This window comes from Taudactylus pleione, unplaced genomic scaffold, assembly GCF_031769625.1.
Source record: "Taudactylus pleione unplaced genomic scaffold, aTauple2 ptg000451l, whole genome shotgun sequence".
Taxonomy (NCBI): Eukaryota; Metazoa; Chordata; class Amphibia; order Anura; family Myobatrachidae; genus Taudactylus; species Taudactylus pleione.
Genome location: NW_028284853.1, coordinates 7,106,729 through 7,250,907, shown reverse-complemented (window position 1 = coordinate 7,250,907; position 144,179 = coordinate 7,106,729). Strand labels below are relative to the sequence as shown.

The window sequence follows — 144,179 nt, the reverse complement described above, 5'->3', positions numbered from 1 at the left end:
CAGCAGCGGCAGTAAAGTAAATCCATACTCTAAGTGTGTGGGCACTTTGGGTAGTAGACCAGGCAGATGGGCCGTTCCAATACACTTCCTTATTTAATCCTGACGCCTGTGAGCACCATAAGAATGAATGTTAGTGCACACATTGGCCTTGCTCACGTTAGCTGGTGTGCGGCAGTTGTTGCTGTTGATGAGAACATAGTATATGTGCATTTCAGGTGACTTAAGTGTTGGACACTAATACTGGTGCAGCGCACAACATGGCTGTCTCTATAGTACATAGGCGACGTGCGCATAGGCTGGAGAGAAGCTGCATTACTCTTTCTGTAAGGAAACGTGATTTGGGAGGAAACAGCTAAATGGTTTTATGCTGTGAAAAGGAACCATATTACCCGCCAGTAACGCAGACACAATACACACAAGTACTGGGTTTACACCGACTCATTTTCATCATCATTTCAATCTTTAATGACCTGGAGCATCCTAATTATGGCTCTGATCCTTCCAAAATAATTGTATACAGGTAACATTAACTCTTTAAAATATAAAAAGCTTATAATACAAAAAGACAGGTCATCCTTCCCTGCACAAACTGGGGGTGGCCAATCTGAACGCCATCCCCCCCCCCCCCCCCCGATGCACTTGTCTCAGAACACTGGGCCTGAATTATTACGGATCGCAACTGCAACAGCGTACAAAGATCGGCCGATGGTTCGTACTGCGCATGTGCCGCATTGTGCATACGTGAGTTAGTATTGCAATCGCACTTCGATCACATACACGGATACAAAGCCATCACAAATCAAGGGACGGGACGTCAACGTTTGGGGGTGGTAACTGGGTAGTGGTCGGAAAAACGCAGACGTGCCTGTCCGTTTGAACGCTGTCACTTGGGCGTGCATAAATGAGCAACTGCGACGGCCTAGGCAGCTTGGGTACTCAGTGTGTGTGACAGGCCAGGGCTGCTGTAATTGTGCCTGAGGGGCCGATGTTACTCGATGGTACCGATATATACGCAGGTCTGCGAGGTATTACGGATGTGAGATAGCGGTAGTGGGCGTCTCTAAGTTGGCTTTGCGATTGCAGAATTAACATTTTCGCAGCAGAACTGCGTGCATAATCGCAGCTGCAATAGCGATCCATAGTAAATCAGGCCCACTATCCAATAAGGGAAGCCTGGTGACTACATCCCGCCTGGAACATTCAGTCAGGTGCATAAATATTGGGACATTGACAGAATTTTCATATTTTGGCCTCTATTCACCACCACAATGGCTTTGAAATGAAACAAACAAGATGTGCTTTAACTGCAGACTTTCAGATTTAATTTGAGGGTAATTACATCCAAATCAGGTGAACGGTGTAGGAATTACAACGGTTTCTATATGTGCCTCCCACTTTTTAAGGGGCCAAAAGTAATGGGACTATCAACTCAAAAGCTATTTCATGGACAGGTGTGGGCTATTCGCCCATTATTTAATTATCAATTAAGCAGGTAAAAGGTCTGGAACTGATTCTAGGTGTGACATTTGCATTTGGAATCAGTTGCTGTCGACTCTCAATATGAGATCCAAAGAGCTGTCACTATCAGTGAAGCAAGCCATCATTAGGCTGAAAAATCAAAACAAACCCATCAGAGAGATAGCAAAAACATTAGGTGTGGCCAAATCAACTGTTTGGAGCATTCTTAAAAAGAAAGAATGCACCGGAGAGCTCAGCAATACCAAAAGACCCGGAAGACCACGGAAAACAACTGTGGTGGATGACAGAAGAATTATTATTTCCCTGGTGAAGAAAAACCCTTCACAGTTGGCCAAATCAAGAACACTCTCCAGGAGGTAGGTGTATATGTGTCAAAGTCAACTATCAAGAGAAGACTTCACAAGAGTGAATATAGAGGGTTCACCACAAGATGTAAACCATTGGTGAGCCACAAAAACAGGAAGACCAGATTAGAGTTTGCCAAACAACATCTAAAAAAGCCATTACAGTTCTGGAACAACATCCTATGGACAGATGAGACAAAGATCAAGTTGTACCAGAGTGATGGGAAGAGAAGAGTATGGAGAAGGAAAGGAACTGCTCATGATCCAAAACATACCACCTCATCAGTGAAGCATGGTGGTGGTAGTGTCATGGTGTGGGCATGTATGGCTGCCAATGGAACTGGTTCCCTTGTATTTATTGATGATGTGACTGCTGACAAAAGCAGCCAAATGAATTCTGAAGTGTTTCGGGCAATATTATATGCTCATATTCAGTCAAATGCTTCAGAACTCATTGGACGGCGCTTCACAGTGCATATGGACAATGACCTGAAGCATACTGCAAAAGCAACCAAAGAGTTTTTTAAGGCTAAAAAGTGGAATGTTATGCAATGGCCAAGTCAATCCCCTGACCTGAATCCGATTGAGCATGCATTTCACTTGATGAAGACAAAACTGAAGGGAAAATGCCCAAGAACAAGCAGGAACTGAAGACATTTGCAGTAGAGGCCTGGCAGAGCATCACCAGGGATGAAACCCAGCGTCTGGTGATGTCTATGTGTTCCAGACTTCAGGCTGTAATTGCCTGCAAAGGATTTGCAACAAAGTATTAAAAAGTGAAAGTTAGATTTAGGATTGTTTAGTTTGTCCCATTACTTTTGGCCCTTTAAAAAGTGGGAGGCACATATAGAAACCGTTGTAATTCCTACACCGTTCACCTGATTTGGATGTAATTACCCTCAAATTAAATGTGAAAGTCTACAGTTAAAGCGCATTTTGTTTGTTTCATTTCAAAGCCATTGTGGTGGTGAATAGAGGCCAAAATATGAAAATTCTGTCAATGTCCCAATATTTATGCACCCGACTGTAATGTGAGCAATCATACATTTCACACTTTCCCATAAGAGCTCGTACCCTCGGGTATTGTGAGCTGATCAGAGTACGGCAGATGGATCTGACACACAAAGACACCAGTGAGTGAAATACATGTGTGAAACAAGCAGATGCTGGGGACACTGACAGACCACACGTCATGCAGCCATAGTCTATGCAGCCAACTAAATCCTTCTATTTATGAGGAATGGAATAATTGTGCCTGATGTCTACGTACAGAGGAGGCTGCTGTGTGCTGCCCTGAACCACACTCACTTTGGCTGCCTCTATGCAATGTGTTAATGATATATTTTATTATCCTATTAGTAGTCAATTTAAAGTTACTGTTTTGTCAAAGTTTGGGGTACAGCTGAGCAATGCCATATACTGCAGCAGAGGCGACATATTTAGTACTGACACATCCTAATGTATAATTGAGGCTTAACAAGCATTAGTGTCAGTGCTGGCAGTAACATGTTTTCTGCGTGCCACAAGACAGGAACTACGCTCAACTGCACTGAATTTGGTGGCAATGCTTACCTGGCCGGTTACACCACTGTTACTGTGCACACAAGAGCTAGTATTTATTTAATTGTCCTGGTTTGATAAGAACTATTTGCAGTTTGTCTCATGTGCTTTTTGTCGTTGGAGGACAGAGAGCGCAAAATACGGCAATTTGGTCACTCCCACGCCAGGTCCAATCAGACGAGGTCCGGCCACTTGGCCTAAACAGCCCGACTTCTGTGTGCAACCCAGTAGTGCCACAAGATGGCAGCACACTGCTGATAGCAGTCATCTTCCCAATACAGGTAATGATCCCTGTTACTGCTCATGGAGCAATCCATAGAGGCTGAGCATCACGGTTGTTGTGGGGCCACACACCCTTTACTATCAAGCAATTTTGAAAGAACTATTCAATCTTCATAAACCTTGAATTTATTGGTTTGTGTGCACCCACTTCCAAATTTATACTAAAACACATTTCTTTAACCTTCTGTGCTTTTCACCTAAGCCTTTTTTTTTTTTTTTTTAACCATCCAAGTAGTGGTTTATTCTGGTTACCCTTGAATATGACACAGAACAGCTCTGTGATCCAATCTTCTCTAACTCACATAATGTAGGAGGACCTTTATCACATGCAAAGAGAACACATACAAACAAAAGGCACCTGGATGATATAAAGGCCTTGGCAATATACTAATAAAAAAAAAAACATTTTGTGTTTAGTAAAAACTGCAGGAGGCAATGTGCAAATCAATAGAGTAAAACTGTCGGAAGTAGGAGAATACCTTAAAAAGTTTAAATCTCCTTCTGTAACAGAAAGCAACATTTATGGGACAGTGTTTATCATTGGTATATTCTATCATGTGACCTTTCTAATGCAATCAATAAATATGGGACATTATTAGTCTTGATTCTAGTTGCTGTAAAAGTGGTTGGTTTAAAGTCAATGTAAGTTTCATTCTTATGGGGCTATAATTTCGGCACCTTACAATAGGTAACCTACCGGTCATCGATCCATTAGAAGATGGAAAGCTGCCTGTTAATGTATAATTTTATCTGCCATCAATCATTTGATGGACAGATTTGCAGTAATATAAAAGTTCTTAATACTACACTAAATATAAACTGTACAATCGATCATTTAAATTGTTTGCCGGCCACAACGAAATAAAATATTTAAATAGTGTTTCTTGTATTGTATCACTGTTTGTAATGCGTCCTTAATTGCGGTCTGAATTGAAACACAATGGATTGATTCAATAATTAGCGGATGGTGTCAAGTTGAGCCTAGTTCCATTAGTGGAGATCTGTAGACCCCTAGTGGCCAAAGTGTGCATTACACACAGGAATTTACATGTTTAGGCTTAGAGCCTGATTCTGATGTATGGTAAAGGCACTACCGCTGCGTCTTTGTAAGCAGCGGTTATGCTAAAATATGCAAAAGGCGCAGGAGGCGTCATGCACAAGAAAGACGCCCACTGCCAGCTTCTGTGATTCGCTGACTGCTTCCAAAGACGCAGAAGGGGATCCGCTACACGGACTTTTTATTAACATTTTCTTATATAGCGCAACATATTTCATTGCGCTTTACAGTTGGAATCATTAATAGATCAAAACTGGGTAATAACAAACAGATATATAGGTAGGAAGGCCCTGCTCGCAAGTTTACAATCTATAGGGAATAGGCATTGAGACACAAGGATAGGAGCTATATATTGCATTTTGGTCCAGCCAAATTGCAGAGGTTCTTGGTGGGCTGTATGATCCAGCCACACAGGAATGTTGGATAAATGTCAGGAGTATGTGAAAGAAAGACAGCATGTGAGGTTATGTGTGGACTGTGAGAGGGGATGTAATTAGATATGGAAGCTATGAAGGTTATGTGGGCGGTTCTAGAATCGGATAAGCTTGTCTGAAGAGGTGAATTTTCAAGGAACGCTTGAAGGTTTGGAGACTAGAGGAAAGTCTTCTTGTGCGGTTGAGGGCATTCCACAGAGTGGGTGCAGCCCGAAAACTGTCCTGTAACCGTGAATAGGAGCAAGTAATGCGTATGGATGAGAGGCGCATATTTTGTGCTGAGCGGAGAACACCGGTAACCAATGGAGGGACTGACAGAGCGGGACAGCAGACGATGAACGTTTGGCGAGGAATATCAGCCTCACAGCTGCATTCATGATGGATTGTAGTGGTGTGAGCCTGTTTTTGGGAAGACCAGTAAGGAGACTATTGCAATAGTTAATGCGGGAAATAATGAGTGCATGGATTACAGATTTTGCAGTGTCTTGTGTAAGATATGGCCGAATTTTGGATACGTTTTCTAGGGAATGGGTATGTGATGCCGCATGTCAGAATACCGACAGGGGCACCCCGATGGTTGGTATCCCTAATCCCCCTCAGAGGTTCCCAACCCCAACCCTCCCCCCTAGGGGTGCCTAACCCTAACCTCCTCCCCCCAAAACCTAACCCCGCTACACTTCCTAAAGCGAACACCCCACGACCATGATTTTGAGACAGATTGAATGTGGGGAACAAAGGACAATTCAGAGTCAAGGACGACATCTGGGCAGCGAGCTTGTGGTGGGGTAGGGTGGATTGTCAAGCTATCAACAGTGATAGAGAAATCAGGCTGGTAACAGTTAATTAGATTTCCATCGGCCAATAACAGTTTCAGAAATATTAAGCTTGTGGTGGCGAGATGACATCCAAGATGAAATAGCAGAGAGACATTCAGTAACACGGACCTATACAGATGGTGACAAATCTGGGGAGGAGAGATAGATTTGAGCATCGTCCGCATACAGATGACACTGAAATTCCAAAGAGCCTATTAGTTTGCCAAGAGAGGAAAAGCAGAGAACCCAAGAACATCAGGCGGCCATAGGAGTAACCCACTACCACCTCCAAACGCCAGCAGCATGTAAATTGTGCTGCGGCTGTCAGGGCACTGCGACCGACGTCGCAGTGCGGCACCTGTGCAGATCCCAAACCAACTGGAGATTTGTGTGAATATCAAAGTACCATAAATCTGTGAACCAGGCCCTGAGTGCCCTTACACAATGCAGCCCTGCGGTGCCCAGCACTTACACGTTGTATGTGCCCGAAATTAGCACAAGTCTGTTGCTACGCTCAGCATGAACATTAACCACAGTGCTCATTGAGCTTATAGCGCCTTCAATGATCTTGCAAGTCTCTGTGTAAATGCAGTGTTCCCTCAGTCTATAGCAATACACGTTTTACCCAAACAATGAAATATACAAATTTTAATTATTAACAATTGTCCGTGTATTGTAAAAATGCTACAACTCATCCCCACACTGTAATGCAGAGTGTCACGTGACTTAGCAAACGTAAATCTCATCCACTACCAGACCTACGACATAGGCGGAGACACTGCCCAGGGATGCGCCATCCATTCCGTGTCCCCTTTCGGCGGCACGCCACAGCGATACCCGCGAGGTACACGATACCAGCAGTCCTCATCAGGATATGCCACCACTGGGTCAGTCAACACAGAAAGCTCTGCAGCAACTGGGGGGACAGAAGGTGGGAATGATTCGATGCGAGCAATTAGTGTTGATCAGATGCTGCTTGGCCGACAGCCGCAGGCTTGTTACTTGCTGTCTTCGTTTCGGAAGACCAGAGATCTGTGAACAAAAAACAAGCAGAGGTCAGGAAGGGCTCTGAAGGGTCCGTACCCACACCCCTGAGGGCTGCACATTACATTCATCAGCTCCCTTTGTGAGATTGCAGCACAGTTCACACAGACCTAACAGTAGGCTGACCCATGGCTGTCTATAGTTGGTGAAAGGCGCTGTTATCCAATCAATGGCCGACAGCTACTCATGCCCTTGATACTGTATATGAGGGGTGCATAACTACCAGCAGACTCTTAGAAGGGAGATGGTTGTTATCTTGAACCGCTGGTCAGTACAGCTCACATCTAAACCTGTGGCTCAGCAAGAGCGCAGAATACGCTGTGTCTATAATTACTGGAGAGCAGGAATAGAGGACGTTCTCATGCAGAATGGATGTCTGGCAGGGCTTTGATAGGTTACAGGGTTAGCAAGTTTATAACAATGATCTCTGTAGTGAGCAGATAGTGAACAGCAGCACTAGATTTAGTGCCTTAGCACCTTTTAGCGTGTGAATGGTAATCCTTACTGACAGCTGAAAAACTGAGGTCACTTCTCATGTTTGTCTAGGGGGGGGTGGACAGTACAAGGGTTCCCTCAAACTGGCTTTGGGGCCCCCTCACTGTATTCTAAAGGGCAACATCACCTAGAGGTGAGCAGAAGTTGTGGTACCCAGCGATGCTGACAGATGATTAGGAGATGTCATCCAGGATCCACCGTCCATCACCAGGGTTGTGCCAGTCACATAGGACGCCAGCGGGCTGGCCAAGAATAGAGCTCCGTGTGCGACCTCAGTCTTATTGCCCTTTCTTTGTAGGGGCACAGTGTTCCACAGTCCTGCCGCCTCTGCAGCGGGTCCACCTAAGTCACAGGTCAGACAGGGGTTATAATGAGCATGGGAAAAACAAGAGAGAGGCAAACAATAGAGCCGTGCCAAGTAACCTATGAACTCATCAATCCAGTACACCAGTAGTATGGTATTTATAAGGAGCGGTATGACAACAGTGTAACGTCCCGAGTTGCTGACAGGGCTGGACACACGTATGTGCTGCGAACTTTAATGTCTTTCTAAATAGGCACTCACCCAGTCTGCGCATCCCCTCTGTGCCAGAGATGGGCCCCGGCGCCAGGCTGATCACCCGCACTTTGCTGGGACCCCACTCTACTGCTAGGTGCTTGGTCATGGCTTCTGTGGGAAAAGAGTGAAGCGTAGATTAGGGATAAACCCCTTACACTGTAACAGCCTACAGCAGAGGAATTCATTCTACATATGTCATAGGTGCTGTGTACTTACAAAATCAGGAACAAAGATTCATTACACTATAGATAGAGAAAACCATTAAGTGGTTACTACAAACCAGCGTGGTAATTGCAGCCAGGCTTTGGAGTCTATGTACTATGCCTTGGAGAGAGATAAAGCTGACCGAGATAAAGTACCAACCAATCAGCTCCTAACTGTCATTTTTCAAACGCAGCTTGTAACATGACAGTTAGGAGCTGATTGGTTGGTACTTTCTCGCTCTCCAAGGCTTAGTACATAGACCCCTGTATCTTGTACTGGGGGTTGGAAGCGTGGGCATGTTTCTCAGACAATAACAAAAGGTCTACTACACGTAACAACCTTGGAATAGGAACATATATGTCGTCCATACCTATAATTCTCTCACAGGCTATATACAGCCCTGGAGCAAGGCTATATATGAGGGATGCTATATACAGCACTTATAGGTGCCTAAGCACAGACCACATAAAGCCCTGCAGAGACGTTATATAATGTCCTTACCTATAGCTGCCTTAGCACAGGTCACATACAGCTCTGCAGAGACATTATATAATGTCCTTACCTATAGCTGCCTTAGCACAGGTCACATACAGCCCTGCAGAGACGTTATATAAGGTCCTTACCTATGGCTGCCTTAGCACAGGTCACTTACAGCCCTGCAGAGACGTTATATAATGTCCTTACCTATGGCTGCCTTAGCACAGATCACATACAGCCCTGCAGAGACGTTATATAAGGTCCTTAACTATAGCTGCTTTAGCACAGGTCACATACAGCTCTGCAGAGACGTTATATAGGGTCCTTACCTATGGCTGCCTTAGCACAGGTCACTTACAGCCCTGCAGAGACGTTATATAATGTCCTTACCTATGGCTGCCTTAGCACAGGTCACTTACAGCCCTGCAGAGACGTTATATAATGTCCTTACCTATAGCTGCCTTAGCACAGGTCACATACAGCCCTGCAGAGACGTTATATAATGTCCTTACCTATAGCTGCCTTAGCACAGGTCACATACAGCCCTGCTGAGACGTTATATAATGTCCTTACCTATAGCTGCCTTAGCACGGGTCACATACAGCCCTGCAGAGACGTTATATAAGGTCCTTAACTATAGCTGCTTTAGCACAGGTCACATACAGCCCTGCAGAGATGTTATATAAGGTCCTTACCTTAGCACAGGTCACATACAATCCTGGAGAAGTCCTTACCTATAGTTGCCTTAGTACAGGTCACATACAGCCCTGGAGGTCCTTACCTATAGCTACCTTGACCCTAGAGAGAGGTTATAGAAGGTCCTTACCTATAGCTGCCTTGGCACAGGCCACATACAGTCTAGAGAGGTTATATAAGGTCCTTACCTATAGCTGCCTTGGCACAGGCCACATACAGTCTAGAGAGGTTATATAAGGTCCTTACCTATAGCTGCCTTGGCACAGGCCACATACGGCCCTAGAGAGGTTATATAAGGTCCTTACCTATAGCTGCCTTGGCACAGGCCACATACAGTCGAGAGGTTATATAAGGTCCTTACCTATAGCTGCCTTGGCACAGGCCACATACGGCCCTAGAGAGGTTATATAAGGTCCTTACCTATAGCTGCCTTGGCACAGGCCACATACGGCCCTAGAGAGGTTATATAAGGTCCTTACCTACAGCTGCCTTGGCACAGGCCACATACAGTCCTTGAGAGAGTTTATAAGGTGCTCACTATAACCCCATTAGCACAGGCTACATACAGCCCTGACGAGAGGTTATATAAGGTCCTTACCTATAGCTGCCTTGGCACTGCCAGCATGCATTTGCAGGACTTGTCCTTTGTAGCTGAGTGTAGCAGTGATGTTTATAATGACGCCACCATTGTCCTTTAAAAGAAAACCTCCTGTATTATTTGTCAGCTGGTCACCATCATACGTCACAATGTAAATATTTCCAGATGCTAATTAATATAGAAATACAACATCACACAGAGAGGTCGGCCTTCCTAACTGTACTAATACATGCCCAGTATATGTTTGTTCTGTAACCCATGTGTCGCTTACCCGAAAGAAGCGCTCAAACAGGATCTTGCTGGCATTGAAAGTTCCCATTGTGTCTATGTCGAGGACGACCTTAAAGGCATTAAACGATAAGGAGCTGGCAGGGCAGAGGAAATTCCCAGCAGCGTCTGCAGGGGGAGACATAGGTACAAGAGGTAAGTGTGGCTGGAGCAAGAGCAGGAAAGAACAGAGAGGGCAGCTGTAATACATTAGCTTTTCCAGGGCTACGCAACCAGTAGTAACACCCGTAATAGGAGTACTTACTGTTCACAAGAATATCTATTCGTGAGAACGTCCTCAGAGCCTCCTCCACAGCATCGTTCAGGCTCTGCGGTTGTCGGACATCCGCCGACAGCGCAAGGCAGCGTCGGCCCGTGGCGGCACGTAACTTCTCAGCAGCCTGGGAAAAAGAGACACATCCATTAAAGACGATGACGCCCGTCAATGAATCAAGTCTCATTTAACAACAAAAAGACTAAAAAACACACACACACACACCACACATTATATATTATGAAAGAAGCACTGGAGAAGTGTGGAATGGCTTCAATATCTGTCCCAGATTCCTGTCCTACGTGTTTTAAAACCCCCAAGTGAAGTCTGTTGGACAGAGCATATTAGAAATGTCGGCTTTTGTGAAAAGCCGGAATGGGTCCTGGGGGTGTGGATGTGAGGGGAGGGAGGGCTCCATCCACAGGCCACTCCGGGTGTTGGGCCTTTCAGCCTGGTATCAGGTCATTAGGGTTTGCACCTGGAAGTGGCTGTGATAAGCTAGGTTTACTTGTGGATGAGTGTCTCATACCTGGGAGAGCAGGCCCGCAGCTTAGCTTGCTCTGAGACACTGTTCGCTACAAACCAGAAGGTACTGTGGACGTGAACTTATTTTAGTGTTCGGTTAGTGAGGGAATTTACTGTCTAGTTAGAGCTCAGACGGGCTAGGAATTATTTTATGTTTGTTTATTTGATTATTGATGTTGCACATTAAAAACTGGTGCCGACTAGCTTGCACGAAAATCCATGACTGGAGTGCTATTTCCTGGCTGCTGTGTGTAAGGAGGTGTCCATCTACCCCAGGAGAGGGACCCCCTACCCCGATCTCATCACAATAATATATATATATATATATATATATATATATATATATATAATATAGTATGTTAGTTAGTGTGTGTGAAATGTACCTTACAATCATTATGGAGCCACTCAACATTGATCAATTAAAAAGGACACAGATTGGTATATGGCAGATGCGGTTTTTAATTAGGGACCTTTACCCTCAAATATATTGTTTGTTAAACTATAACTAATAACGGGGTATGCATGTGCTAGACAGAGTTTAAGTCATTCCTCTCTGCAGGCTGGAAGCAAATACAGGAGGCTGTGCTGCTATATCTGTGCCTATTTTCATTACTTTCTGACATGACCACGCCCCCCAGTGACATCACACATATCCCCGTCACTAGGACACACTCGGCATATCCTACAGAGTATTATCGCACCTTTAAATGAACTTCGGGAGGAAATAGTGTGATTATGTGAAGGCAAACAATGGAACTGTACTTAGAGGTGCACAGTGCAAGCAGGCTTACGAACATCATCACAGAAACTAGGTGAAGTCCTACAGCAAGCATATTTTATACATGGATCCCTTAATATTTACATTTGTCAAATACAAAAAAAATAAATATATATTCACTTCAATATGAATTAATCAACTATTAGTGATTTATTTATTTGAGGGATGAATTTATCTTTACACATTAAAGATCATGCAGTGTTCCTGCACTTTCCAGCTTAAACGGAGCCCTCTGTATGTATAACATGACGACTGTTAAATACCCCCCAGCTATAACCCTCCTGCCTTCCTCAGGCCTACAATTGTAGTGTCACTTCCCAGAAATATACTGCTGAACTCTAGATAAATGTCAACATTTTCCACACTTCTGACATTAGGCAAAAAGAGTCATCTTACCTCTGTCACCCTCTGCAGGTTCCGGCTCACAATCACCGTGTCACATCCATGCCTAGAGAGGATTGAGAGACAGCCATTTATGCAGCAGGAGAAGATGGCCGCCCCGATATAGAAGAGGGTATTATAGAGGAGATATGCACTGAGGTACAGGGAATGCAATAGGCGGAGAACAGTAATTACCTCATGAATATTTCAGCAATGCGGAATCCAATCCCTGAACCCCCTCCGGTAAGGAGCGCCACTCTGCCCCTGGTATAATCAGAGGAACTGGATTACTGCTCAGATAACGTGTGCATGCAGACACATATGGACAGACACATATTTATAGCGGTTCATCCACAAACCTTATAATCTACTATTTAAGCTGCATACACACACAATGATTTTGTAAATGAACGATTTTAGTAAACTATTTTCGTTAATTTTTCCCTTGAAAAAATGAACGAAAATTGTTTACTAAAATCGTTCATTTACTAAATGTAATGAACGATTTTTTTGAACTACAAACGATTTTTGCATATTCCCTTAATGAAAATCGCTCAGTTGGTCAGTCTGACTGAACTACTAACGTGAACGCGCATGAACGATAATCGTTCATCGTTTTAACTTAGAAAGTGAACGATTTTTCCAACGATTGAATGATAAACTATATAGTTGACGATAATCGTTCAAAAAATCGTTGTGTGTGTATGCACCTTTAGTGTTTATGCAATCATCCATGTGCATACAGTTCTCATAATACCCATTGATATAGAGTTAGCAGCTAACAATAAAAAATAATGTCAATAAAATCCCTCTTCCCTCTCTGATAGCACAGGGAGAGGCTGGCCAGGAGAACAGCCAATATGCTAAGCACGCTGACTAATATGCTAATTAATTTGCATAGCAGAGCACGTCCTTCCCCGGTCTATGTCATACTGAGAATACATCCCACTGGTCCCTCTCCCAAAGAGATTTACTTTCCTTCTCCTTTGCATTATAGATCTATGAGTATTATTCTTCCATGGTGACAGATCCTATTTTAATGGAGAAAGTCTTTGTACTGCACATTTCAAGACCACATATTCCAAACCCCAATCAAATTCCTACAGATCACCCTGCAGTGTGTAAAGCTGGGTACACATTGGAGCGGTGTGCATCTGGATTAAATGGCGCCCGATGTATCGTATCTGTGGTACACATCAGAAGTACGTAATGATGGACTGAACGATCCCTCGCTCTGGCGCTGCGTGCGATATCCCCTGGTGCAGCACGGCCGACCAGAGGATATCGCTAACGACCACGGGAGCGCACAGATTGACAGTACACACTGAACGACGCAGCCGATACGTCATTCTGATTCGGCCGGAAACGACATATCAGGCAGATATCGCTCCAGTGTGTACCCAGCATTAGTCAAAACAGGAGTCCTCATTCTGTGCCCCAGAAAAGCACCTGGTCCTTACTGGAGGAGAGTGGGGCTATAGAGGTAGGTGTAGGATGAGAGGCAATCGTCAGTTTCCACATCTTCCGGGGCCTTATCCAGACTTGGTAGCTCAGACATTGCACTCGTTCCCGGGATCGCTGAAAGAGCAGCAGTGAGAATTGGGTAAGACGAATGTCTGCTTCTTACAACACGCTGTCTAATGGTCAATTATTAAGAGTGTATTTCACTAGCTATTATAGGTTATGTTAAACCACCTGTAACCTTGTTGTACAGTATGTACAGAAGATTATTGTGTAGAGGATATTGGTAAAACAAACACTAAATAAATAATTACATATTTAACTTGAGTTGTTCATTATTCTAATAAATTTCACTGTATCACAAATCTAGTTTGAGTACAGTAAATAGTCCAACACACAGTATATTTAAGCCAGGTTAAATAATCAGATATTTAGTTAGGTGGTCTAATGTTCTATTATGTTATGTTTGTTGTATGCATTGACTTAAGCTGGCCATACACGGTGAGATAGGCACCGTGCGACACGATGGGGGATCCGACGTCCGACATATGGGGCAGTCCTCACACACAGTGCGATCGGGTGGCTAACTGCCGAATATGCCGGCCCCCCTCCCCACGCACATAGGGCTGCATGGGATCGCACATCGCATCCCCAGATCCACTGAACCTGCAGTAAGATCTGGTGGTGCGATGTACTACCCCACGGGTGCGCGCTCTGTCCGATATCATGCCCATACACGGTACGATAGACCAGCCAAATCGTACCAATCCGTCGGATTGTCTGTTATATAGCTCCGTGTATGGGCACCTTAAGAAATGTTTAGAGATACTGCTAGCCATGGTCCTATAACAAAAATGATTTAATGCATCCGGAACCAACACTGCTTTGTATCAGACTGCGTCATGCTGCCATTAAATGAAACAAATCATATTGTGACATACAGGTTTTTATATATGGCACTTAGCACAGGTAACTGGAAGAATGCAAGGCGCCTTAATGACACTGTAATTACAATTATTTTGTCGGTGTGAGATCAGGGTAGCTGCATAAAAGTTACACCCAGAGGTAGCCTAAGGATTTATTATAGGTCACCAGTCTCAAAGGAGGCGCCAATATGTGTGGGACTGCGAGACCCTTACAGTTAGCATTGCTGCCTCACAGTACTGGGGTCATATTTTCAATCTGACCAAGGTGCGGTCTGTGAGGAGTTTGCATGTTCTTCCATTGAGTTTACTATGGGTGCTCCTGTTTTCTCATAAGGGGTAATTCAATTACATGTGGGTGCCCATAAGTAATGGACGCCCATTGGCTGGTATTCAATTGATATGTTGATGGGCGCGACTGCTGCATGTGCTCATTACTTATCACACCCAAATGTACCAGGTTTAGCCGCATAAAGCCGCTAAACCCGTCTAAAGTACTGGGCGCAATAACAAAGATTTGTTTGGGTGCCCTAAAGATGGACTTTTCAACGACTTCTACTCACCGCCTCAGGAAGGTGCGAGCAGAAATAGTGGGCGTCGGCGGCACTCGCGGCCAATCAGAGAGACAATTGAATTGCTCCAACAGGCGACCATTCGTTACAACTGCGCTAAAAACAACTGAATTCTACCTACAGTTCAAACACATACTGGTAGGTTAACAGGCTTACCCGGTGTGCATCTGTGCTTTAGGGAATTAAGGAGATGTACAGTATCAAGGGCTGTTTTGTCAACAATTACAATGTCGACAGTCACTATACAGACACCATAATGTTGACAGACTATGGGCTCGATCCAATTAACCGTAATTACCTCGCCGGTGCGAGTCATCACAGCAATGGCCGTGCTTTACGGCCGCCCGGATTCACTGAAAAATGCTTACAGCCCCATAGGCCTCCGTGCAAAGTTCAGCGAAGTTCGGCTCAGAGCGGGCTGCAAAAGGTGCGAGGTGCCGGTCCATTGCCGGCGTTTTAACGCCATTGCAACAGCAACTTGCACCTTTCATATGGAATAGGATTGCTCCCAAAATGTCTACATTCCAATTTCAAGCTTAATCCTATTCCCCAAATTTCAATTGTCAACAGCATGACTATGACATACCCTGCCTTCTAAAGAGTGGCGAAGTGGACAAGTAGAGGTGTTACCCATAGCAACCAGAGTCAATCAATCATTTTATAGAATGTACTTTATAAATGCTAACTAGAAGCTGATTGGTTGCTATGCACAATTCTCCAGTCTTTAGAAGGCTTGCTACATTTCCCCCATCGAATCGATAGTAAGCTCCACTGACTGAGAGGACAATGGCTGATATAAAGGAGCTGTGTATAGTGCTGTATAATATGCACATGCTGTACAATTTAAGCATAATAAATACCTGGGAATAAAGCATTAAATAACACTAGGGGTATTCTCTGCCAGTATAACTGCACACCGACAGCTATTCACTAACAAGGCTGGGAGCTTGCCCAGCACAGTCACTCATCAGCTACGATTGTATCTAGTGCAAGGACAAGAGTCTGATTAGTGCCTATGACCTACTACACTTTGTACTTTGTATCTGTTCTTAGTACATAAGTACGCCACAGTGCATGCCTTCAGCTAGCTTGCTGGGGAGACACATGCACTGAATGCAGAATATAAAAATAAAGTTTACATTTAGGTTCTACCTGTGCAGTATGTGCATAATACAATGTGGTGTATATACATGCATGATACAGGCACCATTGCTATAATAGGATCAGTGCACTATACAGGTATTGCACATACACTATCACCCCACAAGCTGGTCTAGAGAAGGATAAAAACTGCTGAAGCGCACTTACCAGTCACTCACACTTGCAATGCAGTAGTACTGTGTAGACGGACTTTACAATTGCATTCGCCACCTCACTACTAGCACTCAGTACTACAACTGCTGCTGCTGCTGCTGCACCTCCTTTGCTCCAACCTCCGGCTCCGGCTCTCAGCCGCACGGAATCCTGGGAGTTGTAGTTACATCTGCGCAGAGCCGACTGGAGCTGTCCTGACTTCTGTCAATTGTAACAGATTGAATGTGTGTCAGGAGCTGTTCCTGTGTGTGCACCTTTCATAAATGATGCATTGCAAATCCTCTCTCCGTGTCTATGGGGCGCCAGAGGGGTATATAGCATTGTAATAACCTGGTTCCCTCAGTCTACAGCCCTGATGAATCAATCCCTGTAATTGTCCCTATTATTCAGCACTGACCAACTACACCAGGGGTCTTCAACCTTGGCCCTCCAGCTGCTGTGGAAGTACACATCCCAGCATGCACTGCCACCTTTTTGATATAACAGCATGCTAAAACTATGGCAGTGCATGCTGGGATGTGTAGTTCCACAGCAGCTGGAGGGCCAAGGTTGAAGACCCCTGAACTACACAATTATTATTATTATTATTATTATTATTATTATTTATTTATATGACGCCACAAGTGTTCCGCAGCGCCTTACAAAGTACATAAACAAATTGTAGACAAGTGACTTACGAACAATACAATACAGGACATGGATAATATATATTGCTACATTAGCGACCATGGGCCCCATTTACAAACGAAATATAACCCCTTTAGCGTTTGCTAAAGGGGTTATACCATCTTGCTGTATTTAGTAAACAGCGGTAATCTTAGATTACCGCTGTTTGTACAACATCGCTCTCGCCATCTAAAAGATGGCGGGAGCGATGCGGACTGCATTGCCAGCAATGGAGACCCGGCGGTGCCTTTCCGGCTTCAACAAAGCCTTCCAGGCACTGCCGGGTCTCCATGTCATGCACATGCGCAGACGGAGCGGGGTTCGTGCCCTGGGCGCCGTTGGACCGGCGGCGCGGGGGGGCGCCGCCAGCCACGGTACCGGCCTGCCCGCCCTAGATGGCCAGTGTAGCGCCGACCTCAATGAGTGCGGTCAGCGCTACACATTTGCACAGGACCGGCGCTAGGCTTCCAGCGCCGGTCCTGTGCTGCACGCCTGAGCCCGTTCCCTCCCCCTGAGCGCTTGCCCAATAGCGCCAGGAGGCGGGCTCAGGCTGTGCATAACACACGCATCGCCGCCAGCGCTGGCGGCGATGCATGTGTTAAACAGCAGCCAATGAGAGTCAGATAGACTCTCATTGACTGCTGCAGCACCCACTGCAAGAGCCAGACTTCCGTCCGGCTCCTGCAGTGGGTAATGGGACTGACGTCATGACGTCAGTCCCATAATGCTGAGCGCGCCAGCCCGGGCAGACTGGAGGGCAGGAGCGGCATCGGCATCGCGGACAGGAGCAGCGTGGAATCAGGTAAGTATATTTTTATATATATTTATTTATTTTTAAACCTTACCTATCTGCACAACGGGGGAGGGGTTGGCTACTACTGGGGGGGACATCTACTGGGGGTGCCATTGGGAGGACCTCTACTGGGGGGGGGCTACTCTACTGGGGACTACTACATGGGGGGGGACTACCACTGGGGGCATTCTAAAAGGGGCCTAGTATTACTAGAGGCACTGCACTCTGGGGACCACTAATGGGGGCAATAATAGGAAGGGCCACTACAGGGACCACTGGATAGGGGGGGGGGGTCACTACTGGGAGCCTGCATCAGGGGGACCACTACTGGGGGCACTGCATGGGAGGGGGGGACACTACTGCTGGGGGCACTATATAAGGAGCTTACTGCTAGGGGCACTGCGGGGACCACTACAGGGGGCACTAGATAGGGGGGATCACTACAGGGTGCCTGCATAAGGGGACCACTACTGGGAAAACTGCATGGGGGGTACTACTGCTGGGGGCACTATATAAAAGGGCACTGCATAAGGGGATACCGCTACTGGGCGCACTGCATTGTGGGGACTGCTACTGGGGGCACTGCATAAGGGGGAACACTACGTGGGGCACTGCATTTGGGGGGCCACTACTGGGGGTACTGAGTAAGGGGAACTAATTGGGGGCTGTATAAGAGGGACCACTACTGGGGATACTGTATAAGGGGCACTACTATGGGCCTGCATGAGAGGGACCACAACTGCATACTGGGGGTACTACTGGGGTTAAGCCACGGTGCATATGGATAGGAATGTTCAGTTTGAAAATAAAGGGGTGTGTCATGTTGACACGCCCCATTTTTAAGTGACCACGCCCATTTTTTGACGCGCGCGCCTTCAGCGCGCGCTCATGGGGGGGGGGCTCCCTTTTCAAATTTGCCCTGTGCTCCAAATACCCTAGTTACACCACTGATTGATACTAAACAAAAATTGCCACTGGTATTTCAATTCGTTTGTAAATGGGGCCCTATATCACCCAGATAAGCAACATAGCATAAGCAACCAAGTGTTAGGTGCCCTAGTGGTGAGTAAGAAGTAAATTACACTATAGTAAGGAGAAGCACAAGAGGGTAGATGGCCCTGCTCGTGAGAGCTTACATTCTATAAAATTATCAGCAGCTGTATCATTATCTAGGCTTTATAAGTTCATATTTATGGAAAAATATTATTTAAAATTAACAAAAAAAAGTGTTGATTACTCAATTCTGTAACATCTGAGAGCCACAAACTTAAAGATTTGTCCATGGAAAATTTCCTTTTTTTATTTACTATTATTGAACAACTGTATTATACCGCTATTACACCTAAATTCCGGGTCTGACCTGGAGGTTGGAACAGGGTTCAAATCCGGATCAGACCCGGAATTTTCCCAGGCCGGCACCATTCACACCGGAGCCGGGTCCGCATAGACCCGGCTTTTCCGGCGTTGAAGTGGACGCTTGGAGATGACGTCATCTCCAAGCGCCACTGAGGCCGGCCAATTGGCAGGCATGCGGCACGATCCCGGTCACCGTGACCCGGATCGCGGTGTTTGCACTGCAGGGTTTCATGGGTTATTCCCGTATTAAACCCTGCTATTTACCTGGGTTGGATTGTCGCGACATTCGACCTGGCAATCCAACCCTCTCCCCTTTTACACCAGGGAGCTGCCTGGGTTAACCCTGCAATAACCTGGGTTTTAGCTCTGGTGTAAAAGGGGTATTAGAGAATTCCTGCATATGGAATTCTGACCATTGATTAGCATTCTTTGACCTTTAGGTCCTAATATGTATGGAGTATTTAAACATTTAGTAAACATACACCAAGCTGATGCAATATTGTGTGATACCTGTTAAGATGCTTCAGCTCTGGAAATTGTTAGAACACCTTGGTAAGTATGTTGGGTTAGACAAAAGGTTTTTTTTTTTTTTTTTAAAGTTTGTTCCTAAAAAGTGTTTGTATTTGTGTGTTTTGCTAAAGGCAGCTAAGCTTCAGTTTGGCACAGAGCTGTAACTAGGGAGCAGATTTAATAAGCCGCTGTGTTTACCACGTGGGTAAAGTTTTGGGGTTAACGCCCAGAACTATTAAATTATTATGCAAATTCACTATGTGGTATATCCGTGGCCAATGCGCGTTAACCTTTACATTTCTGGGTTAAGTGCCCGGAAGCTATGAGTTACCTCGCACATCAAGCCAAAGAGGGTGCATTTTACGCTGATTTTTCCATGTTAAGTGTGCCTTTTGGGGCTTAAAGCATGGTGTTGCAGCCTTAATTGATTAGGAGGAAGCAGGGATAATTGGATAGCCCCTAGGAATTTTGGGTACTTGTGTACTTTTCGGACTCATTGCAGAGAGAACCCAAGTGTCCTACACTCATTATTATCAATCATGGTAATGTCTAAATCCCCTTCACGGAGAGGACCCTGACGTCATTCCCAGTGTCCAGCGTCACTCCCTACCATCCAAGTGGGCATAGAGGGGGAATATAACCTTGTGGCGAGCGTAGCGAGCCACCGAGTCCGAAACATGGCAAGCACAGCGAGCACGCGAGAGGACAACTTTCTTCTTTCGGTGGGGACAACTTTCAGTACTTGTGTATGTAAAGTACACAAGTACCATTTAAAACATACATTGGGTTCTCTCTGCAATGAGTCCGTAAGGTACACAAATACCGAATTTTGTCCCATGGAGTAAAAATATAAAACTTACAGCCCCTTGTCCTCAAGTTTAACCAGATTAAAGTAAAATATTCAGAGCAATTGGTCCATTCTAAGCAGGAAAAATGGCGTAAGAATCTGACGACTGGGTCAGAGCATCTCCAAAACAGCAGGTTTGTGGGTTGTTCCCAGTATGCAGTGGTTAGTACCTACCAAAAGTGGTAAAAAAATGACAACCAGTGAACTAGCGACAAAGGTGATGGGTGCCCAAGGCCAGTGTCGGACTGGGGCATAAAGGGCCCACAGAGGCAAAGTAGTGATAGGGGCACATGTTTAAATAGTGTGGTCATCCTCCAGAGGGGGTGTAGCCAGCCACCACAGTTGCTTGGCTAACTATTAGACAAATCTTGATGTAGTTTCTATAGAAGCAAACCAAAACCAGATGTTTATCAGTAATCCTGCTCCTCCAGGTAACTGACCCACTAATAGAGTAACAATGTACAATTCAGTGCACAATCTAGAACATGACACCTAGAGGAGAGGGTGGGCCCTCAGGCAGTGGGGCTCACCGGAGATTTCCCCTGTACCCCTGTGGGCCAGTCCAACCCTGCCCAAGGCTCATTGCATGTGGGGAGCAAAGGCTAGCCCATCTGGTCCTATCCCACAGGAGTTCCTGTAGTACAAATTGCTGAAAAAGCTAATGCTGGCTATGATAGAAAGGGATCAGAGCACAGAGGGGATGATTCAGAGGTGAATGCAGATAAAGCTGTTTTACCTCTGCACATGCGTTCCAATGTTTACCCCCGGGAGACACAGAATGAAATTGCATGGAGATCCATGCAATTTCAATGGGCGTTTCTGGCTGGTAACAGAGGGGTGGCTAACAGTCACAGGTGTGTCAGTGACTACGTCCTTTACCTGGGGAGAAGATGGAACCAGGATGCACTATAGGAAGAGGAAAGCCGGCAGGGGCAATGGGGTCCTGGGGTTCATGTGGATGTTTCTTTGACATGAACCACCTACCTAAGCATTGTTGCAGACCCCGTACATCCCTTCATGGCAACGGTATTCCCTAATGGCAGGATAATGTGCCCTGACACACTGCAAAAATTGTTTACAAATGGTTTGAGGAACATGACAAAGAGTTCAAGGTACTGACTTGGCCTCCACATTCCCCAGATATCTATCTGATCAAGCCTCTGTGGGATGTGCTGGAAAAACAAGTCCGAGCCATGGAGGCCCAATCTTGCAATTTACAGGACTTAAAGGATCTGCTGCTAACGTCTTTACGTCAGATACCACAGGACACCTTCAGCGGTCTTGTGGTGTCCAAACCTCGATGGGTCAGAGCTGTTTTGGCTGCACAAGAGAGGACCTACATATTAGGCAGGTTTTTTTTTTATGGCTGATCGTGTATATATAGTATTAAGGACACCAAATATTTTAAAATAATTAAGGCCACCAGATATGTATTATCCCTGGTACCCACGTCCCTGGTGTACCAAGGTGGACTTAATGCTATTCAGCATTGATCCAGTTATAGTTATGTAGGGTAGGCACTTGTTTGTTAGGTCACCTACGCCCTAGTGGACCAGACCTAATTCTGAAGTGAACATGCCTATCATAGAAAGTGAGGGAGGGGTTTTAAACCCAATGCACATCACCGGCACTATGGGTTTTCACCTTTCAAACTGCAGAATAATACATCCGGGGCTAAATATCGCCATTGATATGCGGCGAGTTAGAACTTGCCAACAAATGCCTACACTATTACATTTCCCCTTTAGTCTTTATTTTTTTCATTGGTGAGTATATCCTTTCCCCGAGTTGTGTTATACCTGTAAGCCATTTTGACAGTATTGGCTTTAAAACATCATGGTAAATCATCATGTTTGAAGGTGTAAAGCCGACACTGTTAATGCTGTATATTGCTATATTAATAGGTCGGTGTCCTTTTTTTATTCCGACCTAACAGTGGCCGTATTCTCAGTGTCAACCTTCTGTCAAATGGGAACTGCATACCAAAAATAATTGAAAAAAAGTTGTATAATTCAATATACAAGGCCATTGCTTTCCCTTGCCACTGGGGCTGGGTGTCACTGGGGCGGACAACGGGTGGTCCGGCAAGCCTTCACCTGTGGCTCTTAGCTTTCTATGCTCCAGTTCTCATTTACTATCTGCTTCATATAAAGCAGAGAATAGCACTAAATGGAGGTAGTCAACTTCCACGTAGAGATGGCCATCGACCATCGATAGATAATAACCATCAATGATTAACTACAAATGGCCATTGGACTTTTTATTAACATCACCAGCATATCATATTGGCAATTTTATTGGTGAGGTCCTTCACAAACCTTAATCCGGCCCCGTGGCATTACATGGTGGATCTGAGGGCTCGTTCAGGTCTGAGAGCATGTGGGGCTATTTTGGAGCAAGTGGAGGTCTGAGTGGAATTTTGGAGAAAATGAAGGGCATATGGGGCATTTGGAGATGAGGATGTGGAAGTGCCGAGATGGTTTTCGGGGTGCTATTTCATCATTAAAGCTTAGGGTAATGTGCAGCCCTTTGAAGGGTGGAGAAACACTTGAAGTGTATCATGTCGCCCATCAATGATTCAGTACTATGGCAGCACCATGTTTAGTGTATAATAATAATAATTATAAAGAATAGTCTTCAGATATCTCAAAATTGCAACATCCCCGCGCTGCCTGCCTACAAGTGTACACTCATTTACAGCTTCAGTCTGTGGGGTAAAAGTAAAATGTAAAGCTCAAGGCTGACACAGCAGGAATACAGAAGTCAGTCAGGAAACACATTGTACTGTTCTTTTACTGTACATAGTGTCTGCCTATGTATAGATTAATGCATCATACTTGTGTGGGCTAATACAGCAACGTAACACACCATGTAGCCCGCTGGTAATTGGGAGCCATAACCTTTTCCCTGGGTAGGACTAACATTCCCACCTCCTCTACCCAACGCTGATATTAAAGGGAAAGGTCAACAATTAACTCATTCTTCGTACTACTTCCCATATTAGCATCAGTTTCCTTTCTGTGACATAGCAGTAAGGTTACAGCAGTAGCAGCCATACTGGGCGGCCAGCTGGGATGCTTATGTGCCACATAAGTTACATTTTGATCCCCCTTTACCTGCTATGGCTAAATTGGCAAGAATTACTACAGAATTTTTGGTTATATCAGTGCACAGCAGTCCCATGAGGATGCGCAACCCGACATCAGGCCTAATTCAGGAGGTAGGGATGACCATCGACGATTCATAATCATCGATGGTGTATGGCCGATGTTGAATGCTTTTACCATTGATGTGGGAGAACAAGATGGTTTTCCTCCATCGATGGTGCAGCATAACTGCATGCTCTGACTGGCCCATGGGCCAGTCAGCCAAAGAACAGGGATGACCATCGGTTGGCGAAACCATTGATGGTCATCAATTGCATAGTTGGTAACCATCGATGGCCACTTGCTATATCACCATCGATGGTAACCACACCGATGGCCATCCCTATTCTGAGGTGGGAGGAAAGCACAAGAGAGCTTGTGTGGTAAATACTGGCAGCTTTATTTTTACACTGCAATTTAGATGTAGACCTGGAGACGTGTCCAACTCACATCTGCACAACTTACCATCTGCACCACCTGCAATGCAGCATGGTACTGCCCCGATGCAGTTACTTTCTCTTTCTTTGCTTTACTCCCAACACAGAATCAGGCCCATTGTGCTCTGGGCCTGATTCAGGTTTGTTCGCAAGGCTGCGTTCGCACGCACCCCGCTCGCTGCGAAAATATGCTAATGAATGTAACCGCACGGCAGCCTCAGCACTATACCAAGCCACCCACTTCCCATGACATGCATCCGCAAGTCAGCGAAAACATCGGTACCATCGAGTAACATTAGAACCATCCGCACAGTTGTGGTTGACCTGACCCTACCGCAGAAACTGCTAAACTTTCTGTCGCCATCTAGACTTCTGCCAGTGTATGCTATCGCAGGGGCTTAGTTATGCACGCCCCTGTAATGGCATTTAAATGCCCAGGCACACCTGCGTTTCTCTGACCACCCCGTCACCACCCTCAAACGGTCACTTCTTGTCAATCACTGTGTGAAAAGACTGCGTGCTCACTGCGATCGCTGTGGCCGGTTTGCGCACTCGCACTACGTCTTATAAGCATGCACAGAATACAAACATCGGCTGCCTGCGTGCGAACCAACCTGAACCAGCCCCTCTGCCTGCTGAAGAGGCCTCACTGGTCAAAACATAGGAGGGAGTTTGACTATATGCAGACAAAGCAGAATAGACAAGAGGAAATTACAGACAAGTCAGATGATCCATTAGGCAACCAGGGCTGCTGTCTAGGGCGCAATGGACAACGAGGAGACCTAATTACCCCATACTTTCTAAGACGATATCAGGAGATCCTGGAAGGTAAGAGGTGCGGGTGGCATGGGAATCACGTCCTTGCCCCTCGCCGTTGAACGCTGTAATTTGCAGCTTTAAGCAGCAGTAGACAGGGTTATGCGCCAGGATCTTGCCTTCAAGCCCCCGGACCACCCACTTCACTGGGGAAAGTGGGAGCTGATTCACTGAGAGAACCCCCGAAATAAGAGTCTGCCGGACCTTACTGGAGAGTAGGTAAGTGTAGAGCACTCTAAACCACTTGTAGCATGTTTTGTTTTCTTTTCCAAATGGAGAAGATAAAGGGGGCCTAAACCACTATCTGGCCTAGGGTCCCATAGGGTCTTAATCAGGCTCTGGGTGGATACCAAAAAGATGGGCGACAGAAATTAGACAAGGGAAAAGCCGTTATTAGCAGCTGCTATGATCTACAATTAGCCTTGTTTTCAAGCTTTTCCGTAGGGATGGCCATCGACCATCAATGATTAATAATAATAGATGGTTTATGGCTGATGTCGAATGCTTTTACCTTCGATGGGGGAGAATCAGATGGTTGCCCTTCATCGATGGCACAGCATAACCCAATGTTTCTTGTTTTTCTTTTACAAACACCAGACACCAGCGAAGCCCCGCCCCCAGGTTCTGATGGCTGTGTACGGACGTATATAATATTTACCACAGAACAGTGCAGTGTCTGAATAATACCTAAGAGCTCAGACATGTTTGATGCCCTATGTCTGGGGGGGTGTATATACAGCCAATAACAAATGTTGCCCCCCTCAGATGTACCTACTCAGCAACAAAGTATACCTGAGCGTTCTATAATAAAATAAACAATGTAGAGGGGGAGGGTGATATGATAACTACTTTCTATCAATAAAGGGAATATGGGGCCTATGCAATAATCAATTCTGCCATTAAAATATGCAGAAACTACATAATATCGAAAATAGGAAGGCGCTCCTGTTTTCCGTCCGCCGTAGCAGTCGTCCACAGTTTTCTATGGCGATAGTATTTAACAAGAGCCACAAAGATTTGCAGATCTTGCCTGTGCAGGCTAACACCATCTGCAGATGGCTTTAGCCCATTACCTGCCTTGCTGGGAGGGATCTTGCAAGATGCAATCACTTTACTTCTGCCTGATCGCCAGGACAGGCCCTTGTCCTGATTCAATTGGTACATCTTGGTGAAAAAGAAAAAATCCTTAATGCCATGATAACTACTCTTACTATTCAGGGGGGCAGACCACATATTTTAATATATATGTCCCCATGTTATTCAACAAAAGTAAAATTTTACCCTAAAAACACATGAATATTGGGCCTCATTTAGAATCGTAATAGAAGATGTGGGGCAACTGGAATAACCTTTTTTTTTATTGTGCATTTCCAAATAAAGTTTTGTACATACATTAGAGCACAGGTTCTCAAACTTGGTCCTCAGGACCCCAAACAGTGCATGTTTTCCATGTCTCTTCCCAGAATTACAAGTTAAATAATTATCTCTACCTGTGGGTCTTTAAAATGTGTTAGTAAGTAATGAATACACCTGTGCACCTGCTGGGTGACCTGCAAAACATGACCTGTGTGGGGTCCTGAGGACTGAGTTTGAGAACCACTGCATTAGAGGGTGTACTGTACTGTGATATTTATTTTCTGCTTACATTCTTAATACCGTATATACTCGAGTATAAGCCGAGTTTTTCAGCACATTTTTTGTGCTGAAAAAGCACCCCCTCGGCTTATACTCGAGTCATGCCAGCATGGTACGCTGCTGAGTAGCGTACCATGCGGGCCGCGGTGCAGACTGTGTCACAGCTGCACCGCGTGTGTAGCGCTGACCGGATGGAGTTCGGTCAGCACTACACACTGCCAAACACACAGCCGCCGGAGCCGGCAGCTATGTGTTTGGTATAATCAGCAGCCGCTGAGAGTCTGTCAGACTCTCAGCGGCTACTGCAGCTCCCACTGCGGGAGCCATCTTCCGGCTCCCGCAGTGGGTAATGGGAGAGACGTCGTCATGACGACGTCTCTCCCATTATGCAAAGCGGCGGAGGAGCCTGTAGCAGCGTCGGGACCAGGAGCGGGGGTGTTTTTTTTTTTTTACATTTCTTTCTACTGGGGGGGGGGGGGGGGTACTACCAGGGGGGGGGGGGGGGAGATATCGCTACTGGGGGCACTACCAGAGGGGGGGGATTAATAATGGGGGAACTACCAGGGGGGGGGGATGTTGCTACTGGGGGCACTACCAGGGAGGGGGGGAATACTGGGGGCACTACCAGGGGGGGATGTTGCTACTGGGGGCACTACCAGGGGGGGATATTGCTACTGGGGGCACTACCAGGGGGGGATTAATACTGGGGGCACTACCAGGGGGGGATATTGCTACTGGGGGCACTACCAGGGGGGGGATTAATACTGGGGGCACTACCAGGGGGGGATATTGCTACTGGGGGCACTACCAGGGGGGGGATTACTACTGGGGGCACTACCAGGGGGGGATATTACTACTGGGGGCACTACCAGGGGGGGATATTACTACTGGGGGCACTACCAGGGGGGGATATTACTACTGGGGGCACTACCAGGGGGGGATATTACTACTGGGGGCACTGCCAGGGGGGGATATTACTACTGGGGGCACTGCCAGGGGGGGATATTACTACTGGAGGCACTGCCAGGGGGGGATATTACTACTGGAGGCACTGCCAGGGGGGGATATTACTACTGGAGGCACTGCCAGGGGGGGATATTACTACTGGAGGCACTGCCAGGGGGGGATATTACTACTGGAGGCACTGCCAGGGGGTGATTACTACTGGAGGCACTGCCAGGGGGTGATTACTACTGGAGGCACTGCCAGGGGGTGATTACTACTGGAGGCACTGCCAGGGGGTGATTACTACTGGAGGCACTGCCAGGGGGTGATTATTACTGGAGGCACTGCCAGGGGGTGATTACTACTGGAGGCACTGCCAGGGGGTGATTACTACTGGAGGCACTGCCAGGGGGTGATTACTACTGGAGGCACTGCCAGGGGGTGATTACTACCAGTAGCTGCTGCATTTCCCACCCTAGGCTTATACTCGAGTCAATAAGTTTTCCCAGTTTTTCGTGGTAAAATTAGGTACCTCGGCTTATATTCGGGTCGACTTATACTCGAGTATATACGGTACTCATGTTTTGTTATAAATAACTTCTATCAATGTATAACTGCAGTGACATGTCTACTATACAGTAATAGTTACCTTATTCCAAATGCAGGTTGCCTAACCGGTGGCACTCCAGCTGCCCTAACAGCAATACTGTGGCAGGGCATGCTGGGAAGTGTAGTTCCACAGCAACTGGCATGCCACAGATTAGACTAGGGGTAGGCAAAGGTGCCCATCCACTAGCCAATTACACTTACATCGTAATCATGCAATCGCTCAGTAATCGGCCGCAGATCATGCATCTAAATGTCGGAAACGAACAGCATGCGCACTCCCGCTGGTCGTTTACGACATCACTCTTCGGCCGAACATGCAGTCCAATCTGCCGATAACGACAGTTTGGCCAAGTTCGGGGATGAATGATGTGCCTACACTGAACGATCAATCGTTCAGTGTAGGTACTGCAGCCCCTGGGGGAACGACGGTACAATTAAGATGTCGTAATCGTACCGTCTATCCCTGATCTGCTAGTAGATGGGCACCTTTACAGATGCATCAGTGTTTAAATTAGGAAATGTTTGCCGCTATAAACTTCAGGGAAAAATAAAAAGCATAAACCAAATATAACATGAGCATTTTGGTATTGTTGCCAGCTTGTAGATTGGTCCATAGCCCGGCCTTCACTTAAGTAGGGACTCAGGATGAAGGCCTGTGAAAGGGAGGAGGAAGGATATGAGGTTTCTAATGTTTGTACAGAAAAGTCAGCCCTGTAAAAGGAGCCAGCTTCACCCATCTGGCATTTCTCAGTTGCAGCTATGCTGGATTCATTGCTTTTTCAGCCTTTAGATCTTTGCCGCTTGACTGGTGCAGAGCACTTTAATATTACTTCACAGATGGACAACTATATTATTAAGTGCTCTTTTTCAGATTGTTTATCTGGTGCGCGGTCCGAGAGAAGCGATAACGCTCTAGTCACATTACGAAGATGCTGGTTTCCGCAACTATCCATGGTGTGTGACGGAAATATAAGTCCCCCTACCTCAGCTTCTAAATGCAGTGTCAAAATAAGCCTGCCCAGTATTACATACAAAATATTGCAGTCATTTCATTAAAATGGGTGTGGATTAAGAGATAGACAGTAAAAAAGTCAACAGGGTCTAGATAGATACCAGCTGTTAGACAGTCAATAGCTCACCTGGGACAAAATGTCAACACACTAAAGGTCAACATGTAAAGTGATCGACAAGGTCAAAGGTTGTCACATGATTTTTTTATTTTCTAGCCCTAATCTTCACCCTGGTGCCTAACCCTAAAAATCATGTGTTGACCTTTTTTTTTGTGTCGACATTTTGACCTAGTCTACCATTTGTACCTGTTGACCTTTTTAGAAGTCAACCTTTAGTGTGTCAACATTTTGACTGTCTAACATATGGGGTCTATCTAGACATTGTCAACCTCTTCACTGTCTATCTACAGTCTAGAACACCCACCACCACCACCACATGGGTGATCAAAAAACGATAAATCACGTGGTAAAAATATTTTTTTTAACCCCACAAAAAAAGAAAACAACGCACTCACAATAAACGCATTAACTGCCACGGAATCTCCGTGCTGATCGCTGCGTCTTTGGTGTATTTATCCCATTGGGGAACAAGATTTGATACCGGTTAACAGACACAGAGCCGCCCAATATCACAGCTGAGCGGAGATAATACATTAGATGACTGCAATCACACTTGATGTGATGGAAACGTTAGTATCAGCCTAAACACCCACCTGCATGCAGTTTCTGCAAGTTTTAAAGGTATAAAGCAACTATTCGATAAGCAAGGAACATTATGGCAAATCATTACGATCACCTACATACCAAATGTGGTGACAAGTACCTACTGCGTTAAACGCACTGAGATTGCAGCTTACAAGGGTATATTCAATTAGGCACGAGTAAGTGCTTCTGTACGACGCACTTGCAGCACCTCTGGACTAGCGGATTTTTGTTTGCAGCACCACCGGACTACATACCAAAGTACACAGGTTTGGTATGAGATTGGGCAAGTTGAGGTGCCATTGCCACACCCTTGTAACTAACTGAATTGAGCCCTGTGATTGCCTTAAAAACTAGTGACATCGCTGAGGTATGAGGTACAAAGTACCTCTTCCCTAAGCAATCACTAGTTTCTAGTGAATTAATGGTGCATTCTCATAAATGAGCCCACACAATGGCTGCCACATCAGTGTACGTAGACAACATCTACACTTAAGAAATAAAAGCCATATTTATTTGATGCCAATATTCTACGGTGAATTTTCAGCTTCTAGATTTAAAGTCATGAGATTTTATCTAGTGTTATTCCTGTAGAAACCTATGACGAGCCCAATCACAAAGCACACAAGTGTGATTTTTCTTTTCCCTAGTGACCCTAGTGGAAATGTTATAGCACATACTGTACCAAAAAATGGTCTTATCTTCTATAATAGATCCAACAAACAGCAGACAAGTCAGTGCCTCTATTCAGCTCCTGTGTGATGAACAGCAGCCTATTCCAGTGGTGGTGGTAGAGTTAATACACGCAGGCACATGACAAATTGACAAGATCTCAGAGCAACATTACATTCCCATGGGAGGGAGAGCGACGGAAGAAAACTGCCCCCACCCGGAATCTCTCCTGGTCTTATGGTATAAACAGAACGCTGGCACACGGCTATTTTTATATAAAGACAAAAGAAAATAAGTTTATTAAACAGGAACAACACTTGTCGGGGGGTGGTAAAACACCCGGATGAATATTAAACTTGATACAAGTCACTGTGATCGGAGGTTTCCCAGTCGATTAATTCTGCGCTGTGGAACCACAGGCTGATCTCCCGCTCCGCTACCTCCACTGAGTCACTGGCATGGATGACGTTCCTGCAGAGAAAATTAAGGGAGCTTCAAAGGAAGAGTTTGGGCATCATCAAGGCCCTCTCATAGGCTTTTTCTAGCATCTACTATATACATATATAGTCACCTGCTGATGTGGACACTGAAGTCTCCCCGCACAGTACCAGGCTTGGCCAAAGAGGAGTCGGTCTCTCCAACCATAAAGCGGGAAGATCGCACCACGTTGTGACCCTCCCAGACCTGGAAAGGAGAAGATTCATCAAGCCCATCCGTCAAAGACCCATGAGTCTAGTACTCTAAGCTTAAATGGCTGCTCAATAGGCACAGCAGTGAGGCTCCCAATGAGTTGTGAGGCCTTAGCTTTTCTCGCATCATGAAGAGTGGAACTCTATTGTACCTGATAACTCTGGCAGGCATCTACTGGAGGTTCCATGATACTTGCCACAAAAAGCTATTTGGAAAAAAGGATCTCACCTGTCTACCTTTGGTGCAGTCAGGGCAGATCGCTTAGCATTACTTTACTATGCAAGGAGGGTGGCAATTCTGTATGTCAAAAAGGGAGTTACTTCTTTTTTGTTTTTATTTTTAAATAAAAATAACGATTTTAGTACACTCTTCCACAATGTGCAAGAGAGTATAATGCAGGTATTCTAGTTATCAAAGTGGTTACCACTGTACTTCTACAACTAAACACTACTAAGGGGCAGATGTACTAAGCTCTGGTAAGTGATTAACTACCAACCAATCACTTTCCAATTTAACAGCTCCTAACTGTCATTTTTCAAAAACTGCCTGCAAGATGACAGTTAGGAACAGAGTGGCTGGTAGTTTATCACTTACCAGAGCTTAGTACATCTCCCCACCAATCCTGCTTTTTTCACCACGTATTGAAATGTAACTTGCCAATTGGCGGAATTACTGAAGGCTGTTGGTCTCTCGTCACCCACCCACCCACTTTCTCTTGCAAGTTGTAAACTCGTGAGGGCAACGGTGATACCTTACCCCCTTGGCTCATCCTGCCTTGGACACTTTGGAGACGATTCGGAGTTGGGATCCAGGCAAAAAAAAAAAAAAAAAAACACAGCAAGCATCTTTGAATTTGGAATAAACCATGCTGCAATGCAATGAGTGCAATCACATTTAGATTTTCTGCATGCAGGGTAAATACTGGCTGCTTCTGCATGTAGTCCACAAATCCTAGGCAGCTTTATTTTTACACTGCAACTTAGATCTGTTAGGACACATCCTTCCTACATCTGCATCTCTCTGCACATTATACATCTGCCCCACCGGCAGTGCAACATGGGTTTTACCACGGTGTACAGTTACTCACTTGCTCCTAACTCAGAATCAGTCTCTGTGTGTCTCTTGTCTAACAGGTCAAACCCTTCCCTTCCTCCCGTCCCTCCTGTTCCTTCTCAGTTTACCCACCTCTTTTCTTCTTTTGCCATTGATTGCTTAGGAATAATTACAGTTTAGGTGCCCTACAGGACACTTTAGGTTAAGTTACTAGAACTATTTGTAAATGTAATTGCAGCAATATTGTTTATGTTGGAAAATGGGAAAAAAAAAAAAAAGTACAGATGTTAATCTGTTTTTCCTTTTCTATTGTATGTTTTGGATATTCAAAATAAAATATAAAAAAAAAAAACCGCACACAATATAAAGCAAGAGAAATTCTGATTTGCTCTAGAATTTTAGATACTAGATCAGATAATACTATTTACTATGGAGGGAATACTCCCCTTTCTGTACAAGTGTGTACTCTACTAAACATTTACATGTTTTAATGGGAATCGGTATGACCTACCGACGGCTTAATAGCCACCGGTTCTCATACCGAAGCTGGAAGACCGAAGGGAGGACACCCCGACAGCAACTCATAAGTGTCCCCCCCCTCCCTTGTGGTGCCTAACCCTAACCCCCCCTTTTCCCTAGCCTGAACTTAACCCTGCCCAGGAGGGTACCTAACCCCAAGTTCCCTGGGGGTGTCTAAACCCAACTTTCAACCCCCGTGGCTACAACCTAACTATCCCCGTTTAGCTCGTTCGGGATGCCGGCTGACGGGATTTGGGCGTCGGGCTAAAGATAGGCATCGGGATTTCGACGCCTATCTTTAGTCCCGGGTTGGGATTACGACGACTGGCGGTAAATTAACAGCATCCCGTTTTAAAGATCAACTGGCCATTACTGGCTACTGCAACTATTTAACACACAATCCCACCCCTTTCCTTTTCCCTAAAATCCCGCACTGCAAACAGTTATTTTTTAATAAAATATAAAAATTATTTAGGAGTTGTATATAGCAGACACCTGCGCCCCATCTAACCCACACATCCCAATTCATATCCATCACCTATATGAGCAGCAAAGAACTGTAGATAAGGCAAGTCATTAGCCCGAGAGGGTTGGATACGGGAATCCGGCGGTCAATCCCGGCGCCGATATCCTGACAGGGTTAGGATACAGACACCCGTCGGTAAGTATCCTAACCCTACCCCCTCCTCCCCGCAGCCTAAACCTACCCCTCCTTCCCACCAGTGCCTAACCCTCCCCCTAACCTCACAACTTAACGTCGGGATTCTGACTGGTGTAGGGATCCCGACTGCCTGGATTTAAACTACATCCCATCTAAGACTATGCACATTCCTGATAATCATGGCTGTACAATGAGCCCTGGACCAGAATGCATACTTACCATGGCTACCACAGGCCCAGAAGCCATGTAACGTATGAGTGCCGGGTAAAAAGGTTTTCTCCTCAGATCGTGGTAATGTTCAGCCAGAATCCCCTCTGAGCCCTGAGCAGAGAATAAGACCATCAGATACAGGTATATTGCGGCCACAATTAGTTATAAAGTAATGACTGCAGTGTATGGAGACAAATCACCTAGCACTGATAGATGTACTGGTGTCACTGGCCTCATTCTACACACACAGACTGGGTTTGTGGGAGAACATGCAGGCAACAGTACAGATGGCTCTGGTAAGTCTTGCATTACACCCATTTATGGAGCCTAATTAATGCTAATGGTAGAACAACTGCATCTATCATTGAAGCTGGCGGGAGTATATTTTGTGTGCACAGCAATAGGAATAAAACAAGCACACACAGATTTGCTTAGAAGTTGCAGAGAGCAGGAGGCAGAGGTACTGCATCCATCTTGGCCAGCACAGATGGTGTAATGGTTACCACTACTGCCTCATAGCACTGAGGTCGTGGGTTCAAATACCACTACGGCCCTACTCATACTTGCCTACCCTCCCAATTTGGTCGGGAGCCTCCCGAAAATTGGGTGCCGCTCCCGACCTCCCGCGAAGGCAGGCAAGCATGTAAAACCCCCGCAGCTGGGGGGGGCGGTGACGCGATTCACGCGGAACCGCGTCATTTTGGCCCAGCCCCCTGCTTCACACTGCCTGTAATATCGGCAGTGTGTAGCGGGGGCAGGGCCAAAATGACGTGATTGTGTGGCTCTGCCCCCACCCCGCAAACACTCGTCATCTGGCCACCCCCGCTTGCTGGCCACACATCCCCAGTCATGCCGATCTGGCTGCTACCTCCCGGAAGGGTCTTCAAGTATGGCCCTACTGTGTAGAGTTTATATATTCTCCCTGTGCTTGCGTGGGTTTCCTCCGGGTGCTCCGGTTTCCTCCCACAATCCAAAAAATACTGGTAGGTTAATTGGCTGCCAACAAGAATTAACCCTGTGTGTATGTGTGTGAGCATGTGATAGGGAATACAGAGTGTGAGCTCCACTGGGGCAGGGACTGATGTGAATGGACATATATTCTCTGTACAGCGCTGCGGAATAGGTGTGCGCTATATAAATAACTGGTCTTCCTGTTATGCCGAAGCTCTTTCTAGATCGTAACCCTGACTGATATACACCCACTCCACACAGACCCTCGGTTTCATCTAGTTTATTTTACCAGTATTAGCTGAAATGCTGTTAGCCCAGAGGATTCAGGCTGGAAATAGAAAGTTTAACTCAATGTAGGGAAACGTTTACAATTTTTTATCTTTTAGTCAAGAGTAAGCTGTATTCTAGCCATAGACGTCCAGGTTATATTACATGATGAAGACCAGTTTAAGCCTGTGCTTCACATTGAACAATTTATAGCATTATAATTCGAGAACAATCGGTGAATCATAAAAGCAAAACAGTTCCTGGACAGGATACATTGCACTCCCAGTACATCCAGGATGGGAATGTGCACGTGCGACTGGTTTGTGTGCAGACTGTACGTGCTTTCTGCAAATGCTGTATACCGCATACCTGAAGCATCTTCATGCCCACTAGTTTAAAGCCACGCTTCTCAAAACGTTTGATGATTTCTCCGACTAGCCTCCGCTGGACCCCATCTGGCTTCACGGCAATCAGCGTCCTCTCCCGAATCTCAGGAGCCACTAGGATAACGAGAGGAGACCATGGTTACAGCAAGGAGTAGAAAATATTAAACCTGCGGAGGGTCTTGGGTGGGATATAAGAATTGTATCAACATAACGGGTTGCGGACTATAGACAGACAGTAATTAGATCGACAATGTCTAGATAGACACCAGATGTTAGGCAGTTAATAGTTAGACAGGGACAAAAGGTCGACAGGGACAACAGTCAGACACACTAAAGTTCGACATGTAAGAAGGTCGACAGGTACAAAAGGTCGATATAAAAATAGTCGCCAAATTTTTTTTTTTTTTAGGGTTAGGCACCAGGAGGGAGGGATAGGGTTAGGGTGAAGATTACGGGGGAAAAAAAATAAAATAAAAAATTGTCGACCATTTTCATGTCAAACTTTTCACCCCATCGGCCTTTTGTACATATCGAACTTAGTGTGTGACTTTTGTCCCTGTCTAACTATTGACTGACTAACATCTGGTGTCTATCACATTATTGTCTCTCTCTTACACCACACCCAATATAGGCCACCGTATTCAATTAGCGGTGAAAAGTCAGAATCCGTGAAAAAGTATCGCGGATGTCATTTCGCCAGGCGGAAACTTTTCGCCGTATTCAATTGCAAAGACTTTTCTCATACGCAGAAAGTCAATGCATGTAATAGGCGAAAAAGTTTCACCTATGAATAGCAGGTGGAAAAAGTGCAGAATTGCGGTTTTGGGGTGCAAAGGTGGGGAAACCACTCTGCATCCTTGGGACAGCCCCCCAAAGGATAACTGCGTAAAAAAAAAAACCCTAAAAAAAAAAAAAAAAAAATAAGGAACATCCCAAAAAAATTACTTTAAAAATGGGGGCAAAAAATTACAAAGCGGGTGTACACACATAAAAAGTAGCAAAATAAACTTTTGGGGGGTCTGCAAGTATGGGGGAGGTGTTTTTTATTGCAGGTGCTTGCTGAGGGTGCGTTTTTGGCATCACTTAAAACTTCACTTTAGCGATTTTAAACCATGCTAGCACCCATTTTCATATACCCCAAATTTGACAGGAATACTTATTTTCTCGAAAAAATACTGCATAATGCCATTCTTCACTTGTGCAAAGACACTATTTAGAAGCAATTGACAGCACTTAAGTACCCCAAATAGTTTCAGTAGGGCTATTCGGGGACATCTATATTGAACCCCAATATTAGTACATCTTTTGGGGGGTGTCAGACTGATTTCCCCATTTTTGACAGCACTTTTCGCCTGTTTGAGTTTCGCTGGGATGTGTTTTCACGTCTTCTGGAATTGAATACGGCGAATAGCGGGGATGCGCACGAAAATTTTGCATCCAAAACACGCGATGTAGACGAAAAGTGCGTCAGGCGGAAAAGTATCGCGGGTCCGAAACTAATTGAATACGGGCCATAATGCACTAGAGATGGCTATACACAATGCATCCTGATGTCACCAGCGTTCTTTAAGAAATCTTGTGTATTATAAGAAAGACCTAAACTGTGAGTTAAATGGATGTGTTGGGTAGGGAATGCCGGCAGCACAGCGCAAGGAACTGCATTGCCCACAGTGACATCACAGGAGATGGGCTAAGTAGGTGAAAACGCTTTTAGTGTTGTAGGATATGGGAAGTTAATGTGATCAGGCATCAAACAGATTATGATGCTATAATAAAATGGAATAAGGCAATAGGACAGCCATATAAACCCAAGATGCAGGAACTGTGGGCCTGATTCAGAGTTGGGAATAGAGAGAGATATCTCTCTCAACTGATCATCTTGGTGAAACCATGCTGCACTGCAGGTGGGGCAGATTTACATTTGGCAGAGAGATTTAGATTTGGGAGGGAGGTCTCCAAGCTGACATCTAAATTGTAGAGTAATAATAAAGCTGTGCAGTATTTGTGGGCTACATGTAAAAGCAGTCAGTATTTACCCTACATGAAAAATAATTTATGTATTTACACACCTTGCATTGCAACATGGTTTGCCCAGGTACACAGTTAAGTGCTATCTCTCTCTCTATTCCCGACTCTGAATCAGGCCCTGTATCTGGAGAAGGATCCTGGATTAGAATTAGATGCTCCACTTTCCTCATCCTGACTGATTCCAAGCTCTTCTAATCAGAACATTAGCACCATTATCATAAGGCCACGTTATCAACCTAATCCTCAATTTGTCACTCAGAACTGCAGTCTCAGCGCCAGGGGCATACAGTCACGTTATATGATCTGTATAAAGTTTATATGTTCTCCTAGGGCCCTCTGGGTGCTCCAGTGTTCGGCGACAGTCTAAAGACAACCGGACTGGTTGATCAGTAGGCACGATGGGGAAATTAGACCATAAACTTTGCCAATATCATTGCACATGGCGATAGGGGCTGATAGGCCAAAATAAAAACATTGCACAGAGCTGTGCAATATATTGGTCATATAAATATTCTATAGCAACAACAACATTTACCACAACGGTGAACTCTCTAGCAGAGAGATAGGCAGCCTGGCACATTTCGGTAGTCACATTGGGTGGCTCTCTAACCTTCAAATGGGCCACATGCTACTCTCAATTTAAGAAATAAGCCAAATCAATACATCAATTATAGAAACACTTGGGTAAAATGCCTACTGATATGTTATTATACAGAAGTGTAATAGGCTATAACAAACATGACAAAGCAGGAAGGAACTAGGGGACGCAAGTTAGGGCACAGAGGGCCCCAATACAGCCCTAGGGCCACATGTGTCCATCATTACTGTGATAGATAAGAAATCTAATAACCCCACTGTAGCAGTGTAACTGGCATCTTCTGCTCATAGACAGAACCTGTAGCTATGACGGGAATAGCAAAGAGCAAGTATAGAAATTGAAATTTTGGATGAGACCCGGAGATTGTGCGATTAGCAGATAGGTCATCTCTCGCTCTGTGGGAATGAACACACAATGCCCCAGACTGGGATAAGGTCATCACCAGTGACGGGAGCTGAGAATTACTTAGACGTACAAGAGCTGGCACAGGGCCCCGAGAAGAGTATGCCAGCAGAACAATGTAGGATATAGTACAGGATGCAGGGAGAGCATACACAGAAGGAACTCTGCACAGAACAAAGCTAATGTAACCCACCAAATACACTATACAACATTTATGTATTGCAAAAAATAAATAAGCCATTTAGTTCCCATTCACCACCTGGAACACAACTGATAGTAAACTTTAAAAAGTTTTTCTTGGGAGGAGGGGGTACCTCCAGACTCCGGAAGGAGCTTAGGGGGAGGGGTGTGTATGTATAGGGGGGAGGAGGAGAAAGTGAAGAGAGAAGAGTCTGAGGAGTGGACTGGAGACACATACAAAGGACACTGCAAATCTAAGCACTACCAGTACACCCAGATGCATGCATACTGCTGTATTATATCACCAACAATAAAACTAATTTTATATCCACAGACTTAATGCAATTCAGCATCTGGCCCACTGAACATAAGCAATTACAGCCAGCATTTCATTGCTTTAGCATCATTTATAGTTAAATATATAGCGCACACACATTCCGCAGCGCTTCACAGAGAATATAGCGGCCCACACATGGGGCGATTTTACACACGATATGCACGATTTAGACCGATCGCAACTATCAATCGTGCATATCGTGTGTTTTGGCATGCTGTACGACGGCGATGCGCGTCCCCACCGTCCTACATCGGCATCGTAGATCTTATGGAAAAACCATAAGATCTGCGATCCGTCATGCTGTTAAATAGGTAAACGACGCATCTTGTAAGATGCATCGTTTACCACTCACAGCAGCATGCCATGCATCGGGCTGAATTTCAAAACGTACAGAGTTGTCGTACGTTTTCCAATCGCACAGTGTATGGCCCACTTATTTCAGCCATTCAGTCCTGCAACACAACTCTGGATTTCAATTCCGTAGCAACATGTTGTCCTAACAATGAAAGGACAATTGGAGCTCTGCAAGACATTACTCCCATCCACCTAGATTGTAAGCTGTCCAATGTGACAAACGATCTCTTATGCCTCCTAACTATTCCAGTGCATCGTGAGTCGATTGTTAGAGCATCGTGAGTCGATTGTTAGATCTTGCCTGCAGCAGGCAAGATCTGAAGATGCGATGTACGACCAGCGGGTACGCGCATTGTGTGTAGACACTCACGATTAGGACATCTCACACGATCTCTCGTTCCGATGCGTCAGAATTGGGCGGATCGTGTAAAAAAAATAAAATAAAAATCGCCTAGTGTGTAGGCACCTTTGAGTATCATCACCATGGCACAGTTCTGATGCTAGCAATACATTGCTCAGTAGTGAACGCCATCTACTTTAAATGGACAGTGGGACTTCTTACAGTTTACAGAAGCTGCAATAACCCAAAAACAATATGGAATTTACCTCCATGTTCTGGCTCATACATGTCACTTATATAATATTGCCTCTACATAGATAAGCATCTCACTCACCGAATATTAATATGTTTCCCTGTGTTCACAGCAGGTTCCAACTCTGCCGGCAATTACAACGTTTCATTCATAATTGGATTGAGAGGCTCTGCCCAATCAGCTGCTGTTAATTACCAGTAATGAACAAGGAGCCTGGGGGCTGCAAATGAATGGCTCGCAGTGTGTGTAATATACCCATGATGGATGGACAGGGAGGGGTTTTATCTACTAACATTATATATATATATATATATATCGATACATAGATAAAATCCCCCTCCCTGCCCATCCATCATGGGTATATTACACACACTATACACTGCTCACAGTTGCCCAGAGCTGGCATGTTTGCTAAGTTTATAGGAAGTTTCTTTCTCTCTCTGTAGGACCACCCTAAGCCCCTGCAGTGCCCGCGCCACTCACCAGAGCTGTAGAGAAGGCAAGGTGCCCTGGCCGGGTGCTGGGCTGAGTGGGCTCTCCCTCCGCTCAGTAGTCCCCGGAGAATGAAGCTCATTGTGGCCGCCGGACCGGGAGACACAGAGACTCTTCTCCCCGCCTGCAGATGATCCACTATCAGCCGGTGGGCGGGGCGTACAAAAGCACGTCACGCCCACGGTTGAGTTCTAACCACGCCCTCTTGGTAGGGCTATCATCATCATGGTGGGCCCGGGCATGTCACGTGACTTGCGTTGGGTCTGGTCAGATCTGTCCCCTGGCTATACTGCCCTTTTGGATGCCAAAGTAAAACAGTAATAATATTCTGGGGGAGATGTATAAAGCCGTGGAGAGACATAAAGTACCCACCAATCAGCTCCTAACTGTCACCTTAGAGGCTGTGGTTGAAAAATGACAGTAATAGAAGCTGATCGGTGGGTATCTTACCCCTATATCTCCATTCATCCTGTTACCATGAAAGCATTCTGAGTGTGCATTAGGGCAATTAGTGTTCCCATAGACTGTCCTGGGAAAACTGAGGCACATAGGAGACATATGCATGGTCTGTTAATTGGTTTCACATGAATGTATTTATTTTTGTGTAGGACATAAATGAGCCTGCTGAGCTCTATACAACACAAGTGTTTATTTAGATTTCCATGTATATCACAGCACATGGTATGGTGGAGAAACCCCCCCAGCTGTGATTACGTGTGTGCAGAACATGGCATAAAGGGGTACACTTAGGAGGAGATGTATCAAACGTTAAAGAGTGATAAAGTGGAAGTTACCCATAGTAACCAAACAGCTTCTAGCACAGTCCATAAAATGGGACCAGGGGTATTTTGGAATAATTGCATACCATAATGAGAGATCTTGGGAATGGGCCCCAAATATAAACACAGAATGCATTTATGTTTTATATACACCTTATACACAGTCTGCAGGTCATTTTATACAATATTTTTAATAATTTTGTGCCTTAAAGTTTGTGTACATTGAACCATCAGAAATCAAAGGTTCATTATCACAGTCGTGCTAAACAAAATTCCGTATTATGGAATATTTGGATATGGGAGACTCAACCTGTGTTTTCATTTATCTGCAACATATGGCTTCTCATGTCTAGAAATGTGGCACATATCAAATACCATGGCACAGTGGTTAGAATGGCGGTGCAGTGATTAGTATAATGCCTTGCAGCCCTGAGGTAATGAATTCCTGACCAAGGCTCTATCTGTGTGGAGTTTGTATACTCTCCCTATGTTTGCGCAAGTTTCCGCCATATGCTCTGGTTTCTTCCTATACTCCATAAGCATACTGGTAGGTTAACTAGCTTCTGACAATACATTAATCCTGGTGTGTCTGTGTGTCCATGTGGTAGTCGCTATAGATTTTGCTTCAAAAAATTATCACGATCGTCAAATCGGGGACCGTTAATATGTAATATTGCAGCGATCCTGCGATGAATCGCTGAACATCGATGTTGGTCGGTCGGCGTATCCACCCTGCAGATCGGCATTTCCAATCGCGTCGCAGGATCACGGAAATACCGGTCAGATGTATGGGCACCTTTAGTCCTAATTGACCTTACCTGTACCTGATTGCAATAAGCGAAAACATAGTGTGAAGTTATCACCTATCACCCGGGTAGATTCTCAGTGTGATCCTCTCTCTAATTGCAGACTCTGGACGTGAGCCCCTGATCTTGGCAGAAAGCAGCGTAAAGGGGCCCCGTCTCCTGCAACAGTACCCCCTAAGCAAAGCTACACAACGAGAACACCTCAGATAAAATAAATTTTAAAAAAAGTTGGCGGAAGCAATTTCATCATGGGCGAAGCCGCGGCAAATCGCTAGTTAAATATATTTTATTAATACTAAACTTTATTGAATATCACATGACTTCCATTTTAAATGATTAGATTTTCTGCTAAACGTCTAGCTTTAATACGGAATAATAACAATGCCTACATTATGTAGAATGGGGCTTGTGTGCAAAGACATGTGACCATTATAATAGCCCAAATTATTACTAGTTCCTGCGAGAGACAATTACTGTCCTATATATGGGTTATGTTTTCTGCTTGATTTGTCACCCAAAGCAAGAAAAGATCCGCATTATGGGTCTGAACATAAACGGCTGCTTGCAGAACGTACTTTACATGTTTTTACACTGCGCATGCTCCTGAGCAGAGCGTATGGAAGTAGCGGCATTGCAGACTTGTGCGCATTTCCATCACATCTCCACTGGCGACAGAAAGGCCGTAAAGGGACGTTCAGAGAGGTTGCCAATGGAATTGTCAATTGTAATGCAGAGTTGGGCGGGAGCGTAAATAGTCCTGTTTTCTGGTGTATAATTTGCACCAAGGGAATGTAGTCACAATTTAGACAGTTAAAATATAAACAGTCATAAGGTTATAAAAGATAATAGGGTTTAAAATATGTATTATACTATTTACTGATAACACTTTTTTTTTGTTTGTTTGTTTTTTATGGCACTTAAATGTTCTCTTTTATAACTAAACACATGACCTTGTATAAATATATAAAAAAAAACAAAGGTAAACTGGATTTATTATTTTTAATACAAAAAAAATGAACAGTGCATGTTTTCCAGATTTCTTCCTCTATATATACAACTTTATATGAGGGGGCATATGCTATAGGTTGCGAGCTGCAGCCGCGCACGAACTCCTGCTAATCTTCTCGTATTTTTAAAGCGGCAATCATTTTAAAGGCAAAACGAGCTTGGGACCCACGTTAATTTTAAGGTGTGTACACATGGTACGATATTTTGAACGATAAGGATATCGTTAATGTTCATACCGTTTAATATTGTTCCGTGTGTATGCATGACATTGTTAACGATTCGCGCTCCTGCGAATCGTTAACGATGTCTGCCTTTGCCCGAACATACAGGCCAACCTGACGGTATCGTTCAGTGTGTCTGCTCAATGTTGGGAATGACATTGAGCCCGGCAGGTGAAAGGACAACAACATTGCATGATATCGCTCATAGGGCCTGATTCAGAGCCGCTCGCAAGCGGGTCGATGTTGACCCAGTGCGCATGCGCGAGACCCGTATAGCGACGGGCAAGCCGTCGCTCCGGGTCTCGTACCAAAGGGGCGTGCTGTCGATGTTGAGTGACAGCACGCCCCCTTTGGTGGGCATGGCTTCCCAGACGGAGGCGTTCCCATGGGAACGCCTACCGTCTGGGGCCGGCCCCACTGACATCACAAGTGATGTCAGTAGGAGTGCTTTCGGCTCTAATAGAGCCGAAAGCACTCTAGGGCTTGCGGCAACGAGACCCTGCCACAAGGGTCTCGTCGCAAGCTCTATGGTCTTGACCATTGCGACCATCTTCCTGGCCGCTCGCTATAGCTGTGGGTGGTCACCCACAGCTATGCGAGTGGCCAGGAGACCGCTCAAAAAAACCAGAGGGCCGGTCCTGATTCAGAGCGAGCGCTCTGTCAGAGCATCCGGCTCTGAATCAGGCCCATAGTGCATATCGTTCCGTGTGTATTTAGCTTAACAGATTTTCTAATTGAATAGCAAAATCTGGCAGTCGTGCACTTTTGAGCTGTATTAAGCAATTTTCAGCCAACTCGCGGCGGATTAAATTGGTCCCAGTATATCACATGCAAATACTGCCATACGCAAAATCTGCCAATAGTAGCATAGACTGACCGCATTAGAGACTGTTTCACATTTTTAAAGGGGTGCACATCTTTTTGGGGTTTTTTCTATTTTAAATGCATTTATTTTATCAGTCAGTGATATGGGCATCTTCTCCATCTGTCTCTAAAGCTGGCAACACACATGCGATCTGCACACGATCAACTGATTTCTACGATTACCCTTGAAACTCTCCCCGGCAGCTCTACACATGATTTGGTGTCGAATCTTCATACGATCTCTCCTGCAGTCAGACTTTCACAGTGCATCGTGTCCTAGACTGTCAGATCTGCCCTACTGCACGGCAGATCTGACGATGCGATGTGCGACCAGCTGGGACACACATCGCATCATGATCGTGAGTGGGGGCTCACGATTTAATGAGGATTTGGCCATATTTTACATGATCTGTTGTTCCAATGTGTTGGAATCAGCCAGATCGGGTAAAATATCGCTATGTGTGTGGCCAGCTCGCCCTTAGACTTAATTCGAAGGCTGTCGAGCGAAGTATCTCAAACAGCAACATCTCTTCAGTACGAAAGCCCATCCACCGATTATTGGATAAAAGAGTGGCCTTATTTTATTTTAGAATGACTACAACCCCATGTCCTGTTCTTTAAATAAGCCCTAGGGGTAAATTTACTAAGCAGCAGCTTGCAAAAGGCACGTTTAAGTTGATATTTGCAACATAGTCTACACCACATACAATTACAATGAAGTAAAAATACCACCAAAATAAGTAAACGTTTCTGGCCTTGAGAAAGAGCATAATACAGGAGCTACTGATCGGATATTCGTGCAGTAATTCAATGTTGCCGGGTAACTGCAGAATGACGGACACTCTGCAAACTGCAACTTCATGCACAAGAAGCCAATTTAAACCAGTCTGAGAACAGCACAGAGCAGGGTATCAGTGGCGGGGTCCGGGTATTAATACTCATCACACCACTCCTAGCAGGTGAGGAAGGCAATGCAGTCAAGTGAAGGGTTCTATAAAATGTGTAAACAGGATGCCATAGTGCAGGGCTCAACAAGTCCCCATGGCTACTAGATTTTACAGTGACGGAGGAAGCAGATCCTCATCAGCTCCGGCGGAGATTCGTGCCTATAGTACTGCGGTGTTCATATCTTGCACAGGAGTGCATGTGCTGAGTGTGGCCTGCGGTGACTGCTGTGCCTGTGTCCGTCCCGGCCTGCACTGACGACTCCTCTCCATCCTGGCCTGCTCTGATCCCTGCTGTCTGTCCCAGTCTACGCTGATCCTCCTGGCTGTCTACTGTCTCTGGCTACATAGAGCTCTCCGGTAGTAGGGTCTATGCGTGGCCAGGGAATGCAGAGCGGCTTCAGGGGGATAGTGGTGTGACCACGAGGGGAGGGGGGTTTTGTTGTACTTTCTGGCATCATTGTTTTATATGAAATGTGGCCCGTTATTACTGGAGGGTGGGGGGTGGAGCAGGGGAGCTGTGCAGCAGTGAAAACCTCCATTTTACTGTATCCATTCAACTGTGACCATTTTGTGGACTAGTATAGTGTGTATAACAATTGCATAACACACACAGCTGTGCTCCTCACCCACTCCTGTAAATATTTTTTGGGGGGGCAGTAGTCTGGCTCCTACACTTACATCCTGGCTCCTAGATTTCAGAAAAATTTGTCAAGCCCTGCCATAGTGGAGCTGAATGGGTATGAAGTCCCTGCGGCTGAATAGTCGCCGGTTCATATCCCGACACCGGCAGCCCGAAGGGACAAGATCCTGACAGGGCAGGTAAGTACCCTATCCCTAACCCTCCTTTAGTGGTGCCTATCCCTAACCTCCCCCATAGTGCCAAACCCTAACCTCCCTTAGCGCAGCCTAAACCTAACCTCCCACCAAAACCTAACCCCTCCCCTTCGCGGCTAAATGTGCATACACACGCAGCGATTTTTTGGACGATTGAATAATAACGATATCATTCAGTCGTTCCAAAAAATCGTTCAGTTTCCACACCAAAACTATGAATGATAACTACCAATTTCGCTCCCGTTTGTAGTTATTGTTCATCGCCCGAACCTCCCGTCCAACCTGACGATAATGTCAGGTCAAACATGTTCGGGGATGAGGGAAGGAACCCGGCACTGAACGATATCGTGCATGATTTTTCATTAACGACACTGAGCACACCACAGCACACTTGGGCTGAGGGCTATCACCGTGAGTACATGAAGTGCTCTGGACTAAGCTTAAACTCCAGTTACCTAACACTGGGGGTCCGCCTATGTACAGGTACCCCCCAGTGTCCAGCTGCTGCAGAGTTGATGCTGCTGTCTGTGGTGGGGATAGCCCGCAGCCCAAGTGTTACTCTGATCCCTTGCACCACGGCAAGTGCACCAACGGCATCCCCTCAGAACCTACTATACCATCTATAAGCGGGATGCCGCTTTCAGACTGTACTGTATTCATATTCCTATTTTTTCATTCATCTAATCGCAAGTGACTTTCATGATACAGCGGAACGTGAGTCACTTATACAGACATACTGACACTCACCAAGGTTATGCATGCATTTACTTTCTCTTTATTAATATTTTCTGCTGAATACCAGAATCTGCAGCACCAACCAGCTGTCTATTATATATAGGCTGCGGACCTGCACGGTGCACACTGATGGGATAAGGGCAGTCACTGTAATTTGATATCAAAATCCCTCAGTGAATCACTATTATTATATTGATTGTATCATCATATGTTGATTTTTACTTTTATTGTGTTCATTTCAATTGTGTATTCATAATGACCTGTTGAACCAAACAGTAAACTATTTTACCTACTTTCTTAACTCAGTAGTATTTATCAATTGAGGGTGACAACAACAAATTCTATAACTTTTGTTTTGCCTACTAGTGCTTGGAGGATTTGTCTTCCTCAGCAATGGGGGTACAAAGGAAGGCATACCGCTATGTACAAAAGTCACCCTCAGAGGAGGGAAGGGCTATTAAAGTATAAATTAACGGTATGTGGAATCCAGCGTATGGCACGGCTTCCTAGGTTTTTTTTTTTTTTTTACAAACGCGAAAGTAGACTAGAACAACAAGAGATATGGTAAGAACTTACCTTTGTTATCTCTGTTTCTACGAAGTCCATAGGGTCCACAGGGTTGACCTTGGGGTATAGGTTGGGAACCAAATCCGGGCACCACGCAGTTAAAGCTTTTAGCTCCCAGGATGCACTTGGGTCCACTCTCCCTATAACCCCACCCCCAGCCAGAGGCACCTCAGTTTGTAAGTAACCAAAGGCCGGAGGAGGAGAGAAAAAGAGAGAGAAAACTGGAGCACTCAATAACCATACTCACAGAAATGGGAGACGGAAAACCGGTGACCAGCCACACAGCCCATTTGAAGCCAGGTGCGTCAGGGCGGGCGCCCTGTGGACCCTATGGACTTCGTAGAAACAGAGATAACAAAGGTAAGTTCTTACCATATCTCTTGTTTTCTACTTCAGGGTCCATAGGGGGTCCACAGGGTTGACCTTGGGGATGTCCCAAAGCAGTTCAACCAAGGGTGGGGACGCTCCTGTGCTGAGAGGAGAATCTGTCGCCAAAAAGGAAGCATCCTGAGAGGCAAAGGAAACCAATGCCTAGAACCTTAAAAAAAAAAAAAAAAAAAAAAAGGTGTGGACAGAAGACCACGTGGCCACCTAGTAAGGCAACACAGCCAAGGCGCCACAGCGAGCCGCCCACTAGGGTTACATGGCCCGAGAAACAACAAGCATCAACAACAGAAAGGCCTACCCAAGGGAGGCCCCTGAAGAAGACATACGAGGGCATCCAGCCAACATCTGGCTATAGGCCGGCCATCCTTTCCTGTTAAAACCAGAAATCTCAGACCACCAATAAGGAGTCCGATTTCCGTAAGGAACCTGAACGGATCACATAAATCCACAGAGGCCGGACTACAATCAATGAGGCCACACCAGTCGAGAGGACTGGAGACTGAATGGCCGTACCACAAGTTCCAGAATAATATGGAACCTAAAAATCACTAAGAAGAAACACAGGGTGAGAGCAACTCACACCCTGACATGATGCCCTCCAGAAGAGGGAGCCACCTGAGAACGCTCCCAATTCCGACACTCTGAGAGAAAGAGAGAGCGCCAAAGCAATAGACCATGTAATGGCTATCACAACCAGCGGTTCCATGGACTGTCCCCGGAGGGAACGAAGAACCACTACTAACTCTCAAGGAGTCCCTAGGGAGGACAAATGGAGACATAGGCCCTCATTCAGAGCCGTACGCTCTGAGCAGAGCGCATGCTCTGAATGAGGGCCGGGCTCCATTTTCATGGAGCGTCCTCCTGGACGCTCATATAGCTGTGGGTCACCACCCACAGGCTATACGAGCGTGCTTTGCGATGGTCGAGACCATCGCGACCATCGAAATTGCGAGCCGGAGCCTGCGGTTGAGGTTTTCAACCGCAAGCTCCGGAGTGATTTTGGCTCTATCAGAGCCAAAATCACTCCCACTGACATCACTAGTGATGTCAGTGGGCCGGCTTCTGACGGGAGGCGTTCCCATGGGAACGCCCCCGTCAGGGAGGCACGCCCCCGGCACGCCCACCAAAGGGGGCGTGCTGTCAATCAACATTGACAGCACGCCCCCTTTGATCGGACACAACGAGCGAAGGACTTTCCTTCGCTCGTCGCGTCTGGCGCATGCGCACGACGGAGCTCCCTCCGTCATGCGCATGCTCAGTCCATAACATCGACCCACTTGCGAGCGGACAGCCGCTCGCGAGTGGGTCTGAATCAGGCCCATAATCCAGAAAACCCTCCAAAGGATGAACTGGATACCAGAGCGGAGCAATGCCATATCTTAATCATACTGACAGTGTAGAGATCCGCACTGACAGGAAGGCCAGGTCGAGGGGGCAACCCAAGCCAGCCGGAAGGAATGCCAGAATATCAGGAAATCCTGGACACCGGAGGATTGTATCGACAGGTACAATACCCTAAAAATTATGGCTGCCACAGTTTGTGGTAGGTCCCAGCAAAAGCTGATCCATGTGCTCTAAACATTCCAACGATGACAAAGCCAGTGAAGCCGTAAGACCACTATAGGGACGCAGACAAATGACCCAGGTCCAAGGCAAAACCAAGGACCATGAGATAACAGGTCCGGGCAGTGAAGCATCAGGAATGGAGTATCGATGAAGAGACTCCGAAAATCCAAGTACCCCTGACATCTGGGGCAATGAGGAGCCACCAGCAGGAAAGCATCTCCGTAACGATTGAAACACTTCCCTCGAGGAAGAAGGGAGACCGGAGAACACAGGTACTCAAATTGGAAGGACCACTTCACCGACAAAGAGTCACTGAAGGTTGCTTCAGAATCCCCAGAGTTGGAGTATAACACCATAGTGTGATAAAGTCAGAAGGCCAGGAGGGTCACCTCAGGGGGTCCCCCCTGCTCACCAGGAGATGAAACCTCTCTTGGGGAAGAGACCTGAGGACTTGAAATGAACGCTGCCGAGATGGTCGGGAGGAGACCCTCGGACTATGTCCGAATGTGTGACATACCCGTCATTGCCACCCAACGAATAGTGCTGCTAAAAAAAGGAAGCCACTGCCCTGACCCTGTTGGACTGAACTTTTTCAGGTTCACCGGGAAACAAGAGTAATTCCAGAGTGAAGGCCCAACAAGTTAATTGACAGGGTGGAATCGACAGACGTCCAACTGCACTGAAATGGATGCGAACCAGACACTGTCCTTGGCAAAGAATACCCTGGACGAGATGACCATAGCCACCCGGAAAGGGACCGACTTGCCTCCGGAGAGAGCATTATCGTTTGAACAGTGATCCGACAGAAAAAACTTGTTCCATCTGGAGATAAGCCAATTATGGAAAGGCCTGGAATGGTACTGAGCCCTTTCCACCCTTCCAAAGGCAGACACTGAATAGTGGACCATGCATCCCAGAGTGTAAAGACATAGGTCGACTGCGTAGACATCCATGTACTCCTAATGGAAGAGTGGAGATGCCGTCTTACGCCAGAAGAATTCTCAGATTCTGAGAATCTAGCAGGGCTCATAGGTGAAGAATACCCAGAAAGGGATGCAGGGAGGACTTTTTCCCCGTTGATTAAACGTCTGCACCCTGAAGCAGCCACGGTCATCCTGACCTGGCTGTAAAGTATCCCGGCGATCCTGCTAAGAGCAGGAGGCCGTCCAGGTACAGAAGCATTGGGATATACTGAACAGGAGAACTGTCAGAAAATCCAAAACGCTAGTAAACCCCTGTGGGGCTGAGGACAGTCCCAACAGGCAGAGCCCGAAAAATTGTAAGTGCTGTGATACAGCAAACCTCAGTCCATGCTGAGGCAAGGTCTCTGTAAGTACCCGTAAGCATGCGTCCTGTGTATCTAGTGATACCATAAAGTCCCCAGGTTCCAAACATAGTATGATGGAGCCTAGGGATTGCCTCCTGAGCCCAGGTAGCCTTAGGAACTGGTTCAGGGAAGTGAGACAGAGAATAGGCCAAAGAGGACCCTTCAGCCACCGCACCAGAAAGAAAGCAGAACCAGTCCCTCGCTGAGAAAATGGGGATGGCCTAATGAGCTCCGCTTACCGCAACAACTGTATAGCATTCTGGATATGTAAGGCCCTGTTCGGGCCTGGAAAGAGTCCGCCTGAGCAAAAAGAGGGCGTACCCTCCTACCCACGGCAACTTGACACTAGTACCGGGCGAACTGAGAAAATCGCCATCTCCCAGTGGTAGGCCTGTCTCGTCAGGCTGAAGAGATATCCGTAGGTTCAGAAGCAGGATCGGCTGGCAGTCCAGGCCTGCTCGGTACTGGATATGTCGGCCCTCGTAGAGGCCGACAGCCTATGAAGAAACAGACCTTTAGGCTGAGCCAGAGGACAAAAAGACTTAACAGACTTAGTCTGAGGCCTTGTAGTGGCCATAGCTGAAGGCGGTAAACTTGTCGTTAGTAATACTGTCAAAGTTACTACAATCCTGTCAAGGCCAGGACCGAACAAGATCTACCCTATAGATGGTATCTGCACCTCTGCATTCCCAGAGCGCAGCCATAGGGTATTACGGAGGATACAGTCGCAGCCGGAACTCTGAAAGCTAGGAGACTGATATCCAATATAGGCATTTCCACCTATGACAACTGCATATATTACGTGAGTGACCAAATACATTTGAACCCCAGACGTGGAGGGGAAAAAAACATTACAAATGCATCAGCTCAGTATGCAATAGTATTAACCAACCATGCTATAACCATGGTAGGAAGGGTAACAAGCCCTGAAAGCGAGTATACTGACTTCCGGCAGAGTTACCCCCTACGGATCCGAAGAATCCGACCACGCAGGAATGGGAGGCGTCAACGTCTGAAATCAGACGAGTAACACGCCCATCCACCCCAGGAGGGACTCGTGAGGACCCTCAGGGAATTTGGGACAGGAGGCCAACCACTGTTGCAATACCTCGTACCTGGCAACAGCCACAGTCCCGCCATGCGATCCACCCGCTTAGTCAGCAACAGGGAACCCGAAGGCACGTAAGACTGAGGGTGTATGATACAAGTGCAGGTCAACATTCACTCTAACCAGAATGGACCTGCTACCAGCCCCAAAGCAGGGATAATAATACCTGAAATAGGCTTCCCCCCGTGTAAGCGGGAAAGAGCCCAAAACAGTATCCAGTTCACGCAGAGCCAACTGGGAAGTAACCACAGGGCGTCAACCACGCCACTTTGCGTTTCGTAGAAAACGACATCCACCCAGGGTGGCTGTGGGAATCCCTGCAAGGGGAATGACAGACTATGGTGGCACCAGGGGGAATTCATATACTGCGAAAAACCCCTGCAGGGAGCGGTAGTCTGTCACAGGGTAAGAGTGCAAGAAACTGCGAGATACCCTGAGATGAAAAGGGCAGTATGGTGAAGTAACCCCCAGGTAAGGTACAACAATGGGGCCCACCCGGCGATCCGCAATTGAGAGGATCCCGAGAAAACAAACCGCCCAAGGGGGTCGTGAAAGGGGCCGGCACCAGATGACGCCACACACAGAACCCTTTATGAAACAAATCCTCCTCACTAACACCTGCAGCACATGACTTGCAGGATAGCAAAAATGGGTGCCGTATAACGCTCTCTCTCCTGGTCAAACATATCTGACCTATCTTGGCGGAAATATCAAGCAGTGCTATACTGGTCCTGACCGATGCCAAAATTAGCCGCAGGGACCCATTTTCAGCGTATGCAACACACAGTTCCAACGAAAATGTGGCAACGTGCAGCACGCAACAGTATGTGACAAACCTCACAAATATCAACGAGTATATAAATGTGAGGTCTCAGAACCACCCTAAGTACAGCTGTATTAGGGCAGATAAAGAAGAGGGATAGATATACACTGACAGGTGAGAGAATTAAATACAGACAGTCAGCACTAGCATAAGTCACATACCATGCAGATATATACATATATACATAAACATGTCATATAATATACTGCACTATTACACTGCATGCAACTTACCCAGATTCAGTGTCTGGGAAGGCTACAGCGCTGTGTACACTGACCTGATGGTGAGGTACGCAGGGGGACTGGACTCACTGCCATCTCCGGAGCTCTGCTGCTGCACCACAAGAAAATGGCCGCTGGAGACCTCAGAAGAAGCGTGGCCCACGGAGGAAGCAGCTCAGCGACGCCAGACTATAGATACTAAAAGGCGCGCTGAGCTGAGGGGAGGAGCCGCTGTAACAGGGAAGGCTGCCTCCCCTGGCCGGCTATTAACCTCCCGGGACGCCGGCTCCCAGCGCCGATCAGTAAGTACCCGGTGGTCTAGTGGACACACGGGGTATGGGGGGCCCGCCGCCACTGCCGGCGCCTCCGGTCTGTCCCCAGAGACCGGAGGCACAGGACTGCATTTGAAATGCGCGGATCACCGCAAGCAGTGATCCGCGACCTTACCTGCTCCCCGTAGATCCGGCAGCAGTCCTGGGCGCCCGCAGAGTCCGGCTAGTACAGACTCTGGGGTCCCGCTGAGATCCCCAGATCTGTACTGGCATCTCAGCGCCGGCGGGGTGACGGAGCGGCAGCTTAGACGTCCTATGGACAGTCCGACGCTGCCGCTCTGAAAGTCCAAAGTAAAAATAAAAAACTCTGTTCTTAGAAAAAAATATATAGCTTGGGGCTGCTAATCAGCTCCCCACTGCACTAAACGGTGACCCGACTCCGGCCGGGCACCAACTTAAACTGAGGTGCCTCTGGCTGGGGGTGGGGTTATAGGGAGAGTGGACCCAAGTGCATCCTGGGAGCTAAAAGCTTTAACTGCGTGGTGCCCGGATTTGGTTCCCAACCTATACCCCAAGGTCAACCCTGTGGACCCCCTATGGACCCTGAAGTAGAAAAAGCAAGGTACTTGGTAAAAGTTCTAGTGGGTCTACAATATACTAATCACTGTTATAGAGGTGTACGAAGCTGAATAACTTTCTAAATATATTCCAGTATCAGTTTGTTATGGGCCTGAATTTACAGGTATACTGCTGGCACCATTCCTCTCTTCACATCAGGTCACTGCCTCTGTTCTCCTTAACACATCACTCATCTACGTATATTCGCTGCACTGCTGGGAGATCCAGTTATTTCCATTACATAAGTCTAAGTCTGCAGCTTTCTGCTGCCACCGTTCCTCTACTCACATGCAACCCTGTCCTCGCCGACACATCACTCATCTCCTGATATACTCTGTGCTGCTAGGAACCCTGCTCCTTCCACTATATAACTGTCTGTGACTTCCTGCTGCCTCCATTCCCCTCCTCACATGTCACTGCCCCTGTCACGTACAGCTTTGTCCTTACTGAAACAATCACTTGAATGGACAGGATCGTTCCTTCCCATAGGATTAGTACTCTTAACACTCTGCAGTGAACAGTTGTTTATAGGTTATTCTACTACTCTGGAGATGAATGACTAGAATCTGAGCACTTCAATTATTAAAAGGCATGTCTAAATACAGTCATTGCATGTTACATTTAATAAAGCTAATGTATCTTTAAAAAAAAACAAAAAAAAAAACCGCACACATGCATATACACAGCAGGTAAAATAAGTATTGAACACATCAACATTTTTCACAGTAAATATATTTGTAATGGGGCTATAGTAATCAAATTTTCACCAAATGTCAGAAACAACCCATGCAATCCACACATGCACGAAATCAACCGTTAATGTCCATAAATTAAGTTGTGTGTAATAATGTGAAAATGACACAGAGAATAAGTAGTAAGTATTGAACACGCTTACTATTGAACACGCTTACTGAAATGTATTTAATACTTCGTACAAAAGCCTTTGTTGGTAATGACAGCTTCAAGACGCCTCCTGTATGGAGAAACTAGTCGCATGCATTGCTCAGGTGTGATTTTGGCCCATTCTTCCAGTGTCTTCAAATCTTGAAGGTCCCGTGGGCCTCTTCTATGAACTCTGATCTTTAGTTATCTCCATAGATTTTCAATTGGATTCAAGTCAGGTGATTGGCTGGGCCATTCTAGCAGCTTTATTTTCTTTCTCTGAAACCAATTGAGTGTCCTTGGTTGTGTGTTTGGGATCATTGTCTTGCTGAAATGTCCACCCTCGTTTCATCTTCACCATCCTGGTAGATGGCAGCAGATTTTTATCAAGAATGTCTCGGTACATTTTCCATTCAAATCATATGACATATGCTGAAAAACAGCCCCACACCATGATGTATCCACCTCCAAACCTCACTGTAGGTGTGCAGTGCCATTTCTCCTCTAGACATGGTATGTATTATGGCATCCAAAGAGTTAAATTTTGGTCTCATCTCACCAGACTATATTCTCCCAGTATTTCACAGGCTTGTCCAAATGCTTTGCAGCATACTTTCAAGTTTATCTTAGAAACAATTGTACCGGCTAATTCCAGGTCATTCTGAAGCTCTCCACAAGTGGTCCTTGGCTCTTGGACAACTTTTCTGATATCACTTTTCATGCCTCTGTCAGAAATCCTGAAAGGAGCACCTGGTCGTGGCCAGTTTATGGTGAAATTATGTTCTTTCCACTTATGGCCCCAACAGTGCTCACTGGAACATTCAGAAGTTTAGAAATCCTTCTGTAACCAATGCCATCAGTATGTTTTGCAATAAGGTTGCAAAGGTCTTGAGAGAGCTCTTTGCTTTTACCCAACATGAGATGTTTCTTGTGTGACACCTTGGTAATGAGACACCTTTTTATAGGTCATCAGTTGGGACTGAACCAGCTTATATTAATTTGCACTGACAAGGGGTGGGATTGCTTTCTAATTACTGATAGATTTCAGCTGGTGTCTTGGCTTTCCATGCCTTTTTGCACCTCTCTTTCTTCATGTGTTCAATACTTTTTCCCTGTGTCATTTCACATTATTACACATAACTTAAATTTATGGACATCTATTGTTTGATTTCTTTGCATGTGTGGATTGCATGGCTTGCTCTGACATTTCATTACAATAGCCCCATTACAAATAGATTTACTGAGAAAAATGCTGATGTGTTCAATACTAATTTTACTCGATAGAGAGATATAGATATATATATAATATATACTATCCCAATTCAATTCTGAAGAACGGACCAGAAGTTTTAAACAAGGCATTCGTTTTATTCGCGATAAGCGATTTTGCAATTTCACAATGGAATGATAACAAAAAAAAAAAAAAAAGAAAAATAATAATAATATATTTATATATAAAACATTACATCATAAATTGTGTGCACCCCAAGTGACTGGGGCAGGTAATTGGACTGTATGGTCTTTTAAAATCCAGACATCACTGTCCATATCAGGTGACGGCCACCTACATTCTCCGATATCAGGGAATGATATTGAAGGTTTGTGAAATTTAAGATAATACAGTTAAAAAGACGAGGAGGAGTTTTTTTACTTAACCCCTGAGCCTACAGTGGGATTTATAAACAACCCTTTAAACAAAAGGGATTAGGTGTAGAACCCAGGAGAGGCACTGAAATCTCTCACAGAGAAAGTGCTAAAAATCGTCCAAAAGTTAAAAGAAAAAAACAAAAACAAAGATGAGTGGAGTAGCGGGGTTTCACATCTGTAGCGGGTGAGTTAAGACTATTGATACAGAGAGAAAGGCGTCAGCTGGGAGTTGGGTCTGTCACAGTTTCACAGTTCCTGGGGGGAGGCTGTCATTGCAGAGTCTGTAGTATCGGAGGTCATTGACCAAGCGATGCACGCTCTGGGTAAACGAAGGCAGGTCCTGTGTGGGGGGGAAAAGAGAAAAAGCAGATGGAGTTTGTAAAAAAAAAAGTTATACAGGGTGTTAATGCATGGTATAACTGATGGCATTAGAACAACAGGGCAGCTTGTGACTTGATGCGCTCTCAAATAATGGTTTAAGCACACAACATGGTTGCCTCAAAAAAACAAAAAACAAACTGCTTTATTTAAAATTTTACAGAACAAGCCATACTTACCCGTTCCATCTTAAAATTGCGGGCAAGGACATTCTTCTGACCGCTGTCCAAGCCCTGGCAGCCAGCTAAGAACTCCGGCAAGAAGGCAGAGAAGAAAGTATTAAAGTCCACGGATGCCATGTTGTAGACCGCAATACCGATTTCCTCCTGAAGGAGGTCATGGGACTTGTGAATAAGGACCTGAAGTAAAACACTGACAAACTGGGGGAGCATCACGTCTCGGAACAGCTTCTAGAAGAGATATAGAGGAGACAAATCAGTGAGAGGACAGGCCTTCAAAAACAGCAGAGACTGTATAACAGGGCGAGGTACCACAGCGCATCAGGAGGTGGGAACACTGTCCTGTCAGAACAGTGACCAATGTATGATGACAGTAGTAGTACTTGCTGGAGGCCCCAGTTTAAGTCTCACTGCAGGCTTCTTTTAACCTTAACCGACTAAGGGGGAGATTCAATTAGACGCGAAGAGCCGAGATAAGGTTTCACATGTGCGATTTTTTTTTCGCCCCTACAGTAAATGCAAATCAGGCAATCCTATTCCCAGCGTTATCGCAGATGCAAAAACGCCATAGACAAAAACCGGTGAAGCAGGTGAAAAAAAATGCTAAATCTCTATTGTTGGCTAAAAATGTGGGGACTTTGGGCCCGATTCAGAGCCGCTCGCTCGCGCTGTGCGTTCACAAGCGGGCCGATGTTCTGCTTACATGCATGCGCACGCTTCATTCTGCGCGTGCGCGAACTACACACTGCGATCGTAACCCTCTCTCTCGCCCAGCAAAGGCAGCCCAGGGTAATGAGTGACAGGAGAGGCAGTTTGTGGGTGGTAACAGGGGCAGGACACGAATAACGGGGGGTTGTAGATGCGAACGCAGGTGTGCCCGGGTGTTTCAACACCGTTTTAGAGGCGTGCATAATTAACAGGCAGTGTCATAGGACACGTCACTTGCCTTTTTTTTTACATTGATTTCCTCTCAATGCTTATGGTAGGGTAAAGCAACCGCAAGCACTGCGTTCGCATCCGATGGTGCTCGATGTACCAATGTTTTAATACACTTCCTGGAGATGACGTGTTGCTGGTGGGCAGCTCTGCCTGTGCGATTGGGCGTATGCATACACAAAGTGGCCACTCGCCAAGACATGGTGGGCGTGCTTATGCCTTGGCGAACGATCGCTTCCCGTGGCGTCACTTTGAAAAATGTGCATACGCATCTAGCGAGCGTACGCAGATAACGAACGGGTCTGAATCAGGCCCTTGGTTCAGAACCCTTTAGACACCCCACCTAATGGCTAATTAGGAAAAAAAACAACAAGAGATATGGTAAGAACTTACCTTTGTTATCTCTGTTTCTACGAAGTCCATAGGGTTGACCTTGGGGTATAGCTGGATCTGGATCCACGGGCACCACGCAGTTAAAGCTTTGCTGCTCCCAGGATGCACTTGGGTCCGTCCTCCTCTATACCCCGCCCCCGGCCACAGGCACCTCAGTTGGTAAGCAGCTAAGGCCGGAGGAGGAGACTAAACAGAGAGAAGGAAGACTGGAACACACAAGAAACCATACTCACAGAAATGGGAGACGGAAAACCGGTGACCAGCCACACAGCCCATTTGAAGCCAAGTGCGTCAGGGCGGGCGCCCTGTGGACCCTATGGACTTCGTAGAAACAGAGATAACAAAGGTAAGTTCTTACCATATCTCTTGTTTTCTACTTCAGGGTCCATAGGGGGTCCACAGGGTTGACCTTGGGGATGTCCCAAAGCAATTCAACTAAGGACGGGGACGCTCCTGTGCTGAAAGGAGTACCCGGCGCCCAAAGGATGCATCCTGAGAGGCGAAGGTGTCAAACGAATAAAACCTCAAAAACGTCTGAATTGAAGACCAAGTGGCCGCCTTACACAGCTGAACAGCGGAGGCGCCACGTCTAGCAGCCCAAGAGGGACCCACAGAACGAGTGGAATGAGCCTTAACAGAGGCTGGCACAGGTAAACCCTCCTGTGCATAAGCCTCACAAATAACTGAACGAAGCCAACGGGCTAACGTTTGCTTGTTGGCAGGCCAACCCCTCTTGTGAAAACCGAAGAGAACAAACAAAGAATCCGACTTCCTAACCGAAGCAGTCCGGTCCACGTAGATTCTAAGTGCCCGGACTACATCTAAGGAAGCCGCACCAGCGGAAAGATCAGGTGACTGAAAAGCTGGCACAACAAGTTCCTGATTAATGTGGAACTTTGAGACCACTTTGGGCAAAAACTCAGGACGAGTGCGGAGCACCGCCCTGTCCTGGTGAAAAATCAGAAAAGGGGAGCGACAGGAAAGCGCCCCCAATTCTGAAACCCTCCTGGCAGAAGCAATTGCCAGGAGAAAAATGGTCTTAAACGTCAGCCACTTGAGCTCCACCGACTCAAGCGGCTCAAAAGGAGGACCCTGCAAGACCCGCAGTACCACCGCCAAGTCCCACGGAGCCACCAGAGGCACGAAGGTAGGCTGGATCCTGAGAACACCTTGGAAAAAGGTGTGAACGTCTGGCAGTGTAGCAATCCGTCGCTGAAACCACACGGACAAAGCAGACACATGAACCTTCAGAGAGGCCAGGCGTAAGCCGAGGTCCAAACCCGATTGAAGAAACTCCAAGATTCTGGAAACCCGGAACACCTGCGGATCATAGTTTCTGGATTCACACCACTGAAAATAAGTGCGCCACACCCTGTGGTAAATCCGCGCGGAAGCAGGCTTGCGTGCCCTAAGCATGGAACCAATGACCGAACTGGAGAAACCCCTAGACCTCAAGACGGCTGTCTCAAGAGCCACGCCGTCAAAGACAGCCGACCCAGATCCGGGTAAAGGCAGGGCCCTTGAGACAACAGGTCCCGACGCTGAGGAAGAAGGTACGGAGCGTCGATGGAGAGGCACCTCAGATCGGAGTACCAAGGACGTCTGGGCCACGCCGGAGCCACCAGCACGAGCATGCCGCCGTCCTGCTTGAATTTCCGCAGAACCCGAGGAAGCAGGGATATCGGAGGAAACAAATACGCCAGGTGAAACGTCCATTTCACCGACAGAGCGTCTACCAGACAGGCGCCTGCGTCTCTTGTCCTTGACCCGTAAACGGGCAACTTGTGATTGTGACGGGAGGCCATCAAGTCCAGCTCCGGCAGCCCCCACCTGTCCACGAGTAGCTGAAACACCTCTGGGTGAAGCGACCATTCCCCGGGATGCACGTCGTGACGGCTGAGGAAGTCCGCCTCCCAATTGAAGACTCCGGGAATGAAGACTGCCGAGATCGCTGGAACGTGACACTCCGCCCAAGCAAGAATGCAAGACACCTCAGACATTGCTGCCCGACTGCGAGTTCCCCCTTGGTGGTTGATGTACGCCACCGTGGTGGCGTTGTCGGACTGCACCTGAACCGCCCTTCCGTGAAGAGCGGGGCCGGACGACTGCAGGGCCCTGTGCACAGCCCGCAGTTCCAGGATGTTGATGGGGAGAAGTGCTTCTTCCGCGGACCAACGACCCTGAAGCGATAATGAGCCGGTCACTGCCCCCCAACCCCGAAGACTGGCATCCGTCGTGAGCAGGACCCAGTCCGGGATCCAAAAGGGGCGCCCCTCGACCAGATGCGCCGTCTGAAGCCACCAAGCCAAAGACTGCCGAAACTCCGGGGACAACACCAGCATTTGAGAGCGGATCCGGTGAGGTTACCCGTTCCATTCCGATAGAATCAGCCCCTGCAGGGGCCGGGAATGGAACTGGGCAAATTCCACCATGTCGAATGTCGACACCATGGATCCCAGAACTCTCATAGCTGAATGGACCGACAGGCGGCAACTGCTCAGGCAACTGTGTATCCGCAGCTGCAGGGAGGAGACCTTCTCCGGAGTCAGGAAAATCCGTTGCTGACGAGAATCCAGCAGGGCTCCCAAATGAACCATCCGCTGTGATGGAATCAGGGAGGACTTCTTCCAGTTTATCAACCACCCGTGTGCTTGAAGACAAGCAATGGTCAGGTGGAGATGTCGAAGAAGCACCTCCGGGGAGCTCGCCAGCAGCAGAAGATCGTCCAGGTACGGCAACAGACGTAGACCCTGACCCCGAAGGTGGGCAGCCATAACCGCCATCACCTTGGTGAACACCCTCGGAGCCGTGGAAAGGCCAAAAGGCAACGCCCGAAATTGGTAGTGATGGTTCAGGATAGCAAACCTCAGATACCGCTGATGTGCCGGTGCTATGGGCACATGGAGATAGGCGTCCTGGATATCGAGGGAGACCATATAATCCCCGGGTTCCATCGCCAGAATGATGGAACGTAACGTTTCCATCCTGAACCTGGGAACTCTGAGGTATCTGTTCAGAGACTTCAAATTCAGGATAGGGCGATCCATTGGGTTTCTGTACCAGAAAGAGTAGAATAGTACCCCGTCCCGCGCTGAGACTGCGGAACGGGAACAATGACCCCTGCTTGTAGCAAGGATTCTATAGCTACCTGAATCTGACCAGCTTTGGTCTTGTCCAGAGAAGGACTCGTACAGAAAAACTGGTGGGGCGGCCTGAACCGAAAAGACAGGGCGTACCCCTGAGACACTACTTCTCGAACCCAGGCATCCGTGGTGGTATTGTGCCAACACTGGGCGAATTGGAGAAGTCGGCCTCCCACTCTGGGGTCCCCCAGAGAGAGGCCCGTCCCATCAGGCAGCAGGCTTATCCTCCTGCTTGGAAGAAGGGCGCCGAGCACTCCATGCCTGCTTCTTGGGCTTGGGTGCGGCCTTGGTCGCCGAATGTCTCGGGAAGGACTGGCCCTTGGCCTTACCCTGAACCCGAAAGGACCGAAAGGCAGAGCTCCTCACTTTAGCCGGCGCAGAGGCCGAAGGGAGAAAAGCCGACTTGGACTTAGCCAAAGTATCCACTATTTTGTCCAAATCCGGACCAAATAGTAAATCACCATTAAAAGGAAAAGGCCCCCAGACCCTTTTTTGAATCTGCATCAGCCCTCCAGGACCTCAGCCACAGGGAGCGCCGAGCAGACACCGCTGCAGCCGACACCCTAGAAGTGAGCAGGCTGGCATCCAAAGACGCTTCCCCAATATAGTAAGCTGCATCCCGCATCTGTCCCACTAACGCTCTCTGGATATCCGGAGCCTCATCAGGAAAGGTATCCTCCAAGGCATTGGCCCATGCCTCAATGGCTTTAGCCACCCAGGAGATAGCCATGGACGGGCGAGCCACCGCCCCGGAAAGAGAATAAATGGACTTTAAACAAGTCTCCACCTTCCTGTCCGTGGGATCCTTCAAAGAGGAGATAGACGGCAATGGCAGCGTCGCGCTTTTGATCAAGCGGGTAACGTGGGAATCCACCGCCGGCGGAGTTTCCCATTTCCTGCAATGAGCTTCAGGAAAAGGATAGTTCGCCGCCAACCTCTTCTGTGGATGGAACCTCTTACTGGGTAATTGCCAGGCCGCCGCCATATGATCCGATAATTGATCAGACAGGGGGAACACAGTTGAAGTCACCTTGGCCTTTTTAAAATTAGGAAACTTCGACCTAGGAGCCGGCGCATCATCCTCAACATGTAGGATAGCCCGCACCGCCCTAACTAAGGCTGGAACATTAATGGAGGACTTAGCTTCCACCTCCTGCCCCATGACATCAGAGTCAGAGTCCTCATGGATTTCTCCATCATCTGAGGACACTTCCGAGTCCGACAACTGCGCAGCTAGTGAACTCACAACCGGACGTTTAGACGCCCTTGGTGGCACATCACCTTGCAACATGGACTGAAACGCCGAGGATGAAGCCGCCAGACTCTGTACGGAGCTGGATAGAACATCCACCCAAGGCGGAGGAGCCATCGGAGCAAAACTCTGCAAAGGCACTACAGACTGACGCGTCCCTGGGGAAGACTGCACATACACAGGCAGTCCCGAGTAAGGACCCACAGTCTGGGCCCCGGGTGGAGAGCGCAACATTTGTGGAACCCCCGGGGAATGGGGGATGGTGGGCTGCGGCAACGCCCTAGAAGGGACCACTGATGGGACCGATAACCGGTCCGCAATAGACGCCAGCACCTGTGAAAACATCGCCCAAGGAGGGTCCTGTGATACAGGGGGGTTGGAGGGGCCCGGTACCAGCTGGCACCGCCCGCACAGACCATCCTGAGATAAGTCCTCCCCATCAACTCCAGCAGCACAGCGTCTGCAGGAAAATAACACAGGAGCCACAGAGCGCTCAGTCTCCTCATCAGACATGATACCGTAAATCACAAGAAATAGGTATCACCAGAGGAATTACAGTTTTAACACCCGCGCACTCACCAGTATGCGACACAACAGCCCAGATATGGTACTGTGTAGCACACAACAGTATGTGACTGACCCCACAAATACGTGTTTTATATAAGTGAGGGTCTCAGAAAAACGCCCTTCCCCCACACACCTGCCGGGCCGTAGGAGAAGGAAAGGGATAGTTATAAGCCGACAGCAAGGAAAATAAGTCACAGACAGGCAGCACTAGCAATAGTCACATACAATGCAGAAAAGTTAGTACTCACTGCACCTTCCGCTACAATCAACCGCCCAGATTCAGTGTCTGGGAGGGCTATAGCGCTGTGTACACTGTCCTTTAGCAGGGGAGAGGTACACAGGGGGACCGGTCCACTTGATACCGCCTGGGAGTCTGCGATGTGCCAGTAAAGATGGCTACCGGAGACCTCAGAGGAGGAGTGGCCGTAAGATAAGAGCAGCTCAGCAACGCCAGACTGCTAGTTGAAAGGTGCACTGAGCTGAGGGGAGGAGCCGCTAGACAGGGAAGGCTGCCTCCCCTGGCTAGCAATTAACCCCCGGGTTGCCGGTCCCGCTACCAGCCTGATACCCTGGTGGTCTAGCGGACACGCGGGGTATTCCTCAATTGAGGGGGAGCCCGCCGCCGCCGCTAGCGCCTCCGGTCTGTCCCCAGAGACCGGAGGCTTCTGACTGCATGTAAAGTATCCGCGGGCCGCCGCACGCGGCGACCCGCGGCTTACCTGATCCCCGTCGCGTCCGGCAGCAGTCAAGGGAGTCCCCAGAGCCCGGCTAGTACAGGCTCTGGGGTCCCGCCGCGATCCCCAGAGCTGTACTGGCGTTGCGGCGCCAGCGGGGAGAAGGAGCGGCAACGTGGACGTCCTAAAGGACAGTCTGATGCTGCCGCTCTAAAAGTGTAAAAAAAGTAGAAAAAAATAAAAAAAATCATCTTTTAAAATAAAGCTTAGGGGCTGCTCCTGCAGCCCCACTGCGACAGGGTGACCCGACTCCGGCCGGGCACCAACTAAAACTGAGGTGCCTGTGGCCGGGGGCGGGGTATAGAGGAGGACGGACCCAAGTGCATCCTGGGAGCAGCAAAGCTTTAACTGCGTGGTGCCCGTGGATCCAGATCCAGCTATACCCCAAGGTCAACCCTGTGGACCCCCTATGGACCCTGAAGTAGAAAATGATGGTATAGATGCACTCAAAAAAACCTCTTTTGTCCTGGTGTGCAAATGAAAATGATAAAAGGAAACAAGATATATAAAAAGTTAAAACTAATCTTTACTATTCAAAACAGATTGTAAAACATGCAAAGAAAAATTTTTTTTTTGGTCTTATAAAAACGAAGACTTGTTAGTTTAAAGTTAAGGGGGTATGGAGACCACAACAGAAAGTCTTAAGGGGGGGAGGGGGTTGTCCAGAATAGCCCAGTACAGTGAAAAAAGCGGCGTCCCGCAATTTAAGACCACCACGGACACCTCACGCACCAGACGAGCGGCGAACACGTGACTGGCCTGGAAGCGACAGGAGGAGAAATGCAAGAAGACTATAAGCCGGTAAGGGGTTAGAACGGAGCACTGTAGAGACCTGGGGAGGCAAGTCTCATTTTGGAGGGGGGTAACGGCGCCTGGTTCTCCGAGCCACAGCCGTTGTAGCCCCCCCCATATACATCAGCGCTTCTTCCATGCAGAGTACCGGTGTCTGTCAGGTCAGCCCAGGCGTTCACCGGCGCACCGACCCACCTAGGACACTGTGTCAAAGAGAACCACCCGTAGTCTTCCGGGTCTTTTGGTGTTGCTGAGCTCTCTGTTGCAGTCTTTCTTTTTAAGAATGTTCCAAACAGTTGCTTTGGCCACACCTAATGTTTTTGCTATCTCTCTGATGGGTTTGTTTTGATTTTTCATCCTAATGATGGCTTGCTTCACTGATAGTGATAGCTCTTTGGATCTCATATTGGGAGTTGACAGGAACTGATTCCAAATGCAAATGTCACACCTAGAATCAGCTCCAGACCTTTTACCTGCTTAATTGATAATGAAATAACGAGGGAATAGCCCACACCTGTCCATGAAATAGCTTTTGAGTTGATAGTCCCATTACTTTTGGCCCCTTAAAAAGTGGGAGGCACATACAGAAACAGTTGTAATTCCTACACCGTTCACCTGATTTGGATGTAATTACACTCAAATTAAATCTGAAAGTCTGCAGTTAAAGCACATCTTGTTTGTTTCATTTCAAAGCCATTGTGGTGGTGAATACAGGCCAAAATAAGAAAATTCTGTCAATGTCCCAATATTTATGCACCTGACTTTGAGAATATATATTGATTGCTGGTGGCTGCAGCAGGTGTATTTTAAATTTTTTTTAAATCTGCACATTATAGACACAAAATTATACTAGCGCCCATTTTAATGGAATTGGTATGAAATACCGCCGGCCGCATGGTTCGATTCCTGTCAGCGGCAGCCTGACAGGAGCAGAGTGCGACGCAGCAGAAGCCCGACAGCGCTGGAAATCCTGATCGTGGATAGGTAAGTATCCACTAACCTAACCCTCCTTAGGGGTGCCTAACCCTAACTTCCCCCCCCCCAAGTGCCTAACCCTAACCACCCCCTTGCCCGCTGCCTAAACTTAAGTCCCCTGGGGGGGGTACCTAACCCTAAGTGCCCCCCGTGGGTGCCTAACCCTCCCGGGGGGCTGCCTAACCCTAAGTCCCCCCCGGGAGCCCTAAATCTAACCCTCCCCCCCGCGGCTGTACGCTCGCGGTGCCCGGCATCACTACGATCGTGATGCCAGGCGCCGGTCTCCCGGCGACGGGGAAATGCGGGCGTCTACATCTAGACGCCCGGCATTTCACCCTTGCCGGCTGCCTGTATTTAGGCAGTCGGCTTCCCGATTGCCTCCCATTTTAATGTACCCCCAATTTAAACAGCAAATATTTTTTTCCAAAATAAAACAGCTTTTTATCATTTTTCAACAGCCATTTGACACAATTTAAGAACCCAAAATACTTTTATTAGGGCTATTAATACACTTCAATATTGATTTCCTATGCAGTTAGGCTTTTTATGGGGTACTTTTCGCTTGTTTCACCATGCGCAGTTTTGCACGTATGTGTTTTTGCATCCTTTGTAATAGGATAGGGCGAAAAATGGGGGCGTGCATTGCCAAAAGACGCGAAAATATCTCACCAAAACTGGCGAACAGTGTGAAAACTTCCCCGGCATTAAGTTTTCGTTTCATCGCGGCTACTTGAATCCGGCACGAATTGTCACAGGAACCATAGTTAGATACCAAGTGGAGCTTGAGATGTTCTATAAAAGGTCTCACCTTATGGTACAACTTGTGTTTGCTGTTTAGGGTCTCCAGGTAGCTGAGATTTTGTTTGAAAAGATGGATATCAGGCTGCAGGAACGACTGACCAAAGGCCTTAAAAACAAAGAAAAAATAAAAACAAGCTATTTATGACCATTAGATTTCCACCAAAATGAGTGCTCTATAGGCTTCTGCTACTACAGAACTAGTCAGGTTCCTGCCACTAATTCCCATGTTGTATAAAGAAGGCCAACAGTCAGCCAGTCCTACCCTGCCTCCATTCAAAGTTCAACCCCTACTGTACTGGCATCTTCGCCCCTTTGTGAGAGGTGCCTAGGTCCTGTACTCACCTGCATGACCCCAATGAACTGTGCCTGGTTCTCCATAGGCTCATCTGCACCATCCCGGTGTACGCTGGCCAGAACGGAGGAGCGGTAGAAATATCTCCAGTTGTGATGGAGAAGTTGGAAAAGCAGCTCAAACAGCTCGGACTTCACATCCGGGGACGGGCGCTACAAATGGATCCAAAACAGGATCATGGTTACAGCCAAATAAAAGTAGACAAAGGGGCATTAAGGGGAAGAGAGAAGGGGTACAGGGCATGTAAAACCATCTCTTACCTCTGCAATGATGGGGTACAGCTGCTCCATGCAGAGGGACAGGATACTGGGCAGGAAAGGTTTAAAAGCCTGACCAGGTTCCTGCACTACAACCTGCAGGATCTTCAGGAACCTCTCAACCACGTGGCAGCCGGCACTGCCCTCTTGCAGTATACTCTCTGCCAGCTGCTCCCTACAAGAGGGTGACATAATGAGCTACTGATAACGGATCTCACTGAGCTATCCAATCGGTACGGGACAAAACAGAACAATTAGTATTTAAACAAGTGATTATCTCCCGGAGTCTCGCTCATTTTAAAACTAAATACTACTAAGTCTCACAATGGCCCAGCGACATGGACTAACCACTACCTGTGTCCATAGCACAGTCAGGCCCTGATTCAGAGCCGGACGCAAGTGGCTGCTCATTCGCTCCGAGCGATGTTTGCCCAACTGCGCATGCGTACGGATCGTAATACACATGCGCGAACCACTCAGTGCGGCCGAAATTCATGTGCTCACAAAATAGCGAATGCCTGATAATTTGAGTGACAGGATGAGGCGTATGTGGGTGGTAACAGGGGAAGGTGCTTGAAAACGGGGAGTGGAGATCCGACCGCAGGCGTGCTTAAAGGTCAAAACGGCGTTTTATGGGTGTGCATATTTAAAACAGCAGCGTCATTGACCATGTCACTGGGTTATTTTATAGCCAGAACTGCTCGCAAAATTGTGGTAGCAAAAACCAACCCCAAGAATAGCGAGCAGCTCATACGCTGGTCGATGTACTCGATTAATCTAATAAATAGCGGACATGACGTAGGATGCGAGCGGCCAGGGGGCGTAGTTTCCCAAAAAACGACCGCAAGTTTTGTTCGCTCGTTCAGACCTAGAGGCGTGAACAGACCGCAAACAGCGAACGGTTCATTTGAATAGCCACCCCTATTTTCTTGACGAGCGACCGCAAATAGCATCCGGATCTGAATCAGGCCCTCTGTTTCCAACTCTCTCATGTGAATAATCCAAAGTGCATAATCAGGAATTGTGGCAGGTTAGAAAATATCTAACCACGGTAAAAATAGTAACAGCTTAAAATGAATCTACTCATGCAACTTCGGACAAAAATAAATTAATTGCAGTAAACAGACAAATACTGACAACCCCCCCCCCCCAAAAAAAAGGAGGTCTACTGGTCTTGTGCACCTTCTTCTCTATGTATTAGGCCTTTACGCAACATAGCTGTTTGTGTGAGCAGACGTTCCTGGGACACTGATCTCATGTGACCACTCAGAACCAATGTCCTGGAAGCTGGCGGTATGGTAAGGTCACATGGTGCTTCTCATACTCATAGATTTAGGTTTAGGACGACGGTGTAATGTGCATTTATGTGTAGGGAACAACCTTTGTGCAAACAGGTAGTTAGAGAGGGATTCTCTCTTTGATCATATTTTGTGCCGTACTCTACTGGCCACTGACGTTAGCACAGTGGATGTCCGCTGTACAGTCAGTCAGCTGCTATATTGGGAGAAGAGCTGTTGTTACCTGGTAAACATGTTGAGGAAGGTCTGAATAATCTGCTCAGTGAATGGCACTCCCATTTGCACCCGGAGCCCTTGGAACAAGGCTAAGAAAAAGCTGAGCATCTCTTCCGTCACATCTGCAGAGAGAGAGGCAATCAGAAGCGGCTTAACACCAGAAGGGGGTACCAGGGCCACCAAGTCTCGTAATCAGCACATTAACCTCTGGCACTGCAGCTGTTGTCCCAGCATGCCCTGCCGGACTAATTATCGGATCACCCGTTCACGGATTCAAATAAATCTACACTTACGCTGGTGTTATGGAGCCAGAATGCTTGTCCCCTAGAGATCTGTTTTAATTTAGTACTTAAAAAAAAAAAAAAACACCCATATTTGGAGACAAGTGTCCCTTTAACCGATGCCTAGTACAGTGACGTAGCTGTACCTTACACTTTTAGGTTTTATTTTAATCCTCTGTGCAGGCTATAAATAAAGTATGGAGTTGCATCTGCTGCCTCCGCCTGCTCTTCTATCTTCCCAAACTTGACCACTCCCCAAGGATCTCACATAAACCCCCCCTCCCCCCCCACCAGTTATTATCCCCCCTAAGCTATTATCCCCTCCAAGCTATTGTATTGGGATACAATTATTCCACTTTAATTACACTGAGCGCTGTAGAGATTAGAGCTCTGGGAAGAGATAATGGGTGAAGAGAAAGCAAACAATGGAAATGTACTAAAAGAAAAGCTTATCATAGATTGTAAAGTCATATAAAAGTAGACTTCATATACATTAGAGAAATACAAAAGGGATGAGAAAAATACACAGAGTGGCCAAATTATTAGGACCACCAGGCGATTTTATGCAAAGCAGCTAATGCAGATGTAGGATGTCTGACTCTGTATAAGAACGGGAAGGTGCAGAGCCTAATAAAGGGTATCACTCATGAAATAATGGTAACTTATGTGATATGATGGACTGAACGTTGAATGATTGTTGACAAAACGGATGCGCTGGTGAATGGTTTGAGGGCGGCCGTTGTTAGTGCAGAGAGGGGACCAGCAGACAAAAACCTGGGTCTGAGCGCAAGGTCTGTGGTTGTAAATGGCTACTGGAGCGGAACGGAGAGTGGACAGAATTGTTCAGTCCACAGACGGGTAACAGTGCATCAAACTGAGCTCAGACAGTTTTTTGTCTGCTGGTCCCCTCTGCCCTCATACAATTCACCAGCGCAGCCGTTTTGCTAATGGTCACATTGCTGCTGCAAGTGCTTACAGTCATTCCAAGTTCAACGTCCATCAGATTGCGTCGTTTACCCATTATTTAACTTAGTTAGTCTGCGCATACCTTCGCCTTTCTGTACGTATACAGAGTCAGACTTGCTACATCAGCATTATCTGCGGAATAGGTATTTTGCATATAATTGCCAGGTAGTCATAATAATTTGGCCACAAGTGTGGGTGTGTGAGGTCAGGGCTCTTGATACTAAAAATAAAAAACAGACACCTTCTTCCTGCATCTGCGATCCTAGCGCTGCGGCCGAGGTCACAGCCTACGATCACCATCGCGACCATCAGACGCGGTGGTTGCTCCTTTGGACAGGCGACTGGGGTCCAGGTCTCTAGCGGGGCCAGGAAATCTGTGTCTACTGACGCAGATCCTGGCCCCGTCCCTCCAGGAAAATGGGGGCAACATGCTCATTCCAGGAAATCCCCCGCTCTGCCCCCCAAACTCTGCAGCATGTCAATCATGCTGCGGCTTGGGTGGGTTTGCGAGAGAGATCGCAGAATGGGTCCTGCGCATGTGCAGACAAACATTGGAGATGTGCGCTAACCATCTCCAGAGACTTACTCCTTCCACAATACCATACTGATGTCCTGGGCAACAGGGCTCTCGGCGAGAGCCTATCCTGGAGAGGGCTGCTCCAGCCATGGCTTCCTGGGACGGTGGCAGCAGAACCAGGGGCAAGCTGCAGCAGGTTCCATACTTAGCGAGAGGCGGGCTCTCAGCTGCTCACAACAACGACCTGCCTAACTGGCTTCCACACTGCGGCCCTCAGCAGCATCCGCTTACCATTCCTGCTGCGCATCCGCTGGACCACTGCTGGCGACATCCTCCTCAGTACCCCCCCCTTGCTGGTCCACACAGGCTCTTCTTAATCCTACATGCTTGATGCACACCTCTCTCCCATCTGTGTACCACTCCTCACTGGGCTGCTCTCTCTATTCACTCCCTACTCAGCCCTGCCTCCTTCAAAGTTGGGAATAGAGTAAGAAATAGCAAGTACCTGTGCACCTGGGCTTACCATGTTGCAATGCAGCAAGGGGTGCAAATACATAAGTTTTTTTTTGCATGCAGGGTAAATATCGGCTGCTTTCGCATGTATTCCACACTTAATTCTTACACTGTCAGTTTGCACACGTTCCTCCCAAATCGAACTCTCTCTGCACGTTACATCTGCCCCACCTGCAGTGCAGCATGGTTTTACCAAGATGTCCAGTTACTTGATCTTTGCAACTCTAATCCCAACTGTGGATCAGGCCCTTACTCCCATACGTCCACGTCCCCTCGGATCAGGGGACCCCCGTCCGACTTCTGCCCTACAACATGTCCTTCCAATAAGCAGGAAGACCCATAAGCCCACTCTTTTTCAGTTGCTGGGGCCCTTGGACAAGTCTTTTCCCCTGTGCTTACAGCTTCTAAAGCTGTGTCGACTTGACTGGCTGTCGCACTGAGCAAGCAAGCCGTATACGCACTTATCGTTTAGCAGCTTGACAAGTCATCCTGACATCACAGCTGGGCTGGCATTTTAATTCGCCCGTCCAGCTGTGACGTCAGTCCCTGCAGCAGTCTTATAGAACTTTTCACCAGAACCAACCCAAAGGGTTCTCCGAAGTCGTGTATAGGTCACGGACAATGACAGAGGTTCTACTTACCGGACTGGTGGATATATGCCGGGAAAAGTGTGAGGGAGAGCTGTGCCGCCTCCTGCATGGACTGGTAACAAATCTGCCGCGGCTTGGTGCCCTCACCGGAGATATTCTCTACAATGTCCCGCAACACTCCCAGCGTCTGACAGATCACGCGCTTGGCTGGAAGAGAAGAGTCATTTAACAATTACGAGATTAAAAAAATGAAGGGGGATTAGAAGAGACCTGTACAAATGGCAATATAGAGTGTTACAATGACACGATCCAGAAGGCGATCGACGTGAATGAGGCTACTTACTGGCCTCCAGTTGGCCTTTCCTCTGAGGAGGGGAGCTGCCCTTCAGCTGGCGGTAGTCTCTGGTCAGAGCGCTCAGTAGGTTGCCGTGGTGACTAGAGCGCTCTCCCCACTGCTGGTCACCCTCAGGGACATTTGGCCACGGGAGGAGCAGGACATTAGACAGAGCCCGACACAGCAGCACCTGAGCCTGCATAGAGGAAGGCAAAGCAAAATAAATGGAATCACAACCATGATACCAAGATGGACGGAGATGCGCCCGTCACCTACAGACAGCCATATTGGTCTTTGATCGCTTATGCTGCATCCAGTATATGAAAGACCTAACGGTGCATTAGAGAACATTGATTCCTACCGGACATACCCAATTAGCCACGTTAACTTGATTTGCGAGTTAACGTGGCTGGAGGCAAAGTTTTTTGGTATTATAAATTACCCAAATAAATTTAGCTGCGATCATTTTCATTATGATTTTATGTGGCTTTTTTTCCTCATAACTCCTGAGCAAGTGCAAAGTCAGGGAATATCCCCATTTTAAAAAGGTAAAAATGTCGGGACTTGGTTCAGAACCGCTGGGACACCCCACTTCCACAACACTGGACCGCTTATATAGGGGTTGAAGTATCAAGCAGTGAAAAGAGGGAAAAACTTGGACCATTGGAGAAGTTGCCCATAGCAACCAAATCAGATTTGATCAGTTTACAGTATATAATATGAGATATGGTAAGAACTTACCCTTGTTATCTCTATTTCTACGAAGTCCATAGGGTTCCACAGGATACCTTGGGGTATAGGTGTGACGTCAGTCGCAGGGCACCAAAGAGTTAAGCTTTCAGCCTCCCAGGATGCACTAGGTCCCCCTCCTATACCCCGCCCCCGGGCCAAGGCACCTCAGTTAGTTACCAAGCCATAGGCCGGAGGAGGAGAAGGAAGAGAGAGAACAAAGATCTGGACACATACAAGAATCACATTCTCACCAGAGGGAGACGGAAAACCGGTGACCAGAGCAAAGCCCATCTGCAGCACAGGTGCGACAGGGCGGGAGTCCTGTGGAACCCTATGGACTTCGTAGAAATAGAGATAACAAGGGTAAGTTCTTACCATATCTCATATTTTCTACTTCAGGGTCCATAGGGTATCCACAGGATACCTTGGGGATGTCCCAAAGCAGTATCCTTTAAGGGTGGGGACGCTCCTGTGCAGAAAGGAGAATCCGCCGCCCGAAGGAAGCATCCTGAGAGGCGAAGGTGTCAAACCTGTAATACCTCACGAAGGTATGGACAGAAGACCACGTAGCAGCCTTGCAGATCTGAACTGCCGAGGCACCACGTCGAGCTGCCCACGAAGGACCCACAGACCTAGTGGAATGAGCCTTCAGAGAAGGAGGGACCGGTAGGCCTTCATGAAGATAAGCTTCAGAAATAGCCATACGGATCCAGGCTGCCAAAGTTTGCTTTGAAGCAGGCCAACCCTTTTTACGGAAGCCAAAGAGGACAAACAAAGCGTCCGACTTCCTAAACGAAGAAGTGCGGTCAACATAAGTCCTTAAGGCCCGCACAACATCCAAAGAGGCCTCACCCACGGAAAGACCCGGTGAGTTAAAGGCCGGAACAACTATTTCCTCGTTAATATGAAACTGGGAAATAACTTTGGGAAGAAACTCGGGCCGAGTGCGGAGCACTGCCCTGTTCCCATAAAAAACCAAGAAAGGGGGTCTACAAGAAAGAGCCCCTAACTCAGAAACATGTCTGGCCGAAGCAATGGCCAGAAGGAAAACAGTCTTAGCTGTTAGCCATTTAAGATCCACTGAGCCCAGTGGTTCAAACGGCGGTCCTTGGAGAGCCCTCAGGACCACAGCCAAATCCCAAGGCGCCACAGGTGGAACAAAGGGCGGCTGAATGCGGAGAACACCCTGCATAAAGGTGCGCACATCCGGGATTGTAGCAATCCTACGGTGAAACCAGACAGATAGGGCCGAAACCTGTACCTTCAAAGAAGCAAGGCGAAGCCCATGATCTAGTCCCGCTTGCAGGAAGGCGAGAATCCGAGACAGACGAAACTCCCGCGGTGCATAACCTCTCGGTCGACACCACTGGAAGAACGTATGCCACACGCGATGGTATATCCTCGCGGAAGACGGTTTCCGAGCTCGTAACATGGTACGCACCACAGAGCTGGAAAACCCCCGGGACCTCAGCATGGCCGTCTCAACAGCCACGCCGTCAAAGACAGCCGAGTCAGGTCCGGGTGAAGGCAAGGACCCTGAGACAGAAGGTCCGGTCGTAGCGGCAACCGCAGAGGAATGTCCACGGACAGACCCTGAAGGTCTGAGAACCAGTGCCGTCTGGGCCACGCGGGAGCTATCAACAGGAGCGTCCCTCCTTCCTGTTTGAATTTCCGGATTACCCGTGGAAGAAGGGAGACCGGAGGGAACAGGTATGCGAACCGGAACGTCCACCGGACGGACAGAGCATCCACCAGAGACGCCCCTTCGTCTCTTGTGCGAGACCCGTACACCGGCAACTTGTTGTTGTGCCGGGACGCCATGAGGTCGATTTCTGGAAGACCCCACCTGTCCACCAGTAGTTGAAAAACGTCCGGGTGCAGGGACCATTCCCCCGGATGAACGTCCTGGCGACTTAGAAAGTCCGCCTCCCAATTGAGCACTCCCGGGATGAAGACCGCTGATATGGCCGGAAGATTGCGCTCCGCCCAAACCAGGATCCGAGAGACCTCTACGAGAGCCGCCCGACTGCGAGTTCCTCCTTGCCTGTTTATGTAGGCCACGGTGGTAGCGTTGTCCGACTGGACCTGCACCGGGCGACCCTGGAGAAACCGCTGTGCCTGCTGGAGAGCATTGAAGACCGCACGGAGTTCCAAGATATTTATTGGAAGCTCCGCTTCTGTCGGCGTCCACCTGCCCTGGAACAAGTGTGGACCCGAAACTGCTCCCCAGCCCCGAAGACTGGCGTCCGTTGTCAACAGGACCCAATTTGGAACCCAGAACGGACGTCCCTTGTTGAGGTGGGTCGTCTGTAACCACCACGTAAGGGACAGGCGAACCTCCTGGGTGAGCACAATCGTCTGGGACTTCAGAGACTGAGTCAGCCCGTTCCACTTGGACAGGATCAGGTGCTGCAGAGGTCTGGAGTGAAACTGGGCGTATTCCACCATGTCGAACACCGACACCATGGAGCCCAGTAACCTCATCGCCGAGTGTAAGGACACCCGGCGGCTGTGCAGACAACTGCGCACCCTTGACTGTAAAGCAGAGATCTTGTCCTCCGTCACGAAGATCCTTTGCTGTCCCGAGTCCAATAAGGCTCCAAGATGCAGAATCCTCCGAGACGGGATTAGAGTGGACTTCTGCCAGTTGATTAGCCAGCCGTGCCGTTGCAGCAGTGCAATGGTCAGGTCCAAGTGGCGTAACAGGAGCTCTGGAGATCCTGCCACCAATAACAGGTCGTCCAAATACGGCAACATGCGGACTCCCTGCAGCCGCAGAGAAGCCGCCATGACCGCCATCACCTTGGTGAAAACACGTGGTGCTGTTGCCAGGCCAAAAGGTAACGCCCGAAACTGGAAGTGGTCGCTGCTGATTGCAAACCTGAGGAACTGTTGATGGCGCCAAAGAATAGGGACATGCAGGTAAGCGTCCTGTATGTCCAATGACACCAAGTAGTCCCCAGGTTCCAGCGCCAGAATGATGGACCGTAGGGTCTCCATCCGAAACTTCGGGACCCGCAAAGACTTGTTGAGTGCTTTGAGGTTGAGAATCGGACGATATGACCCATTGGGTTTCTGTACCAAAAATAGATTTGAATAGAAACCCTGGCCCCTCTGGGAGAATGGAACCGCCACTATAACTCCAGCCTGGAGCATAGTGTGCAATACCTTCCGCAGCTCCGTAGCCTTGTTCCGGTCTGATGGGAGACCCGTGGTGAAGAAGCGAGCCGGGGGTCTGTGCCGGAAGGAGAGGGCGTATCCGTGGGAAACCACCTCCAGAACCCAAGTGTCTGTCGTAGTGGTCGACCAACACTGGGCGAACTGTAGCAGGCGGCCTCCCACCCTGGGATCCCCCAAAGGGAGGCCCGGACCGTCAGGCCGCAGGCTTGCCATCTGGCTTGGGGGCCGGACGTCTGGTACTCCATGCCTGCTTCCGGGGCTTGACCGATTTCTTAGGGCCAGCCTGTCGAGGAAACGACTGTGGTTTGGGCCTGCCCTGGGCCCTAGATGACCGAAAGGACGATGGTCCCGAACCAGAAGGAGCAGCGGCCGACGGGAGACAGGCAGATTTGGCTGCCGCCAGCGTGGCCACAATCTTATCCAGATCCGGACCGAAGAGAACTTCTCCGGTAAACGGCAACGCTTCCAGACCTTTCTTGGAATCTGCGTCCGCCTTCCAGGATCGCAGCCACAAGGTGCGACGAGCAGCTACCGCTGCTGAAGAAATTCTAGACACCAGAGTACTAATGTCTAGAGCCGCCTCGTTGATGTAGGTGGCCGAATCACGGAGATTGCCAATCAACTCCGCCTGATCGGCCGGACAGTCGGATTCAAAAGAAGCCTCTAATGAATCCGCCCAGCGCTCCATCGCTCTGGCAACCCAGCAAATGGCCATAGCCGGCCGTGCTGCCCCCCCAGCAAGGGAATAAGCGGACTTCAGGCAGATTTCTACCTTGCGGTCCGTAGCATCCTTAAGGGAGGACATGGATGGCATCGGCAATGTGGCACTACGGACAAGACGGGTCACGTGAGAATCCACCTGTGGAGGGGATTCCCACTTCGCAAAATAATTATCCGCGAACGGATAAGCCACCGCCAGGCGTCTCTGCGGCTGGTATCTTTTGCCAGGTTGTTTCCACGCCTCCTCTAAATGGTCCACCAACTGACCCGAAAGAGGAAAGACTGTGGCATCGCCCTTCACATCTTTGAAAAAGGCATACTTAGATTTAGCCGCTGGGGGAACTTCGTCCTCAATCACCAAGGCTGTGCGGACCGCCCGAATAAGTCCAGGAATATATACTTTGGACTTAGCATCAGCGTCCTTAGTATGGAGAGGTTCCTGATCGTAAGGATCTAGAATCTCCCCATCATCAGACGTCCCTTCGTCATCCTCATAAGGAGCGGACAGAGACGCCACCGGCCTTTTATGAGACCGCATCACAGACTCCCCTTGCAACACATCCGACAAGTGCTGTACAGAACTCGTCAGGGAGTTAACCCACGCTGGCTCCTGAGAACCCGGGAGCGGGGAAATAGGGAGACTGTGGGGTACCACCAATTGTCGTGGGAACCCCTGCATGGGTGACGACACCACAGACTGCTGGGACAAACCCATCGGAGTAAACGCGGGCTGCGGAGCTAACTGGCCCACTAAAGCTGTTAACGCCTGAGCGAAACAAGCCCAGGGCGGCTCCTGTACCGGTGCTGTAACCGTAATAGGCCGCGCCATGGACAAACACTGCCGGCAAAGGCCCTCCGCGCTACCCTCCCCCTCCGCTAACGGTACTTTGCACGTGGTACACTGTAGCCGGAGGGGAAAATCACTTTCAGACATGATGGCACCACGTATGTGACCTCTCTCACCAATTAAGTATTAAATAGGCGAGAGACCACCCTGCAGCACCGCACCGCAAGGGCTTTAGCAGAAAGAACAGGGACAGTAATAAAGCTGACAGTTTAGAGAAGAAAAGATTACAGGCAGCAGCGCTAGCACAGTCACATACAATGCAGAAAAATAACAATTCCTGCACTAACAGCGCTGATCACTCAACTACACAGACACAGGGCCTGGTAGGACACAGCGCTGCATACACAGACCTGACCACAGCGGAGGAGAGGTATGCGGGGGGACCCAGACCACGATGCTTCCGTCCAGCGCTTCCAGCAGCGTTCACCATGCGTTCTGGAGAAGATGGCCGCCGAGGAGCAGAGAGGAGGCTGGCCTGGGGGAGGAGCGCTGCCACAGGACCAGTCGGCAGCATGCAGAGAGGGCTGTGTGCAGCGGGGGAGGCGCCGGCTGTGAGACAGGGAAGGCGCGCTCCCCTGGCATGCATTTAACCCCTGGGACGCCGCAGCGCTACCGCTCTGCTGCGGTCCGCTGTCCCAGGGGGTAGTGGAAGCGCAGGTTGGTCGCCTGGCTCCACGCTGCAGCCAGTCCCCAGGGAGCCCCCTGCCTGGGGACTTAGGACCATGTGATCAGCGGGGACCCACCGCGGGACCCCGCTGCTTACCTCTGTCCCCCTTGAATCCGGCCATGGTCCGGAGCATCTGGGGTCACCGCTAGCTGTGACCCCAGACGCCCACCAGCATCCCCGGATCAGTACCGGCGTTCTGGTACCGGCGGGGTGTAGGGAAGACAGCATGGACGTCAGGACTGACTGTCCATGCTGTTCATCCAGATGTGCAGCCACAGCTGCATGAAGAATAAGCTTCAGGGGCTCTTCTAGCCCCCACTCCAACAGGTGCACCCGACTCCGGCCGGGCACCAAACTAAACTGAGGTGCCTTGGCCCGGGGGCGGGGTATAGGAGGGGGACCTAGTGCATCCTGGGAGGCTGAAAGCTTAACTCTTTGGTGCCCTGCGACTGACGTCACACCTATACCCCAAGGTATCCTGTGGATACCCTATGGACCCTGAAGTAGAAACTTGATGAATGATACCTCGATGCTGATTGGTTGCCATAAGCGATATCTCCACTGGCCCACTGCTTGATACACCAACCCGCTCATGCTGGAGTTGGAAGTTGAGGATTGTGGCTACTTTGCGTGGACTGGGGAAGGGACTACACAAACCCCATGCACTGGCGAAAACACAAATTTAAATGTCGGCATTTTCCTTTATACAGCGAGTAACCCACCTCCTCTGGTAGCCTTTGCGCAGCGCTGTCTGTCACACGGCTGAAGACCTTCTGGACGGCAGGAATGTTAATGAGAAACACGGGCCGCACCGTTGTGGCCACAGAAACCAGTAGATGACATGCAGAGAGCAGCAACTTCTCTTGTACCTGGAAAGGCAGGAATACAGGTGGTGAGGTGGCTTCATGTACCTCTCCCTGGGGTATTTAACCCAGCTCGCTTCCACGTTTCCTCACCTTTGTGCTGATGAGTGTGGGAAGGGCCTCCATCGCGTTGGAGATAATGGAGATAAACTGCTCAGGGTTCTGACGCTGAACTTCACTGTAGTAACGAGCCAACCAATGGGAGTAAGCTTGTAACGCCGCCAGCGACTGGGCATGGCTGTAGGGGAAAACACCAGGGATATTACAGATATAGCCTGGCAAACAAGCCGTCAGATACCCTGACCAGGTGTACACAGAGCCGAACTAAAAACCACACACAAATGAGATGCCCAACGCGCAGTTTACAGTGCTATAGTGCGTATTTTACCCGAGGTCGGGCACTGGGGACTCACTTTTAGAAAGTTCCTAGGTCCCCGGGGACGCGCTGTGCTGTGGCCAATCCGACAGCTGGCTGCAGCACAGCGCATCCCCCTGAGAAGGATACAACGCTGTCTGTTAGAGCAGCCAATGAGAGTCAGATAGACTGATCCCAGCATCGGCACAGCGTCCGTGCCTGGTGCTGGGAACAAACAAAGCCACCGCAGCGGGTACCTGGTGAAGGGACCACCTAGTCCCTTCCACCAGTGTCGGCGGTAAAGTGGCGGCGGGTGACGCTTGGCTCCGGGCGCAAGCTGAGCAGAGCTCGCTGCCCGGAATCCAAGTAGCAGCGGCGGTTGTTTGGCACTGGCGGCGAGCCGTTTGGCTCGCGGTCCAGCAGCCAATAGGAGGCAGACACGATGAGCCAATCGCGGCTCACCGCGTCATAGCCACGCCCACTCGCGACGTCTTGAATAGACGCCGCTGAGCGGGAACGTTCAGTCCGGCGGCTGAGGGGAGGAGTGAAGACCTCCCGAAGACAAGTGAAGAGAAGAGCGGCGCGGCAACAGCTCCAGCGGCCGCGCAAGAAGCCAGAAGAATGCGTGATCAAGAAGGAAGAGGCAGCGCCGCTGGCCAGGACGGGCCAGTAGCAGAGGAATTAAGCTGGGGACCGAAGAGGATTGCGGGGGTGGAAAGGAAAAGAGCTATTGAAGCTCCCCCCCGCAGCCTCTTCCACAGTACGGGCCACCGTTATTTACCCCTACCTAGACCACCAGGGTTGTCGGGCACTAGGGCCGTGGGATAAATGCAGGCAATAGGCCTGTGGGTATATAGGTGGGCACAAGGGCCGAGCTACATAGAGGGCATTAGGCCCAATTGAAGGTCATTAGGCCCAGGTCACTAATAGGTGGGCCAATACTGGGGGCAATGCATCGGGGGGTAAACTACTGGGGGCAATGCATATCATTACATTATATTTATAGTGGTCCGCAGCGCCGTACATACAGTGAAGCCTACACAGAACATTACAATACAGTAACCAAAATATAAACGGAACACAAGTAACAATTAGCAACACAATTCTCCATACACAGTACAGCTATGAAGGTGAAGGCTGTCATAGAAGTGCTAGAGAAGAAGTGTGTGAGACAGTGGGGAGGAGGACCCTGCTCCTAGGAGCTTACAACCTAGGGGGTAATCTACTGGGGGCATCGCATAGGGGGACTACTAGGGGTAATGCATAGGGGGATTATTACTAAGGGTTATGCATAAGGGGAATTATTACTAGGGGTAATGCATAGGGGGATTTAGTACTGAGGGCAATGCATAGGGGGTCAACTACTGGGGGCAATGCATAGGGGGGGGGGGGGACTACAACAGGGGGCAATGCATAGAGGGACTAAAGGGCATTAATGTGCGGTATAACGTGTAAAGGCCGGGCATGGCTGTGTGGCATCATTTGTAAGGGCTATTACTGCACGGCATAATGTTTAAAAACCGGGCATGGCTGTGGCAAAATGTGTAAAGACCGGGCACTGCTGTGTGGCATAATGTGTAAAGGCCAGGCATGGCTGTGTGGCATCATTTGTAAGAGGTTAGGGGAGGTCCGAGAGGCATATGGGGAGCTCTAAAGCATAAATTATGATGGGACCCAGAAATGGTCAGGTAGGACCCCATTTTTTTTTTTTTTTTTTTTAAAGTGGAGGGTCCCTGGGACCCACATATTTTGTCACACACCACGATCACTGGTTTATGGAACAAATCACTAGGTTGAAGGTAAAGTGTTTATAGAGAAAGACAAGATTAGACCATGTACTACAGCAACTACCCTACACACTAAAGCTGGGTGCACACACTATACGATATATTGTGTACGATATATCGTAAACATCGCCATCATTATAGACGGTCGTTTATCGCATCTGTTTTGCACATCAGATTGGACGATGCAATGAACGACGCAGTGCTGTAACATGTAATGGCACATCAATGGTACACCGGATGTAACATGTAATGGCACATCAATGATACACCAGATCGTGCACTGGACCGGATGAAGACCCGCTCGCTAAGCCGTGGACGCACGCTTTGGGCGATAGTTGTCAGTTTGCGCATGCGTGCGTCAATCAGTGTGATCAGGAATAGTGTGCTTGTAGTACACAGACTGGATGCTATTTTGAGTTACAGATAGTGCCGTTTGCGGGTGGTAACAGGAAAAGGTGCTTGTGAACAGGGGAGTGATGCTGCGAACGCCGACGTGTATGGCCGTCGAAACGGAGTTTTATGGGTGTGTATAATTAGCAAAGATGAGTCATTGTACACGTCACTTGGTTGGTTTTCAGCCTGCAGTGCTTGCGGCGGGGTAAGGTCTACCTCAAGCACTGCGTGCAGCTCCGATGGCTCTCGATGGTTCCTACACTTCCTGGAGATGACGTGTGAAGAGAAAAGTGGGCGTCTTTATACCGGCGCGCTCTCTAAGACATAGAGGGCGTCCAAACACCAGACAGTGCGATCGCGGCATTTGCATACCCGGCCACTTTTAGCTGAGTGAGAGCGCAGCTTAGAGTCAGGGTCTGAATGAGCTCCACTGTGTATAGCGCACGTGATGCATCGTTACACTGCATCGTCGCTGGGTCATGCATGGTATAACTGAATGACTTTTAGGCACCATACAACTTTGTCTACTTGGGCAACTACATATAAAAGTGGCAGTGCCAGCATTAGGGTCACTCACACATCCACGAGGTCTGGCTTTAACACCGATGGCACAGCAGTCTCCATATTGTACAGCTTAATCTCTGAGCCGTAGAACGTAACTTTGACCAACCTGGGGGAGGATAGAGGTGGGATAGATGAGAATATCAATCCAATCTGTAATTGAGGTTGACGTTAATCGGCGTTTGCCGTTACCTTTCTACTACAGTTAGGGAGTCATTGAAACGCGCTTCAAACACATCCCCGATGAAATACTCTGCGAGCCTCCCCACTGCTTGGAGTAGAGAGCTGAGGTCCCGCAATGAGCAGTGTAACCGCCGGCAGTCGTTCTCCCCGGTCACATTGAGGCGCTGATCTGTGGGGACAGACAGACACCAATTTGTACATTTTCATCACTATGCCACAAATAAGGCCAATATGTGCCCTCCGCGGCACCATCATCACAACTTCATTTAATGCTGCTAAGACAATAAAATTAAATGATATATAAAGGGCAACCTCAACCCGGCTACGTACATTTCTATTACTTCCAGGTAATACACATCCTGAAACAAATGCTGCACATATTCAGCATTTACTAACACCAATGTGAGGGTGAAAAAAGTTTGTATTTATTAGGCAATATCTATTCCACAAAGCCGTGCTCGGCTACGGGGTAATGGTTTAATAGAAGTCATTTCAGTGACCTGTGCCTTTAAAAACCTAAAATTGTGAGCAAATACTTCCATGGAAAGCAACATAAATTTCACAAATGTGGCCTAAGGGAGTACAACAACGGCAGCACTCTCATACCCGAGTATTCAGGAGTAACGGCCATGAACGTATTCTGCATCGGCTCAGGATATAGCCAGCACATAACATGCCTCAGCTGGAGACTATGGAAGATATATCACTGTGTCTAAGGATAGCAAGCAATGACAGCCCTCACATGTAATAGAAGGAAAGGGACTCCCTTCCCCTGTGCCCTCACACTCAGCCATATATAAAGTCCTCTGGCTTCCACCTGCTCATCGTTATCAGAATACATTCCATACTCAGACACTAGATCATTCTGCCATATCATCCCACATAAAGAGCGCCATCCCCTTCCACCGATGACAATAGCATCAAATACCAGCACTAAAACTAATTCAAAAGGCCCCAAACGGTCAAAACATACTAAACATAATGCTTCCAGTATTGTAACTGTCACCCTAAATATTCTGTGGTCTCTCTGTATATAATCACTAGTCCCCTTCTCCGCAGAGCTTACAATGCAGTCCCCCATTAGACGCACAAGCACACATACTGCGGCTAGTTAGAAGCGAATGGTAAGGTTTGATACGTGCTATGATGCACAGTGACTCAGGAAACCACAAACATACATACTCCACATTAATAGAATCCTGGTTGGATTTGATCCTTGTGCCCCCATTGCTCCTAGGCAGCAATGCCAACTACTGTGTCCTCTACAATACCCAATGATCAGATGCCGTGTAACTAGCCACACATACCTGCCCCTGTGTTCACTATACACCGCTGCAACCCATGATAGACCTCCAGGTTCTCCTGCAGGGCAGCAAACTGAGGGAAATGGAAGGAGGACAATATAAATAGGAGTTGTAACAGCACAAACACCAGGCGGAGAAGACAGAACACTGAAAAGCTAAAAGAGAACCAATGATCAATCTTAAAGAAAAAAAATAAAAAATTTTGATACATGAATGTAGATTTATTGAACCACAACTTGCAACTATTAACTGGACACATAAGGCATTCCAAGGTTATTCAAAGAAAATACTACTACTAATATATGAGCCCAATATGCAGGGTCTGGATCCTAAAAGCAAAAGAAATTCAGAGCACGAGAGTCTTCCATGTCTCAGTAGAGACAAAGGCCCTCATTCAGAGCCGGACGCTTTGAGCAGAGCGCTCGCTCTGAATGAGGGCCGTCCTCCATAAAAATGGAGCGTCCTCCTGGACGCTTGTATAGCTGTGGGTCACCACCCACAGCTCATATGAGCGTGCAGGATGATGGTCGCGATGGTCTTGACCATCGCGACCATCGCCAGTGCAACCAGAAGCCTGTGGTCGGGGTTTTCGACCACAAGCCCTGGAGTGATTTTGGCTCTATCAGAGCCAAAATCACTCCCACTGACATCACTAGTGATGTCAGTGGGGCCGGCTTCAGACGGTAGGCGTTCCCTTGGGAACGCCTCCGTCTGGGAGGCACGCCCACCAAAGGGGGCGTGCTGTCAATCAACATCGACAGCACGCTCCCTTTGATCAGACACAACGAGCGTAGGAAAGTTCATCGCTCGTCGCGTCGGGCGCATGCGCACGACGGAGCTCCCTCCGTCGTGCGCATGCGCAGTGCACACCATCGACCCACTTGCGAGCGGACAGCCGCTTGCGAGTGGGTCTGAATGAGGCCCAAAGACGGGTCACTGTAGCCCATGTCCAGACATTGGATTATTATGGAAAAACCTTTCTATTTTTAGGCTTTTACTATGGATTACCTATACCTCCTTCTATAACCAGCTGTGGGTGATGTACAGTGACTTAGGAACATAAGGTAAAGGTCTTCAGACATGGGCCAATGTCAAATTGGTCTATAAACAGTGCGTGGCCACATTTGGAGGTCCGAAACACCTGAGGCACAATTAGTTTTGTCAGATGCACACACACACGGACATAGGGCTTTGTGTTTTCCAGACTACATGCTACGATTTGCAACCATGAAGACCTAATTGGCAACTTAAACCTCTATTTCACAGGACTGTATGAGTAGAGGAAAGATTCAGACGTTTACCAAGGTAGTGAAGGCATGGGTGGGGAGCAGCTCCATGATTTTGGCTACCACTTCCAAGCTGTGACGTAGGTATCTCTGCCACTCAGTCTGTTGCTGTGGAACAATAGGAAACACACAGGTCAGTATGGAAAACTGCAGATCGCGGCTCTTGTACACACATCTTTGCATTACTTTCATGACAAAGAGCTTACACCCTGAAGACAACGGATGTCCAATTTCTGACCCACATTGTATGCAGTATCAGCACCCAAGACAGCTTCACCTTTGTCCACCTGTGATCCTAACCCGCCATTCCCACCAACTGTACTCAGATGACGTCATGTCAAACATAGGTCACAGTGAGTCTTTTCTTGCAGTCTGCACAAACCCTACTTACATCGTCATCCAGAGTCTCGTCATCCAACTCCTCTAGTTGTGTCTGGTTGTAGCGGAACTGGATTCTGTTCAGCACCTCGGCGAGAAGCAGCACCAGGGCGTCTTCGTACCTGCAGAAGTACAGAGTATGAATAGAATACAACATACGGTACATATATATTTATATGTTTTTTTTGTTTTTCAATTAGGATTCCTTTAAAAACACACAAAGATGACCTGGACTCAGACGCTCACCTGCTGATGATGGCCTCTCTGTCTTCTAGCCGGTTCCTTATCTTGTTGGTCAGATAGTCTAGAAAGAGCACCCAGATATCTAGACATGAGAGGTAACCTTCATGTGTGGGCTGCGGAGACATGTAACATATATGTGACACTATAACAAGCACATATAATGTCCTTACATTAAGCAGCGTACATCCATTAGGTGTGTGGCAGAACAAAACCTAATATCTCATTACAAAACCAGTCCATTTGGGAGTTGTGGGATCTAAGAGACTGAAGTACCTGGTGAAAGGTGTATTTGAAGAGTAGTGCCAGGAACTCAACCACAGGGAACTGGGCGTTAGACTCTATCCTTCTCAGGTGGACACTAACGAAGAGCCGGAGGAAGTCTGTGAACTTTTCCACGTAACTATAACCATATAAACAAGATATCAGATGTTAGTAACAGAAGGGAATGTACATAGCCTATGTAAAGGAATGGAAGGCAGCTGATGCATTGTCAGTAAATAGGTCTGCAATGGAAAGTGTGTACACAAACCTGAAAAGGTTAATAGAGGACTTCTTGTTCGTTTATGGTGGAGGAATTGGGTGGGGGTGGGTCAACAAGTTTCTTTATATGTATACATATACAGTTTTACATGCTCCAGATCAGCTGTCAATGGGGAAAAAACATAAGGGCTACCATAAAAGGACAACACGCAACACTGCCCAGTTACATGCAAAAGACACATGTAAGTGAAGGCAGGAGATGGCTCCCAGCCTCCATACAGTGTGGGGAGGACATCTGGGGACCTGCTACATCGCCAATTCAGATGCTTCGCGTTTGAGCCACTCAGTGGAAGGGGTGACCGTAAGAAAAATATTTTTTTTAAATCTATGGGTTAATAACCCAACTGAGAACTGCGATCCCATGAGTCAGTGAACCACCGGAAAACAAAACTCTCTGAAATAAAGTCAGTGCAGCTCTGAGCCCGTTGTGTAGACCTCGGACAACTTTCCGCCTGTTGTTCATAATTATTATTTTAGTTTATATTTTTTTTTACAGAAACGTAAAACCATGAGACAAAGATCTCTGCCAGGAAAGCCATGTGAAACATTGCACAGAGTGGGCACTGGCATTGTATTCTCCTAGCACCCCATACAGATAAACAGGCATCACGCGTGCCATTAAGGGAGGCTCTAGTCACTTCCGAAGAGGAGATTTCAATTCAAATCTGAATGGTGGTTTTCTATTAGTAAGCCAGACAACAGGAGGCCAGGCTTATCTGAGCTGCCAAAGCAGAATATGGATTTCTGAAGAGCTTTTAGGCTTTTGTGTAACAGCGCTAGCCAAGGATCAAGAGGAACAGGAAATCTAGTGTGTTAAAGATCTAACCCTGAAAACGACTCCGTAACAATTGAGTGTGTGTGCGCACGTATCGAATACATGTGGATGGGACTTTAACCAGCACCATAGCCGCCAGTACTCACTGCATCCCTACTCACCAGATGCTGTGTGTTCTCCCTCATGGAGACTCATGCAATTCCAGTAAGCGTTCCTGGGCGGTGGCTGAAGGGTGGCTTTCATCGGCGGGCGAGTCTGTGACGGGTACTGCGCCAAAAGACTGGCACTGGCGGCCATGTACCGTCAGACATTCTGAGCAACGATAGGGCTGGGCTTTGCGACTACTTGCGCACCACAGCGGGTTACAGCCTCAGCCGATGGGCAGCAGAGCGGGACAGGTTATCGGCGGCATCGGCATAAATTCGGAGTGGCGCCTGCGACAAAAGTTACAGCCACCACTGCATTATTAAGCACTTCTGAATCAGGTCCAAAGTCCTCAGGTGAATGAAGACAATCAGACATTTGAATAGAGTTGGGATGGAAGGGGACATAAAGGCGGAAGAGACTAGATACTGTAGTTGTATTGAAGGCATTCACATGGCCAGGGTAAGCGATGGGATATGTAGTCCACAGCTGAAGGACAGAAGTCCCGTAGTCTGGAAAACATACATAAATATAATTGACAACATACAAATCTTGCAGGGAGGAGGTTACAGAGACTAAGAGGATTTCAGCAGCAGGGACGCCTTGACTGGAAGCTCAATTGTAATAGTTTGTGGCAGAATGATATTAAAGCGCTTCGGATTTGCGATGAATAAACCGTGAGATCTCCCTGAACAGATTCACATATTGGTACAGAGAGAAATTGCACAGATGACTAAAGGCAGGGGATCTCCAATCACACTTGTTGGAGTCCTTTTTTGAACCCAAATCAAGCAGCACTGAAGGAATAGCATTACAAGTTACTGCAGCAGCCTTGGGTAGACCCTGAATAGTAGAGGGTGTACGCAATAGCATGCACTTTTCATGACCATTTTATCATCATATAATCAAATGAGCAGATATTCGCCTCTATGTACTGTACGTAGTAGAATGGCAGAGCTGAAGGATGTAGAACGGCTCCTTCTAGAAGTGGGAATAGAAGGCAAGATCTTTAATTATTTGCATTCGCTCTCATTTCTAGACCCATGCTGAATCCGTAAGAACATGGAGATAAAGTTAAGTGAGAAATAGTTGCCTAGAAACAACACAATGTTCATTAAGTCACAGGCAAGTGAACCACTTATTCAATGAGACTTTCATTTCTCCATGCAGTTCTCAGAGGAGGTAGCTGGATTAATCCGAAAATGACAAATATAAGGTGGGACCAAATCCTGAGAAGCAGAGAAGACAGCATGCGCAACGGAACACAGGTTAGGTGGATACCGGGAATCCAGTTGACCGTAATCTATGGAGCAGTTATTCAGCATTTTTGCATATAAGTTGTCATTTATTTTCCCAATGTCCAAAAGCCTTCAGAGGAACAGAACGAATTGGCAGCCAAAAGAAGCCTCAAACAGCTTACTACATTCATGCAGCATAAAAACGGAATACATATGATTGACCGGCAGCCGGGATGCCGGCGGTCAGAAGACCGACAGCGGCATCCCATTGTTCAGGATCCCAACAGAGGCCCGTAAGTAGCCTAACCCTCCCCCTCTAACACCCCACCCAGTGGTGCATAACCCACCTTTCCCGCACCCTAACCCACCCCGGGGAGGTGCCCAACCCTAACCCACCCCGGGGAGGTGCCCAACCCTAACCCACCCCGGGGAGGTGCCCAACCCTAACCTGCATTCTTCCCATCGGGATGCCGACATCGGTATCTTTATCTCTTTGGGATGGCAGCGTCAGCATTCTGACAGGCGTCGGGATATTGACGTCCGCCAGCAGCTTCCCCATAAATACTATACATTTGCTATGAATAAACTGCACTGACTAAAATATATATATATTTATCCCTTATAAAAAAGATAGGGCCTAATTGCGACCCGCTCACGTGCGCTGAGCGCTCGCAAGCGGGTCGATGGTGCCCAAGTGCACATGCACAAGACCCGAACAACGACAGCCAAGCCGTCGCTATGGGTCTCGCACCAAAGGGGGCGTGCTGTCAATGGTGAGTGACAGCGCGCCCCCTTTGGTGGGCGTGGCTGCCCAGATTTAGGCATTCCCATGGGAACGCCAACCGTCTGGGTCCGGCCCCACTGACATCACTAGTGATGTCAGTGGGAGTGTTTTTGGCTCTGATAGAGCCAAAAGCACTCCGGGCTTGCGGCAGACGAGACCCTACCACAAGGGTCTCGTCGCAAGCCCGATGGTCGTGATGGTCTTCACCATCGCGACCATCTTTTTGGCCACTCGCATAAGCTGTGGGTGGTCACCCACAGGTATGCGAGCGGCCAGGAGGCCGCTCCATTTTGAGCTAGGACGGCCCTGATTCAGAGCGAGCGCTCTTGTTAGAGCGTCCGGCTCTGAATCAGGCCCATAGTGTTTAGAGGATCAGATTACTAAAATTATGCTCTATAAAACAAATTTACTATATTAACTAGAAGTATGCTACAGTAATAGAAAAAGGAACGAGCATTTACACAATTGGGAACAAAAAAACCATGAGTTCAATACCCATTTGACAATTTAATATTTGTGACAACGCAAGCCTATTAAGAGGACTCACTTTATAACATACAGCTGAAGCTTTTCCTATATCTGTAGAACAGTCTCCTGACAAGAACAGATACAGGTTACAAAAGCGGAGATTGCAGTCATTTGAGCTGCTGTAACATCACTGGTCATGCACCAACAGGTCTCCATAGAGGTCACTCATACACTGTCTGCTTAGTTACAGTCTCCACCATAACATGACAATCTAGTGTACAGAAGCAAGAGTGCGCATGATAGACATACACTACTTGGCCAAAAGAGCATTAGTGAGGTTGGGCACTGATGTTAGCCGATAAGGCCTGGCTCACAGCTGGCGTAACAGTTCCTCCTAATGGTGTTCCATGGGTTTGAGCTCAGAACTTTGTGTTGAGCAGTCAGGATCTTCTATACAAAACTCGACAAACCATTTTTGATGGACCTTGCTTTCTACACGGGGGCATTGTCTTGCCGTAACAAGAAAGGGCTTTCCGTAAACTGTCCTCAAAAAGCGGATGCACACATAATATTAACAGTGTATGGTGTAGCATTAGATTTCCCCTCACTGAGACCAAAAGGACCTTAGCTCTTGCGCCTAGATGTTTACAGTGACAGCACTAATGGTGCATACACACGGTCAGATAGGTCAGATGAACGATTTTTTTTACTGTATTAAAATGAATGGAAATCGTCCAAAACTGACTGCAAAACACATCAGATATCGTTATCTGACAATCGGGAACGCGCATCGTTCATCATTCATTTTTCTTTCAGATATGAACGATTTTTAAAATCATTATCGTTCAGATCTGAAGAAAACTCTGACCGTGTGTATATGCACCATTACAGGTGACAGGGGAGCACTTGTCTGGCAGACATATGACCAACTGACTTCTTGTAAAGGCAGCACCCTAAGCCAGATTTAACGTCACTAAGCTTTTCAGTATGAATAATTCTAGGGACAATGTTGACTATGGAGATTGCTAATAATTGCATGCAGCCATGCAGTGGGTGTGGCTGAAAACAGCCAAACACACTAATTGCTGGGCATACACAGCCAGATAAAATGTCTGTCAGACCGACAGACATTTTATCTGGCAGCATGCCAGCCGCAGATGTCGCCGGCATACACTGTGAGAGAAATCTCACAGTGTATAGCCCGACATCCGCGCTCCGCCCCCGGGGGAGGAGACATTTCCCTGTTCCGTAGGAAGGAACACAGGAAATGTCTGTCTGTCGGCCGCGCTGGGCATACACTGCCCGATATGGCCGACAGTTTACCAGGTAAATATGGCATCGGACGGGCATGCTGGACAATCCTGCATGCCCGACCGAGCAATATTTAACCCTCGGTCGCCCGCACACACGCTACAATTATCGGGGCGATCCGTCGATATCAGGTGGATCGCCCCGATAATTGTAGCGTGTATGGTCAGCATAAGTAGAAGGGGTGTCCACATACTTCGGTCACGTATGTCAAATGCAACCCTCCAATGTTTTGAGGCATTTATTCTGATCAGGAGTACACACCCTTTGATAGATTGTGTGAAATATAATACACACACACACACACACACACACACACACACACACACGTACTCTAATGTCAAAGGGTTGCTTTATAAATTCATCCTCATTTTCCCCCCATTTAATGTCCCAGCACTCATCATTTATCTGCAGTTTCAGGTCAACAACCCTTATTGGGGACAGCAGGCGCCTTTGCACACAATTAGGAAGATGCTCCCACGGGTTCCCCTTCTCTATAATTAGACTCAAGATCTGCAACATCCAGTGAGACAACTAAACAGTACAAATATACAACTGGTCAGAAGTTATTTGGCACAGGAAACCCTGTTCTGCGTATTTCAGTTTGTTAAAACGCCAACGGCTGCCATAATGCAACAAGAACCACTAAGCTTCAGATATATTCCATCCCATACAAAAAACAGGATTTTGGTACTTACCGATAAATCCCTTTCTCCGATTCCACAGGGGACACTGGAGTTCAAGACAGTGGGGTATAGACGGTGGTAGAGTAGAGCCTGGCACTTTAAATAATTTAGAAGTGTGACTGGCTCCTCCCCCTCTATGCCCCATCAGCCCCAGTTTAAGAACTGAGCCCGAGAGGAGACGGAGGACAACAGGAAAACGAGGAGAAGGAGAAGACCACAGAACGGAACAATACCGACTGAAGGAAAACAAAGGAAACCACTGCAGGGAACACATGCAGTCACACAACTATATAAAGACCCACAACAGGCAGGTACGCCGCGCCGGGCGGGCGTCCAGTGTCCCCTGTGGAATCGGAGAAAGGGATTTATCGGTAAGTACCAAAATCCTGTTTTCTCCTTCATCCACTAGGGGACACTGGAGTTCAAGACAGTGGGGACGTCCCAAAGCCAACCTCCCGGGTGGGAAGCGCGGAGAACATGCCGACCCTTCGGCCAACCGAACAGGGACCGCATAGAACCGGAGGTTCAACGGAAGGCAAGAGCTGAGAATCAAGTGTCGTGAGCCAGGAGACAAACAGAACTCCGTGCGGAACAGACACAGAATACCACAACGTACAGTAGTCGAATGGAATAAGCGGCTAGCGAGAAAACACCCTCAGATGAGAAGCATCAGAACACTGTAAACTCAGCTGAAAACAGACCAAGCCATACTGTTGGGAGAAGAGAACTCCTACCAGAATCCATAGGAGAAGGGCAGTAACCCGAGAAGAAACCTCAAGGAAACCGTACCAGAGTCGGAAACAGGAAGCTGCCACATTTTGCAGATAGCAGAATACCAGCACTGCTGGACATAACTCATATAGATAGAAGTATAACGATACCAATCTACAAAAACAGAGAGTCCACAGACTCCTCACAAAGAGTATACAGGGAGGTAAAAGTCAAGGCCGCACAGTCGCCCTGAACCCTTCTGGAAGTCCAAGTACTACAAAGTTGTTAACCAGCGGAAGGATGAGACCATAGAAATCTCCAAAGAGAGGAGATCACCCTGGCCATGAGGCGGCTTCGAGAGGATTGAGATTACAATACCTTTCAGAGGGTCAGACCGCAGTACAACCCATGCTGAGAACAGGAATAAACCAGCAACTGAAACCCTGACGCTAAAGAGAAACAACGGACAACTTCCAACATGATGGAAGTGCATAGGCAGTAGTAACTGCTGGCCTGAACATAGCATGAGAAAAACCAGGAAGATACCAGTCAGGTACCTGTCAGTATGATAAAAATATCAACAGCTACTGAACAGGAAACCCACCAGGCCCCCTGAGTGGAACATAGTGACTGTCACACTTCTATGTAAAGATGTGCAGTAGCCCAGAGATGTGCTGTGGTCCATAACGCCAACAGATTCTAGTAGAATTGGTTCTCAATGTTGTAACTATGCACCCACACTCCAGGAAAATTCTAAAGTGTAGAGCCAACTGATTAAAAGAGCGGATGGCTGCTAGGAGGCAGTAAGGGAGAAGAACTCTATGTATGTCAGTTTACATGAAATAGGAGCCTCTACCGAGGCATTAGTGGGTAAGCTCTCACCTGTGAGCGACCAGAAGCCCTCTGGCCGAAATGTAGAATGTCACTGACCTGTTCTATCGCAAAGCAACCCGCCACATTAGGAATAGAGAGTAGCTTCAGTGGGCTAAGACCAATGGTCTACAGCACATACTTCAGTCTGGAGATGTGCAGTAGAAAATACTGTGGAAACTAGTAAAATGTTAGTGGAGACAAGAAGGTCGTAAAACAGGACTCTATACCTGAGCCTGTTCCATTAGAGACATGTATCTGTAGATTATACTTATACCCCAAAAACGGTCTGCTAGTTTAAGTATCCTTACACCAATATTTACAATGTGTATTATGCCCACCAATCTAATATAACCCAGGTCTGTCCCTGCCTAAATCGGTAGGTGGCCCTAGGCCTTCAAGATATGAATTGTACCTAAGGGCCCTTTAGACTCATTCTATTGAGATATGCGACAATAATATGGAGTACCGGAATCGATACTGAGAAGGGTACCTGTACTTAGACATAGAACTCGTTAGTTATCCCAAGCAAAGAAGGGAGTGATAACCCCAGTAGGGTTAAACAGAAAACAGGTTTTTGTTTCCCAATTATTAGGAAATATACAAAGAATGGGCGTCTTACAAGCTTGCTACCAAGTGCATCACTGTAATGATAATAGGTCCCCCGAAACGGGGCGCCATAGATATAGACTGACATGAACCGAGCTATATAAGTATATATCCTTATATACATGTGACATGTCTAGGGTCCATGCTAGAAGCAATGCCTTAGGGAATTGTGACTATCACTATGTAAGCTGCAGCACATGACTTTAGATTATAGAGCCACCATATAATATGTATGGATATAGCCTACAGCTTCTGGTAATCCCAGGCGGCTTCCCATGCGTGGTATTATAGGTAACCTAATGCTTGTGGAAGTATAGGCCTCCTACACATATACATGTATATACACACACAACCCAATCCCCCGGGAGAGATTGTGTTAAGCGGAGTTATTGTACCAACTTCCGCATCAGGAGTCCAGCCTCCAATCGCAGCCTTCTATCAATATGCTAGGTATCAGACATAAAACTGATAAGAACAGATCCTACCCCTGCTCTTATGGGAAGGATAAGAAGCGATATCCATATAGGCATACGCATACCTACATACAAATTTAGTAGGTGACGATAATATTGTAAAACTAGAACATGAGCAAAAATTAAAGCCATGGAAGGAACTCCAAGGACAAATTTCACTCTAGCATGTATATGTTTCTACTACAGGGCTAGTATAAAATACAATATACATAATATATATATATATATATATATATATATATATATATATATATATATATATATATATACATACACACACACACACACATATATACATACCATACCCGTGGCTTACCCCCCCGCAGGGGGACTGCTCATGTACCGCGTGTGGCCGTCACTCAGCTACTGCTCAGGGGCAGGATATGGTAGCTGCGTGCTGTCCCAGACTGGTTTCGATCCTGGGACCCTTATGTTACAGGTGTACTCGCCTTAGCAGGTGAGCCCTTTTAGCGCCAGATTAACCCACTTTTCGAAGTGGGAATCAAAAAGACTACCTCAGTGCTGTGAGGCAGTAATGCCAACAACTACACTAGCCGCACGTTACTAACCTCTTCCTGTATGTGCTGCCGAAGGGAACACATGAGATATAAATAGATGCACATATGCATACCTTCTAAGGTAAGCACAGAAAAATGGTGAAAGGTTTTAAGACCAGCCTATAATGTAGTATATGTGCTGCCACATATATGCATGGGAAGTCTCTTTAAGGCGAGCCCATGTGAGGCATAAGCCTGGGGATGGGACGCCAAAGTGTGCTAACCCTGGGTGAAGGGTATGCTATAACCATAAGTTCTGGCAGCAGCACCAGAACAGTAGAGCTAGTACACCATGAGGCTATGATACTTCACAGGCTGAGATATCAAGCCATTAGATTAAGCTAGGCGCCCCTTTGTTAAAGAACGAAGGGAAGCCTGCCAAGCGGCGCTGCATTGGCGGGACTGTCTCGCCAACCCCTCGCTTCTAGCTGTGATGCATCGATTGAACTGGCCTCTTTCAGAACCGCCTAACGTGGTGTTATGCGCAAAAGGGAATTGGGCTAGTGCCCATACAGCTAGCAACCAGCTATCCACTGTAGCTAGCACTAAACTCCTATTATACAAGGACAGGGCCTCCCCTACCTTTTGCGCTGAAGCACTCCCAGTGTGGTAGTCGTAAGAGACCCACGCTAAAGCACTCCCTGCTGCAGGTAGTGCACTGAGCTATACTGCTTGTGTGCAGGCAGTAACTACAGTCCTTAAAAGGGAAGCAGGGGGGCTGTTTTTTCATGAATACCGCGCTGTGCGTGTGCAAACTGCTACACTCCAGTTAGCACAGCGCTGCTAGCCCCCTTATAGTATAAAGCGGTGATGCTGTCCTGCTGTGACAGGAGTGTGATGGTCGTACAGCGCTGCATCGTGGAGCCGCATTGTGCTGGTATAACGTAAGGCTATTAGCCCTATGTTATAGCTAACAGGGAAGCCTGCTCAGCCCAGCCAGGAGCTGCGGGACGCGGCATCTCCTCCTGAGATTTAGATGAGGAGCGTTGCTAATTGTTAAAATGAGCCTAAGCAAAAACAGTGCTGCCTGCACCGGGAGAACATACAAACTCCACACAGCAAGAGCCGTGGAGAGATCAGAGCCCTGCGCTGATACTTATTTGTAGCTAGCACTTAAAAGCACTCCCTCCTACTTCTACTTTTGTGCTAGCAGCACTCCCAGCGTGGGAGGGGGAGGGAGTCGCATTAATTAACCCTGTTGCAGGAGTTAGGAGGCAGCCGCGCTCATTCAGGCGCTGGTCTGCACTGCACTGCATCTTTAACCAGCGGTAGGCAGTGGTGGCTGCCCCGCTGGTTGGGCTGTTGCGTGCTCGCAATTAGGGCCGCGAAGGGGGCGTGGCTTTGCCCCGAGTGCGGCCGCCATTTTAATACTGGGGGGCTACTGCTGCCTGCTTTAGACGCGGCAGGATGCCCTCCCAGGTACCTCTGAGGTCCCTTCACGGGGGGACTAATACCGAGTATGTCTGCGCAGCCGCGCTAACGGACCGGCAGACCGCGCTGCTCTCAGATGAGGGCTTAGAGCACGAGCCCGACTACAGATGGCGCGGCTCTTATTAGACGCGGCAGGATGTATGACGCCCTATCAGTGTGTGCGCGCGCGTGCACTGTAAGGCTCGCCTCTGCCCACTTACTAGGAAAAAGTGGGCTGGGCGTAATGTAGGGAAGACATCCTTCCTCCCGGCCCTTCTGAGCGGGGTACGGGAGCATCAGCAGACACATCTATAAGGCTGGGCCCTTGTCTCAATAAGGGAAGCCTCTATACGCGGGTACTCCTACACCAAGGATCGTGCTGCTTGTCAGCGCTGCCTCATGTAGAGGGACTCGTCTGGTCTCCTGAAGCCCGCCATTACACTACCAATGGCAGATGGCAGGACCTCCCCTGTGCTACACTATTTAGTGAGCAGCGGTGCCGCGTCTGTCATTTGTGTGATCTTACTCACACCGCCCAGCGTTTCTACTCCCATATAGAGAAGGGAGGAACAGGCGTCTCAGTGACAGTCACGGAATCACTGCCGCTTAACACGCACTTGCAGGGGCCCGCGCTCCATCCCCTCGTTAATAGGAGGGGGATGGCTAGGTATAAGCCAGAGACCCGGACGCTGACTGTGAGTGCAGCGGCAGGTCTCGTCAGCAGCTCCGACACTACCACTTTCACTGGCAGGGGGAAGGAGCCGTGTGTGACAGCCATGCAGTGTGCGCTGTCCCTGAGCCCAGCGTTTTGGCCCACCACTCCAGCTAGTCAGGAGTAGTGGGATATACTTACGGACTGCTGCGGCCGGGTTGCTGGGCAGGGGGGCAAATGAGGAAACCCGGACACGAACCGGTTTCAGTTGTGGCGGGTCCTCATGGAGTCCGATGACTCTGTTTAAAGTCCCCCCTCAGGGTCACCGGACACAGACTGCAGTAGCCGTGTGGTGCCCTCCCGGCGGCTCCCACGTAGCAGGCAGACTGCCACAGTAAGCAGCCTGCCTGTCCTCAGCTTGTTAAATAAAAAAAAAAAAAAAAAATTAAAAATTATATGAGAAAGGCTGGAGACAGCCTCATGTGCGACCGGCTCTCTCGGGCACATTCTAAAAACTGGGGCTGATGGGGCATAGAGGGGGAGGAGCCAGTCACACTTCTAAATTATTTAAAGTGCCAGGCTCTACTCTACCACCGTCTATACCCCACTGTCTTGAACTCCAGTGTCCCCTAGTGGATGAAGGAGAAAAGGACAGTAACAAATACAATAAAACACACTGAAAGTAAGACATGTGAATGTCGGGTCATGTGAGGGGCACATAACCCGGTAACATTAAACTGCGCAGTCTGCTCTGTAATTAGCAATCAAGGTAAACACTAAACTCGTCAACGGTAATCACGGTTATATGTAATTGGGGAAGGGGGTGGGGAGTCAACTGATCAGAAAGTATGGGACTTGAATGCAATATTGTCTATTTTGATTTAACAAGGACCCTGTCTTTCTTTGACTGCCTAGGTCATTGTTAGCAGTGCTCTTCAGTGTGACCGCAGAAGACTGTTCTGTGACATTGGGTGAGATTTATCAAACCTTCTGAAGACGACAAGTTGAGACATTTTCCAGGGCACCCAATCAGATCCTAAAGATCATATATCTAGAACATTCTATAAAGTTATAGTTAGTAGCAGATTGGTCACCTGCCCTCTTTAGAAGGGGTCATACATGTCTGGCATCATCACAGCAGCAATTATTTTCTACTGAGTAACACATTTCAGCACAAGATCCCGCATCATATCCATAGACACTGTGCCACACACAGCAATGACATCCATCATAAGATGTGTCCTCATACATGTAGCCTCGTTGCGCGTTAAACAGCCCTTCTAGTCGCGCCATGCCATGACGTGTCTCGGTAGCGCTGAGCGTCTTTCAGTCCGTCCTTTTCCCTTCAAATGCCTGGTATTCGCAAAGAGGACGCACAAGCAGCTTCTGCTGATTAAAATGATATGCGGCATGCCTGTGTTCTGTGTGCAAATGTGGGTGTGTCTGCATGCAGATACACCAGCAGTCGCACACAGAATACAGGCATGCCGCATATCATTTTAATCAGCAGAAGCTGCTTGTGCGTCCTCTTTGCTTCGCTGTGCAAATAAGACTTATTTCAAGGGGAAAAGTCGCACAAAAAGACACTCCGGGCTATCGAGTCACAGGGAGCTGCCGTGTTGTGTAAAGAGACTTGTAGCGCAAGGAGGATAGATGTATGTGACCACATCCGTAGAACCACCCGTCACTCTATCCAAGTGGTTGGTAATTCCTGTAACACATTGCACTGTGATTATCCCACACAAATAGACCTGGAAACGGCTCCTCATTAGGTGACGTGGGCCTTTGTGCACAGCGCACACTTGCTGTGCTCGGTGAATGAATATCACTGCTCGGTTATTTTAAACTATGATCACACTGGTTTTTCCCCTTCCCCCAAAACATTGCTTTCTGCCTGGTATACTACAGGATTAAAACTACCCAAGTAATGGGATCTCATTCAAGTAACTAAGAAATGTGTTTCCTCATCCGGGATGAGCAACTGCAAATAAAGAGTTTCCTTAATTTACAGTTATAATGGAGGAAAAAAAAAAAAAAACAATATATTTCTATATAATGATGTACTTAAAGCCACATTTAAGTTCTAGCGTGCCCTGCAAGTAAAGGCAGTAGAGTGTCCAGGAGCTGCCAGCGTAAATGACATGTCCTCCCCAAAGCTCATACCAGCTCAACAGGCAGAACCATGCTGGCAATGAAGCTCGGCACATATCAAGGCACCGGCCTGCTGATTGGTTGTAGAGGGCCTTTGTTGGCACACAACCCTTAGAAAAGAGAGACATGTTAGGGGCCACATATCTTAGTCATGGATCACATCCAGGGGAGTTTAAAAAATGTGATGGGGATAGAGGCAACGGTCTACCCCAGGCTTCTATGTTTGGTCGGTGCAGGTGAGCTTCCTGCTATGGGAGGAAACAGGTCCTGCACTACTGAAAGCTACAAACATATCCTGTCAATAGACCACACCAAATAGGGTTCTACAAACGCCAATTACCAGGTGCTGTACAAACTATGCAGATTAAACCAGGAAGTTGCGAGAAGAAATGATTAGTCGGACTAAACAGCGCTCTGCATTGAATCGCTTCCGGAGCTCCCTCCCGGCGCTATTCAATTACCGCTGAATTGAATCGGCCCCTTTGACTCCCATATGCGGTTCCCCTTTAATACTCAAACATTGATCTCCCCATGGTTCCTATAATAAATGGACCCATGATATACCCACAATCCCTTTTCCTCTATACATTGGACTTTGAGACCTTGCCAATCCCGGTGTGCCCCTCTCCAGTGTTCGTCGCCTTCAAGAGATACATTGCTCTATGTGGACAAATCCGAGAGATCATCACAATAATCCCCCCCTTACCTCTCGTCCAGCTCCTCCAGCCGGCTGCGCACACTGTGAGCGTTAGTCTCTCGTGTGATCCTCTGCAGGAGGTAGAACGTCTGCTGGCACACACGTAATAGGTACTCCTGGAATTCCAAGGGCACGCAATTCTTGCACATCAGTTCATTAATACAAGACATCGCCAAGACACCCAGTCGGTCGCGTTCTCGTTGAGAAGTGGGCAATGTCAATGGTAGAGGAGGGCTGTTGCTGCCACCGTTATGGGTGGCCGAGGAGTTGGAGGTTGCAGGAGTCCTTCGTGACCTGGCATCACAGCCAAGGCGCGCAAAGTGAAAGATTGTGGTAAGAAGCGAGGGGGTGATGCTGGCGGAAAGGGGGATCCAACTGAAGAGGTGGGAGAGGCACTCGAGGGCCAGGGAACAGATGCGCTCACTTTCGGCTTCCAGGCTCGGCGGAGGTTGGCTTAGCTGTTTGGCCAAGGCTGGGGTGTGTACAAGGTTACTGAGGAGGTCGTCTGGGAGGAGAAAAGCAAAGAACCAGAGTGAGGATTATAACAGGTACAGGTAGGGCACAAACAAGCAGATGCACTGAATTGCAATGTAACCGTATGGCTGGTTCATCTCGTGTCAATAAAACGACCTATAAACAAAAAAAATATTCATATCTAAGGTTAAAGGGACGATTCCTATTATTTACTGCAATACAGACTTTATAAGTAATATTTAGAAAAAACACTCACACTCAAGTGGAATGATCAGCATGCCTTATTAAGGTCCATCCATGCCCTTGAGTCAGCCGTAAACAATTTATGGAATCCCTGTCCTCGTTATCCCTACACATCCCAAGGACACCACCAGCAAGGCACGAGTCACTAGCTCACGCCACACTCTGCCCGCAGCTGGCACTCGCCCATCTCACCCAGCCCCAGTTCTCCAAGGATTTCATTTGCAGGAAGCATTAAAGGTTCAGCGTGGAAAGATTATGTGGTGTAGCAGGATACATTGGGGCTGCCTGTAACTATAAATGTGTAACTATAAATGTGGTCTCTAAAAATGGAAGAGAGACTCACGGGCAGGAAGGACGGGGTACAGGTTTGATTACTGGGAGACTTCTGTAATCTGAACCACAGGTGATGGTGTAACAGAACAAAATGAAGTTGTCATTCTCTAAAGTGGAGAACAGGTCAGACATTATTTCATGTACAGGAGAATTCCATAGAAAAATCTTCTTTTTCAATAGAGACTCTCATTACTAACTATAATATGACTGGCTTCCTGCTGCCTCCATTCCCCCTCCTCACATCATGTCACTGCTCCTGTCACATGCAGCCCTGTCCTCACTGACACATCACTCATCTCCTGATATACTCTGTGCTGCTGGGGATCCTGCTCCTTCCACTATGTAACCCTCAGTCTGTGACTTCCTGCTGCCTCCATTCCCCCTCCTCATATAACACTGTCCCTGTCACATGCAGCCCTGTCCTCACTGACACATCACTCATTTCCTGATATACTCTGTGCTGCTGGGGATCCTGCTCCTTCAGTCTGTGGCTTCCTGCTGCCTCCATTCCCCTCCTCACATCATGTCACTGCCCCTGTCACATACAGCACAGTCCTCACTGACATATCACTCATCTCCTGATAGACTCTGTGCTGCTGGGGATCCTGCTCCTTCCACTATATAACCCTCAGTCTGTGGCTTCCTGCTGACTTCATTCCCCTCCTCACATCATGTCACTGTCCCATGCAGCCCTGTCCTCACTAACATTATCACAGACAGAAAAGTCAGAAAAGTGCCTCCCACAATATAACCAAATCCAAACCCTGAAATACTATGTGCTGCTGTGAACAGTCATCGCCCACTTCAAAACTAGGGACCTGTGGACATACAGGAAAGGACTGATGACTTTATGGTTGGTTCCCTTGTTAAGGACGCTGAGAGGGAGAGGGGATGGTACAGATTACCCTGCCTAGTTTTGGAGGCCAGAGTCTGCTGTGAGGAGGAGCAGCGCCCTCCTCTGTGCTTCACACACTATACAGTATTTCAACTGAAGCAAAGTCACATCCCTATGTGTATCACATCCCCTCATTAGCACCTGGGGACCACCAGATGTTTCACTAGCACCCAGACTGTTACTTGTAGCCCATCACTGTAGGAGTGGGACTCATCCCTAGCAGTCTTTGGGTAGACTAAATACATAATTTACTTTAGTTCATAGCTTAAAATCAGAGAAAACACCTACATCAGGGCTCGACAAATCCCGGTCGCCATGGTGACTAAGATTTTAGTCCTGGCGACCGAGTTGTCCAAGCGCCCCCATGACATGATGTCTCTCCCATAGTGCCGAAGAGCGGCAGCGGACGCAGAATTGTGGCCTAAGGTAAGTATTCGGTTTTGTTTTTTATCCATGTGTGTGCGTGTGGCACACTTACAGGGGGCTTACTACTGGGGGCGCCATTACAAGGGGCTTACTACTGGGGGCACCATTACAAGGGGCTTACTACTGGGGGTGCCATTACAAGGGGCTTACTACTGGGGGCGCCATTACAAGGAGCACTATTACAGGAGGCTTACTACTGGGGACGCTATTACAAAGGGCTTACTATTGGGGGTGCTATTACAAGGAGCTTACTACTAGGAGCACTATTACAGGGGGCTTACTACTGGGGACGCTATTACAAGGGGCTTACTACTGGGGGCACTATTACAAGGGGCTTACTACTAGGTTGAGGGGCACTGAAAGGGCATGTGTGGTGGTCTATACAAGCTTTCATATATTTTGATAATGGACGATGGTCTGGCTCCTAAACTTTTAAGACGGCTCCTAGATTTTACAAAAATTTGACGAGCCCTGACCTACATAGTTACTGGAGGCTACAGCAATATTTGCTGCATGTACAATAATCATCTGAAAGTAAGGCCAGCGCAGCAGCCTGGAACCTACAGGCAGGGAAATCACTAGGCCGAGTTACACAAGGGAACCACAGACGCTTTCGTGAACAGGAAGGAAATAAGCAACACACAGACACTACAGATGGAAAGCGAGATGTCAGACAGAGATGTGTCGGAAGAGACACACTGGGACCATGTGCTAAAAAGGCCAAAACAAAATGACAATAAACTTAAATAAATTTAAATAATCCTGTGACATGAACAGCTAAATACTTACAGCCGCTCTCAACAAATCACTTTGTGTTACTCCAGTCTCCACAATTAAAGGGATTATTCGCTTTGGGAATACCTGCCCTCTTATTGTAGCACGTCAGTGTCGTCATCCCGCCCTCAGTTACAATATAGGTCACAACCTGTAATCTTTTGTGCCCAACAGCAGCACAGAGTTTTCAGCACAGAAGCAATGTAGAGATAACTAACCGGTCCAGTACTTTCTCACTCAGAACTCTAATGCGGTCACATCCTACCCCTGATCCAGCAACAGAAGAACCTCACCCAGGAAAAACTGGGGATCCCTAGTGAAGTCCTACACTTGTACGGCAGGTGTTAAACAGGGCTGAACATAGCAAAACCATGTAAGGTTGGTGGCGATATGCCGATTGTACTAGGTCATGTAGTTCAGCATCCGCCCAACTGTATCCAATAGGCCTATATGCAGTGGATATAGACAAAGCATAGCAGCTATAGGAGGGTATACGAGAAGGGTCCAGAGGTCAGACCACTTACTTACCAGCATCTGAAGCTGTGGGGGATGGCGGAGGTGTGGCTGCTGTAACACTGTTTTTTTCCCAGATGCTTTCCAGGACCCCTGCGGGTGACAGACAAGTGTTTTATAGGAATGAGACACTGATGTTACAGGGGTTTACATCTGAATAAATTGTCATCACCAAATCTATATCTATTTCCATATTCACTGCTGCTCTGCAATACAATCTATAATGCACAAAAACAAATATATGATCATTTCCAACTTTTCAGAATTTAAATGGAGTAAATTATAATTATCTCAACTGCCAGTAATAGCCAATGTGTAACAATGTGTTAATTCAGGTCGGTTTTACTCTAGTAATTCTAAAACAAACATGCAAAATGAGAACGTGTTTCCGTCTACCACGGCCGCTGGTCAAAGCAATACCTGTCAGCAGCCCCAGCACTGTTGGCACTTGTTCTAGCAACAGTTTGCGAAGTTCCTCCTTCCTGGCCACGCTAAGATCCTCCCGTGGACAAGCCAACTCCTCAGATGCCGTCTTCAACATGATCAGGCCGAGTGGCGTGGTGCTGGGAGTCTGGATCAGCTGTTAGGGGAGATACACAGTGAAGATGTGCTGCAGGGACTGTCGGTTCCATCCGTGTGATGGGAGATCTAGGTCCTGTCTCACCTGTAAAATGTTGGTGAAGAAATCGTGATAGAACATCGGCCAGTCTTGCCTGCCCATGTCCACGATGACCTTGCACAGCTTGTTGCAAATGAAGCCGGGGAGAGCCTTGTGCTGGCTCAGCAGAAGCTTGGGCAGGGAGCTGCGGATCTCCATCTTCTCTTCGGAGGGGACACCCAGCCACATCTTGCTGATCAAGTTCTGCATGATCAAAAACAGCACGTTGGTATATCCTTTATACATACCCCGAGGTCAGCAGAGCACAGGATAGGTTACCTACTTTTATCTATCCATACACAGGAAGCCATGCACTCAATGGACGGAGCAAAAGACTTAGGTTAGCTATTCATTTTGTGATGGGGGTGACCATTAGCCAAAGTGCCAGCAACGAGACCAGACTTAAGCTGGAAACACAATATGCGATAATTTCTGCCGATCCGATAAACGATTGATCGGACAGATTGGTGCGCGCTTGTACGCACTGAGCAATTTCTAGCTCAGTGTGTACTTCATTCAGATCTCTTTAAAGGGATTGGGAGGTCGCCAACGAGATGACGTTTGCAGCACACCAGATCCCGACTATTGTAGGAGAGTTTGAATCCATCTATCGGTTATTGCTCCGGCACACACACTATACAATTATCGGGCCAATCAGCCAATCATCGGTTGATCGGCCCGATAACTGGACAGCGAGTACCAGTCTTCTGCATTTATCCTGACTAGTGTGCATCTATTGTCCGCTCTGTGCAACCATCTATAGTGGTTTAGGTCCCGATGGCCATGTCTGTGTTGGACAAGGTTAAACTATTATCTATAGTCCTACCTTCTATTATTCACAACCTTTTCCTTTTTATTGTCTGAAACTACGGCTTGTTGAAACTTCATTTATGTCTTAATTAACCCTTTTGCTGCTGAAGGTTCTCATCCCTGTGCTGAGGCCACATTTTCAACATTAGCGCTAGTCACAATCAAACATCAATGTCACAGATTTCTTTTATTTATTTTTCTTTTATATGCGGTACCAACACAAATTAGTATTTAAAAAATACCATTACGCTTTGTACTCATTCGAAGAAAAAAAAAAAAAGGAAGATTTTTATTGAAATTTCAAGAAAAGGAACCAAAAGCAAATGCGATTCCCCCCATCTTATAAACATGATAAAAAATACTTTTTGGTTCTCGTTTTGCCAATAATCCACATTTTCAAAATAGTAAAAGATTTTAAAAAGGATTCTGCGTGTCAGTTTGCAAAAAAAAAAAAATATATCGCCATTTGAAATTGAAAAACATTTCCCCCCAGCCACCCCACAATTTGTGCTTTCTCGTTTTAAACGCTTACGTGTAGGAAGAATATGGCAGCCCAACAAGGACATAATTTATAAACTAGGACAACCTGCTGCATTAACGGAGGAACCACTTTGTTATTTGACACAAGATGGGGTAGATCTGAGCTTTAGACCCCCCCCACACACACATTCTGTGGAAAAATATTTTTTTTGTGTGTACTATTTCCATTATTTGTCTGACAGATAATAATATCTACAAGTGGGCACGCGGTATGAAAGAGAAGACTCCACTCTTTGAAGACAGGGTGCCCCCACGTACATACGTGCGTGCATGGGGGGAGGTCACCCATTAAAAGCTGCAAAGGGGGCCACATACTGATATGCGAGTGACTCCACATTTACAGGTATTAAATTGAGTGCGATAGGGCACTACGTGCCCTCCCACCCATATACGAAAATCGTCTATTTTCCGTAGAGCAGGGTGATTACCAAACACTATCTACTAGTGGGACACATAATTTGAAAGAACAGACTCCTCTCCTTCAAATATCGGTGGCCACAAAGTTGCCAGCATCATTCACGGGAGTGAGAGCCCATAGTCCTGAACCCCCAATATAGGGAAAGCGCGTTTTTCATAGCACAGCTTAACATTGTACGGTGATCATAGTTGATTAGCCTTCCCACTAGGCTGTTTTGGCGGGGCGCAGCGCCCTGGCCTCCTTCTGGAGGGTAAAAAGCGCACTGCTAAGACAGCCTGCGGGTGCCGTCTTCACCCGCGGAACGCACTGTCCCACAGGTGGGGAAATGTGCGGTGACCCGGTCAGCGCCGGTGAATAGAATCTGGGCGCATGCGCCCGGCATCTATTCTACCTGTCAGCAGCGCTTGGGGGCTGCCCGGCTTGTCCGTAAGTGCCGGGCACGCCCCAAGAGTGACGAAAAGGGGACGCGTCTTATAGACACGCCCCTTTTCGGCACATTCGGAAGTGCCCTCTCTAGCTCCGGCGCCCTGCCTGCCGCTGGAGCTAGAGTGAAGACCTGTTGATCAACACACAATAAGTACTAAAAGGGACCCATAAATTGAAAGAAGGGAGTCCTCTTTTTAAAAATTAGTTATGGTAGACTTACATAGATAACTCCTTTTATTCGAGGTCCATAGGGATACCATGGATATATTATGGTTGGAGAGATCCAGGCACCAAACAGTTAAAGCTTTCAGCTTCCAGGATGCCTCGTGTCCTCCTCCATATATACGCCGCCCCTAGCCATAGGCCTTCAGTTTAGTTAACAAGCCTCAAGGCAGGAGCAGGAAAGAGGAGAAGGAAGAGCAAACGTACACCAGAAACACTCTTACACAAAATGAGGGAATCTGTGACCAAAAGAAAAAACTACCCATGCAGCCAGGTGCATCAGGGTGGGTGCCCTGTGGACCTCGAAGAAAAATGAGGTATCTAGGCAAGTCTACCAGAACTCTAACTCTTATTCAGGCTCCATAGGGATCCACAGGGCTACCATGGGAATGTCCTAAAGCAGTTCCCCTAGGGTGGGGGATTCTCCTGAGCAAACATGAGAACGTGTCGCCCAAAGGAAGCATCCTGACAGGCAAAAGTGGACAGAAGACCACGTGGCTGCCTTGCGCAATTGTTCAGCATAAGCACGACGACTAAATGCCCACGATGGCCCCACAGACCAAGTAGAATGTGCTGTCACCGTGCTTGGGACAGGGAGATCAGCCTGTGTATACACCCGAGAGTGTCATGCGTAGCCATCTCGCCAGAGTCTGCTTATTAGCTGGTCATCCTCGTTTGTGAAAACCATAGAATACAAAAATAGCATCTGATTTTCTAACAGTTTGTGCGTTCCACATAGATACGGAGAGCACGAACTACATCCAGGGAGGCTTCACCTACAGAAAGATCTGGAGCCTGAAATGCTGGAACCACAATTTCTTCATTTACATGAAAACAGGACACTACCTTAGGAAGGTAACTATCCCTTGTACGAAGAACAGCTTTATTCTTGTGAAAAATCAAAAATGGAGGAGAGCGACAAGCGCTGCCAAATCAGAGACTCTGAGCAGAAGAGATAGCAAGAAGAAAGTGTAGATTTGAAGTGAAGACAGAGTCTAGAGGTTCAAATGGGGAAGATATAGCCCCTTAAGAACCAAAAGACAAATCCCACAGTGCTACCAGTGGAACAAAAAGGAGGCTGAACTCGCAGAACTCCTTGAAAAAAAAAAGTCTAACATCTGGTAATGAGGCAATCGTCCTCTGGAACCAGACTGACAGTGCAGAAACCTGCACTCACAAAGTGGCCAGGCGGAGATCACTGTCTAACCCTGCCTGAAGAAAAGCCAGTAACCCTGGAAATCCTGAACACGTTAGGATTATACTTCCTATGGCAATAGTCAGGGAACAGGGGTAAATTACCCCACACGGGGTAAAAATTAAATTCCTGGGGGTAATGGACGAACAGCTTGGCATGCATATGAATCCATATGCATGCCAGGCTGTGCCACAGGGAGACTCTTAAGCCGGACGCCCGCTGAGATATTACCAGCGGGCGCCTGGCTCCTTCCCTGCAGCGCCGCATTAGCCGGAGGCTGGAGTTCTCTTCTGAACTCCAGCTTCTGCCTCTCTCTATGCGCACTAAGGGAGAGACGTCATGACGTCTCTCCCATAGTTCCGAGAAGCAGCCGGGCGGACAGGACGGTGGCAGATGCAGGAGCGGGGATTAAGGCAAGTTTTTTTTTTTCTTTTTGTACAAGCGGTACTACAGGGTCACTACTATATGATTTCCTTCCTTTCAAATCAAGGGGGTAACATCGGTGTAACTAAATATATTTTGGGGTAAAAGTTTCCTGACCCCTGTCCTATGGGAACAACATAGACCAAAAGAATGCCAAACTCTGTAATAGATGCGGGCAGAGGCAGGCCTTCCATGCCCTAAGCATCGTTTGAATTACAGAACTAGAAAAACCTTTTGCTCTTAGGATGGAAGATTCAAGAGCCACGCCGTCAATGCCAGACGAGGTAAGTCCGGATGCCGGCAGAGACCCTGTGCTAGCAGATACTGCCATAGAGGATGAGGATACGGACTGTCTACGAACAGATTCTGTAAGTCAGTGAACCAATTACGTCTGGGCCAAGCCGGAGCCACCAGTATTACTGTTCCACCTTCCTGCTTGAATTTCCTGAGAACTCTTGGAAGGAAAGAAATCGGAGGAAAGAGATACACCAGCTTGAAGTACCATCTTACTGCCAGTGCATCCACAAAGGCTGCCGATGGATCTCTGGACTTGGACCCATACCTGGTGACCTTGTGGTTGCGACGCGACGCCATGAGCTCTCTCTCTGGTAGACCCCATTTGTTTACCAGGATCTGAAACACTCCTGGATGGAGAGACCACTCTCCGGCGTGTATGTCCTGGCGACTTAGGAAGTCTGCTTCCCAATTGAGTACTCCCAGTATGAATATTGCCGAGATAGCCGGAAGATTATGTTCTGCCCAAATCAAAGCCTTTGTCACTTCTTTCATGGCTGCGTAACTTCTTATGCCTCCCTGATGATTGAGGTAGGCCACTGCAGTCGCATTGTCGGACTGAATCTGGACCGGCCTACCCTGGAGAAGGTCCTGTGCCATGATAAGTGCCTTGTACACTGCTCGCAGTTCCAGAATGTTTATGGGCAGATGACTTTCCAGATTTCTCCATCTTCCCTGAAAGGTGTGATGACCTGTCACTGCCCCCCATCCGCGAAGACCGGCGTCTGTTGTGAGAAGCACCCAATTTGGAATCCAGAATGGGCGCCCTTGTTCAGATGATCCTTTCTCAGCCAGCACAGGAGAGAGCTTGAATATTCGTAATGACAGCGCCACAATCTTGTCCTCTGGCAGAAACAGCGTGAGTGCCAGAGAATCCAGCAATGCTCCCAGATGTACCATCTGCTGTGTTGGAAAAAAGTGATGATTTCTTGCAATTGATGATCCAGCCGAGCCTTCGTAAGCAGGCTATGGTCAGTTGAAGATGGCTTTGTAAAACAACCGGAGTCTGTGCCAATATCAGACAGTCATCCAGATATGGCAGAATTCTGACTCCCTGATGCCTGAGATAGGCAATCATGACTGCCATTACTTTGGTAAATACCCGGGTAGCCGTAAATAGGCCAAAGGGTAGAGCCTGAAATTGGCAATGCTGAAGGACAGCAAACTGCAGCAGGGAGTGAATGGCTTCCTGAAAGGCCAAGGCCTTGAACGCATCTGATGATCTGTGCAAAAGAACCTCTGGGGAGATTGCCCTCACTTTTAGGAGGCTTTCTCCTGAGAGACCACTTCTCAGAACCAGGCATCTGTTGTAGTTTGATGCAAATAATCCGCACAATGAAGAAGTCCGCCTCCCACCCTGGGATCCCCCAGGAGGAGGCCAGTCCCATCTTGGCGTGCCAGACCTCGTAGTTTGTCGCCTTGCGAATACTAGTCGACCTAGAGGAAGACTGTTCCCTTGCTCGTCCCTGAGGCTAGAAGGACCGAAAAAAAAACCTGCTTAGACTTTATAGTCGCCGTAGATGGAATACCTGCTGATTTTGAAGCTGCCAGAGTAGCTATAATTTTATCCAACTCTGCTCCAAAAAGTACCTTTCCACAGAAAGAGAAGACTTCTAGCGCCCCTGATTCTGTATCAGCTTTCCAGGATCATAACCAAAGGGCCCTGCGTGCCACTATTGAAGCTAAAATTCCAGCATCCATCGCAGCTTCTCCCAGATAGGAAGCCGCTTCCCGTATGTGGGAGATATAAATCCTCTGTTCTCTGGTTGCATCTGATAGAGAGTATTCCAATGCCCCCATCCATTCTTCAATAGCTTTGGCTACCCAGGCTCCAGCCATACCGGGACGAGTGAAAATATTGCCTAAAGACATGCTTTAATTTTCCTATCTGTGGAATCCTTCTGAGAAGATGATGACTGAATAGAATAGGCAATGTAGCATTTCTGATTAAAAGCGTTACAACCTCCCCGCTTAGTACATACAGACGCTGGGAAAGGGTACAACAAAGTTATTCTTTTATTCACGTAAAATCGTTTATCGGGGTTACCCCATGCCTCATCCATAAGCTCAGTCAGCTGTTCGGATACAGGTAACTCCGTCTTGATCACCTTCCGATGGTGATTGAACATTGGAGCCTTCTTACTATGAGCTGGTTCATCATGCTGAATATCTAGGATTGATTTAACCGCCCTCACCAAAGGAGGAACATCCACTGTGGACGGATGGTCCTCCTCCCCCGAGCTAGACCCGGGAGAAGAACCCTGCGCATCATCTTATTCTTCTGATGATGCGTCTGAGTCCATATGTTGAGTAGACTGATAAACAGCTAAATTACGCTTAGGCGCCTCAGTAATTACCGGTCTGCTTTCAACATTAGATGGTGCCATACTCTGACTAGAATGGCCATAAACATCTTTCCAGGAAGGATGCATAGGAGGTGCAAACATAGCATGCTGTGGACACCCCATCCAAGGAGGCATTGTGGGAGCACCCATACGATCCTCAAATTGCTTCATTACCTGGGACAAAGAAGAGACCCAAGATGGCTCTTGTCCAGAGACAGGTAAACTGGACTGGTGAGGTGGCTCTTTATAACAGGCAACACACAAACATCCTTTACCTCCTGAGAGGACACATAGGCCATACATGAAACCAGCACAGGGGCTCCCCTTCCCGTTTCCCTTTATCTTTAGACATTTTTATATAAGTAATGAATGCAATACTATGTGACAGCCTTCTCAGAATCTCAAATGAATGCAAAGTACTCAAAGAAAAACCTCCACCCCCAAAGGATGGACAGAAAAAATAGTGATAGTTATAATTGACGCACAGAAATAAAATAGCAGCTAGCAAACAGTCACATACAATGCATATGTAATATAAAAACAATGCACGCTAAATCAACTACACAAACACCAGGAATGGTAGGATATAGAACCCTGTATATCTTAGCAACAGGAGACGTATACACAGAAACTGACCCAAACACTGCTGAGACAAACCGCTAAAGCAGCGCACTTGTGCGTCTCTTATACATGTGGAGGGTAGGCAGAGCAACTCAGACGCGCAAAACCCTTCGTAGGGACTGCGTCTGGGTTGGGGGAGAAGCTGCCGGGGGAGCGCCTACCTCCCCTAAGCTGCGTTACCCGGCCGGGTACGCTGACACCGTGGCTGCAGAAGAGTCTGTTGCCGATCCCCGGTTTCAGACGATAAGGCCCCGGTGGTGTAGAGAGGACGTGGAAAATCCCAGCCCCTGACTGCAGCGGCTTCTGGTGCGTCTGACATCAAAAGCAAGGACTGCCACACGCGATTCCCCGTAAGCGAGGAAACGCCTTACCTGAAATCTCCATGCGTCCAGGACGCAGCACTGCTGCTAGCAAGCTCAGCCACGACCCGCCAAATCACCAGCCCAGTTACTGGTGTCGCGGCCCGGTGGAAGTAAATGGAGCCGCAGTATATGCGTCCAATTCAGACACTTATACCCCTTTCAGACATACAACCCGGGAAATTTCCTGCTCAGACCCGGGAATTTCTCCTGTGCAAATTCCCGGGTATTTGGTCGAGACCCCCCTTTCACACTACAGTGTCTACCCGGGAAATTCCCAGGTAGACCCCTTTCAGACAAGAGCAGGGTTTTTCTGCTTACCTGCCTCTTCTCTGCCGTCTGCTCCTCCCAGCCAAAAGCCGGCCAATCGTAATGCAGTTTTTTTTTTTATTATTATTTTTTTAACATTTATTTTAATTCCCTGGTGGTCCAGCGGGAGTGCGGGCGGGCCGCTGTGGCACAGCCGGCCGTTGCTGGGGGTGCTGAGCAGCAGCGCTGAGCGTCCTATAAGACGCTCTGCGCTGTCAACTCAAACAAAGCAGCAGCGCTGAGCGTCCTGTAGGACGTTCTGCGCTGTCAGCTCAAAGCAGCAGTGCTTAGCGTCCTATAGGACGCTCAGCGCTGTCAGCTACATGTCAAAGCTGCTTGGTGCCGGGTAGCACCATTCAGACAGAAGCAGGGTAATTTCCCGGGAAAAACCCTGGTCGATTGCAGGGGTGGCGGTAGGTACCTTTCACACAGACATGAGACCCAGGAATTTTGGCCGAGGCAGGCCAAAATCCCGGGAATCTCAGTATGTCTGAAAGGGGTATTAGCCAACCCAAAAACATTAAGTAAAACATAAAATAAAAGCTTAGGACTGCCTGAGCAGTCCCGTTACAAAGGAGAGTCTTGATCCTGCCGCACCAAACAAACAACTGAAGGCCTATGGCTAGGGGCGGGGTATATATGGAGGAGGACCCGAGGCATCCTGGGAGCTGAAGTAACTGTTTGGTGCCTGGATCTCTCCAACCATAATATCCCTGTGGATCCCTAAGGATCCTGAAGAAATGGGTGCCTCTTATTTTATTGACATTGCCTGGTGCTCACACTAATCACCAGACCATAACCTCTATGGGGGGGGGGGGGACACAGTTTAAAAGAGGGGACTCCCCTCTTTCAAGCAAGGGTTCCCCCATCACTCTAGGTACCAGGGTTGGGGATATAGAGGGACTTAAAGTCACTTCCCCCTGCTCTGGAAGAACTATTTACTCTTTTTGTTTGTTTTTAAACTTTAAAATGCCAGCACCAGATCCGGCACCCTGTCCTCGGGACTCCCTATCAGCGGGTAGTTAAGTAACCAGGTGAGGGAGGGGAGGGGGAGGGGGGGGAGGGGGGGGGGGATGACACTCGGCTACAGATTTCCAGTGGTACTTGTCATCCTCAATTTTAAGATAAATGCGGATGACGATCCCCACTGAATATAGCATATGGCGAGGAGATGCTGGGGTTAATGCAATGGAACATATACTTTAGAAACAACATTGAAAAAGACGAAACGAACATTCACACTCCAACATCCCAACCGGCAATGCCTCACAACGCAGCTAAAAAGCCAGGAGCTCCCACCTCGAAAACGCTGAGACTGTACATCAGGACGTAGTCATTGTGCGAGCTGGATAGGAAGTAGAAGCAGAACCTCCAGGCTCCAAGCTGCTGAGCAAAGTTATTCAACAGAGACTCTGTGTAGGGAAGAGAACAGGGTGAGATAAGCAGGTACAGACCACAGGAATATATCTGCTGTAATAAACATACAAAAATAAATTGATAAGTGAATATTTTTCTCCATTTTACCAATATGCAAAAGGCATAAAGTCTGTATTATCACTAATACAGCTACCTAATACTGTGCAGCATAATACACAGCGGCAAGTCACTTAATCTGTGCACACGTGCAATGACCTGAAGGTTAATTTGGCTATATAAAAGGCAGACCCTATGAAGACAGTACCAGTATACCATATGAGAGGAGACTGCGGATCCGGCAAGGGTTCAGTACACTTATGGCATCGCTGGTGCCTTTCAAGAAGATGCACATACAGCGTAAACATCGGCGCCATCAACGCACATCGAGCAGCCATGCTGCATATGCCCTCATGACACGTAGCGAGCTCTCATGCTGTGATGGAGATTGCAATGACCAACTTACGCACGCCCCCAAAACAGCATTTAAACGGTCACACAAGTCCGCGTTCTTCTAACCACTCCACCCCCCCCCCCCATTACCAGCCCCAAATGCTGTCACTCACTTTCCGAATGGTTCCTCTATGCAAACGTAGTGGCAAAACAAATCGCTGCACTTGCGCCGCGTGGCATTCGCATTAGCAAGCAATCGCTTGATCTGGGAAAATATCGGCTTTGCGCAAATCTCTGAATGGGGCCCATAGACCAGTAGTGATCTTCCTTCAGTTACATTAGCCAGCATGCACAGTAAGGATTTGCTGGAATCGAATAAGACTGTTTAACCAGATCTGAATGAATGTCAGGACACTCGCTCCATATTGGCTGCGACATTGTAGTAGGTTGCCGGCATGAGGCACAACCTATGAACTACTGGAATAGTGATACATTTGGCCACACAAATTGGTGTAACTATACGGATGTAATTGAGGAACGGGACCAACCAAAGCCGCAGTGGGCTGCAAGCTGCTCAATTCTAAAGAGTGTATAAAGACTGGACAAATAACCTAATGGGCCCTGCCGACTTTCTTCCCAATGGACCACATCCAATTTTGCACAGATATGACAAGCCCATATAGTTGAGATACACTGATTAAGCAATATCTAGATACGGGCACTGGCCGATCCTGCCATCAGCCAGAGAGCCAGTGTCATTTTCCCAACCCTTCAACACAATTGGGCAAACCAGAAGAGAGGAAAAGCACACTGGGAACGGTTATTCTGACCCTTATCACAGCCACTGTCCAATAATGATATCTGATGGTGTCACATCTCCAATAGTTTACTCATTTTAGCCAATATATGCAACTACATCAGGTCAGCCAGCAGATATTGGGGCAAACAAGGTGCCAGCTATACGGCAGGCTGACAAGCTGTTCGTTGATGATAAAAAAAAAGTAAACACACACAAACAAAAAAACAAGAGATATGGTAAGAACTTACCTTTGTTATCTCTGTTTCTACGAAGTCCATAGGGTCCACAGGGTTGACCTTGGGGTATAGCTGGATCTGGATCCACGGGCACCACGCAGTTAAAGCTTTGCTGCTCCCAGGATGCACTTGGGTCCGTCCTCCTCTATACCCCGCCCCGGCCACAGGCACCTCAGTTGGTAAGCAGCTAAGGCCGGAGGAGGAGACTAAACAGAGAGAAGGAAGACTGGAACACACAAGAAACCATACTCACAGAAATGGGAGACGGAAAACCGGTGACCAGCCACACAGCCCATTTGAAGCCAGGTGCGTCAGGGCGGGCGCCCTGTGGACCCTATGGACTTCGTAGAAACAGAGATAACAAAGGTAAGTTCTTACCATATCTCTTGTTTTCTACTTCAGGGTCCATAGGGGGTCCACAGGGTTGACCTTGGGGATGTCCCAAAGCAGTTCAACTAAGGGCGGGGACGCTCCTGTGCTGAAAGGAGTACCCGGCGCCCAAAGGATGCATCCTGAGAGGCGAAGGTGTCAAACGCATAAAACCTCAAAAACGTCTGAATTGAAGACCAAGTAGCCGCCTTACACAGCTGAACAGCGGAGGCGCCACGTCTAGCAGCCCAAGAGGGACCCACAGAACGAGTGGAATGAGCCTTAACAGAGGCTGGCACAGGTAAACCCTCCTGCGCATAAGCCTCACAAATAACTGAACGAAGCCAACGGGCTATCGTTTGCTTGTTGGCAGGCCAACCCCTCTTGTGAAAACCAAAGAGGACAAACAAAGAATCCGACTTCCTAACCGAAGCAGTCCGGTCCACATAGATTCTAAGTGCCCGGACCACATCCAAGGAAGCCTCACCAGCCGAAAGATCAGGTGACTGAAAAGCTGGCACAACAAGTTCCTGATTAATGTGGAACTTTGAAACCACTTTGGGCAAAAACTCAGGACGCGTGCGGAGCACTGCCCTGTCCTGGTGAAAAATCAGAAAAGGAGGGCGACAGGAAAGCGCCCCCAATTCTGAAACCCTCCTGGCCGAAGCAATTGCCAGGAGAAAAATGGTCTTAAACGTCAGCCACTTGAGCTCCACCGACTCAAGCGGCTCAAAAGGAGGACCCTGCAAGACCCTCAGTACCACCGTCAAGTCCCACGGAGCCACCGGAGGCACGAAGGGAGGCTGGATCCTGAGAACACCTTGGAAAAAGGTGTAAACATCTGGCAGTGTAGCAATCCGTCGCTGAAACCACACGGACAAAGCAGACACATGAACCTTCAGAGAGGCCAGGCGTAAGCCGAGGTCCAAACCCGAATGAAGAAATTCCAAGATTCTGGAAACCCGGAACACCTGCGGATCATAGTTTCTGGATTCACACCACTGAAAATAAGTGCGCCACACCCTGTGGTAAATCCGCGCGGAGGTAGGCTTGCGTGCCCTAAGCATGGTACCAATCACTGAACTGGAGAAACCCCTAGACCTCAAGACGGCTGTCTCAAGAGCCACGCCGTCAAAGACAGCCGACCCAGATCCGGGTAAAGGCAGGGCCCCTGAGACAACAGGTCCCGACGCTGAGGAAGAAGGTACGGAGCGTCGATGGAGAGGCACCTCAGATCGGAGTACCAAGGACGTCTGGGCCACGCCGGAGCCACCAGCACGAGCATGCCGCCGTCCTGCTTGAATTTCCGCAGAACCCGAGGAAGTAAGGATATCGGAGGAAACAGATACGCCAGGTGAAACGTCCATTTCACCGACAGAGCGTCTACCAGACAGGCGCCTGCGTCTCTTGTCCTTGACCCGTAAACGGGCAACTTGTGATTGTGACGGGAGGCCATCAAGTCCAGCTCCGGCAGCCCCCACCTGTCCACGAGTAGCTGAAACACCTCTGGGTGAAGCGACCATTCCCCGGGATGCACATCGTGACGGCTGAGGAAGTCCGCCTCCCAATTGAGGACTCCGGGAATGAAGACTGCCGAGATCGCTGGAACGTGACACTCCGCCCAAGCAAGAATGCGAGACACCTCCGACATTGCTGCCCGACTGCTAGTTCCCCCTTGGTGGTTGATGTACGCCACCGTGGTGGCGTTGTCGGACTGCACCTGAACCGCCCTTCCGTGAAGAGCGGGGCCGGACGACTGCAGGGCCCTGTACACAGCCCGCAGTTCCAGGATGTTGATGGGGAGAAGTGCTTCTTCCGCGGACCAACGACCCTGAAGCGATAATGAGCCGGTCACTGCCCCCCAACCCCGAAGACTGGCATCCGTCGTGAGCAGGACCCAGTCCGGGATCCAAAAGGGGCGCCCCTCGACCAGATGCACCGTCTGAAGCCACCAAGCCAAAGACTGCCGAACCTCCGCGGACAACACCAGCATCTGAGAGCGGATCCGGTGAGGTAACCCGTTCCACTCCGATAGAATCAGCCCCTGCAGGGGCCGGGAAAGGAACTGGGCAAATTCCACCATGTCGAATGTCGACACCATGGACCCCAGAACTCTCATAGCTGAATGGACCGACAGGCGGCAACTGCTCAGGCAACTGTGTATCCGCAGCTGCAGGGAGGAGACCTTCTCTGGAGCCAGGAAAATCCGCTGCTGACGAGAATCCAGCAGGGCTCCCAAATGAACCATCCGCTGTGATGGAATCAGGGAGGACTTCTTCCAGTTTATCAACCACCCGTGTGCTTGAAGACAAGCAATGGTCAGGTGGAGATGTCGAAGAAGCACCTCCGGGGAGCTCGCCAGCAGCAGAAGATCGTCCAGGTACGGCAACAGACGTAGACCCTGACCCCGAAGGTGGGCAGCCATAACCGCCATCACCTTGGTGAACACCCTCGGAGCCGTGGAAAGGCCAAAAGGCAACGCCCGAAATTGGTAGTGATGGTTCAGGATAGCAAACCTCAGATACCGCTGATGTGCCGGTGCTATGGGCACATGGAGATAGGCGTCCTGGATATCGAGGGAGACCATATAATCCCCGGGTTCCATCGCCAGAATGATGGAACGTAACGTTTCCATCCTGAACCTGGGAACTCTGAGGTATCTGTTCAGAGACTTCAAATTCAGGATAGGGCGATGAGAACCATTGGGTTTCTGTACCAGAAACAGAGTAGAATAGTACCCCGTCCCGCGCTGAGACTGCGGAACGGGAACAATGACCCCTGCTTGTAGCAAGGATTCTATAGCTACCTGAATCTGACCAGCTTTGGTCTTGTCCAGAGAAGGACTCGTACAAAAAAACTGGTGGGGCGGCCTGAACCGAAAAGACAGGGCGTACCCCTGAGAGACTACTTCTCGAACCCAGGCATCCGTGGTGGTATTGTGCCAACACTGGGCGAATTGGAGAAGTCGGCCTCCCACTCTGGGGTCCCCCAGAGAGAGGCCCGTCCCATCAGGCAGCAGGCTTATCCTCCTGCTTGGAAGAAGGGCGCCGAGCACTCCATGCCTGCTTCTTGGGCTTGGGTGCGGCCTTGGTCGCCGAATGTCTCGGGAAGGACTGGCCCTTGGCCTTACCCTGAACCCGAAAGGACCGAAAGGCAGAGCTCCTCACTTTAGCCGGCGCAGAGGCCGAAGGGAGAAAAGCCGACTTGGACTTAGCCAAAGTATCCACTATTCTGTCCAAATCCGGACCAAATAGTAAATCACCATTAAAAGGCAAGGCCTCCAGACCCTTTTTTGAATCTGCATCAGCCCTCCAGGACCTCAGCCACAGGGAGCGCCGAGCAGATACCGCTGCAGCCGACACCCTAGAAGTGAGCAGGCTGGCATCCAAAGACGCTTCCCCAATATAGGAAGCTGCATCCCGCATCTGTCCCACTAACGCTCTCTGGATATCCGGAGCCTCATCAGGAAAGGTATCCTCCAAGGCATTGGCCCATGCCTCAATGGCTTTAGCCACCCAGGAGATAGCCATGGACGGGCGAGCCACCGCCCCGGAAAGAGAATAAATGGACTTTAAACAAGTCTCCACCTTCCTGTCCGTGGGATCCTTCAAAGAGGAGATAGACGGCAATGGCAACGTCGCGCTTTTGATCAAGCGGGTAACGTGGGAATCCACCGCCGGCGGAGTTTCCCATTTCCTGCAATGAGCTTCAGGAAAAGGATAGTTCGCCGCCAACCTCTTCTGTGGATGGAACCTCTTACTAGGTAATTGCCAGGCCGCCGCCATATGATCCGATAATTGATCAGACAGGGGGAACACAGTTGAGGTCACCTTGGCCTTTTTAAAATTAGGAAACTTCGACCTAGGAGCCGGCGCATCATCCTCAACATGTAGGATAGCCCGCACCGCCCTAACTAAGGCTGGAACATTAATGGAGGACTTAGCTTCCACCTCCTGCCCCATGACATCAGAGTCAGAGTCCTCATGGATTTCTCCATCATCTGAGGACACTTCCGAGTCCGACAACTGCGCAGCTAGTGAACTCACAACCGGACGTTTAGACACCCTTGGTGGCACATCACCTTGCAACATAGACTGAAATGCCGAGGATGAAGCCGCCAGACTCTGTACGGAGCTGGATAGAACATCCACCCAAGGCGGAGGAGCCGTCGGAGCAACACTCTGCAAAGGCACTACAGACTGACACGTCCCTGGGGAAGACTGCACATACACAGGCAGTCCCGAGTAAGGACTCACAGTCTGGGCCCCGGGGGAAGACCGCAACATTTGTGGAACCCTCGGGGAATGGGGGATGGTGGGCTGCGGTAACGCCCTAGAAGGGACCGCTGATAGGACCGATAACCGGTCCGCAATAGACGCCAGCACCTGTGAAAACATCGCCCAAGGAGGGTCCTGTGATACAGGGGGGTTGGAGGGGCCCGGTACCAGCTGGCACCGCCCGCACAGACCATCCTGAGATAAGTCCTCCCCATCAACTCCAGCAGCACAGCGTCTGCAGGAAAATAGCACAGGAGCCACAGAGCGCTCAGTCTCCTCATCCGACATGATACCGTAAATACACAAGAAATAGGTATCACCAGAGGAATTACGGTTTTAACACCCGCGCACTCACCAGTATGCGAAACAACAGCCCAGATATGGTACTGTGTAGCACACAACAGTATGTGACTGACCCCACAAATACGTGTTTTATATATGTGAGGGTCTCAGAAAAACGCCCTTCCCCCACACACCTGCCGGGCCGTAGGAGAAGGAAAGGGATAGTTATAAGCTGACAGTAAGGAGAATAAGTCACAGACAGGCAGCACTAGCAATAGTCACATACAATGCAGAAAAGTTAGTACTCACTGCACCTTTCGCTATAATCAACCGCCCAGATTCAGTGTCTGGGAGGGCTATAGCGCTGTGTACACTGTCCTTTAGCAGGGGAGAGGTACACAGGGGGACCGGTCCACTTGATACCGCCTGGGAGTCTGCGATGTGCCAGTAAAGATGGCCGCCGGAGACCTCAGAGGAGGAGTGGCCGAGAGATAAGAGCAGCTCAGCGACGCCAGACTCCTAGTTGAAAGGCGCGCTGAGCTGAGGGGAGGAGCCGCTAGACAGGGAAGGCTGCCTCCCCTGGCTAGCAATTAACCCCCGGGTTGCCGGTCCCGCTACCAGCCTGATACCCTGGTGGTCTAGCGGACACGCGGGGTATTCCTCAATTGAGGGGGAGCCCGCCGCCGCCGCTAGCGCCTCCGGTCTGTCCCCAGAGACCGGAGGCTCCTGACTGCATTGAAGTATCCGCGGGCCGCCGCACGCGGCGACCCGCGGCTTACCTGATCCCCGTCGCGTCCGGCAGCAGTCAAGGGAGTCCCCAGAGCCCGGCTAGTACAGGCTCTGGGGTCCCGCCGCGATCCCCAGAGCTGTACTGGCGTTGCGGCGCCAGCGGGGAGAAGGAGCGGCAGCGTGGACGTCCTAAAGGACAGTCTGATGCTGCCGCTCTAAAAGTGTAAAAAAAGAAGAAAAAAATAAAAAATTTCTCTTTTAAAATAAAGCTTAGGGGCTGCTCCTGCAGCCCCACTGCGACAGGGTGACCCGACTCCGGCCGGGCACCAACTAAAACTGAGGTGCCTGTGGCCGGGGCGGGGTATAGAGGAGGACGGACCCAAGTGCATCCTGGGAGCAGCAAAGCTTTAACTGCGTGGTGCCCGTGGATCCAGATCCAGCTATACCCCAAGGTCAACCCTGTGGACCCCCTATGGACCCTGAAGTAGAAACACACAATAGCAACATGTAGATGACACTAGTTGCAACATGTGCAAAACATAAAAATATAACTTTCGGCATTGATTTAAAAGTTGATGTAACAGTGTCTTTTGCCCTCAATGACCAACTCATTCATAATCTGTAGGATCTAAGGCTTGCCTTTAGGTGCGATCAAGGGGACATATTTTGTGCATCTCAACAACAAAAAAAAATTTCACGGAGCGACTGAGTAGCTGCAATAAATCACAAAATATTCATGGTACACCATAAGATCCCAATAGCCTGACTTGTTACCAATGTCTGCTACCTTGCCATGCTCTCAGCTACCCCCTCCTCCCCCCATAAGCATGTATAAGCGTGTTCTCGGCTTGTATTGCCCACTGGGCCAAATTCAGACATTCTGACTAACTCAGCCATCCACCTTTCCTTGGACTAAGCTTGTACATTACCCCGAAGGCTCAGAGTCTCCAGAATGTACACATTATCCACCATTACAACTTCTGGACGACAGCCCTACTAACGTTAAACTTACATGACTTACTGCATGTACTGTATATACTATGCCCATGCAAAAATTAAGCAGTACACAGCGTCAACATAAGCACTAATCACACACAAATCTTACCCACAACCAATTCTTTCAGGAACAGTACAACGATCATAGGCCAAACATTCAGATCTGTAGGCTTCTAAGAAATCAGCTAAACAAAAACTAAATAAAATCTGCCCCAACCTGCAAAGCTATAGCTGAGAATTTACAACCTTCAACGTGACCAACGACAGTCTTAGCAAACATAACGCAAAATAAAGCAAAACACACTTGTTGGTCCCAGTATTATCTTACCGATTTCCCTCTTCCGCTCATTGGATGTACTTGTGTGAAAAAATTCACTCATAAGACTCTCCAGGGCTCTCAGGGAGGCCTCCTCCGACGCCTGAAACCAAAACATAAATGTGTCATTACGGAACCTGGACACGGGGATAATCGACTTGTGAAGTCAGATCGAGTCTTCTGTCCACTAGTTTGCCAAAAGCTGTCCTGGGAGCAATTCCACAAATGTAAAAAGGGTTTGGCTTTTTTATACTGTATCAGGTAGAATTGGGAGCGATTATGAGTCAATTGATTATTCCATGCCCACTAAATACGAACATTTCTATAGGATTTCGCTCACAGATGTGAAATACTAAATGTCATTTGTCACAGAAAAAGAGTCCTGAGCGTGTTCCATAAAACAAGACATCATGCTCCCAGGATAGTTATTATTAAGGGCTCTATTTACTAAGCAGTGTTAGGAGAAGTGAAGAGTGATAAGATGCCAGCCAATCAGCTCCTAACTGCCATCTCACAGGCTGTGTTTGCAAAATGACAGTTGGGAGCTGATTGGCTGGCATCTAATCACTTTTCACTTCTCCTAACACTGCTTAGTAAATAGACCCCTAAAAGTGCTAAGAACTAATGACATCACTGTGGCATGAAACAAGTGAATGCCGATTCGGAGTCGATTGCACATGCAGCTGCTTTTCCATACGGCCGTGGTGCAACCCCTGTAACACCTCTCACCTGTCTAGTAACGCTGACCACTGTATATCAGCGCAGCTGCACATAATAGTGGACAGGTGAGAAGAGATACCAAGGGAGGGGAATCACACTAATCGTTCCTCTCCCCCTTTCCTGGATTCGCCCTTGACACTCCCATGAGACGGATCAGATCCGTGAGCTTGCATGGTCAATGCCCACTTAGCCGCCCATTTCACTGAGAGCACGATCCATCAACGGACAGATCGGACTGGAGACTGCTCATTCAATCTCCAACCATGTATGTATATGCATAGTGTGGCACATATCATCGAGATCCATCCCAATTTCCATCTGGGTTACACCTCATACCCATAGTGTCCCCCGCCTCAGTGTCTTCACTAGTTCCTAATGAACAGGCAGGACCTCATAAATATGGTCTTAACCCACAAAAATGGCTGCCTTCGTGAAAAAACAGGTAAAGTTGAATTTTTGTATACAGTGCAAAGCTTCCAGTAGAACCACCATGGTCCGTATTCCATTGCCGGCAAAACGTCCAGGACTTTTCACCCTGCCATACTTTCCGCCATCATCGCTGGTTTTGCCTCCGGAGAAGTATTGCGCTCGTCCACGCTTTTCGCCCTATTCAATTGCAAAGGACGAGAAAACGCATCCCGCCGAAACTCAAACAGGCGAAAAGTGCTGTCAGATTTGGGGAAATCAGCCTGACAACACGCAAAAGATGCACTGTCATGGGGGATCACTATGGATACCCCCGAATAGCCCTGCTGAAGGTATTTGTTGCGCTTAAACGCTCTCAAAAGCTGCTATTTAGCATCTTTGCACAAGTGGTGAAGAATAGCATTTAGCAGGTTTTTTTTGTAAAAATAAGTAGTCCCAGCAAATTTGGGGTACATGAAAATGGGTCCTAGCATGGTTAAATATCGCTAAAGTGAGGTTTAAAAAAAAAAAAAAAAAAACACACCTTCAGCAAACACCTGTAATAAAAAAAAACACCTGGGGCATACTTGGGGGACGCCCTGGAGTCTATTTCGCTACTTTTTACGTTTGTCCCCCAACTTTGAACTTTTTCACCCCTAAAACGAAAGTACTTTTTTGGGGTGATCTTACGTTTTTGTTTTTTTTACGCAGTTTACCTTTGGGTGACTGTCCCAAGGCTGCAGGTGTATTCCTGCAACTTTGCACTTCTTTCCGCCAGTATTCAGAGCCAAATCTTTTCCGCTGGTTACTAGGCGCAGACTTGTCGCACTGGCGAAGTCTTTGGGATTGAATACAGGGATAAGTTCTCGCCTAGCGAAATGACGTCATCGGCGGAAACTTTTCGCCACCAATTGAATACGGCCACATGGTTTAAAAGACCATGTTCACGGATAGGACAAACTCTCTATGGTACCATCGCAAATAATTTCTTCCCCATCACAGCTATTCAGAGGCTGCCAGATGTTTGAATGTTTAAAACAATGCAATAAGGAGCATGTGAGAGTACAGAATAATGAAAGTCGCCTTTACTGCAAATTTATTTACACATAAACCATGACCAGCGGAACAAACGATCGTCTGATAACACGCCAGTATTTTCTGTATGGTAAAGCTACACTATCATCAACCCTTTCCTCATTTTACATACATTGTTAGAGATATGGGGGGGGGGGGGGGTTTATTACTTTTTGTTATATAGTGATTTTTTATATCTTGTTACTTTGTTTTTGTACTTTTTCTGGTGATCATATTTATTTTGTCTATTATATTTGACGCACTACATCAAAAAATTTCAAATATATATATAATTTTTTTAAATCACCATCACCCCTTACCATTTGAGAGATACCTGCTCCTGAATTCCAGAGTAATCAACCTGGGCTTAAATAATGGATTCATGTAAAAAGCGCTTGTTGTGCATCAACTACTGAAATGAGCCCAGGATAACTCAGCGCTGATTCCCCTGATTCCCCCCCCCCCCCCCTACGCTGATTCAATGGGTCAGGTCCCTGCGCCAATGATCAATCTGTACCCACAGATGGTCCTCACCGTATACAAATCGGTCACCCGCATTTATTGGGGATTGGTCTTTGTACAACATATTGTACAGAGACTGCTCAACCAGCAACCGTACCACCTAGATATGTGCATCAATTACTATTGCCAGGACTTACCATGCTGTTATTTATTCTCACCCTCGGATCACTCGGAGCCACCGTCTCTCCCGTAGCTCATGTCACCCCACCACAGAACTCTGTGGGTGCCCACCGGCTGGCTATAAAATGGCACTGTAATGGTACTGGCACTGCTACCAGGAAACAATATAGGGGTGAAGTATAATAAAATTATGGCATGGGTGCCATCTCATATCACTACAGCAGATGACTGTATAATATATGGATATACACCCCCTTGAGGGGGGCTACCCCTCTACCACCCCAGATGGGGCAATAACCTATAGAGAACACTCCATCCCGGACAGGGGGGAGACAGGGGGTGTGGGTCCTGTGTCAGGGGATGGCTGTGCTATATAGAATATACATGTATAGGAATACAGTGGGTGGGGGCTATAGTGCTGCAGGTAGTGAGGGTCTGCCCAGGCAGATGTGAATGGTGATGGCATAAAATGGGCGGACTCAGCAGACAGGGTCAGTGGGAGAAGGTGGCAGCAGACCAATGGCACATGTGCCTCCTGTGGCCCCTGTCGGTGTCGGGGCCACACCCAGCCAGAGATAACTGTAGTGGGAGGGGGGGGGGGGGGGGCAGGCTTCACCACCAATCCCCAGGGGGTTATCGCTTTCGGTCACGCTTTCCGGTTCCGGTGCCGAGGGGAGGGGCTGGCCCTGCTGCCGTTTTCGCTTCTCGTCACGTCCCCTCACTTTAATTGACAGTGTCGTACACCCCCGCTCCTCCGGAAGTCATCTTGGCCGGGCCGGGGACCGGGGCCAATCAGATAACGGTGATAGAATAAGGGAGGGCGGGATTCCAGCGCATGGTAGTCCAATCAGCGTGGCAGGAGAAGTGAGGTCGCCATCTTGGTAGAGGCAGGATGAGTCAAAGTTCCAAGAGACGACGAATGAGAGCAGAGGGGAGCGGCGTGTCTGCAGCCGGCGTTACGCATCACGTGGGTGCCGGCTGCGTCCTGGCCCCGCCATATTGGTGGAGGCACAGTTTCTAAACACACCTGTCTGACAGGCTTCACTCAGTCACTGTTCAGACTGACTTGCTGGAATTATAATAGTGCAGGGAGTTGCTACACAAGCCATTTGTAGTACATTTATATAGAAATTTTAGGTATTTGGTTTTCCTTTATAATTGTCTAGCACAGGCGTAGGCCACATCACCAGGTGTTTTTGGAACTACAGGCTCCAGCATGCCATATCAGACAGTGTCATTTTAGTGTAGCAAGACACTGGCTATGGTGTTTTTCAAAAGGTCTTCTGTATGCATAATTACGAATTCCCCCATAATGTCCGTAAGAATCCGAAATTACGAGGGGCTCTCCTGGACCTCCCCCAGAGTTGACCCGTCTCGGGGAAGTGGGTGGCCCAGGGGTTGCATGACTTGATTTGCATTGAATTGCTTAATCATAACCCATCCGACAGTTGTATAATGACGTTACAACATGTCCCTTCTCCCTCACACACACATCAGACATGGTTGCCCCCTCCAGGACTCTGCAAAAGTCATCACGTATACCTCTATGTGAGTATTTTCTGAGCAGCAATCAGTTTTTGTATGTGTCCTCTGCATATTACACGATTTACACTACACTAGGTGATCCAAATGACAAAACCACCAATGTGTCCCAATACAATGCAGGTCTAACCTAATGGTGCATATACACACGGTCAGATTTTTCTTCAGATCTGAACGATAACGATTTTAAATAATGTTCATATCTGAAAGAAAAATCTGAAATGTGTGCAACGATGAACGATACGCGTTACCGTTTGTCAGATAACGATATCTGACAACTGATGTGTTTGCAGTCAGTTTTGTACGATTTCCATTCACTTTAATACAGGCTGAATCGTTCAATCGGTTAAAAAATCATTCACTTTCTAAGTTAAAATGATGAACGATTATTGTTCATGCACGTTCAGGTTTGTAGTTTGTAGTTCAGTCAGACTGACCAACCCAACGATTTTCACTAAGGGAATATGCAAAAATCGTTTGTTGTTCAAAAAAATCGTTCATTACACTTTAAAAAATCTGACAGATATGGAGCATACACACTAGATGATATGCTCCCTGAGCGATATCGTCTAGTGTGTCTCCGGCAGGGTGTGCTCAATGTCGTTGATGACATTGAGCACACCCGCTTAACGATATTGTTCAGCGCCAGGCTCTCTCCCCCATTCCCCAACATGCAGCAACCTGATGACATCGTTAGGTTGGTCTGCATGTTTACTTGATGCACGATAATGACGAACGACCCACAGGAACGCGCGTCGTCATTATCGTTCATCGTTTTGATGTTAAAAATGGATGATAAAGTGGACGACTGAACGATAACGTTATCGTTCAGTTCACTTTAATCGCCCAGTGTGTACGTACCTTTAATCTGACAAAATCATTCAGAAAATCGTTGGTAAAGCTGGCCACACACTAGACCAACTTTCATCCAACCAGTCAACTAGTTGATTGGTCGGAATGAAAATCTGGGAAGGTATGAAAGCAAATGACAATCAGCAATTTGCTCCCAAACGCCGGAAAATGAACAAAAACTGTTGTTTGAACAAATTGTTTAGGTCAAACATTTAACAAACTTGTCTGACCGACCATTTTCATCTGTTTTCTGGCATTTAGGAGCAAATTGCTGATCATCATTTTCTCCCATACCTTACCAGATTTTCATTCCAACCAATCAACTAGTTGGATGGTTGGATGAAAGTTGGTCTAGTGTGTGGCCAGCTTGACAAAATCGTTGTGTGTGTATGAACCTTAAAGGTGCATACACACGGTCAGATTTGTCAGATGAACGACTGAACAATTTGCAAACGATTGAACGATTTTTGACTCCATTAAATTGAATGGAAATCGTCCAAAACTGACTACAAACATATCAGATGTTAGATATCGTTATCTGACAAACGGGAACGCGCATCGTTCAGATATGTCAGATTTCCCTTCAGATATGAACGATTTTTTAAATCGTTATCGTTCAGATCTGAAGTAAAATCTGACCGTGTGTATGCACCATAAGAATTGCAGGGCTGGCAATGGTTCATGCTCAATTTTCCAGCATTTGGCGCTGACCTGCTGTGGATATCGGGACTAATGACCCTGATAACTGCAATATTTAGAGCAGATTTAAACATGTCAGTATAACCAATGTCATGAGAGGCATTTATTATGCTCTGTATTTCCCATTTATATCTGACCTCATCATCTGTGCTCAGTGAGTTGAGCTGAAGCATGGCTTTACATCAATGCATTAAGTTCAGGCTAAATCAATGAAAAAGTAAATAGAAAATCTGGAACCAGACAAATGTATCCCGTATGAAATGTTAGCGCTAAGGGCCTGATTCAGAGTTGCAGGCAAGTCCGCTCTCTGGACGGTTCTTGTGATTTTTAAGAACTGTGCATGCGTCGGTACCTGTCTGCGCAACTTGGAGCAACTATGGAAAATCTCCACTTGCAGCTTCGTGGGTGTAAATGGACAGCAAAGGTGCATTTGCAGATACAAAAAGTGTGGCTGGGCATGTCGTTATTGTGTAGACACAATTGTGGGCTATTCAATGGTGATTTAAATGCCTATCTAAACAAACACCACAGACGGAAGGGATGAACTGTCCAATTGGCAGCCGCCAGTGTTGCCAACTCTGACATGGAAAAGTAGTAATTGTGAATTCCCAAACAATCTGAAACCATTCCCAGAAAACTCCAAAACAACTGGTACGGGGAGCACTGCTATGTCACGATGGATAATTGCTAAGATGCCCGTACTCTCTGCCAAACACCTGTTCATTATAGGGCTCACTAGTGGCAGGTGCGCACAGCCTCTGTTAAACGTTCTCCACAATATTAGGGCGATAACTCCTGATTTGGCACCGCGGGACAATGCTGTCCTGATTGGGAAGGCGACAGTCCTACATAAATCTGGAGAGTTGGGGTACGTGTGGGTTAATGTGGTGTTTGTGCCACAGAGAGAAGGATTTACCAAGGACATCACAGAATTTTATTTACCGGTAGAAGAAAGTGAATGTTCTTGAAAAATTTGAGACATCTGTTCAGCTCTTGGCATGCTTTGGTTGGATAATGGGTATGGCCTATTTTATTCCAAAACTCCAATGCTGGCAAGTATGCTTCACTGGTAGCCTGTGAAACCCTAATGTGCCCTATGTTTTATAGTTATACCTATTTTTATATCCTAGGTTCCCAAACTGTGCGCCGTGGCACCCTGGGGTGCCTCAGGTTGGTGGTCCAGCACCAAATCAAATTATTTATGGTCAATGTCATGTAAATATGTGGACAATCCAAACTGTCCACCACCACATAACTGAATCTAAGGATGACAGGTAAGCCATACCTCCCAACTGTCCTGCATTTAGCGGGACAGTCCCGGTTTTCTGGGATTGTCCTGCCCGTGGGCCGCAGTGTCCAGCGGTGGGGGGGGATGTTGGGGGAAACATACACGCTGCTCTGCTATGCAGAGCAGCGTGTATGCAGAGGTGGAATAGACGCTGTGCACATGCACACAGCATCTATTGAGAGTACGGGTGGAAGTTCGGGGGCTGCCCAGCATCTCGGAGATGCTGGGCACGCCCCATTAGTGATGTAAACAGCGGGCGTGTCATCTGACCACGCCCCCTTTACGATTAGGCCACGTCCCTTTTCGGGCGCACCTTTGGCATGCGCAGGTCCCGACTCCCTCCCAACAAATGTTGGGAGGTATAGGTAAGCACAACTTATTATTATTATCATTACCAGTTCACACATATTCCGCAGCGCTGTACAGAGAATATCTTACCACTCACATCAGTCCCTGCCCCAGTGGAGCTTACAATCTATGGCCCTCATTCAGAGCCGCACGCTCTGAATGAGGGCCGGGCTCCATTTTCATTCAGAGCCGCACGCTCTGAATGAGGGCCGGGCTCCATTTTCATGGAGCGTCCTCCTGGACGCTCGTATAGCTGTGGGTCACCACCCACAGGCTATACGAGCGTGCATTGTGATGGTCGCGATGGTCGAGACCATCGCGACCATCGAATTTGCGAGCCGGAGCCTGCGGTTGAGGTTTTCAACCGCAAGCTCAGGAGTGATTTTGGCTCTATCAGAGCCAAAATCACTCCCACTGACATCACTAGTGATGTCAGTGGGCCGGCTTCTGATGGGAGGCGTTCCCGTGGGAACGCCCCCGTCAGGGAGGCACGCCCCCGGCACGCCCACCAAAGGGGGCGTGCTGTCAATCAACATTGACAGCACGCCCCCTTTGATCGGACACAACGAGCGAAGGACTTTCCTTCGCTCGTCGCGTCTGGCGCATGCGCACGACGGAGCTCCCTCCGTCGTGCGCATGCTCAGTCCATTACATCGACCCACTTGCGAGCGGACAGCCGCTCGCGAGTGGGTCTGAATCAGACCCTATATTCCCTACCACATGCTCACACACATACACACTATGGTCAATTTTGTTGGGAGCCAATTAACCTACCAGTATATTTTTGGAGTGTGGGAGGAAACCGGAGTACCTGAAGGAAACCCACGCAAGCACAGGGAGAATATACAAACTCCACACAGTTAGGGCCATGGTGGGAATCGAACCCATGACCTCAGTGCAGTGAGGCAGTAATGCTAACCATTACACTCAATTTACTACTTTACTAAAAATTTTCAGAATTTCTCAATAACAAACGTTTGGCTTAGGGGTGCCATAAAAACAATGGCCCTCATTCAGAGCCGCTCGTTAGCGGCAGTACGCTCGTTCCGAGCGATGTTTGCACATCTGCGCATGCGTACGGTTTTTAGTACACATGCGCGAACCAGTCAGTGCGGCCAAAAATCGTTTGTACGCTATATAGCGAGTGCCTGCTATTTTGAGTGACAGAATGAGGCGTATGTGGGTGGTAACAGGGGAAGGTGCTTGAAAATGGGGAGTGGAGATCCGAACGCAGGCGTGCTTAAAGGTCAAAACGGGCGTATTATGGGTGTGCATAATTAATACAGCAGCGTCATTGACCACGTCACTGGGTTATTTTATAGCCAGAACTGCTCGCAAATTTGTGGTAGCAAACACCAACCACAAGAATAGCGAGCAGTTCATACGCTGGTCGATGTACTCGATTAATCTAATAAATAGCGGACATGACGTATGGTGCGAGCGTATGTTTTGCTCGCTCGTTCAGACTTAGAGGCGTGAACAGACTGCAATTTGCGAACGGATCATTTGAATAGCCACCCCTTGTTTTTGAACGAACGACCGCAAATAGCGAACGGCTCTGAATGAGGGCCAATGCTATTAGTTTAGGGCGCCGTGATTCAAAAGAGTTTGGGAACCTCTGTCCTAGGCAGGGGCTGGCTGGCAACTTTTAGCCTGGGGGGCAAATGCATGCAGGCGGCCCTGGCAGAGGAGTAGTGTGTAGCCAGGGTGCCCGAAGAACGTGCGTGCTACGGCGCCCCCCCCCCTCAAGTGTTCCAGGGAGGAGGCTGGCCATATGGGATTAATGTAAAGTAAAAATAAAGATTAGGGACAGCCCCGTCGTGGTGCCCATATGCAGTGCCCCAGGAGAGGACCCCCTTATGCAAGCCTCCAGTAGTGCCCCCAGTAGTGATCCCCCCTATGCAGTGCCCCTTATACAGTGCCTCCAGTAGTGTTCCCCCCTGTGCAGTGACCCTTGTGCCCCCAGTAGTAAGCCCCTGATATAGTGCCCCCAGTAGTGGTACCCCCTATGCAGTGCCCCTTGTGCTCCCAGTAGTAAGCCCCTTATATAGTGCCCCCAGTAGTGGTGCCCCCTATGCAGTGCCCCTTGTGCCCCCAGTAGTAAGCCCCTTATATAGTTCCCCCAGTAGTGATCCCCCCTATGCAGTGCTCCTTATATAGTGCCCCCAGTAGCAGTCCACACCCCATGCAGTGCCCCCAATAGTGGTAACCCTTATGCAGTGCCCCTTAAATAGTGGCCCCAGTTGTAATCTCCCCCCTATGCAGTACCCCCAGTATTGCCCTTTTTATAGAGCCCCCAGCAGTGGTCCCTCGATGCAGTTCCCCCAGTGGTAGTCCCCTCCCCCCTATGTAGTGCCCCTAGTAGTAGTCCCCTCCCCCCTATGCAGTGCCCCTAGTAGTTGTCCCCTCCCCTTGTAGTGCCCATAGTAGTAGTAGTCCCCCCCTTGTAGTGCCCCCAGTAGTAGTCCCTCCCAGTTGTAGTCCCCCCCCCTTGAAGTGCCCCCAGTTATAATCCCCGGTAGTGGTCCCCCCTTGTAGTGCCCCCAGTAGTGATCTCCCTCTTGTAGAGCCCCCAGTAGTAGTCCCTCCCTATTCTAGTGCCCCCAGTAGTAGTCCCTCCCTCTTGTAGTGCCCCCAGTATTGGTTCCCCCTTTGTAGTGCCCCCAGTAGTCCCCCCCCCCTTGTAGTGCCCCCAGTAGTAGTAGTCCCCCCCTTGCAGTGCCTCCAGTAGTGGTTGCCCCCAGTAGTGGTCCCCCCTTGTAGTGCCCCCAGTAGTGGTTCCCCCCTTGTGGTGCCCCCAGTAGTGGTCCCCCCTTGTAGTGCCAGCCTCCCCTCCCCAGTAGACACACATAGTAAAAAAAAAAAACACTTACGTGAATCCCCGCTCCCGCCGTCTCCATCCGCTCCTCCGTCTGTCCTTCCCGGGCCGCTCTGCATTATGGGAGAGACGTCATATGACGCCTCTCCCATTGCCCACTGCGGGAGCCGGAAGATGGAGCGGCTCCTGCAGTGGGCGCAGGGTTGCTGCTATTTCCTAGTTGGAGAAAGGACCTCTGTGACGTATCCACCACGTGACCGCTGCAGGAGGCTGGACCGCTCCTGCGTTACCATCCACTAGGGCATAGAGGGGTAATAAATATTTGTGGTGAGCGCAGCGAGCCACCGTGTCCCGAAGCGTGGCGAGCGGACACTTTTGGTCCCCCGTTAGCATCCCCCTTTCAGGCCGGATCACGTGGGTGTGACGTCACAGGTCCATCTGCGCTGTATAGTGTAGTCCTAACCGTGGGCGCAGCAGCAGCTAATGAGAGTCTGACAGACTCTCATTGGCTGCTGATCAAAACAAACACACAGCTGCCGGAGCCGGCGGCTGTGTGTTTGTCACTTGGGTAGCGCTGACCGAACTCCGTCCGGTCAGCGCTACACACGCGGTGCAGTCTGTGTCACAGTGACACAGACTGCCCGCGGCCCGCATGACGCTGCGGCCCGGAGGGCACATGGCACCCTGCCCCCCGGCCCAGCCCGCCACTGGTCCTAGGTAGTATTGTCTCCCGATACGCCTATTCCCTTTGTTTGCATTTCAACGTCTGACTTGCTACATTTTTCATATAATAATAGTTCCAATTACTAGATACTTTGGGGTGGATTACATACTAAACATCGTTTTTTTAATGCCGCCGATGAGAAGAGGCTTTGACTGATGGATTTCAAACGACAACTGAAACTAATTCTAATCAAGTCTGATTTAGCATTCATTACCAGTGCCGCTTGAAAAGCATTCACGTTTAGTAAATGTCTCCCTAATTTCTAATCTGGAATGTTGGGAGATTTGTTGTGCCAGTATTACATGGACTGCTAGGGCCTGTATGAGTGACGATGTACTACTGCAGAGGTAAATTCAGAATTAGTCACCATGGTTGCAAAACTCATCTTCATTCCTTTAATTACTAATATATTCAGGTTAAGGTCGCATAAACAAAATCACTGCATTCTAAATTGTTTGACAAGCAAACCACAGTGTTCTGAAGAGAGGATACCCTGAGATACACTCATACTTGTATATGATTATTGCAGTGACTTGTATACTTTACATATAGCTTATGTACTGTAAATCATATTTCTCATGTTGGACCACTGTAATTGCAGTCAGAAGTAAGAATGTATACCATATTCTAACCACTTCCAGAATGTCTTGACGTTTCGCCATTCAATTTGGCAATTCATTTATAGGTGTCTATACAGTATCTGCAACATATTACACAGGCTCTATCTACTATAGCAGTAAGCATGTTACATGTCACGGTTTCCAGACCATCACAAATGGCCTTTGGGGGTAATTTTACTATGCAGCGGTTTTCAAAGCCGCTGCGATTTTGGCTGTTTTAGTCGCTAGATTTAGAAGGATAATTATATACAAGCCTTGCTGTATTATTGCCCCTTTTAATCCCAGTGGCCAAAACCATTGAAGACACAGCCGCATTTAAAAGTGCCACATAGTAATTTAACCCCCTTGTCTTACTAGGGAATATTACTATTGCAGAGAAGCAATATATCAGTATGAAGTGTCCAATGAGCCCAGCAGGTGAAAAAACCAGAGCAGAGAGCGACACCCCAGGCAGGAAAGAGGAACTACATGGGTTGTGAAAGATGCAGGGTGCTAGAATGAACACTAACTATGGCTCACTAGTCAAACTGGTAAGAATACATGCTACATACACGTTTGTTAACTATGCATTATTATGTATTAGAGCAGGGGTCCCCAAACTCGGTCCTCAAAGCACCCTAAAGGTGCATACACACGGTCAGATTTCCCTGGTCGATTTGAGCGATAACGATATCGATCATATCGTTATCGTTCAAATCTATCAGTTTCTGGCCCCTTCAAACGATGGTCAATGCGCCGGCACGGATGATCAATATCGACCATCGCCCGTGCATTCAGCCCGAACCTGGTTGATATTGACCATGTTGGTCTGGTTACTAAAGGGACCCGCTATCGTTAATCGCGGGTCGTTATAGTCATTGGGGGGGTTGGTGCAAGTGCTGGATGTTCAATATCTAACATCCAGCACATGCAGGACGATCAGACAACGATCATTATTGTTATCTGATTGACCAGAAGTTTGACCGTGTGTATGCACCATAACAGTGTAGGTTTTAAGGATTTCCATACTTGTGCGCAGATGGTATAATCAAACTGACTGAGGGTGTTGGGTATGAAATACCATCAGTCGGGGTGCCTACTGTCAAAATGCAGATAGCAGCATCCCGATGCCGGGAATCCCGAAGTATACTAACCCCCCCCCCATTAGTGTCTAACCCTAACCCCCCTAGTGGTGCCTAACCCCAACCCCCCCCAAAAGCCTAATCCTAACCCTGCTGTGGTGCCTAAACCTAACCCCCCCCCCCTCTGCAGCTAACAGCTAAGACACCCCAGTGTACCTTCGATTGAGATGGCGTCTGTCAAGATTGCGGCGTCAGGATTTCGAGGCCTATCATTAGTCCTGGGTCGGATGTCGTCGGCCAGCATCCCATCCGCCAGCGAACTGACTACATCCCGACTGAGGGCCTGATTAGGAGATTGACGCTAATGCGATCACAGCTGCAATTTCGCACATAACACAGCTGCAAAAACATGCTAATAGTTCCAAAGCTTACCTGAGCATAAGGACGCCCACCGCTGCCGTCTCATATGCGTACAACGTCGGTTACCTGCGTAAATATCGGTAACATCAACATACATCGAGCGGTCATCTTACCCTTGCGGCAGGTTTGACCAGGCCCACTAATAATATAGTCGCAATGTATCCTCCCTCCACCAATGTCAGTGGTAGAAGGGGTCTGTATGGTGGTAACTGTAATTACGGCTCCTTTAATGGTTTTAACCTATGTGGGATCAAGCAGTGTTAATTGCCGCAATAATGCCCCACTTTCCCAATATCAGTGAGAGGGGAGGTCCGGCCTGTATTGCACCCAAGGACCCACCTTATTCAGTCAATTGAGGAGAGCCGTTCTGCCGGCTATGTACGCTCACCTGGTACGTGTGGGGTTAATTGCAGGCCAGGTCACACTGCTATCACTGAAACTCCGGACTCGTGTAATATTCCCCCCCGGTCTGCTGATGCGACTCAGGACTTGTGTAGAGTGCCCGCTGTTGTAGCTGTGGTCAAGGGGTCCGTGTACTAGTACGTTTTGAGCTGTGTCCTCCAGCTGTAATTGCGGCTTGTGGGGCTGTATTTAAGTGCAAGACGCTCCACTCTCCTGGTCCATGTGGAGTTAATTGCAGGCCAGGTCACACTGCTATAACTGCGGCTCCGGACTCGTATCATATTCCCCCCCGCTGCGGTCAGGGGGTCCGTGCACTAGTGCGCCGCGAGCTGTGTCCTCCAGCTGTAATTGTGACTTGTGGAGCTGTATCAAGTGCAAGCACTCCACTCTCCAACGAAAAGTCAGATTTGGAGAATTTGTGCTAATCAGTCTGCCGTAGTTCAGCAATACAGGTCAGATGCAGCTTCTTGGTCTGGAGACACCCTTAACGCGTTTCTTTCTCACTGAGAACATCTTCAGAATCAGTATCAGCCTTCTGCGTCTGCCGGCATCTACAACACTTTGTGTGACTCTGAATCAACCCCATAGATGGATATTCACCCATCAGCCATAACTTTAAAACCACTTGCCTAATATTGTGTCGGTCCCCAAACCCGTCGAGTCATGGATTCCACAAGACCTCTGAAGGTGTCTTGTATCTGGCAACAAGACGTTAGCTGGAGATCCTTTAAGTCCTGCAGGTTGCATGGTGAGGTCTCCATGGCTTACCAGCAGATCCCACAGATGCTCCATCGTATTGAGATCTGGGAAATCTGGAGGCCAAGTCAACACCTTGCAACAATGCTTAGGTAGGTGGTTCATGTCAAAATAACATCCACATGAATGCCAGAACCCAAGGTTTCCCAGCAGAACATTTCCCAGATCATCACACTGCCTCCGCAGGCTTGCCTTCTTCCAATAGTGCATCCTGGTACCATCTCTTCCCTAGGTAAACGATGTACAAGCACCCAGCCATCCACATGATGTAAAAGAAAAATTGATTCATCAGACCAGGCCACCTTCTTCCATTGCTCCATGTTCTGGTGCTCTCGAGCCCATTGTAGGCACTATCAGCGGTGGACAGAGGTCAGCATGGGCACTCTGACAGGTCTGCGGCTACTCAGACCCGTGCACAGCAAACTGATGCGCTCAGCAGCAGTTTAAGAGAAGAGGGGGCTCCGTGCATGCCCCCTCCTCACTGCAGTACAGTAGATTCTGGCATTGTGCCAGAGTATACTGCACATGTGCAGGTCTCCGGTAAAATTGCACCTGCGCCATGGACCCTGAGACTACTACGCGTGTATAAATCTACAGAATTTGGCAGCTGCACCATTTTCCGGGTGATTTGTGTTGCTGTTGCGGTACTTAGTATTAGCCATGGGTGCAGTGTATCAATAGATTGACAGTCATTTGGTCGACATGGGTAAAGGTCGGCATGAAAAATGTTAGACAGTACAGAAGGTCAACAGGTACAAAAGGCTGACATGAGAATGGTCAACACAAACATGCTCGACACATTTTTTTTGTTTTTCTAATCCTTAACCTAAACCTAACCTTCCCCTTGGTGCATAAACCTAACTGTCCCCCTTGGTGCCTAAACTTAATCGTCCAGTAAGTGCCTAAACCTAACCGTCTCTTCTGCAGCCTAAAACTAACCCCCCGGTAAGTGTCTAACCCTAACCCTAGACAAAAAAAATTGTGTTGACCTTTTGAACCTGTCGACATTCTGTACTGTCAACCTTTTGTCATGTTGACCTTCTGGTGTCGACCTTTTTATTGTCTACCAGTTGTCTGGAAACTCAGTGTGCCCCTCCCCACCCAGGGTCTCGTGTGCACCCATTATAGATACTCCAAAGGATGCACTGTGTGTTCTGACACCTTTCTGTCATAGCCACCATTAACGTTTTCAGCAATTAGTGTTACAGTAGCTCTGTTGGATCGGACCACACGGGCTAGCCTTCACTCCCCACGCGGATCAATGAGTCTTAGGCGTCCATGATCCTGGCCCTGATTCAGACCCACTCGCGAGCGGCTGTCCGCTCGCAAGTGGGTCGATGTTCTGCACTGAGCATGCGCACGACGGAGGGAGCTCCGTCGTGCGCATGCGCCAGACGCGACGAGCGAAGGAAAGTCCTTCGCTCGTTGTGTCTGATCAAAGGGGGCGTGCTGTCGATGTTGATTGACAGCACCCCCCCTTTGGTGGGCGTGCCGGGGGCGTGCCTCCCTGACGGGGGCGTTCCCAAGGGAACGCCTCCCGTCAGAAGCCGGCCCACTGACATCACTAGTGATGTCAGTGGGAGTGATTTTGGCTCTGATAGAGCCAAAATCACTCCGGGGCTTGCGGTTGAAAACCTCAACCGCAGGCTCCGGCTCGCAGTTTCGATGGTCACGACCATCGCGGCCATCAAACTGCACGCTCGTATAGGCTGTGGGTGGTGACCCACAGCTATACGAGCGTCCAGGAGGACGCTCCATTTTTATGGAGGGCGGCCCTCATTCAGAGCGTGCGCTCTGCTCAGAGCGTACGGCTCTGAATGAGGGCCCCTGTCACCAATTCATCAGTTGTCCTTCTTTGAACCACTTTTGTTAGATATCACTGCATACTGGGAACACCGCACAAAACCTGGTGTTTTGGAGATGCTCTGACCCAGTCGTCTAGTTAACACAATTTTGCCCTTGTCCTAGTCTCTCAGATCTTACGTTTGCCCATTTTTCCTGCTTCCATCACATAGGGGGTAATTAAATTGGGAGCAAGATTTTCTCCTCAAAAAATCACGTGGACCGCTCGCCCAATTTTGGAATACCGCGTGTATGCACGCTAGCGATATCCGCTGTATTAAATTTTTAAAAATTTGCACGCAGGGCTTTCAGCACTGAAAACCACGCGGTGCGAGAGAAACAAAAAACTACTTACCTCTATGGTGGTCTCTCCCCTACATGTTTGCGCTAGGTAGGGGGCTGCTGGGAGATGTAGTTCGGTGGGTCACACAGATACTCACATAATTACACACACTCACATACACTACACACACACAACATACTTACACACACTCACATACACTACACACACTCACACAACATACTTACACACACATACACTACACACACTCACACAACATACACACACACACACTACACACACTCACACAACATACTTACACACACTCACATACACTGCACACACTCACACAACATACTTACACACACTCACATACACTACACACACTCACACAACATACTTACACATACACTACACACACTCACACAACATACACACACATACACTACACACACTCACACAACATACACAAACTCACATTCACTACATACACTACACACACACAACATACTTACACACACTCACATACACTACACACACTCATACAACATACTTACACACACTCACATACACTACACACACTCATACAACATACTTACACACACTCACATACACTACACACACTCATACAACATACTTACACACACTCACATACACTACACACACTCATACAACATACTTACACACACTCACATACACTACACACACTCATACAACATACTTACACACACTCACATACACTGCACACACTCACACAACATACTTACACACACTCACATACACTACACACACTCACACAACATACTTACACATACACTACACACACTCACACAACATACTTACACACACATACACTACACACACTCACACAACATACACAAACTCACATTCACTACACACACTCACATACACTACACACACTCACACAACATACTTACACACACTCACATACACTACACACACTCATACAACATACTTACACACACTCACATACACTACACACTCATACAACATACTTACACACACTCACATACACTACACACACTCATACAACATACTTACACACACTCACATACACTACACACACTCATCCAACATACACACACTCACATACACTACACACACTCATACAACATACTTACACACACTCACATACACTACACACACTCATACAACATACTTACACACACTCACATACACTACACACACTCATACAACATACTTACACACACTCACATACACTACACACACTCATACAACATACTTACACACACTCACATACACTGCACACACTCACACAACATACTTACACACACTCACATACACTACACACACTCACACAACATACTTACACATACACTACACACACTCACACAACATACTTACACACACGTACACTACACACACTCACACAACATACACAAACTCACATTCACTACACACACTCACATACACTACACACACTCACACAACATACTTACACACACTCACATACACTACACACACTCATACAACATACTTACACACACTCACATACACTACACACACTCATACAACATACTTACACACACTCACATACACTACACACACTCATACAACATACTTACACACACTCACATACACTACACACACTCATACAACATACTTACACACACTCACATACACTACACACACTCATACAACATACTTACACACACTCACATACACTACACACACTCATACAACATACTTACACACACATACACTACACACACTCACACAACATACTTACACACACATACACTACACACACTCACACAACATACTTACACACACATACACTACACACACTCACACAACATACTTACACACACTCACATACACTACACACACTCACACAACATACTTACACACACTCACATACACTACACACACTCACACAACATACTTACACAAACTCACATTCACTACACACACTCATACAACATACTTACACACACTCACATACACTACACACACACAACATACTTACACATACACTACACACACTCACACAATATACTTGCATACACTACACACATTCACTACACACACTCACACAACATACTTACACACACATACACTACACACACTCATTTAACATACTTACACACACTCACATACACTACACACATTCATACAACATACTTACACACACTCACATACACTACACACACTCAAACAACATACTTACACACACTCACATACACTACACACACTCATTTAACATACTTACACACACTCACATACACTACACACACTCATACAACATACTTACACACACTCACATACACTACACACACTCATACAACATACTTACACACGCCGCTGCTGCAGAACACCGGGTCCCGACGCTGGAGGAAGAAGACACAGCTTCGGAAGGAGTAATTACTGGCTAAATAAACGAACAGGAAACCTCCAATTGCTTAATTAGTCATTGAGGTGGTGCCGCGGGGGTCCAATAGCATTTCCTGCCATTTTTCCTAAAAATTATGTATTTTAGAAAAAATTGGACGTGCTCTGGAGGTGCATAGCAAACATCCTGCATCTACAGGAAAGACCCCGCAGGTGTGGGATTTATGCTATTCTCGCACCTAATTGAATACCCCCCATACTGTAATCTACAAGAACTGACTGTTCCCTTGCTGCATAATATATCCCACCCCTTGACAGGCAATTGTCATTTGCTCCCATACATTTCCAGATTTTCGTTCCAACCAACCAGATTGGCCAGATAATCTTGTAGTGTGTATGTGTGTTGTGGTTCTGATCCCTGAAGACTGTGTATAAGAAGTGTGTGTTGGGAAGGGATTGATTTCCCAATGTTTGTGCACAGGAAGGATTTAAACCGTACTCTGGGCCTGATTCAGAGCCGCTCGCTAGATGCTATGTGTATGCAAATTGCGTAGGCAGCGCTACCACACAGCAATGCATTAGCACGCCCAGTATTTCTTAGAGAGCGATCACATAGTGTATGCAGACACCCACCAGCCTGTCTTAAGATGCCCACTTGTGCATGTCATGTCCAGGAAGTGTATGCAACCATCGGTACATCGGATGCTATCGCAGCGCTTGAGGTTGACCATACCCTGCCCAAGCACTGCGAGCACTTCAGTGTAAAAACCAGCCAGGTGACGTGTACTATGATGCTGTCTTATAATTATGCACACCTCTAAAACGCCATTGAGATGCTCAGGCACGCCTGCGTTTGCACCTCCACTCCCCCGTTATTAATGGCCAGCTCCTGTTACCGCCTACAAATGGCTTCTCCTGTCACTCACTCTGCTGGGCTGTCTATGCGCAGCGAGCGAATGCATTGTGAACTTTCGCTAAGGTATGCGCACGCGCACTGCAATACATACACACGCGCACAATGCATACACTCTGCATACCATCGGCAGCAGCGAGAGTATGCATCTTAGCGAGCGGGTCTGAATCAGACGCTCTGTTCCTTCAGATATCTGACATTCTTGTTGTGTCCTGGGGGGCTGTCATGTTACATCTTGTTCTTGCTCCGCATTCTGTGGACTGCACTCATACAGCAGCCTCCAGCAAGTGGTAGACAAATAATAGCGTGTACTTCAATGTTCATTTTCGTTAAATGTCTCCATCAATGTGTTTATATGTTTGTCTTATTGGTGTATGAGCTTCACATTACTACATACGTCCTCGTGTAGTTATATGTCTGTTATTTGCAGAGCGTGCCTGTGGCTGTAACTGTGCAAGCTGCAAAGTCTCTGCAGAATAAATCTGTCTGACAATGTCAACCATACATTAGCACTATTACGTTACTCCTTGTAATAAATTGGACAAAACAGGTGGCTATCTTATCATTGCTCAGTCAGTGACGATAATCAGTTCCATAGTCCAGGGATCTGTGTCTGGAGGAGTCATGGCAGTGTGAGAGAGCATAGGGCCTACTTCATTACGCACGCAGGCCCACTGCGAAAATATGCTAATGTTTGCAAGTGCAATGCAGTCGCAGACTAACAGAAGGACGCCCGCATCCCCTTACTCACATCCGTAATACTTTGCAAGTCTGCGAAAGCCATCGGTAACATCGAGTAGCATCGGAGACTCACGCACCTTACTCAGAATTTGCTCAAGCTGCGTATGCCATCGTAGTGGCTAATTTATGCATGCCCCTGTAACGGTGTTCAAACACAATGACATGCCTGCATTTCGCTGCCCCCCCCCCTTCACAACCTTCACAAGTGATTGACAGTCACTTCCTGTCAATCACTCTGGAGTGGGTCTGCATAGTCAGTGTGATCGCAGTGGGGCCTTCGTGCGCTGCGATTCATTCACAGTACGCAACAATCAGCCGTCTGCATGCGTAATCGGAGTTGCGATCGTTAATGAATCAGGCCCATAGTGTATTATGTATAATGCATTGAAGGCTGGAGCAAATGTAGGCTCTAGAGGGGAGTTTCCACACCACGCTGCTTGAGTGGGCATGACCATCTTGCAAGTGTCTGGCTGTAATTTTAGACTGGTTGGGTACGGGATGCCAGCGCTCGGAATCCCGGCGGTCAGAATCTTGATGCCGGCATCCTGACAGGGTTAGGATACAGACACCTGTTCAGTATCCTAACCCTGCCCCTCTCCTTCTTAAATCTACCCTCCCCCTAGCGCCTAAACCTAACTTCCCCCACCCTGCACCCTAAACCTAACCTTCCCCCTAGTGCCTGCTCCTAACCCTAACCATCCCCCTAACGCCAGTACTCATCGTCGGGATGCTGGTGCCGGGATTCAGCTTTGCACGTATGTGTAAAGCTGAACACAGATTCCCGATTATCGGGATTCTACACATGCGCAGGACCCGCTCTGCAAATGTGCAGAACGGGTCCTGCTTGATCGCACGCAGACCCTTCTATGCCTCTGCCTGATTGCATTTAAGGAGCGGTGCGGGGACGGCCGGTGTTCCCGGAAACTGGTGGTGTTGGACCCGTATTAGTGTCAAGGCCAGGGACTGCGTCTACGGATGCAGTTTCCTGGCCCCGCAAGCCGGCCAGCCTGAGTAAGCCTCAGCTTACTCGGCTGGCCGGCGGCCCGGTGCCATCCACCAACTCGACCGATGGTCGTGATGGTTATCCCAGCCTGCGACCTCGGTCGCAGTCCTGGGATTGCAAATGCTGCAGGGGGTGTCATACACCTCCTGATGCATTTGTATGTTAGCAAGGACGGAACTGTAAAGCTGCCTATGTGCAGCTGTACAATTCCATCCGAAGCTGAATCACCCCCAAAGTCCCTACTTTGCGGGAATATAGGACATGCATATTGCCATCACCTGTGTTTGAATCACCTTTCTTATCCAGTAACTAGTTCAAAACAGGCGATGGAAATCATAAATTAAGAGGGAAGTCCAGGAACAGAGCATTTTGTCCCTCCTGGGATGGCTCGTGTTGGGAGGTATGCAATGGCCAGATTGTGCTGCTCTCTCCTACCTGTTCATGCAGCTTTCACTACCTGCTGTAGATTATCTGGATCCTAGAACTTTGGGGCCCTGTTTGTTAAAAGGATGAGTACATGAAATATAGGAAGCACCAACCAGCCCCGTCTTTACATCAGTAGCACTCATGTCTAATAATAGGTCTCTGCCCAGGTAACCAGACCTGACATGAACTTAATTAACTCAATAGTATTCACATTAATAATTAAACCTTACCCCCCCCCCAAAAAAAAAGCAGATAATCCTTTGATACTAATATAAACACTATATTAAAAAAACCTTAATAAATAAACACAGTACAGTTAATTTTCTGGTCTCAGGCAAGGGGTCAGCCACTAGGAAACAAATAGGGCCCCAGGACACGCCATTTCAGGAAACCCACCTAACGGGCATATTCAGTTGGGCGCGAGGTTTAGCGAGGAAAAAAACCTTGCGCCCAATTTTCGATTACTGCGTGTATGCGCACTCCCGATACCCACAGTATCCAATTTAAAAAAGTGGTTGCGGGGTTTTCAGAGCTGAAAACCCAGCTGCGCGTAAAGAAATAATATATAAAAAATGTCTTGCCCGGTGGTCTCCACTCATCTTCTCACTCGGCAGAGGGCTGCTGGGAGTCCCAGGGGCTGCTGGCAGGCTCCAGTGACTGCAGGGAGGCACCAGGGCTGCTGGGAGAGGTAGTTCTCCCAGAGGCCGTTCTGGGGGGGCATACTTACTACTGGGTTCACACACTCATACATATACACACTCACTCATACATATACACACTGACTCATACACACACACTTACAAACACTTGACATACTCACTGCTACTGCAAGAGACTGGGTCCCGAAGCTGGAGGGAGAAGACAGCTCTTCAGAAGGTGAGTATTCACTGACTAATTAAGCTGATTTGAAACTTCCAATTGCTTATTCTGCATTAGGAGGGGTGCCACCGGGGTCCCAGAGCATTTCCCGACCATTTTTTCTAAACTTATGGATTTTAGGAAGAATTGGTCTTACTCTGGAGGTGCGCAAAAAAAATCAAAAAATAATCAAAAAACCCCGCTCCTAATTGGATAGCAAAA

At 47.9% G+C, this 144,179-nt stretch overlaps 3 protein-coding genes across 7 annotated transcripts; all 3 read right to left on the bottom strand.

Annotated features, from left to right (window-relative positions):
* Positions 1–6,256: 6,256 nt before the first annotated feature.
* Positions 6,257–16,971, bottom strand: DECR2 (2,4-dienoyl-CoA reductase 2). Of its 2 annotated transcripts, XM_088448095.1 has the most exons (11): positions 16,937–16,971; positions 16,534–16,740; positions 13,730–13,847; positions 12,465–12,533; positions 12,285–12,336; positions 10,577–10,712; positions 10,316–10,440; positions 10,045–10,138; positions 8,076–8,180; positions 7,664–7,852; positions 6,257–7,003 (listed from the first exon to the last, which is right to left on the bottom strand). In XM_088448095.1, exons 3-11 carry the CDS (start codon positions 13,825–13,827, stop codon positions 6,927–6,929), a joined length of 945 nt encoding a protein of 314 aa, XP_088304221.1. In that variant the 5' UTR covers positions 13,828–13,847; positions 16,534–16,740; positions 16,937–16,971; the 3' UTR covers positions 6,257–6,926. The 2 variants fall into 2 exon arrangements, with proteins under 2 accessions (XP_088304221.1, XP_088304222.1); XM_088448096.1 differs by lacking the exon at positions 16,937–16,971 and having other exon boundaries at positions 6,917–7,003; positions 7,638–7,852; positions 16,534–16,894.
* Positions 16,972–29,691: 12,720 nt separating this feature from the next.
* Positions 29,692–40,591, bottom strand: NME4 (NME/NM23 nucleoside diphosphate kinase 4). Of its 4 annotated transcripts, none has more exons than XM_088448093.1 (6): positions 40,396–40,591; positions 35,404–35,534; positions 33,826–33,927; positions 32,130–32,155; positions 31,255–31,367; positions 29,692–31,175 (listed from the first exon to the last, which is right to left on the bottom strand). In XM_088448093.1, the coding sequence occupies exons 1-6, from the start codon at positions 40,484–40,486 to the stop codon at positions 31,120–31,122; spliced, it is 519 nt and encodes a 172-aa protein (XP_088304219.1). In that variant the 5' UTR covers positions 40,487–40,591; the 3' UTR covers positions 29,692–31,119. The 4 variants fall into 4 exon arrangements, with proteins under 4 accessions (XP_088304219.1, XP_088304220.1, XP_088304216.1 ...); XM_088448094.1 differs by having other exon boundaries at positions 29,693–31,154; XM_088448090.1 differs by lacking the exon at positions 32,130–32,155 and having other exon boundaries at positions 29,715–31,175; positions 40,396–40,590.
* Positions 40,592–55,730: 15,139 nt separating this feature from the next.
* XPO6 (exportin 6) lies at positions 55,731–124,893 on the bottom strand. The gene is made up of 24 exons (XM_088448194.1): positions 124,009–124,893; positions 121,163–121,253; positions 112,640–112,752; positions 103,385–103,582; positions 103,141–103,300; positions 102,736–102,813; positions 99,072–99,567; positions 85,263–85,389; positions 84,993–85,102; positions 84,760–84,868; positions 84,384–84,476; positions 83,086–83,155; positions 81,788–81,947; positions 81,612–81,704; positions 78,593–78,737; positions 78,359–78,505; positions 71,500–71,686; positions 71,208–71,363; positions 68,297–68,411; positions 66,779–66,950; positions 66,509–66,670; positions 66,174–66,272; positions 56,574–56,804; positions 55,731–56,356 (listed from the first exon to the last, which is right to left on the bottom strand). Exons 1-24 carry the CDS (start codon positions 124,009–124,011, stop codon positions 56,255–56,257), a joined length of 3,417 nt encoding a protein of 1,138 aa, XP_088304320.1. The 5' UTR covers positions 124,012–124,893; the 3' UTR covers positions 55,731–56,254.
* Positions 124,894–144,179: the final 19,286 nt, after the last annotated feature.

Bases quoted from the DNA above. Each gene is read 5' to 3' on its own strand.
- DECR2 (XM_088448095.1), bottom strand. From the start codon at position 13,827: ATGTCTGAGCTACCAAGTCTGGATAAGGCCCCGGAAGATGTGGAAACT. The intron at 10,713-12,284 runs GTAAGATGACTC...TCTTTTTCCCAG, and splicing joins ACCTGCAGAGGGTGACAGAG to GCTGCTGAGAAGTTACGTGC. The intron at 10,441-10,576 runs GTAAGTACTCCT...CTCCCCCTGCAG, and splicing joins AATAGATATTCTTGTGAACA to ACGCTGCTGGGAATTTCCTC.
- NME4 (XM_088448090.1), bottom strand. From the start codon at position 40,486: ATGAGCTTCATTCTCCGGGGACTACTGAGCGGAGGGAGAGCCCACTCA. The intron at 33,928-35,403 runs GTATGCGGTATA...TTCTCTGCTCAG, and splicing joins TGGGCATGAAGATGCTTCAG to GGCTCAGAGGGGATTCTGGC. The intron at 31,176-31,254 runs GTGACTATATAT...CTTCCTTTGAAG, and splicing joins TTCAGTGTCCACATCAGCAG to CTCCCTTAATTTTCTCTGCA.
- XPO6 (XM_088448194.1), bottom strand. The intron at 71,687-78,358 runs GTGGGTTACTCG...TCCTCTATGCAG, and splicing joins CGCAAAGGCTACCAGAGGAG to GCTCAGGTGCTGCTGTGTCG. The intron at 68,412-71,207 runs GTAAGTAGAACC...CTCTCTCTGCAG, and splicing joins GGCATATATCCACCAGTCCG to ATGTGACGGAAGAGATGCTC.